Here is a 107,337-nt window from a genome sequence, read left to right as displayed (position 1 = left end):
TTATTCTAATGGGTTAAAAATACCAGCATCCACTATGGTGATTACCCACAAAATCATATCACACCAACTGCACAAAAAGGAGAAAGAGAAATGCAATCAGATTCCTCTGTTTAGATTTGTAATTTTATTATTTAGTTATTCAATTATTGCAATCAACCAGTCATCCTTGCAAATACCTCATAGCTTTTTTAAACTAGAAAGCCTCAGAGCAACTGTTTAAGTTTAGTCATTCCGCTTCTATGTATACACAAGCCTTCTGCATCCCAACCCAACGCTTTACCAATTGAGCCACCATGCCCCCTATACATATGCCCGAATAATAATAACTATATAACAGAAGTACAGTATGTTTTTGCATATGTGTAATGTGAGGTCAGTGATACGTGAGCCATTGCAACGTGTGACAAAATACATTACTTCCCATTTATGTCAAAAACGGACGCATTGTTTTCTGCTATACCTTGTCAGGTTAAACAAAAACACGAAGGCCTTAAAAGAAATCTAGACTGATGACATTTGATTTGATTTAAACACTGTGCCCGTCCCCTAAAGCGGTGCCACAACAGATGCCTCAGGCCACAGTGGTGCTGAATTATTTCAGTTGAAAAAAAAAAAACATCCCCGAAACAGGGTTGGATGGGAGGTATTTCAATGGAAAATAAGTAATGAATAATAATCATATTTTAGGGATTCATTTCAAATTATAAACGTAAAAATTATGATTCTTCAGTGAACATATGGTGATGGGGAAACCTCCACATGGAGACTGAATGGAATCTGACATTACACTTATACAATTTCACCTCGTCTCCATCCCAACCTAAACATCTACCAACCACTAGATGTCATACTTTACCCAGACATGCATGGATTTATGTGCTTGATTGAAAAAACTGTAGTAACTACAGATTTTACAGTTTGCTTTATATAACAACAATTTATGAATGTATATGAATGACAAGATCATACAAGACACCGAGAACAGGCCCACAAAATGTATCTTTATTACCAGTAGGGAAATACAAAATTAAAATATCTTTTACTTGTATTTACTCCAAGTCCTCCTATAATGTGGGCGGATGGTGAAGCCTCTTGTGACCCACACTCAGAGAACAGAGATTTTAAGTTTCACCGGACAGCAGAAAAAAGATAACAAACTGCCAATAAAAAAGGTTTAACTTTAGCCGATAGCCGTTATATATACTACATATAAACTATATTCATTTGTGTATGTTGTTGTTGTGCTTTCGGCTTATCCCGTGAGTTCAGGGTCGCCACAACTACATAAACACAGTCAAACTAATAGGAGTAAAAATAATCAGTATATTCATACTTAATGAAATTTTCTCTATTACTGTCCTGGACAAGATTGTTAGAAACAGCTCTACCTTACTTACTGCTTACATCTGAATTGTAATCACAGGCGGTAAGCACAGGCTCTCTTATCGGTCTGCTCAGCACCATAAGCTGTGATGCTCTGTGTGTTCTGATGTCTGTTGATCATGGACAGTATTATGTTGTTTCCCACATTACTGTTGATGCTGATTGGTGTTGAAAACGAGAACTTTTGCTTTATAGCGAGTATACAGTTGTTCAAATAAAGCACAACCCCTTTTTTTTCAGTTAATTAAATAAAGCATAAACCGCTTTACACTTTAGATGTCTCAAATAGAGTCTAGCTGTTAGTGAAAAAGTTAAAAACTTAACTTTGTATTGCTCTGCAGTGTAGTGGAAAAATACTTGCACTATTCATAAGGAAGAGTGTGGATTGGTGACTACACCATTGAATTGGATGGCAGCTTTGTCACCAGAGTCATCTCAGCACCCTGACATACGCTTTCTCTAAATCTACGAAGACACAATGCAACTCCCTTTGACCCTCTCTGTACTTCTCCATCAGTAACTTCAAAGCAAATACTGCATCTGCTGGACTCTTTCTAGGCATGAAACCATATTGCTGCTCACAAATGTTCACCTCTGTCCTTAGCCGAGCTTCCATTACTCCACAACTTCATTCTATGTCTCATCAGCTTTATTCCTCTGTAGCTGCCACAGCTCTGCACATCTCCCTTGTTCGCCCTCCTCACTTCACTCTTACTAATCTTTGCTACTTCCTGCTCCACACCAGTCACCTCTTCTACTCTTCGTTCCCTTTCATTTTCCTCATTCATCAACTCTTCAAAGTTCTCCTTCCATCTTCCCATCACACTCCTGGCACCTGTCAATACATTTCCATCCTTATCTTTAATCACACTAACCTGCTGCACATCCTTCCCATCTCTATCTCTTTGTCCACCTCTCCCTCTTTAGTGTCCAACCTAACATACAAGTCCTCATATGCTCTTTGTTTGGCCTTTGCCACCTCTACCTTCACCTTACACTGCATCTCCCTGTACTCCTGTCTACTCTCTTCAGTCCTCTCAGTGTCCCACTTCTTCTTAGCTCACCTCTTTCTCTGTATACACTCCTGAACTTCCTCGTTCCAACACCAAGTCTCCTTGTCCACTTTCCTCTTTCCAGATGACACACCTAGTAAACTCCTACCTGTCTACCTGATCACATTAGCTGTAGTGGTCCAGTCATCTGGAAACACCTCCTGAAGACCCAGAGCCTGTCTCAACTCCTCCCTGAACACAACATAACATTCCTTCATTTTTAACTTCCACCATTTCGTCCTCTGCTCTGCCTTAGTCCTTCATCTTCCTAACCGTCATTTCACACACCACCATCCTGTGTTGTCTGGCTACACTCTCCCCTACCAATAGTATAGACATTTACACATAAACAAACATATTCACATACTGTTTATGTGCATATTCAATATGCACCTGTTATAAATTACATATATTTGAGAGGGTAACAGCAATAAGCTAAGTTTTTTTTTATATTTTTAATTACAGTTCCTCATTACACAATTTCCAGGTTACAAATCTACATTCCTTATTTTGAGGAAGGAAGTTAATGTCTCATTAAAATACATTTTATTTCTTAGATTTTATTTTTCCCCTTTCCCCCATTTTTCACAACTTGAGGTGTGGTCCTTTTCCACTGTCTTACACTCACCACATGTCTAGATCAATATATGTAGATGTAAATACCAAGAAATACCACCAATACTAAATTCAGCTTTATTTCAATGTTCAGCAAGCGCACACAAATTGGCCACGCTGTCCAATACTTTTGGAGAGATCTGTGTGTTAGTTATACAAATTATGTTTCAAAAAAGACATGGTTTAAATAAAAGAAATAAGATATATACAGTGAGACTATAGATGTCCTGTACATAATCACTGTATATTTGTAATCTAGCCAGGTATTTTAGAAAATGGAGTTGTAATTGTAACCTGGTTATTTGTTTATGTTTAAGAACATAACCCCCTAAACTTTCTTCATTCTTTAACTAACTGACTATCTAAAAAAAAAAATACATTTGCAATTATCAAAATATTGTCGGTTCAGAGCACCTAGGAAGTAGCTTCCATTCCCACCAGTGAAAAATTGTACAACTCAACAGTAAATACTTTAAAAATGCTTTTTGCACTTTATACTGTTCCTTTGAGCTGCTTAATGAGCGAATTTCCCTGCTGTGGGATCAATAAAGTTTGATCTTATATTATATTTGACATTGATATTGATATCGTCATCATGAAAAGGTCACCCAAGCGCTCAGGTGTCAGGGCAGGTATTTTTTTGATGATGAAAACCTGAACAGGAACTCCGGTTTCATTTGTGTTATTTCATTTAAATGTTTTATTGTTATTTATGTTATTTTAATGTGTGACTATTATAATTATTATAGTGTGTGAAACCACGGCCCCACGTCGGTTTAATAACCCCGTTATTTCAAACTTTCTTCTTTTTCAACCTTTTAATTCTAAATTAACAACAGAAGAACAGAAACTGCTTTGTCAAGTATACACGCGGGTAAGTTTTCGATTTTTTATTTGAAATTTTAAAAACATTTTTTTTTTTAAATTCGCTTTTCGCTTGGATTTCTGATATACACACAACTCAATTCAGTGACTACACAACCACAAACAATAACGCGATAAAAAAAGAAAAATCCTTTGCGTAGGTTGGGACATAGTTAACTGGATGATCTTATGTTTTCAATATATCATTTATTTAAAGAGAAAGCTGACAGAAAGGATCAAATCCTGTCCACAGAGGCAAATCAGATGATCATCATGCAGAAACAAGGGAGGAAACTCTCTCTTCCTGTCGCGACAAGTTACTTCCTAATAGACCAGACTCAGGATCTGTGGCTTTGTCCTTCAAAATAAAGCAGGATGTTTCGGCTACCATTATTAACACTGATGAATTAACTATTAAGTATATATAAGTATGTTGGCTGTAAATTTACAGTTATAATAACAACTAGGAAAATGAAAATGAACAGTGTCCAGCAAATTACAGGAAAAGTAAAGTGAGTATAGAAAAGTAAATTAAAAAATATATAAAATGAAAAGAGGTTCAGCTTCAATCTGTGTTGTTATGAAAACCAAAGACTGTTAAGACAAGATATTTTTTCATGAGTGTAAGGCTGGTGCCTTGGAATGAGACTATGGGCGTTGATAAAGATAAGAAACTGGTCTGTAAACTGTACAACAGTGGGCAGCTGGAAAACAATCCAGTTAACTTCACTTTCATTTTGTAAAGTTAATTTATATGCATTTTCATAACCAACTAACATATGTAAGGCAATTCGATTTTCAATTCAGTGTTCAATGTAGTTACTTTAATGTAACCGATTGTCAGAGTATTACATTAACATAAGGGTAACAGCCTGTTGCCACATTTTGTTATAGGCTTTTAGCCTGAAAGGTGCAACCGGAAATCTTGTTTATTCCGGTTGACTTCATATATGACGAGTCACAGTATAGACTGAAAAGGACACAGAGGTAAAGGCGAGCTAGCTGCTAACAAATGACTGAATAAACATGGTAATACGATAGTGGGAAGCCTATGGCATGGTTCATTTTTAACTGTTTAAATTGTTATGATTGGACTAAAATGACGCAGCTGGACTAAGGAGGACGCGAGCATCACAAACTAAAGCACTGACTAACGTTGTCTAGTAATCAACGTCGTGAGCTAACAGTTAGCAGAAGGACACACGACTGTGAGTACTGGATGAAAATTTACAGCTTTCCCACATAATCCACCTGCAGACCGCGACGAAAGAAGGTGAGTGCCTCGCAAACAAAAATGACAAAAAACACAAAATGAACTCTGGCTTCCATCACCCTAAACGCACCTAGCTTAATTGCTAATTGCTAATAGGCTCCGTGTGTCTGGGGTGTTGACAGTAGTGAGTCTGCACTAGAACAGTGCGTACTATTATGTAATAACGTTAAACCATATTTTGTGATGGATGACACGTCTAGCAGCTTCTTCATCACCACATGCCAGCCCCCCAACGTTCCTGCAAGCTGTCCCAACTGAAACTCTTGAGTTTTAGTGAAATGTTTCAGGAATAGTCTATAATTGGAGGTGGCTGTGTTTCGCAGATTTCCAGCCTTTAAATCAGGATGCGATGTGCCACAAAGGACGTAGTGAATTTTAGGGGATGCTGATTGTCATTTCATGCTGCCATGGTTAATCTTTAGATGTGCTAGAATGTTGCTTCCCCCCTGCTGCCTGCTTCTGATTTTCCCTGCAGTTTACACCTTATCCAACTGCATCATTCTCATCAACAAACGATCTTGCTGCATTGTGGCAGCCTCCTCAGGCCCGGTACTCGGTTACCACTTTCACCTGACAAGATCCAGAAGCAGAAACAGGAGACTTGCCTGGCAATTAAGAACTGTTCCTAATTGTGTCAGACAGCTGATGCATCCGGCAGATCCTGACCTGTTGAGTATCTGGTATCACCGTATCATGTTGTCCACCCTCCATTTCATGAAGCTTTCTCCTTCCCACTTCCCACAGATTTTATGTATTTAGATCTGCCAACCTAAACCATATGGCTTTTAGTTAGGTTTTATAGTTGGAAGCTACATAGATTCTACATCTTAATACCCTAAATATCACTGCTTGTACCCTTCAGCAGGTTTTGTGAGGAGCTGGAAATTATATTGGAAGAGAAAAGTCATTTTTCTCTGCATGAAAATGGTTACTCAATAAATAACCTTCACATTTGCAGCTGACATCAGGTGGTTTGAGTTATTAATGGAATGGCTTATGAATTAATTCTGTGTGCCAACTCAGGCTTTATCTGTCACATACTGTACTTTCATGTTTTCCATCCTCTGCCTATTTGCATGTAAATGAGGGGCAATCCCAGACTTTCCATGCCAGACTTTTGTTGAGGTGAGGTTTGCAATTCAGCTCATTTGCCAGTCAAATGGAGTTTCCATTCCGTCGTCCTCGAGCCACAACTTGTTGCCTGCGCACTGCCCTGGTAGATGCACAAAGCTTTACATTTGAATGCTTAATCTATTTCGGGACATCAGAATTGTAAGAATGCTGACATGCAAGGAAAAGACACAATGCAAGGCAGAAAGATACGATTTTTGTAGGGTTTGTTTGAATAGTAATGAGGGTAAAAAACTACAGAACTAAAAAATAAAAAGCTGAAATAGTTTCCAGTATTCATGTTCACGCAGGTTATTCTATATTATGTTTTCACTCTTGTGAATATGGATGTACTGGTTTAAGGCAACTAACAGTTATTTGCATCATCACTTAGTAGAAATCGGTAATTGTTTCTCTTAATGCATTTTTAGAAAACAAAGAAAAAATGACTAAACCTAAACCAGCCCATGAGGAACTTTACACAGTATTAGATTTGCATTTATTTAAAGAGAAAGCAGATAATGTTCACAGTTTATAGCTTGAAACCGAAGAACATTTGCTGTAGTTGCTCGAGAAATGACAAAAACAATTATTTATTTGTCAGAATATTTTGTAACAACTATTTGAATAATCATTTAGCCCTAATCTGGTTAATTTGTGTAAAGTGTTAAATGCCAAATTTAAATAGAGAGATTTCCAGCAGGTTGTAGACACATCCACGGTGTTGTGTTAACATTCCACCCATGTATGCGACATAAAATTAGAGCACACTAATTTTTAAAATAATTTGAGAATTATTTGAATTAGTGTCAGTAACTTAACCGGATAAATTTTACTGGCAGAGCAGTAAGTGAGGTTAGCAGACCTGAAAATATAGATCATGCTGCGATCTTTCATCTCTGTCCATTCTCTCATACAGTTAAAACTGTTTTGGCTGAGTTGATTCAGCTGCTGTATGATCACTGTGGAAGATGCTTTTGTTTTAAGTGTTCTATAAAGAGATGATTCTGTACTTGGCCTAGAACCGGCCCTGCACAGCTGGGGATGGGAATGGGCTGTTCAGGGTTCAGTGTCTTGCCCAGAGACACTTTGACATATAACAAGGACCGAGGATCGAACCGGTTTTCCACAAACAAGAGCTCCAAAATTCGTAGAGTAGACTGAGAGCAAGAGTCTGCAAGAGAGGGAAGCTACTTGATGTTCATGATATAGTAATTTAGTACATTCGGAGACAAGCTGTGATACATCCAGTGTATGTAAGATATAAGTTATATTAATGAAGAGTTTGAAACTTTGCCTGCAGAAAGCATTTGGTACAATCCAAATCCAATTTTAAAACAAATGAAAAATGGCCTTTCATCATGTGTATTGTCCATCAGTATGCAGCCTGACACACCACTTCAATGGGTGACTTTTTTTTTTTTGTTGTTTGAAATGATGTGGTTAAAAATATGTTTTCCCAAATGCTTTAAATCACAGTTCCACCTGCCATCTCACACATGCACAGTTGACTGGTTTGCTTCAGACCTCTCAGCAAAGTCAGGGCGTTTTTTAACATTTAAGGCAACATTTGCTAAAAATTTCTCAACCAAACATTTTGTAACAACCGTGTAACTCGGTGGATTGGTGTATCAGGCTGATTGGTGTATTTTTAATTGTTTTTGGACGACAGCAATGGTCAGTGGATCAGACAAAAAAGCTAATCCTGGCTGCAGGTTGATGGACAGTAAACATTGGGGACACATTTCTGAAATGACTGAAGTAATTCTTTAAGCATTTCAACCGATTCAGAAAGATCTATTAGTTAAGATCTTTTAATTGGAAACAATCCATTGTTTTAAATGTTAAGGAAATTTCTTTCCAGTGAAACATAATTCACTCAGTTAAACGAAAGTCTGCAGCTAGGAGCACATAATTGTGCAAGTTGTCTATTTGCAACTCTGGATACTATATGCTGAAAATTGTATTGGAATTTAATTTGTTATTGTATGGACTTGAGAAATACAATCACTTTTTGTAGTGTCAAAGTTTCTCAAAGGCTACTAGAAATGTGAACTTTATTTATTTATTATTTTGCTGTCTGGATTTCAATCTTGGAGTGGTACTTTCTGGTACTAAATTATTTTGTACAGGAGGTCTATGACGAGCATTTATACTCATTTTATATGAATATAAATCCATTTTTTTTTTTTTACAAAAGGAGGGCATATGTTTAGCAGTCCTGTGAGGTTAAGTATCCATTTTTAGTCCTGCACACGAAGTGAGAAGTTACATCAGCTGTCTTATACAGGAAATTCATAAAATCACAGTAAAACATGACAGAACACATTTCAACTTTGACTTGCACTGTTTTTTTTATATATGAAAACCCTATACATACATTTTAGAAAATTTACCACATACAAAAAATGTAAGACCTCATGAGTATAATATAAAACTTATTTAGTACTAAAACATCCAAGAATTATATTTTAGGTCTATCTGTCTAGCACCTTTTAACAATGAAAAAATTAACAATGTAGTTAATAAAACATTCCGTATTTAAAAATACTGGAAAATTCCTGGAAACTAATGTGGCCTCCACAAACCAAACACTTTAAGAAACAGCAAAATATAAAATTTCATTTTACATGCCAATTTAAACAACATGAACTTTACTATGAAGATTAAAACAGTTGCAGAATAATTATCTAACGATGGACTTACCAATCAGTTAATTATTCATCTCAGCTTTTCTGTATCAAGACTTTCATTTTTGAATTATTGTTCAATGTCAGTCCAGTTTAGGACAATGCAAGGCTCCTCTTACAATTTGCTGGCACTAGGAGACTAGGACACATTAAGTGCATTTGCCAGTCTTTGCACAGCTATTGGTAACATTGTAGTCAAAGTTTCAAGCTTCAGAACAAATACTTCCAAAAAGTATTTTTCAGCGGACCTGGACAGGCAACATTGTAGACATAGTAAAAGGGACAATGCAATACTCAGATCCAGAGAAATGTTTACTTCCCCACTGTCCAACATCATTTTGTGTCCATCCATCTGGACATTGACCTCAGTGCAGTCACTCTGGGGCCTGGCATCACTGGTGCTCAGGACAATTGTTGGCACTGGGCTGAGTGGATCCTGAAGCAATAAATGACGAATCACACTCATAGCTCCATAGAATAAAATTTCTAGAAATCATAATATTTAATTTGTTTTCATTATTAAAAATCACCTTAACAGATGGCAGGCGGTCTCTTTGAAAATAGAATGCAAGAGAATCATCGCTGTGTTCACCAATGTAGAGAGTTTAGAGTTTATTTTATGCTATGAAGTTGAGTTTTACAACAAACATGTTTAATATGTAGCCATAACCAAGCTTGTGGTAGAACTCGGGTTAGATATTTGACAACTCTTCTTTTGGTAGAGCTGAATAAAATTAATGTGTCACTTTAATGTTGCAGCTGGTAATGATGGAGATAAGCTGATGAATTACTTTAAATACTGCTGGGTGGCCTATGAATTTCCAAGGATTTTTATGAGTTTTATGATTATACCATATTTTGTATTATTTATCATATTGTAAGGAGCACAAACTAGCCTTGAAGCCACAATGGAGAAATTGAAATAGAAACTCCTCAGTGCTTTACTAAATGTATGTGGTTATTCGCACCACTGGAATTATGTTTCCAAATTTACTCATAAATAAATGTGTGTGTGTGTGTGTGTGTGTGTGTGTGTGTGTGTGTGTGTGTGTGTGTGTGTGTGTGTTTGGGGGGGGTAGTACCAACAGTGATTCTCATCGATGGCCCAACATTGGCCGACAGCCGACCATGGGGCTTGATGTGTCAGTGCCACAACCCTTACAGTGACTAGTTTAGGGTTAGGCAAGTGCTAGTTATGATAAAGATAAAGAAAAGCAGTGTGTAATTCTGCATGTGTGCAGTTGAGTTTGGAAATTTGAAGACTCGGTGTTAAATTTGAAAGAACAACTTCTATGCACTGACATTAAGAAAACTGCCGACAACACTTGCAGATTGATGTAACATATTCTAATACAGAAAACATGCCCACAAGTGTTGGTCTAATAACAGTATCAGTTTTTTGACCTGTTGCAAGTGTTGCTGGCAGTCTTTTCAATTTTAGTGTTAAATAGTATTAAACGATCAATGAATATTTATGCAATTGTCCACCATCAAATAACTCAAATAGCTAAGGATGAAGAACCTTTACTTCTTCAAAGAACCATTTGTAGCAGCCAAAGAACCGCGACCACCACCAACAAACATTGTTCTTTAAGCCTGCATGGATTTTCAGAGAACCACGCAGGCTTCTGAAGAACCATTTAAGAACCAATTTTTTTCTGTGTAAATCACACATTCCCTAAAAGACTTTACAGCATTTGCAATATTAAACCATAAAACTTGTTCCTCTCTGGCAAATATTCACCTTTTAGCAACGTACGAGTCCCGCACAGCCTTTCCTCTCTTTGCCTCCACAGTGTAACATTATTAGGAGCCATAACAAATGCTTTTGGTTCTCAGGAAGTTATTGAAATGCCAAGGACAGTGCATCAGTGCAGCCTAATCTTTCCAGCTGGGACTTTGAAGCAACTGGCTGTGGTTTGGCTGAGTTGATGAAATTTCTCTGAAAAGTGCCAGATGTGTCTAAAGCGAGATCGTTGCCTCTCACTTCCTGTCACTGTCACAAATCAGGTTATATTTTGGCCCACTTTGAGCTAAGTAGTTGTTTTCGCGTAGGTAATAGATTACAGCTGAGGCTTACCAGTGACCCCAGCTGTTTTTTATCCAGTGCAACCATTATTGTATACCTTTCATTTCATTATCTCAGCTTTCATTATTAAGAAGAGCTACACTGCTTTGGCTCCCAAACATCAAACAAAACTGAACAAACATGCCTTGTCTCAGGCAATGAAAGGGTAGTGGTTTCTTGTCTTTGCCTGCTGAGCTGTATTTGCTATTTGATAAGGCGCGTGGGCACGTCGAGCCCTTCATGAGTGTCTCCGCTTATTAACTTTAGCGTCCACCCCCGTAGGGCCCGCAGAGCTGCACATACAGAGGTAGGAAAACCTTATTACATCCCACCTGAGCTTCTGATCTGGTGATTTTAAAGCTACACATAGTGCCTATTACATCCAGGTCACATCTGCTTAATATGCAGTATTGATCTAAATATCTCTGCACATAAGATTTTTTTTTTTAATGGGTGTGCTCTATAAAGACATGAAAGATCATGCCTGTTTGTGTTTTGTCAGCTTGGAAATATAGTAGTTGCTGATATTTCTGACAAAAATCAGATAACATTTCATGACCAATTTATGCGGAAAACCAGGAAATTGCAAAACTGGAAATTGTGACTGCATGTCGACGTGTTCTTTGAACACCGTGATTACAGAGGCCTTTTTTGATACTCCTTTAATTATGTGCCTTGGACATCAGTTTTTGAAGTTTTTTTTTTGTGACTGTAGATATATACATGCAGTTAAAAGGCAATATACACGTAACCAGTAAAAGAAGTTGTTCTCAAATGGATGTTTGATCAGAAACGCAGAACCACCTTTTGTGGTTCCTGGTGCTCTTGATGTTCTAGTTACATTCCCAGTGGGCATTTACATTCCATTTTCTCCACAGCTTGTCTGTTTTCTTCCGCTATTTGAAATCAGGTGGAATTACGTAGGGCTTTCATCTTAAAGATGAAAGACGCGAAAAAAAAAAAGAAAGAAAAGGTCTTGTTTTTCAGTATATTAGTGGGAAATCAAAGGAAGATGTGAGCCTGTACTTCTACTCATTTATATTGAAAAGTGTACTAGTAGGCAATCTCACTTAAGATTGTGATTATCAGAGATCATTGAAGTTCACAATAAATATTTGTGACTCTGGGTCTTATTTAGTTATGGATAGAGTTCCAGTCTCTGTTCAGTGTAATGCTTTGTTATTAAGATGAAGGAGTTAAAAGTGGTCTATTTTCTAGTGTCCTAGTTCACTCATTCAGACTATTTAGATTCCTGCACACAGCTGCATTTCCTTGATAGATACACAATGCATTGAATCTTGAACTCAGATTGTACAGAGATCAGCAAGCAAACAATTTCACATCATACTAGAACATTAGCACCAGTATTGTCATCAATAAAAGTCTACCAGCTTTCGCTATTTATTTTGGTCTCTGTGTGCTGTTGGCAGAGGTCTGCAAAAAAAAAAAAAAAAACAATCACTACATGTCTGTCTGTAATAATCCTTTCAGGCTAAGCTGCAGTCTGAGGGGAAAGGGACAGTGGCTGTGACGCAGACTCACACAATTATTCATGCCATTATTCACACAGATTGCCGCTTAGGGCATCGTGTCTTTGAACTTGCAGAACTTCTCAAGGCACACTTGATTTGTGGCAGTCATGACAAACCAACCAGGAAGGAGAAAGCTCTAAAGGGCTTCATGTCATAGGTCTAGTGTTTCTCCAATATGTCTATCATTAGAGGCAGCCAGTGGGTTAATTGTATGTGTCTTTTTCTTTGACTGATTTTTATTTTTTCTCAATTTCTCAAAATTCCTTTAGCCTCTGTTTTAATTGCTGTGTAGATAAGTTATCTATGTGGGCCCACCTTTCTACCTTCTGTTCAGGTTGGACAGGCTTTGTGGAGACTTTGAACAAGCGGCTGATAATTGCTGTTGTGTGTGGAGTTATGCAGAGGAGAGATTTTTAACTTCGAGGTATAGTTGGTGAAATGAGCCTATGGCTATCGTTTGTCCTCAAGCTCAGTTTAACTTCAACAGATAGTGTGAGCATAGTTTCCAATTTTCACAATGACTTTTATCTGTCCATCTATCATCTCAACTGGGTCAGATGAGGCTGGAGCTCTTAGCAAGCAAGAGGCTGGGTACCACAGCTGACACGGACACACATACAGAGACAGACCTTCCATGCTCAGATTCACACCTACAGGGAGTTTAGAATCACACGTTAGTCTAACTGCATGTCTTTGGATTGGGGGAGGAAACCAGAGACCCACCCCGGCATGGTGAGAACACGCAAACACACAGAAAAAGGGTGATAAAACATGTTTGACATGTTTAGTTTATCCTGTAAGACATGTTCTTCTCTTACGCCATATCATGTTTGACGCATTCCACTTGCACAGTGATGGAGTTCACTTGATCTGGAAAAGTGGGCAAAGTGTTATGTTAATATTAATATTATTCTTTTTGCTAAGAACAGAGGAACAATGTTGAAGTTTTCGAATGCAGTGTCGACTAATTCCTCCACAACTTCTTCAGGTGACTTCATCCGAACAAAAAAACTCCACCATTCCAGACGATGTCATTTGGATTTTAGCTTTCGTTTTTTAGCTAGAAGCAGACAGATATTTTAATATACACTTAATCCCCAAGCTGCTTTCTAAATAAATAGCTTTTGATGGTTGGTATAGAGTCACTGCTCACTTTTCCTCTTCAAGCTGGAAGTGTATTTCTACGTTCTGCACCTATGATGGTTACGTTAGGAGGTGTTCGCACATTTGTTTCCTGAAACTGTTTGGCTTCTAGTACCAATAGCTGAGAATAGTAATTCTTGGATGTTCCTATGCCAAAATGAAGATGGAGGTGACCAGGGTTTTGTAAACAGAGCGACTTTTTTTTAAAAGAACAAAAAATAAGAAAAAGAATTCTTTAAAAATACAAAAAGAACATGTTTCAAGAAGAGAGTTAAGGTGAGATTCTAGATATAGAGGTGCGGACAACAGGGACTGTAGATCCTAGAGAGCACCTGTAAGTAAAATCATTAATCTTAAGTGAACTTAAGGTAAAGTTGTTACTGTAGCTTTTCCTTGGTTGTAAACATGCATAAAATAATGTTGTGAAACATGAGAATAACTATTAATAACTGGATCTTAACTCCTTAACAGAGCAGAGCTTGCATTTGTCTTACTTACTCCTAAAACAGCTTTAAACTACAGACATTTTTCCTCCTACATCTGCCTGTAGGGGTTAATGTGATATCGAGTACAGCATTGGAGAAGCCCTTATGTACAAGTACATAAGGTCAGCATCAGACCCAATAGATAGATATAGAGCTGTCATCAGTGTTAAGCAGCACAAAAGGCATAAACACATACATTTCTGTGTCGTTGTCAGAGGGAGCACTCAGAGTTGCTCTGCCACTGACGCCGGCAGCCCTGCAGCACTAGCCTGAAATATGGAGAAAAATATGGTGATGTCATCTCTATGTCTTTCTCCCTCCGTCTCTCTTTTTTTCCTCACTCAGAGACTGTGTTGTAAATGCAATGGTGCTTTTTGCTGCTCTAGCTGCATGAGGTAGGTCTTACATTCTCTCCCCTCGATCTCTTCCACCCGCGCATGCTGCATTGGTCTCATTCCCTCGATCTTTCTTCTCTTCTGTGATTCAGTTTACTTTTGCTTAATCTGTGTGGCTCTCTCATGACCTCTTTTGGTCAATAGCATGTTTTGTATGTGTGTGGGCAGCCGTTGTTGGAGTAACACATGCTCATACATTGAGGTCATACACAAACCTAATGACCTAGTGTTCTGATGCCTGACTAGCTGCTCAAAATGTTTCTGGTGTTACACCCAGACTGACACAAGGTGAATGATGTGCGTCCAGTTGCTGACAGCTCCGATCATTTGGAGCTGATGTCTAGAAGCCTGGTTTGCGGCTCGCCATTTTTTCCTCACACCTTTTTTTTTTTTTTTTTTTTTTTTGTAAAGGTCATTCTCAGGTCACTGGTACATCTCCTGCTGCTGTGACCTTTGCACTCTTTACTTACTTGTGATGTCCACAGATCCTTCAATGAATGCGTGATTAGGCTGAATGCACTGGCATCTTTTCCTGTTTTCCGTTATGCAAGAGGTATCACACATACAGACACATATTGTTTAACTGAGGCTGTGTGCGTCATACGCATTTTCAGTGTACAGCTCTGTGGTGGAGCCATGGCTCTGTTCTCTCGGATTTTTCTGTGTCTGTGGCAGTGATGGTTTTGTGCTGTTCATTATGAGCCAACAGCAAGTTAAAAAGCCAAGTAGGTGCAGTGTTTCTCCTATAAAGGGATTCAGTGCTCTAGAGGTCAATACAGTCTCCTTGAAACCACACGAGTTCAGTCCATCTCATCCTTTTGCTTATCGTCAGGATTCTCATCCATGTCACTCTGATGAATCTCTTAAGTAGATGTCGGTGAGCAGTGAGTCACCTTGTTGTTTGAAAGTGTAATACAGTTTTAATTATGCAAAGTAATGAAGTGCAGGAGCTCCACATGTCATTCTTTAACATTTGAATGGTCATATTATAAAAAGAAAACTTTGGAATCGTTACTTCAGAGATGATTTTAAAACACTACTAATGACGCTCTTTATATAACCAGGTTTATTTAATAATCCATCTGAAGGTTGACGAATCCAGCGTACATGTACATGTTGCCTGATATTATAGGTATGATATTAAATTTCACTCAGTCGATAAATTGTGGAAGGAAGTGACGTAGCACAGGTTGTAAAAATGATTAAGACGAGCTCTACTGAAGTGAACTAGAACCAGGCAAATCATCATGAAGGGTAACAAACATGTTCAAAGACAAATGTGGTCCGTAGTTCCAACAACAAAGGTTTAAAATTGTAAGAAAAGTGCAAAACATTTAGTCAGGATCTTCCAAATTCTAAGGCAGACTTAGGAAAAAATGTGTACCAAAGTCAGTAGATTGTTAATGTATTCATGTTGAAATGTATACGTATATAATCAAGTCTTGGTATTATGTGCTGCTATATACACAGTGCACATTGTACAGCTATATACACAGAAAAGCAAGAACTACCTCAGGCAGCACGACCCGGAGCAAAGGAAAGAAGAGCAGGAGAAACACAGCACAGCACAGGAGCAGGCTCTAAGTCCAAGATCAGTACAGGCTGGGGTCTACGATACCAGGCACGACTCCAGATGCAGGCTGTGCAAAGATGTCCCTGAGACAATCCAGCACTCAACAGCGGGATGCAAGATGCTAGCAGGCAGGGCAAACATCGAAGTACAGGCTTGAAGTCCCAAAGTCAAAATGGGACACACCTCCAAAGGTCGTTGAGAATGACAGAGCTAAGATCCTGTGGGACTTTCAGATACAGACTGTCAAACTGGTAATGGACAAACAACCTGACATAGTAGTTGTGGACAAACAGACGAACAAGCAACATCAGGAAGAAGGAACATGAGGAGCCTGAGAAATACCAAGGGCTGAAAGAAGAGTTAGAAGCTAGTAGGGGAACAGTGAGTGTTGCGCTTTGAAGTTTCTACTGTCGTAACTGTGTGTGAAGTAGAAATCCTGCTTTATGTTATTGAACTACTGGCTCTAAGGTGTATGAACCTTAGGAGCTACCATTCAGGCAAAATGTCAGCAGCTCTTTTTCCAATCAGAGTAAACCTGATAGAGTCTCGTCACACACAGCTTGAAATTATTTCTGGTCACTGTGACGGGGAAAGACATTATGATCTTAAAGAAGAGTTTTCTGAATGACAGAATGTAATATGGCGTAATTTTGCTTTCCACCATATTTTCCTTTCAACTGAAATGACACTATTCTCTGTGTTTGACTTTGTTTTTGTAAGAGGAAAGTGAACTGACTCCAGAGTGCTGGATTCTCTGAAGTCTAGCAAACCAATCCTCTGCCTCTGCTCAAATGTTGATTAATATTCCTCACTCCCTGACCTAGATGAATTACTTCTCTTTACACATGTCTTCCCCAAGCACAGCATCAAACTGGGACAGGCATAAGATTACATTACTTGAATGTCCCCTTTAAACTACCTCTGTCTTGTTCTTTCCTTTGCACAGAGAGAAAAACAAGGAAGTACAAAAAGTTAAAAAGGTTATAGCTGTTAACGTTTTACAGCTTGTCTGCTGGAACATTGGAACATTGCACCACCTCCCATGAGTTAGCATTTAGCTTAGAGGATCACTGTCTTCAGTAGTGTTTTTCACCGCGTGGTGCTGGCAGCCACAAACAGCCACATACTGCGAATGATTAACAGCATTCCTTGGATTTGCTCTATTGTTCCTGTGTGTGCTGCATTAAAGATGAAATCACAGGTGTTGTTATGATGACTGGCTAATTTGCTACTGGTATGAAAGGTAGAGTTGAGTCAAGCTGAGACAGTACCACAGGGGGGAAAAAATGCTATATGGAAGTACAGCCTCACAGAGCTACTTGCATGGTGGTATAATCTTAAAGTTATAGTTTTCAACCATCCAACTCGAGCCATAGTCTTGTGTATGTGGTTTGTCATGCTGCGCTCCGCCATAGTTTTGCAAGTTTACGCCCCAACACTTGTCGGTCAGTCATCTTAATGTGTTTTGATGAAATGTGGCCTGTGGCTTAAGCATGCACTAAGTAGCATTTGTGGTTTCAGCGCAGGTGCAAAGAAACAACCCCTGTGCTTTATATGGAGTTGTTTATTTGAGTAATTATTTTTAGCTCATTTCTGTGCTCTTGGTTCAATGACATCTTAACAAATAAATACTGTAGTGGCCTGTAGCAAACAAGTGTACAGCAGCACATCTTTTCCTTTTTTTCTTTTATAAAACAAAGCCTCTGCTCTGAGGGATTTTTGTTGGAGATGAGTGAGCAGGAGTAGTGCCAGCAGTTGCCTTATTCAGAATTATCCATGTGGCAGGCATTTCTCTCAAAGATTGTGATGAAGGAGTGATTGAATCTTCAGACAAAGACATAAAAGGCCAGATGTTTATGCAGTGGTTTGGGGTTTTAAATTATTCTGCTTAAATAGGGAAAGATTTTAGTGACCCAAATGCAAACATCGTTACAATTTTATGTTTTAGCTGTTCTCACTCATCTAACGTGTTAGATCTGTATGTCTCACTTAAACATTTGTGTACTATTGTAATTATGGACAAAACCCTCAGCAGTGACATCAGGAATGGGCCGGCCTGTCGTGTTACTAGAGACCTGCCTCCCTTTTTGAGAGTGGACAGAAACACCACTACAATTACCTGAGAATCCTGAAATGATTGCTGTCCTTGCCTGCCCTTGAGAAGAGCTCCAATGTTATCCAAAACAGCCCAAATCCTTCTGTCTGTCATATAGAAAGATGGCGACAAGCAACCACTTTTCATGTTCTTTAAACCAAGGAATTTCTATGATGTATGTTTGTTTTGGTAAACATACAGTTATCTATGCTTGTCTGCTTTAGAGAACAAACAGCATATGTGCATCATATATTGTAATAATTGTTATATTTGAAAGAATAATTTTTTTATGTATTCAACAAGACCAGTATTAAAAGAAACAAGCCAAAAAAACTAAATAGTTCTTGGTTTAAAACAATGAATGTTTGGATAGACATGGCTTGACCTTTGAGAGAGATCAGTAGTATTTAATGCTATTTACTCTGTATGCTCATTTTTAACAGAATCTATTTGCATTTGTCGTACTGGTCTCATTAAACCCCCTGCCTCTCTTTTGAAATGTGTACCACCAGGAAGGTGGAAAAATGTCAGAGGTTTACGGGTGTGCCAGTCATTTTATATTAATGATACGTAGTAGCAGGGACACACCTTCAAATTTTCAGTTCAAACTTAAACACTTTTGAAACCACCTATCACAGATTTCTGGTCTCTGACAGTTCAGAGTGAGCACACAGCTGCTGAGTGAACACTCTTAAGGTAGACTAAACTGCAAATCCTGCAAGAAAAGAAATTCTTGCAGATGCTTTCGCCCCAAAAAATATGGTAGTGACTAGGGGTTTTAAATATGGAGCAACGTTTGCTAAAATGAACAGTGAGAAAAGAGGAACAAAGCACAGATTTGACTGTAGAATCTCACAGAGGAATATGGAAATAAAATAACTGGAAAATGAAACGAACTTTAGGTGAAGCACTAGTTGGTGTAGAACTTCCTCCCATTTGTTGCTGATATCAGTTACAAATATTAAACATGTTTATATTGTGAGACATGAATTTCACTGTTTACGATAACTATATCTTAAGGCTTTAGCAAAGCAGAGCTTGCATTCAGCTTTACTTTGATTGTCTTCACTTTATGTTCCAACATCTCCCACCTCCAACTATCCGCAGAGGTTAAGGCGCTATCTGTTGTAGTATCTGAGAAGTTTTATGAGTATCAGTACACAATGGCAGCATCTTATACCATTACTGGTTTCCGCACTGGAACATACCTACTTAAAACTGCTCTGATCCAACAGTAAAATTTATACACAAAACTATACGTAAAATGAACCGGCAAACACCCAGTCGACATGGAAAGCACTTCCTGCCGCAAGTGTAAATCAACATCATCTTCATTGTTGCTACAAGTCGGCTACAGGAGACAAATGTAATGATTACACACAGATCAGCTTTGCAGGACTCAATGTTCTTCGTTGTGCTTTGAACACCACCAGTGGGGGGGGGGAACGTTAGCCACAGTTAGGAAATTAAAAACGTAAAGAAAAGAAAACACACAGAAGGTGGAATAACATGTTCACTTTTAGTTTTTTTTTCGCTTTAGAAAAATTCGGGAAAAACTTTTGATTTCCTATCTTCATGTGAGCAGCAGAGTGTTGCCTGTATTCTATCCCTGCTATACACCCCCCTAGCTAGTTTTTCGGGATTTGTTTGGTTTTTGGGGTCACTGCCAAGCGGCGTTTAGGATTCCCTGTGTGTCTGCTCTCTTGCCAATGATTCATAGCTCTCAGCTCACGGACTGCTGTGTTACGGCTGAAACATATTGCGATATCCCAGCTTGCATGAAGGGGCAGAGTGTCAGTTAAGTGTTGGAAAGAGTGGGCGTTCTGTCATTCGACCAACCATTGTTCAGAAAGTGACTTCATTATATTTGATGCACATTCATTAAGTACAAAATGTTCCTTCATCAAAAATTAAAGTAAATAAAATTTAATAAAGGGGGATGTTAAGTTGCACTAATAATTTTCATTATTTTTTTATTATTTTTACGATCTAAGGGACACTGCAAAGAGAGGACAGTTTTAGAGCTATTCTGCATTAACGCATCCAGAAATTAAGCTTCAGCAGAATTTCAACCATATGTTAAAATTTAGGGCAATAGCAAAGAGCTACAGAGGAAATGTATTTATTTATTTATTTTTTTGCAGCAGACACCAATAGTAGTAAATAGTAGTAAATTCTTTACATTGCACAACCTGCAACAAAGTACAGTTGCAGACCTGGATTTCTGTGCTATTTTTCCACCTCAGCTTTGTGGCTGCTGCTCCAGGCTGAGTCATTGGCTGATTGCAAAAGCTGGCTTTCAGGGAGTGGAAAGCGTCTGTCTCAGCATGATAGGGCCTTGAGGGTACAGGCTAGATGAAGTATGTGTGTGATGGCTGTAGCCAAGAAGCTGTTTGAGCCTTACATTAGTAGAATGACTGGTGGGAGGGATTTGGTCACCATCTTATTGTCAGAAAGGCCTCTGTGCTGTCGTTTATCTGACTATTTGTCTCAGAAAAATCTCTTAAAGCTGCTTCCTTCCTGCAGTTTTTCCATTTTTGGCTTTTTGGCCACGTTCTAGTGAAACACATTCACTGACTGCATTTAACTCCTTTTTGTCCACAAAATGCTTATGGCACTAGGTGAGATTGCCATTTTTTTCATGATCAAATTATTAGCCTCAGCATTGTGGGTAATGGCAAACAGAGATCACATTCTGATTTTAACTATGTGTTTTTAACCTTTTTTTTGACTTGTAAACTTTGACGGATGGCTGCCCCTGAAAGTCAGAGGAGGCCCGTCAGAGGAGGCCCATCAGAAATTCTGAATCTGGTTTTCTTGGTGTCTGTGTTGTTTCTCCCCCGAATTTCAGTCTAAATCCAGCATCATCTTATTGACCACTATATAAGCCTGTTCAATGAAGTTTCATTTTTGTCGTCAAACAATCCGTGTATCTCCAATGTCAACCTCTCAGGTCATAACACACACACTTCACATCCTTTAAAATATCCCCACAAAACAGCAATCGGCATAAGTGGCTGCCTGCCATCATCTTGGAAGCATTTTTTTTTGGACAACCACGTGTTAGCAGGCAGCTGCTCCACCCAAAATAATCTCCCCGAAAGCATAGTGTAATTAACAGATGGTGCCACTTGTTCATAACTGAATGTTAAGATCGGGCTGACAGGTGTTTTACTGTTGCATACAGTGTCATTAAGGGGGCTGCATTAGGTTATGTGGAAGTACTGTAACGAAGTGTAGGAGAAATAGATGTTGTATTCGTAGTGTGTTTGCAGGAGGCGGTAAAAAGTTTGGTGGGTGGGGCTAATGTGGACAAGCACGTACAAAAGCAAAACCTTCTGTTTGTGCCATAAATAAATGTCTTTGTAGTCAGTATAAATATTGGTCTATTTGGTCTCTTTTGGTCTTGTTTAAATATTGTAATATATTATTTAATACCTTTATAGTTGAGCTCACTTACAATTTAGGATGTTTTAGATTGTGTGAATCCAGGTATTTATGGGTAATATTAAAAACAATGTTTGTCTATGTGTGCTCAAAGGCTTTCATCCCCTTGTGTACTTGTCTTACTTTACTTTGTTTTTAACCTAAGGCGAATAGGATATAAACTGCATAAAGGGCAAAACTTTCCATGCTCTAAACTGTTCCTGCAACACCGGACCTTAAATAAACCATAGTTAAGTGAAATTCCTTTCGATAGTGAAGATAAAATACAACAGGTACCTTTCATAATTTCATCTAGTGAAGCACCCTGAGCTCCTCCTAGATAAGTAAATGTTAAAAATAGCATCGTGCTTCAGCATTTTTTGGGGAAAACAAGCTAATATCAGACAGGAATTGATCAAATTCATAAAAAGGTCAGGTCTGCCTGGGTGTTTGTTTGGCTGAAAGAAAGGGCAAAGAGGGGCAGTGAGCAGGTTTTGTGTCGTATGCGGTGGCGGAAAATTATAGAAATTCTTTGTCGTACTTCTCTATTAAACCAAATGTAGCAGGTTTGATAGATGAAAACTCCAATCTCAAAAACTAGTCAGCCCACATGAGACTAAAGGGCACTTTGAAAAATGTCGTGTTATTCCAAGCTGACTGAGAACTGCTTTCAAAACAACTTTAAGGCCCAGAGGAGTGAATTTTTAACACACGGTGCCGTTGGAACCTACAAGTTACTGAGTAAAAGAAATTGTACACCACGCTGGAATATTGTCCTGTTGTGGTAACAGATTCTCTTTCCGCCCTGACAGATATGCAGTCGTCAGAGCAACACTGACAGACCTGACACTGGTTTTTACACAACCATGGAGTCGTCTTCTGAGTCTCAGCAGGAGCCTGAGAAAACGCTGGTGAGTAAACACACTGACAAAGTGTCCCACCCCCCTCCCCCCCTTTGGAAGTTTGCTCCTTTCATTTAGTTTCAACATTCAAACATGGTCAATGCAATTAGTCTTTTGATAAACATTGTAAATAAAGTCTCATGTTTGTTCACAGGTTTCTACAAAATAATTGTCAGCTAATTGAGAATGTAAAATAAGTACAATTATAGTTTAATTCTTACCACCTCTGAACTAACCTTAACCTAAATCAACACAGGTGCAGCAGTTTGTTTTATGGTTCAGTAGGTAAAACAGTTTCCACCAATCCCAGGGTTATTCACTTAGTTCCCAGCTCCTATTGTCACACGTGAACCCCAACTCAGTTGTTCCTGGTGAGTGTGGGCCAGCTACATAGCAGCTGCCCCATCACTGATTGGGATTCTGAGTGCGAATAGGTGAATCAGAAGCATTGTAGTGCACCTTTGGTACCAGTAAGGAAGAAAAGTGCTATATAAGTACAAGACCACTTTATAATTTTAGAAGTTAGACAATTTGTGAAATGGAGATCGTTTTAGTAAAGTGAATGTTTTAGATGTAGGCCACAATTGCACCAAAGGAACACTTTGTGAAGCAACTCTGTGAAAAAGGTTATTAAAAAGCAGAACTCAGAAGCGGATGGATACAAGGACATTTTCAAGCCACTGAATATCCCTTAGAGTACAGTTAAATCCAGCAAGAAATGGACGAAATAGAAATGGAAGAAATATGGGACATGGTTAAGTCTGCCCACAGCAGGCTGTCTTCAAAAATTGAGTGACCATGCAAGAAGGAAACTAGTGAAGGAGGTTAACAAGACACCTATGACTCCTCTGAGGGAACTACAAGCTTCAGCAGCTGAAGTGGGAGAGAGAACAGCTGTATTCTGCATACATCAACAAAGTTTTTATAGGATAGTGGCAAAGAGAAAACCACCGTTGGTAAAAGCTCAATTTATCTTGGCTATATTTTGCCAGAAGTCAACTGATTATATGGCTTGATGAGATTAAAGTGGAGCTTTTTGGGCTCAATCATCAAGACTAGATGCTATGTTTATTGGAAACCATCATCAGAAACACAACATGCCAACCGTGGTGCACAATGGTGGCAGAATTGCTCTGCAGGAGGCCCTAGAAGGCTTGAACAGTAGAAGGTAAATGAGACATGAGACATTTGCTACATTCTTTAAACTTAGAATGTGCTCATATTCCAAAATATGCAACAGGTTTGTTAGGCAGCAGCAACATTTTCCTGCATGTTGTTGTACTGCGTTCCGGACATTTTTCAGCAGATAGACCAGGCAGCTAGAGTCACTTTGGCTGCAGATGATAAATGTCACGCAGAGGTGTGTTGTTTCATGTCCTCTTTCCTTGGAACAGAAATGGTAATGAAACAGGCCACTGAAAATAAAAAAAGGACATAGTCATCCACAGTTCTTGTTCTTTCTGTGCTGCAAAATAAAGGTGTCGCAACTTCCTGGTGTAGAGGCAAATCAAGCTTTTAAATAAATGATCTGCACTCCGACACAATGACTGATGTTTTCTGGTTAAAAAAAACAACAACATTGTGTTGGTATTTCCAGAACTTTTTGGGTTGGGGCTGAATGATATAGGAAAATAATTATTTTAAATTTTTTTAAATTACTTACAGCAATTTCACTATTGTGATTTAACATTTACATTTTAAACAGTGCGGTTAAACTTTCTTCATCCACTCTCACTCAAACGATGTTCTTTTAAATTGCAATATCGGTTTGAAAATGTTTAATTGTACAGCAGTGATTTGAGTTTTACTTAGAGTCAGAGTGAGTTGAAATAACAGTGTCTGTATTAGTGCAGGCTTCTCACCCTGCCTTCCTCCAGAGTCTACTTTAGTAGCTGCATAATTAAACTGCTTTTTCATAAATTGGTTTGAATCCCACATCGGTGGGTTTAGTTTTTGGATTTAATTGAATTTGATGAACATGTATCTCCGTGCAGTTTTATTGTATCATAGTATTGATGATCATTTATCGCAACTACAAGAGGCTGAAACAAAAGCAAATACGTTTTTATAAATAATGGGAGAGCAAACGGTTGTTGTTGTTTTTTTTACAATGCAGGTTTCTTTAGATGATGAAAGTGGTCCCTTTTTTTTTGGTGCCATAGCCCAACCAGTGGTGTTTTAAGATGCTTAACCAGACCCCTCTCATACTCCAACCCTGTCCACTTAATTCTGCCTACTTTTGAGCTACAATGCATAGTGTTCATCAAGAGTCTGTGAACATTTTATTTCTGATATGTATTATACATTAAAGTGGACATTATGTTAAATGTCATGTCTCTAATACCAGGATCCTGGGAGCAGTGGAAAATGAACATGTTGGTGGTGTTTTGCTGTGTTTTAAGAGATTTATGTAAATGGCGAAAGCTGCCCTAAAGAACTGTCAAGTTAAATGGCAAAATTTTTGCCATTTCTGTCTAGAAAGGGCTTTAGACCGTGGGACACATTGTGTTGCCGGCATATTCTGCTGTTTGCTGAAAGGGCCTATTGGTGAAGTGCTTGGCTCCCAACATGAGATAAACGTCTCTGTTATGAGACTCTTCAGTCTCTGGTTATTTGCATTTTACCATTGTGTAATAAAAAAAATGCCAGTGAGCTGCTATTCAGATTAGGCAGCAGGGAAAAGACACATAGTACATCATCATTATGCAATGGCTCTGAGGTAGCTTAGAGGCAAGACAAGATGATGTGTAACTAGAAGATCTGAGGGGATTGGAACAGCTGAAATGAATAGAAAAAAACCTCCCATTTTCAGTGGCTATTGAATTTCCCTTCAGCGAGGCCCCTCCCTCCCTTCTGTTGCAGAGGGGCTTTACAGTAGCCAAGAGTTAAAGTACTGGCAATCTCCCAGGCATGAATGTAAGGCAGACTATTGCTGGGAAAGAGCACAATTCTCTTTCATGAAATGTTGTAATTGTTCGTGTAGCCATTGGCCTCTATTAGGAACAAGCTAGTTAACCATTCCCATCTGGTGCAGCTACACCAAATGCTATCAACATAATTAAGCCCCTAATACCTGGAGAAGGCTCATGAATCGGTCTTCATGTCCCAGATCTTTCCCCACTAACTCTTCTGTAAACACTGACTAGTCCTCTACATATGACCAGTAGACTGCTTTCAAAGCATTTGGACATTGCAGCAACAAAAAAAGTAGTATGAAACATGAGATTATTACTATACTTGAACTTTAGAAAGAAGTGTGTATGGATTATTTTTCGTTTACTACACGTAAATACCTATGTTGTCAACCACTGGAGGCCAAGGGGAAAAAAAATCAACAAAAGGTGTAACTGTATATTTGTTTTTTTTCATAAATGCTGCTAATCATTAACATTAAAATCTAAACCAAGATTAAATATTGCAGAGGTCCTGAGATGTTATTCAACAGTACCTGAGGGTCAAGGTTTTCACTTAACCAGCAAAACAGCTCAACACCTTCTAGACAAATTAGTGCAACATTTGTAAAATAAGTGTAAAATAGTGTATTTATAGTAGTTCCTAGATCGTGTTTTCCGATGACTTTGCGGACCCCTTAACATTTTCATCTCATTCAACCATCACTCAAAGTAAAATGATTTTATTATTTTGGTTAATGGCCTAATATTTACAAAACTAATATGACAAGAATATGCTACGAGGCTGCAAGAATCCAGAGGTGAACACTGGCTACAGGCTGCTCTCAGGGAGTGAGAAAGTTTATGTACATAAATATTCAGAGTCTTAGTGCTGTTGACAGAACGGAGCCATCAGCCTGGTCTGATGAGACACTTTCCCAATCCCCAAAGTAAATAGGTTAAAGTAAACAGGAAACATACGCTTATCCTCCCACGGTTTTAACTTGCAGAAAAACTTCACGGGAAAGTCTGAAAATATACAGCAAGTTTAAAGTTCCACTAAGTGAACTTCAGATGATGTAGGAGAAGCAGTTTTTAGCTTGTATGATGTACAGCGGAGAAACTGTCTCCTGCCAACATTTCTTCAGTCCTTCTTTGACAGAAAAATGTGCCTATGAGTTGAGCCAAAGTGGTGGGTGAGCTGTTGATTTGAGAGCAGTAATCAAGAGAGTGTGGATTTATTGAGACTGAGATTGACAAAGGCAAGCTTTTGTAGCCAACCATAGACTAGTTAGGTGGACTGAAGTACTGAGACACATCACAAACATTCTTGCAGTCACACAGTACCAACAACTGCATGTCCACGACTACACATGTATCCCATACTCTACCTGTCATTCATTGGCACTGCAAAAATTAAATAACTGATTTGCTTCTTCTTGTGTTTTCCTCACAGAGATGGACAAGCATGCAGAAAAAAAAAAAAAAAAGAGTAAAACTTGGACAGTTTTAGGCACAAGTCTCCAAGGGAGGATGCAGAATCCGAATTGACCAATTATCGTATGAGCTGCAAACACAGAATGTAGTATAAGTCTCTGTGCCATCTATGATAATGTTTACAGAGATTGCACAAGGCATCAAGAAAATAAATAAAGACAAATTGACCAACGGCACATTTTAGTTTTTATACGATTTTGGTGCCAGTTTTTCTGGAAATAGCATTTGTATCTCAGTCATGTTCATCAGTTGAATGGCAGCATGTGTTGAATTAAGCACAGAAGCAGCACCTTCAACTCGGCTTAATGTGGGAAAAGTGGTAGTAATGTTACAGGTCATTTCATCATCTCGCCTCTGTGCCTTTCTTTGCATGGTCCTTCAGGATTTTTACCCTCTTTGCTGTCAGACCAGGGTTTGTGTGTTGTAAAAAAGTGTCCACTTCCGTAGAATTATATAATGCACAACTGTAATTTACATCCAGATGAACATAGAACATGACTCTGTAAAGCTGATGTGGGTGTGTGGGATGTTTTCCATCTTTGACAGTTGAGTCACGCATTGAATATTAATTTAGAAGGTTTGGTTTGTTCCAGAGTGAAATGAAGCATAGTTTAAAAACATTTAATAAGGTAAAACCAAATTAACGGCACCGGCTAGGGTTTGCCTAGGTGCTGATGTTGCCACCGCCGCCCTAAAGCGTTGTTGTTCTTCAAAACACATCGTCAAAGTCATAGACTCAATTACACTCAGCAGGAGTTTCTTGCCTACAGCAGAGCTCTAAATAGCCAGTGTTCCACTCAAAATGAGCTTAATATTTCAGAGTGTGATGGATGTGATGCACGTGTTTGGTTGAGTCTACTCCCTTTAATATTTTCTTCTCCTGGAACGGTTGTTCTACTGGACGTTCACTGTCGTCGCAGCACAGTGTCAGAACCAGTGCTTTTATTTTGGCAAGATAAAAACAACACAACATCTCCCCCCATGATGGGAGTCGAGGTCATTACTCTATTACAACAGATCCTTTGTAGGTCTGGTAAGAAACATTTAGGTCTTACTCAGGCCAAACAGGAGGCGTTAAAGCCGACACAAATGTAACTAAACAAACACTGAACCTGATCCATAGTTTCACCACCTTAACATTTGCAAAAGCAGCTCTGAAAATGCTTCACTTCATTAAAAACTGTTACAAAAGTGTGTGTCTTATATCTCAGTTCCACTCCAGTGTTTCCCCAAGAAACTGTTTCAGGCACAGTGGCGAAAGGACAATAGAGGTTTTGCTTGCATGTGGTATTGTATTATTAATTTCTTCTTTCAACACAAGGTTATAAATATATTTCAAATAAAAATAGAAGTTAATGCAAACTCCAATTTGAAGTCCTCAGCAATTTTAAACAAACTGCTCTATTTCTCATAACATAAAGTACATGACTCATTGCTGCACTTGGATGGATTGTTTCTCATCATAGCGTCTTTCTATGTAAATTCTCCCACAAGAGGCCCGTTTATTGCTGAAGGCTTCTAAGTGCTCTCCTTCCATCCTGAAGTAAAGACGTCTTAAAAAGTTTTGTTAAACCCATGAGTTTAGAAACAGTCAAATAACTTTTTACTAACATTAGTTGCATTATGAAAAATCTTGCATTTACTCCAACTTCATTATAACACAGATCTGTGATGTTGCCACTAATTACTGACACATCATAGCATGTAATGTATTAAAAGTTATTTTGTGGTTCCAGACTTACTGTTACTTGAGAATCATGGGTAAAGAATCAGTGAAGGTAACACCTAGATTCCATAAGCTTTGGTTTACATATGTAATTATTAAAAGCTTATTATTATCATTCATGTTTTCAAGTGTTCCTGGGTTTGTTCATTTCCATCTGATTGAAGCAGGTAGAAGCAGTAAGACAGAGGCACAGGACAGAGACTCCCCAACACAAATCATAATTTACAAATGTGTGTATATTAGATGCTACTAGATTTTTGACAAAGCCTGTCGTGTAGGCATGGGGTGGTGGGGGGTCTTGTTAGCACAGGGGCCTGCCATGCTTGTGCAATTATAGGCGACACTGCACTGAGTTGACAGCAAATTTGTTGTTGTAATGAGCCATAAATTTTGCACCAAAAACCGTCAGTCAATGTTGCTTAAATGTAACTTTTTAAAATAAGCTCTATGAAATTAACAGTGTAGGACAGTAAGTTACTGACTGTACTTTACATAGGTAAGAATACTGGCTTTTCCTGTCAGGATTTTCGATGCCACTCTCATCATATCTGTTATTTTTTATATAAAGCTGCATCTGGTTAGCTTAGCACAAACATATGGGGAGCAGGGATTAACAGCTATTTTTGTTTCGTGGTGCCAGGCAATTCCTGGATTCTGTGCAGGTTGTCCGACAATTTCAAATTGGTGTGAAGACTGCAGGAAAGAGTGGCAACTGATTACCTTAATTGTCGAACTGCCAAGGACAGGATGTCTCACCAACACCTGCACACTGTGGGTTAACGTCGCCATACGATTCAACCTAGCACCCAAATGCCCACAAGAATGTTTTGCCAGTTTTTAAAAATATAAAGACAATAAAACTCAATTTCACTTTTTTCTGAAGGCATTAGTATGACATGGCCTGTTAGTGGAGTTTTTTTTTTTCTGTTTTACATTGCAGGTAGCAGGTGGGGCCATAAGCAGGAGCCGTTAAAAGATCGGTATAATAAAAGATCTGCCACACTTATTCGGCCACTTGTGCAATTTAATGGCACCCAAAACAGGGAATCTGCCAGTAATCCCACATGTACCCATTTAAAATGAATGAGATGACTAAAACATTAGAACCACCTCCTCCTATAATGCAATTCCAGTATGACTACACACTACACGTCCCACTTTGACCTCAATAATACACACGTAGTAGAATTATCACCTTTCGGACAGTTTCAAGCTAAAAACTGAGAAATCATAACCTTGTAAAACCAGAATTCATGGCAGATCCACTGTCCACCGATCAGCGTATATGGTTGTTGATGTTAATCATTTTTGGAACAATTCCATTAGAATTAAACTGAATTCAGCTTGTTGCTCCCTCTACAAAAAACCTTTGGTTGTTGAATTCTTCGACATATTTACATGTTTATTTGCTTTCACAACGTTGTGTCTTTCCGTTACCTTCCTATCTTTGGCCTGTGGAAAACAGGAAAACTGTTAAGTGGGTAAATGGAAACAGTGGTACGGCTTGCGATATTGGGCACATGATTAGGTTGCAGTGTGGTTACACTGTGCATGTGTCCTAAGGTGATTTTTCACGATGGCTAGAGAGAGTTGCCTCTATGGCTTCGGTTTATTGGTGCAGAAGGTCCTGGTTCATAAAAGCCATGGTTACTGTAGTTATACTGTAGAGCTAAAACATACACGCGCGTCTCACTTATTCTAATGACTGTGGCTTTAAGTTCAGCTCTTTATAAACAGTAACTGCCTACTTCCTTGTTTTTGTGGTTGTATGGTTCTTTGGCAGCTTGTTTGTTGGATGATGCTTATCTGACAAACAATACTAAGAGAGATATAACGCCTGATAAGGATTCTACATGTGTGAGATGTGAGAAGGTAGATGAAGCAAAAGAACAAATGAGATGCATGGGTGGAGAGCAAAAGGGGAAAACGCTTTGAGACCAGTTGAAAGCGGAAGAGTAAGCAAACTTAAAGAGTGGGACATTGAGAAAAGTTACTAGATGCTCCAGGCAAAGGGGACAAGAAGAAAAGGAGCAGGAAATGGAGGAAAGACTACTCATCAGAGTGGGAGAGAGAGGCTCAAATTCTCTTGAATGCTTGTTCTCTCTGCCTTGTCTCCTCCCTTCAGAGTTTGCTGTGTGTGTATGTGTATGCGTGTGTGTGTGTGTGTGTGTGGGAGAGAGACAGGACTGAGCTCAGTGGCTTGTCGTACCACGTTTAGTCTGACTAAGAAACGGTAGCAGCAAGCAGCTCGCCTCTCGACTGACTGACACACCGTACGCACTTCCTCTCTTTCTGTAAGTGAATCTTAACACTGACAATGTGGCAAAACGGGAAGCAAGGGTGGGCGGATTAGACTGAGCTGAAAAGTGTTAGTGTGTGTGTGTGTGCATATGCTGCGTGCACTCAAATTTAAAGAATTTCATTTGTTCTGCAGTAAGTCGCAGACATATTTAAAAACCTGGCATTTGGCCTTAAACCATTTGTTAGCATGTGGTGTGTTTGCTGTTTGCTCAGTATGCTGTCACTGAATGAAGGCCAACACTCACAGCCACACTTTGCTCAAGGACTACGTGTACAAGTAACAGATCGTGCTACTTCTGTTAGCTTAACAGATAGACTAGCCTGGTTTAATATTTGTTTTTGCAACTCTCCATACTTCAAGTGAGGTTGCATGTGAGAAAACAGGGAAGGCTGCTGCAGGCCGATACACAACGAATGTATTTAATCAAGTACAATGACAGAGAGGGGAGTTCTGTCTCTGGTTGCTTCCAATGGAAGGAGCAGCAGCACCAAGAACTTTATAGATGCATGAAAGCTGCTTAATGCTGAGCTCTCAACTGCAATTAAAACTCAGTGGAGCTCACAACAAAAGTACAATCATTGCTTCCTGGCAATTACATCAAATAGCCGCAAAATGATTAGTAAAAAGTGCCATCAAGATTCTTATTTGCCATCTGATTGTTTGACCATGTGGGTGACTCGTTTGAATGAGACCAAATCAACTAATTACCTGTTGCTGGAGTGCGGTTGTTTACCAGGGACCACTGGTTTTGTTATTTCCACACAAAAGAGGCTCGGCAGCAGACTCGGCTAAAGCTCAGGTGTTCAGGCAGCCGGACGACAGTCAGCTAACATATGATTGATAGTAGTAGCAGAGGCCTCATTTCGAAAAGCTGCATCAGGGAGACTACTTGGGATTGACTTGATGCTGCTTCGTACAGCGGGGCTTTGAATCATTTTTCTTTTTTTACTCAAATAGTATTTCATATCGATGTGACCACCAAAACACATGTTATCATATCCCATTGACTGTGAGTACATGGACTTAGGTTACCGGGTTACAGTTGGCTTTCTTTGGAAAGCTTATTTCTTAAGTGTCATGTAAATGAGAATGCTGGTTTCTAAAATTGGGGTAGGGGAGAATAGAAACCTGATTTCCCCAGCTATATTTATGTTGCAGAACATGTGCTTCTTTGCCATATATACACGCAACCAGGTTTCTAATGGGCTTCATCCAAATGTGCATGTGTGTGTAACATAAGGCTGCAGACAGAAACACGCAGGTGACGGACTGCGTCTCTTTATTATTGCAAAAAAAACATTTTAGTCGCTCCTCTTGTGATTTGAAAATTGCATTCTGTTAAATTGCAATATCAATTTCAAAACGTTTAATAGCCCAGCCTTTGTAAAAGTGGTGGATTAATGTTAGCAATGCATCGGAAATATACACTGTAAAATATTAGGCTGTAAGCTTAGTAAATTACTGGCTACTAGTTGCAGTACTTTCACAGTATGCAGCTGCGTGTAAATTGACAGCTTTGTACTGTGACTTCACAGTAAGTTTAACATTAAATTACTGTGAGTTAACAGTGTGCTACTGTGAAAATACTAATATTATGTTGTGATTGTACAATAAATGGATCAAATGTTACTGTGATATGACAGTATGCTGTTGTAAGTTTACTGTATTTAATTGTGATTTCACAGTAGGTTTCCTGATATTGCTGTGATGTTACAGTATGTTGTTGTACAAATAATATATTAAATTGTGATTTTTACAGTAAATGTTTTATAACATTGCTGTGAGGCCACAGTATGTAATTGCAGAATGAGAGTAGATACTGTAAAAGTAATGCAATTCTGTAGCCAATCAACTGTAAATTTACAGCTATAATTACATTGTAATATTGCAAATTGGATTTAGTTTAGAATCTAATGAAGTGTTACAAAAACAAAACAAATTAGTACAATAACAGCATCAATTTTACTAATTTATTCTAACTATTTCAACTATAAGACAAAACATTTGGACATTTCGTTAAATTGCTTGAGCTTTTTAAAACACTAATGACAATTGTCATATGTAGAGCAACATCTTTCGGTGACTTTTCAAAACAGACTGACATTAACACGCACTTCCTGCATCAACTGGCAACTATTTGTGGCACTTTTAACATGAAAAGCCAAGTGGCAACTTTTCACACAGTCCTGTCACATTGTGTCTATGACATCCACTCAAAGTCAATAAGTTTTCTGATGAAAGTACAGACTTGCTGCCTTATGTGTCCACGCTGTCTCTTTGACTTTGATCCAATCTGTGGATTGATGCCCAAGAAGCACCTGTAAAATAATAAGACTAAGAGTTTTCGATGAGAAACTAAAGGAGGATAATAAAGATAACATTACCTTTGGATAAATTCCTGGGTGCAGGAAGCATCTTCAGCATACTGCAGGTTAAAATTGTAGTTTCTTATGAAAAGAGCAGCCAAACCACTTTTAAAGTCATGGTGAGGTCCCATGACCACCTGTCCCTTAATAGACAGCATCCATGCTGTTGGCTCCAATATGTCACCTCAAACAAACAAGACAAATCAACTATACCCCAAAGAATAGAACCCAGAATGGGGTGTATGTGTTTTTCTTTCTTTCTTGCACTTGCAAGAAATGTGAAACATGAATTGCACTTTGCTTTAATGTTTTTTGCCCTGTACAGTACCTCACGTGCTAGTTGCTTTGGATAAAAGCTTCTGCCAAATGACTAAAAGCTAATGTAAATGTAGTATGTCCAAAAAAAAAAAAAATGAGAACATCAACATTACCTTGGACAATCAATCTTGGGTTGGCTAGTAACATCTCCGTCCGTTCAACATCGGTGGCTGTGGCACACGGCTGCAAAATAAGAATCAAATGTAATACTCTATATCTTCCAATTTATAAATGGCAGATTCAATTACATCCTTACTGAGCCTCATCACACTGTAACTTATCTGGTTGATCTACCGTCATTACACTGACATGCAGATTATACAAAGGAAAGCCTCCAGGATGTACTTGGAGATTAGAAACAGATAACAAGTAATGTTAAAAATATATACCTTTTGTTATGAGCGTGTTTACAAATGCGCGGGCTCAAACCTTAAGTTCCCATAGAAGTAAAGAACAACTTCTAGGACTTTGTAGAATGAGAGAAAAAGGGTTAAGAAAACATACAGCATATAAAACCATTCCATTAACGATGCTACGAACCAAACTGGGGCTTGCAAAGGCACTTGAACCGTCCCACGTAAACGGTGCTCATGAGGCTTTTTAAAAAAAAATACGCGGGCTCAAACCTAAAGTTAGTCTTTAGCTGGTTGTAAAACAGACTGGTAAGCAGTGAAGAGAGGCCTGTCTTTTTGTGTTGACAGTTTAGCAGCCGCATTTTGTGCTAACTGCAGTTGGGATACTGCTAGAGGAAGCACAATTTGAACATGCCTGTGGCTTGTTGATGACAATGGACATTTAAAAACAGCGCTTATCAATATTCGGACCATGCTTCCTCTTTACATTTACCCTGAATTCTCACGGCTGTTCCTAAACCCCAGCCGAGGCGTGTGGCTTATGGACCCCACCTCCTCCAAACATCTTTTCTTTTTCGTCATGACAGATTAAACATGGCTGTACCAACTACTGTAGTAACAAAACAAGCATTAATCTGTTTTATTTGATCTGCTCAGTTCCTGGTGATGGGGAAAATAATATTCGGGATATTAGTGGTGCAGTTAGAGAACGATAACAAAAGCCCATTGGTTCTTTCTAGTGTTGGATTTTGCTTTGCTGTTGGGAATTCTCTCTTTATAGGTTTCACTCCTGGCCATACAACAATTCCTCTTCCTCCAAACGTATCTGTGAAAGACATTAATACTCTGTATTTTCTACTGTTCATTGCAGGCATTTTTCTCATTCACTTATCTTAGGCAACATAGAATTAGCAGGAAAGTGGGGGTGTTATATCGATCAAGGTTGTTTATTTCTGACTCACAGTGCTTCCTTGTGAAAACAGTCATTGACATATTCCCCATACATAAATATGGCATTAATCAGATGGTATTTACAGGAATTCGCAACAGTGTAGCTCTGTACCGGACAGTTCATGGCATCATCAAACATTACCAGTGAATCAGTGCCTTTTGTCCATTTTCTGCTTTGACCCATTTCTACTTTAAAGGCATCTGTCTGCATCATCCCTGTTGAACCTTGTTGCTGTCTTATGTCAAAGTCACCAGTTTATCCAATTCTTTGTCAGTTCATATATTAAATACCTAAACTTAAGATGTCTGCTGAAATTGCTGCCACTATATGAACCATCATAACAATGGACCCATTAACTTAATTTAAGCTTGTTCATTTTGTTCCCTTTGTTTCACTCTGCAGCTGCACACTTGTTCAGAGAAACTCAAGGGGTCTAAGAGTCTCGTTGGATGGACTGGACAGTTATATGTAGCTTAATTCTCAGAGGAAGTGCTTTAACTTTGTCGATCATCTCTCACATTCGCACTCTACTTTGGCAACGTTTCCAGGCCAATAAACAACCAATAAAAAAATGAACATTTTCCTTTCCAGTAGCTGAAATTCTGGAGAATCTGGTCAGGACATAGCTGTGTTTCGTTTACAGCACATAAAGTCTCTAGTACTGATGCTAGTTGCATGATAGGTATGTTGTCAACACCCCTACCCACTTGCAAATTCTCTTAACAGCTGCCTGTTCTTATCACACATGGGCTTAATCGAACATTACACAAACTTTGTACTAGGGAACTCAAAGCATAAAGTATTTCCTTTCCAACTGCTTCGACTGAGAACAAGAGTTGGGAGTTGGGACATTTTTCATTAAAACCCCGAAGCAATGCAAAGGGGGGAGAAAATGAATTACAGATAAACTCCAGTGAAAGCTGGTAGCTGATAAACTCCAATGAAATCACCAAAAATTCAGATAGAGTGTTTATGTTTTTGGTGCATTGAAATCAGACGCAGAGCCAGTGTTGTGCCTACAAAAATAATGCAATTATTTGATTGTGTAATTAAAGAAAGTGAACGTGAGTAGAACATACTTTGTTTAATCAATCTGTCTCCCTACACTCTCTGGTCAGCCACCAGAGAGTGTAGGGAGTAGTATAATGCATTGGGGGCGGCTGTAGCTCAGTTGCTAAAGGCAGGCTTCCACGGACCACAGGGTGAGTGGTTCGATCCCCGGCCCTCGCTATATGTCGAATTGTCCCTGGGCAAGACACTGAACACCTTACAGCCCATTCCCCTCTCCAGCTGTGCAGTGCCGGTCCAAGCCCGGTAGAAATTGGGGAGGGTTGTGTCAGGAAGGGCATCCAGCATGAAAGGCCGAAAGGACAAAAAAAAAAAAAAGAGTATAATGCATTACATGCAATTTTAGTGTAACCGTGTGCAAACTTAACCTGAAACCTTATAATGCAGCTAGTACATATAGTGTTATTTAATATTCTAACTAACAAAAATGGTCGAGGAGTGTATAAAAAAAGAAATAGTAAAATACCGCAAATTGCAAAGGGGTGCACCCTTCTTGAAACATTTATTAAAAACTTAATTTCGTTTTTTTAATGAAGGAACATTTCCACTAGTTCAATGCGCATTAAATATCATGTTCATGAAAAAAGTGTTTTATTGATTTTGGCATTTCAAAATGAGCGGATGCACCCAACTGTACCTCCCACTTAATTAATTGTAACCCGAACTGGGGCTTTGTGGTTTTTCTAACACTTTCCAGAACCTTAAAGACGAAAAAGATAGATGTGTCTATATTTAAACATTGTTTTGATATCACTTTTAAATTGATGCACGTGAGTACAACTCACAAAAGTCATGTAGATGAACCTCACTTTTAAAAAAAACTGGTCCTTTGAATAAAAACGGATCAATAGCTATGCCAAAAATGCTCCATCAGGAAATCAGGATTCATTTTCCCCATCTAAATCCTATTTCTAATACAGCATACGCACTAGTGTATAACTGTATCTACAACTCTCAGAATTAACAAAGCTCTTAGTCAAGCTGTGTAAACATCAAAGATAATGTATTTTCACTATCACAACAGCTGATTTGATAAACGTGATCATGGTGTGTGGTAGTTGAGGGGCTTTCCTGATAAAGATGTGTTCATTTCCAATACATAAGCCTAATAATAACCCAGTATCAGATCTACAATTTGAACATTGTTGTTGAACATTTAGTCAGTATTAGTAGGAGTTTTTAACTTTAGGGGAAAGGCATTTGGTAGGACACTGTACAATATTTTTCATCAATCTCCCGCTTAATTAAGCAAAGGGGAAGAGTTTGCCATGTAAAAAATAACATACAACAAAAAAACACAAGATTAATAATAATTAACATCAATTAAAATGGTAATTAAAATGTAACAAACTAGAATACACTGTCTCTTGTTCATTGTAGAGAATCTTTTTTTTTACTACTAGTTAATTTAACTTTATCAACTTGGTTCTGTCAACACTCATCAGTAACACATTCAGTGAAGGTATCGGTGGAGTATGTGGAGAACAATTCATAGTTAAAAGAAAAGTAAAGATTCTGCCTACTTGATTTGATGATGTGGCTCAATTTCAAATGAATGCTAAGGTTTTACTGTGCCGATTGAAAGTATATAATTTGCCGTCATATTACTACATTTTATAAGGAGATAATATTTCAAAAATATGTCAAAGGTCTATGCAGCAAAAAAATAATTTCACGTAGATCCAACTTGTAGAATGTCATTAAAGTAGAACGTTTGTGTTAATTCTTACTTCCTGTTTTTTCTGACAATGTGCCACATTCTACTCTCTGTGGCTTTTAACATGCCACACAGAACCAATGAATTAATCAGTTTTTGCGAGCACACAGTCGGTGGATTCCTAAGAATGTGCCGTGTTCGTGTTAGCCAAACAAACACCCACCACTACTGAATCAGCTCTTCAGGAGCAGCCTAGCACCTACAAGAACGGTTCTCCCTTTCTGTCAGGCTCTTATATTGTTTTCCTTTTTTTTATTTTTATATTTTAAGTCAATTAGATTTTTGATTTTGACCTGGAAATTGTATTTGAAGCTACATTTCTTTAAATGCTCAGAGCCTTAATAACCAGAATGATCCATTAAGTATAAGACCAGCATTTAGGCCCCACACAGTCTTTACTTTCCAAGCTGAATAAATGGAAAAGGTGCCCTTTGGATATATTTAAAAACAGGGAAGAGCTTTTGATGTCATCTCTTCTTTTTTTTTTTCCCGGCTATATGAAAGAAACTGGGTCAGAAATGTGCTGCGAGTGATTTTGGAATATTATGTAATATGTCACACCATTTTATTCTGCGTAAGCACCTTTTCAGGGGCAGAGAGAGCAGGCTGTGTTTAGGGGCAGTGTTTTTTTTGTAGAAGTTCGGGGACGATGGTGTAATTTATATACAGTATACATACAGTATTCATATTTAAACAGCAGTAGTGGTTTTGCCGTTCCATTCAATTTACACAACAAATACATTAATACAATGCACTGCAGCTTCAACTGTGAGAAATAATAACCTTGTAATAATAGTACATTTAAGGCAGAGCTGTTGTATTGTATTTCATTAGATTTTACAGGTGTATATATAAAAGATGTGTACATTGGTATGCAGTGTTAATACACAGTATTTTTGCTTTTTTAAGAAAATCCCTTAATGTTTCTTTGTCGTATAAATGTCTCCGTCTTTGTCCTTGAATGTCACATCACCAACACAGCTAGACGATGCGTTAAGCAGAGTGCTGGCTCTGATCTGAAAGCGAGATAAAAGACAGAGGACTCAAAACTCATTCGCAAAATGTTTTCAATGTTTTAAATGTGGTCTTACATTCTGATATTTGAGTCATTACCACGTCAAACCACTACCACTGTTTAAACATGGACACTGGCCTGTTCTGAGGTTGTAATGTTAGGACGTCAGTACTCAGGGTTGACTGGCCTTAGTTTATTGTCTCTTATCTTGTCCTTCGTAGTAGAATGGACCTCTGTGGGATCTAAACATGTGCATAGTTACTGGGAGTCTTTTTACACGGCAGGCTCAGGTTTGCTCACCATCCTGCATTGCAGCAATATGCTACCTGCTACGGCTTGTTTTCACATCTGAGTCTTTTAGTTTTCCTCCGTCTGACAACAAGATTGTATCACCAGCTGTTTAAACTTGTCTATTGCTTAACGCACTACTATATTTATCTCAGATGATGAAACATGAAAGTGGGTCAGATCTTTGTAATTTACGTTTCCTTAAAGATGTCAGTTTGCCACCAGCCAAATTTTCTAAGTTTAGAATTTGAGCCAGGAGCTTGAATCCCACCTTCTCAAGCAACCTATAGCTTATATAGAAAAAGTCTGTCTGACATTTTATGATTTCTTAGATGAAAGAATTGGGTCCAGTTTTCAAAAAAGAAAAAAAACAAAACAAAGTTCTGCTTTTGATTGATGATGCACACAAAATCAAACTGTTAAGTTTGAAAACACAATTTTTAGACATCAAGATTGTGAGTTTAAAAAGATACATTGGCTGATGCTCATGTTGATATTGAAATACTAGTTTTAATATCAGCCTCAAAATTTCTGTAATCAAGACTACAGTAAATTGTATGCATTCACATTGAAAATGGTACTAATATCTCCACCTAAAGTCCGTTTTGGTCCCTGTGTTTGTGCGGAGGTACACGAAGGGGTGACTTATATATTATCTGATTATGTCTTAAATGTTATTTTAAAAAATATGTGAGGTCACAAAAGAACCACATGCTTTTACAGTCCACACATTTACTGCGTTGTGTAGCCTGTTAGTATAAGGCTACTGTGTCCACACTGAGATTTTATGCAGGGTCCTAGTACAACTGTATATGAGCACAATCACAATTTTAAAAAGTCCCCCAAAAATACATGGATTCATTTTTTTTTTTTTTTTTTTGTCAATATTGTGAAATCCTCTGGGGAGGAATTACTGGCTTTATTTATCCTACAATATGCCCCAGCTTGTTTGATCGTCTTCGACTGTCACACAGTTAGATCCGCTCCTACGGTCAGGTGGTCTCCACTGCTTGTCGAATTACAGTCAAAGGTTTTCACATTCTAATAGATGCCTGCCACTGTGATCCAACTGTGCACTCTGATTACATGTTACAAGAAAAACTCAAGCTCTCTGTCACTCTTCATATTGTTCGATAGTGGCACTTTAAAACGATTTCCTGTTTTTCCACTTTGTCTGTCCCGCAGTTCCCATCCTACTTCACATATTCATCTGATCGAAAGGTCTTTGTAAAAGCCTCCACTCTAGGTTCGAGTGTCAAATTTGTCAAATAAGGAAACTGGCAACAGTTAACATGAGCTCATCTCTTGTTTCTCTCGGGCTGGTAGCTCAAGTGACAGCATCACTACACAGGTTTGATACGTTTTAAAAGTTGGAAGGTTCATTTTTCAAATTCCAGTGCTATCTAGGAATTTAAACTTTTAAGTCACACTCCTCAAGTGACTGTAGGTCAGTGTTTTGCAACGCTGGGGGAGTGGCCACAGTGTAACTGTGCTTACCCACTGAAAAACAACAAACTGAGCCAAGATTAAATTAGAAAACCTCTCTGTTGATGCCTTTTCACAAAGCCTTTTTAATCAACCTGTGACGTTCAGTGACAGTTTCCTAATCCATTTGCCTCATCGTAACCAGCCATTAGTGCTGTCTATCCTCTCAGGGTTCTAACCAATCAGGACGATGTGATTTCCTATTCCTGATTAACTGACCTATATCCAATCAGTGGCATTGTTGGTATTGTTTTTCTCAACCACTGTTGAGCTGTTGGCGGTTGTGTGGCATCCAAGTGGGGATTAGGGATTCCGCCTCATTCCAGATACACTTGTGACATCAGCAGCCGGTCGGACTCCCATCATATGTCAATTGCGATTTTATTAAGTGGGCAGCTCCGCATAAACCAGTGAAAGGCAGATGTCTTTCTTAGGGGGTGGAGATTAACAAAATTGTGCAGTGTGTAGACTTGTGTGTGTCTGAGTTTTTTTCCAGTAAAGTGTGGTTACTCCTGAAATGCTGCTCAAGAACTGCTTGCAGAATAGATAATGGTGACCAAACCTAGAGCCTGTTTATTTCGCTCAGCTGTGTTTAGTAAAGGAACAGTTTTATAGTCTCCGTGAATCAGACTTTAATAGATAAATAATATTTTGATATAATATTGAAATGAATACATTCAATGCTTGAAATACTTGTAATGATGCACTAAAAATGATGGATTTTAAGAACATAATACAGTATGTGTGGTCTGTGGTTCTGATTATTTGTTCATTTTGTTATCCAACCATGTCTACATTCCCTGACACTGCCCTGATCTGTTGGCAATTTTTTGGCAAGTCCCATTTACATTTTGTTTTAACTAATGTCTGTTTTCCTTTTGTTCTGTTTCTTGTCTCCTCTTTGATTTCTTTTTTATTGTCACCCTGTATGGCTGTGGCCTCTGCTGCTGATGCTGATGCTGATGCTGTCCACTATCGCCAACCCTGCTGCACACAAACCTACCACTGCCAACACCTGGTCAACAACACATGATGGATGCGCCTCTTCTCTTCCCTCACTTTGACCTTTATCCCAAATTTCTGCCCCCTTTTTTTTTTTTTCCATCTCTCTCATTCTCCACCCTTTTCTATGTTTTCCCTATTACTTCCCCTTGTTCTTTTCTGTTTTTTCTGTCTCCACCTTTTTCTACTGCTAGCACCATGCAGAGTTGAGAGATCACCATGCCACCTCCGGTAAGCCAGTGACCTTTTTATAGGAAAGGCTAAGGGCAGTGAACACAGTCTGTTCAGTCTGGCCATACCCATATCGTGTTATGAACATGGATGGAACATAAGAATGTGTATTTTTGTTTTGTTTTTTTCTTAAAGCTAACCGTAAAGTACCAATTTGACGAATATTTTTAAAAATGTGTTAATTTTTTTAATTTCCCTGGTATTGTATTCTCCAGCAAAGGTCCAGCCTCATAATGCTGCAGTTTGTCATGGAGCAAAATTAACATATAGTCTCTTTTACGAAGATTTTGCTCAAGGCTTTCTTTGTACTCACAGTTTTCAGGTTGTGTAAGATGCCCCCCTGCCTCATTTAAAAATACCTTGTACCTTTTTTTTTTTTGAGTGTTTTTACCACCTGCATTCTCACTGTTGCTTTTAGATGCAAAGTTTTAAACTCGACTGTAACATTAGTGCTCCAGCATTGTATATAGAAAACGCGTGACATCACTTGGAGTGTATGTTGCTACACTTTGTATGTTTTTTGCATGTGTTTTTCTTGATCTCTGTTCGCTTTGCTAAAGTCACCTATGTTGGAAAAGTTTGTTAGCATGTAGTTTATGATCTGAATTATAGTATCATTACTACCACACACTAGGGGTTTGTGTGTAAATGCCAGCGTGCATTACTTAAATTCATACAACATGCAGCTTGCAATTTGTATTTTTTATTTGTTGGACAAAGGTTATTAGGTGTTTTTGACATCAACACAGACTCAAAGCCTGATATTGGCAAAGCCCAGTACAGTCATCACAGTCATATTCATGTTCAGTCCATGTTAACTTCCAAACGCGAATGCAAACCAAAATAAAGAAAGTGCCTGTTTATGTATATATACACATTTTTCTAAAGCAGTGGCTCCATCTTTTTAGAGAGACCAAACAGTACAAACTCCTAACATTTTAATATTGCTTTATTTATTTTTTCCATCCCTGGTGAACCAGTGATAGGTCAGTTGCTCAAGACAGATTGCTCAGATACCTCAGTTATACAACTTAACACCACTCAATGTAATTTAAGGTGTAAAAAGGAAGCTTGTGAGGAGAGATGGATGAAGGCAAGGTCTTCACATGGTAGTAGAACGAATGCAAACTTGATCCGACCTACAAGATTTTGCCGATGTCCACCTGATACCTGTAGAATAAAAACTGGACAAAATTGGTGGATAATCACAGTTCAATACTACTGCGCCAGTATTCAAATACATGAAAAGGACAAAAAATATGTTTATGAGAGTAGTGGGAGGAATTTGGAAAGAGAATGTTTGCCAGGCTCTCAGCAAGGGAATACATTCGCCTGTTGTAGTCCTCAAACAAGCTAGAAAATGATTCCGATATTTAATCTCTGAACTCTTTTCTTGCTGTAGTTGTGCCGAGGTTTCTGAATTTTATTTCCGATCCTCCTCATTCTGTAACTTAGCAGTTTCATTTTCAAGTCTTGTCCAACTTTATATAGAGTGCTAGTAAAAGCTACTGTATAAAAAAGAAAAAATCAGGGAGTGTCTCTTCAAGTAAAGATAAAACACGTATTTTAACATCATATGTTTCTATTGGTGCTCAGCCGACCAAACGTAGTTCCCATTGCTAAGCAGTAACAATACTGCTTGCTTCATTAGCGCCAGGTAAGCAAGGTGGAGTGATAAGCACATACAGTAAACTGAGGTTATCAGTATACTGTAACAATCAGCTTATGAAACACCTCTATTACAAACCATGGATAAAAACGAATATTATATAAGTTAGCAAAATGTGTTAAGAAACAGGAAGCTGATGCTCCACAATGGAGGGAGCTGTCTGTACAGTAGATAAGGCTGAATTGCATTTCTCATCTCCCTTCCAATTTTTTCCACATCTCTTCTTGGCTCGCTGTCTCGACCCACAGCTGCCATAGTGTGCGGGGATGACACCGTCCTTCTGACCCCAGGCAGGATGAGCCAGCGCCAGGCAAAAGAGCGGGACAAGGAGAGGGAGAAGGACGCCAGCCTCCAAACGCCCAACAGGGAGCATGTTGCCACCCCTTCAGCCCTTAGCCCTGGAGTCAGCTACAGCCATGGTAAGTCTCACTTTACTTGCTATTTGCTGAGCTGGGGCTTGCGTAATTTTCAAAACTTCAATGAGTTCTTTAGTTAAGTTATTAATAACCTGTGCTCACACCGCATTCATGCTGTTTTAAATCCCATATTTTCCCACATTATCTTGCATATTATTCACAAGAAAAATGTTCTGTTCCAATTAATTTTATGTGGTTGAATGCAAAACTCTATCTGCATCAGCACTCCTGATTAGAACGTTAATATTAATTGGCTGCAAGAAAAAAAGAGAATGGCTTTTAACAGAAAGGTCACAAAGTGGGTCAGTGAAGAAACAAGGGCAAACCAACTCTGCTCACTTGAATGTACAATGCACCTGAGTTGAGCACCAACGGCAAATGTAAACATACAGTATCACACACTTATCCACTGTATCTTATACACCACTGGACTCAAAACAGACGTATAACTACCCCTGAGCTTCCGGATGCTTATAATCTTGCTTACTTTGAATCTGTTTTCTGAATCCTCCTGGTAACACTTCTAGACCTGTCCATGTTATGTTGGGTCTTTACCTTTGCCTGACATTCCTGCTGGAGAAACAATGACTCATACTCACTTGATTGCTGGTACTCAGTGTGCCTTTCTACTGATGCAACAATCGTAAACCTGCAGATCACAAAAATCTCATTTTGAGCTGCTTTTGTAATTATGTTATTGATTTTTTTTTTTTTCATGTGCTTTCTAAAACATGATCAACACCAGGTTTGCTATGTTATCCTTAAAGTTTGTGCTCCAAAATGCTGTTCTCCTCAACCTACTTTAGCTTTTGAGAGCTCATCAGAATCTGGGTGTAGATTTTATTTCCACTCATTTTGGAGTGTTATTAGTCAGTCAGACAGAGGTACTCAAATCAGAGAGAAATTAAAGAGGGGCTTTAACTGTGGAGAATAAAATTCAAGGGTAGATTTCCCCTTACATAACCCTTTACGTGCTTGCACTTTTGTCTTGTGTTACAGTGCCCTCTGCTGGATTTTCGGTTGTGGTTTGTTGACCACTGTTGTTGAAATACATTTTAATGCGCATCTAAATCTTTATTGAGTCAAATCTTTTGTCACAATATGGTGAAACTATTATCTTTTAAAAGATGGAAAATACTGTCTCTTGTGGTGGATAGATCAGGAAGGTTTTTCGCAACGCTTATAAAAGCTTTTGGTTATTATTATAAGAGCAAGTAGATTTAATTTGAGTGTCCTGATCAGAGTTTCATAGTCTGCCCATAAGTCACAGGTTAAAGGTTGTAAAAGTTGAACAAAAGCTTCAGATATTGCTGCTGTGACTTATAGTCAGATCTGACATTTTAAATTTGATAGTTAATAGTTTGCATTATTAAGGAAATATTAAATGTAGTACTGCAGTAGTACTAAAAAGCTCAGGCAGCGTCCTACCACAAGAGGGAGTGAGTTTAACTGAAATTTGAGTGACTAAGCCTCTTTGACAGGAAACATGCAGCACAGGGTATGACGTACGTAACAGACTGTTTTCCTCATGATGTATATAATAAACTGTTTCCTTCGAGGACCATGAAGTGTCTCTAATGCCCCACAGACTTTTAGGTGCAGTTTGTGTGTGTCCCAGATGTGTAGCTATTTATATCTGTTCATACACTGTTCAAGCAATAAATCTGACTTATTACATTGTACAATGTCATATTAGGTGGAGGTCCCGTTTAAACAGTTATCTAACATCAATCTCCTGCACTGCACTGCCCTTTCATCATGTTATTTATAGTGACATGAAAAGAAGAAACTCATTCTGTACTAAGTGGCTCTACTGTGTCCTGCTACGTCACCCTCCATTCATACGTGCATCTGTAAAACAACAGTCAGTAAGAAAACAAGAAAGCTTTGTCTGACCCTCGTCTCCCTGCAGCCCAAAATGGGTAGCCATGGCAACTGATTTTACTTCAAGCTAGTGCTTTGTGTTGCATCACCGTGATGACATGGTGCCTTTTTATTTATTTATTTTTTATTAATAGAGATACTTTTCGTGTTTTCTTTGGTTTTAAAGGTTACAGTCATAAATGTCTTTAACTAGGTAAAAGACATGCGATTCCCTTGTATATTTCAGTGAAAAGAACAGACTAAGACTCACAAGGTGATGACTGTTCAAATGACAATTATTTCTGAATTTGAGATGAAGATTGTAGGAGTTGTTGTGAAAATTCTCAGCTAAAGTGTGAATATCTAAAATAATTTATACTTAATTTCTTCCCAGTTACTTTCCGCAGCCCAGTTTGTATGTTGATGATGCTGAGATATCAGCAAACCTTATAATTGAGTTCAGCTGCATTGTTGGAGCACACGTTTTTTTTCAGGAGCTCCTTGATCTGAAATTATTGGTATAAGATGAATAAAAGAATAATTGGGAGATTTTGTTCTGACATGATCCCGTAGAGTCAAGATATATCCCTCTGCTGGATTTTCTAGAGAGATGAAGAACGTTATGCTGTGGTGTATCATCTCTGGCAGACACCAACAACAGTTTAACCAGTTTTTAAATAAATTCTGCTTGTGGTTCAGAGTTCTTGTGACGTGTTGTTTGGGCTTAAGCTGACTTTGTTGCATCATTACATACGCACAGAAAAAACTATGTGTCAGTGGTCTTGGCTGCCAAGTGGGTCTTGTATTTTTTTATGACTCACATCAAAATAAAAATAAGCCCTGGAGGTTTTTTGACATTGGCTTTGAAGCTGGGCTCACTTTAAATTTCTTTTGCTAACTTGCTGTGCTCTTTCTGGGTAAACCCAAAGTCCTGTACCTGTGCTGGGGATAGAGAGGGAGCTGGAGAATGGGTGACAAAATGATAAAATGAAAAGCATAAGATAATGTGGGAATTATGAAAGGTAGATGGAGACACAAAGACTATATATAACCTCATCCACCTCAACACCCTGTGGTTTTAATTAAAATGTTCTGAACAAATTCATTCTCCCATTTTGCTGCATGAGGGCCATGTGGGAGCAGACAGCTCTGAGTGAACACGCTGACCCTTGTCCGTAAGATGCTTAAGACCACCAGCGTTAATGTTGTGGCTGATCGGTTTAAGTGGAAGCGAAGTGAGCTAAGCAGAGGAGAGATGGAAAGAAAAGGAGAGTGAAAGCAGGTGGAGTCAGAGTGGATTTCGGCTCAGCCTCAGGGATTACGCCCTGTCAGAGGGGGTTAACAACATGGAGAGGGCTGGTCTTTTCTGTGCTCTCAGCCAGTGCTGATCCAGTGTCTGTTTTTCTACCTACGCTCTCATCCATGAGTGGCTGGGCTCTAGGAGTCATGAGTGCCAACAGGGACATCAGAGATCTGTACCACTGATAATGAAAAGCGGAAGTAAATGTGAACCAGACGTGATGGGGACTGTATCAGCCTCAGGAGCTGAACTCTGCTCTGCTAAGTCTTGACAGAAATGACGCAATTTGGACCTAAAATACAAGAAGGTTTAGCATGATTTTAGAGATCAGACTGCTGTCAGCACTTGACCTTGGGACACTTTAAGTTTTAGTATCAGGGGAAGCAAGGTACAGTATGATGTAGTACACGTTGTCAAGGTAGTACTTGGTGCTCTATTGGTGTTGCACATAGAGCAACATCATTTGATCCCTTTTCTTTTACAGTAGTTGTAGCTTCCTGATCTGTGATCTGTCTCATAGCTTTCTGTCTTGTGCTTTCCTTTGTCTGCATATTCCAATTGAAGTGGCTTTCATGAGGAGAGAAGGAAAATCACACCAATATCAAGTAGCTTGTACTTACTAAAGTTGTCATGCGGACGAAAAACAAGACACTTGATGGTTCTGGAGAGGAATAAAGCAGAAGATGCCTTTAGGCTATATGTTTAAAAAGCCTCTTTGTTCCAAGGCTAATCCTTGGCTTACAGGTTCTCTCTGTAGCCTTTATGTAAGACTAGAGATGTTTGTCTGCATGTGACCTACTGTCTTCAGTCTATGTACTGTATTACTTGCATGCACAGTATCAGATGAATTGCAGTTCAGAGGTTACTGTGTCATAGTGCATGTGGCTATTAAGGCAGCTTGTTTGAGCCTTGCAGTTCTATGAAGAATTTTATTGTCTATAAATGTCACGAGTGACTACAAAAGTAACAAATTGCAGTCCATCCAATAGCCAATATTTCTTATTCAAGCAAAAGTAATAGTGTGACTCACAGACACTGGCCTTTGGCTCTGAATTGTCCGGTTACCGAAATGCTAAATTGCTAAATCTATAGAATCAGTACTTAGTAGAGTGAGTCCTAACCTTGCAGGAAATAACTTTACAAATGACCCAGATGGTGACTATACTTAGCAAATGTTCCCCAAATGCTTCTCAAATGCTATTGGACCAGAAGAAATTGATGTTTTCCCTGCAAGCAGGTTAATTAGGTCTGGGATCTGAATTATACATTTAGAACATTCTAATTACCTCTCGTAATGAAAGCACTTATGAGTCAGGCAGACTGAGCTGTAGATTTGTTAGTTTTAGATTCATCACTTAGCTCAAGCGCAGTTGTTTTTCTATTTACTGCATGAACCCATCTCGAATCAAGTGTCTCCATTGGCACAGACGAATAGTTCGTACGTAGAACAGATCAACTGGAAGAAAGATGAAAATTTCAGAGTTCTGTAGAAGGATCAACAATAGAAAATGGCCGCCAGATTGGGTTTTCGGTGCCAAGCCTGCAGGAATACAGTATCATCTGCTGTTCTTGGAGGACTATTTTTCAAAGCACACACTATCTTTTCACTTGAAATGAACCATCATGGTGAATTTAATTATCTTTCCTGCCTTTAAGAAATATATAAACAAGTGAGTTTTTCCTTTTTAATATTAGCAACAAACTAACGTAAACGTCACCTGTTTGGTTATTTTGTTCCAGTAGTGTTTTAACTTACCTGTCAAAAAGACACTGACCACACTGAAGCCATTTTAAATATAACACATATGAATCCAAATGCTGGCTCTTTAGCTGTAAAAGCTGAATTCAGATGCAGTATCAAGATGTATTTATTGAAATATAATTAAATACTTAGTACTCAGGTGTCTTGTAGCAACGGCCCCTGTTTTTGAAATAATTGGTGGTGTTGTTTTTCCTGGGGATTATGGTCACGAGCAGTGGTGTGAAAAAAGTTCTTCCTTCTGTCCATAGGAACGAAAAATCTTTGTGTTTGCATGTGCTCGTGTGTTTTGTAGTCTGATGACGTTGGTCCGTATAGCAGTCAGTTCACAAGCTGTAGGAAAGGAAATGTGTGGATGATGAAGATAATAAAGGGACGCTCACTGCTTTTAAAATGGTATTTAATATAGTATTTTATGATAAATACTGGTGAACTATGTAGGCTATTAACTCCAAAACGTCTGCATTCAGCAGGCATTAGCTGTGCATTAATCATAAAGAAGTGTTAGCTAGATGTCACAATAGCATACATTTAATATGTATATTTGCAAACATATCAAATTCCCTCCCTAATTTTGTTTATTATATCTTTAATACTATGTTGCTGATGTCTAACAGAAGAAACCTGCCCGCTACCCTAAGTGGCAGCTGGAGATTTATAGCTAAAGGCTCGGCCTCCCATTCTACTTTTGGAAACTCTTAGAAAAACTAGCAGACTTGTTGTCTGAGGTTAAAGTGGTCTGTGGGTCTGTGATGTCTTTAAGATCTGATGGCATCTGGTCTGCAGGAAATTGTTTTTTTAATGATTTTTGTGGTTAGGACGTCCTAATGGTAGACCGGTATAGTATTCCAATCTGGAAGTACTATAACAAATGCATGGTTTAGTTGCTCAGCATCACTTTGAGACATGAAAAAAAAAAAGCTGTTGTTTTATTTCTGACTGAAATGGTCAAAACAACTTTGTCAATTAGATTCCTCAAAGTAGAACTGGAGGCTAAAGCTATGTCATTTATAGTTAGTAAATGATTAGACAGCACATTTCTCCTGTTTTTGTTTTTCAGAGACATGGTTTCATTTCAGATCCAGTTCCAAAATAGTAATATCTTTAACCTAGTGTAGCACAAATGTTTGGCCAAATTTTAGAAAATCAGTAATGACAAACTGAAAACCCTATTCAACTAATAACTGTAAACCTCAAATTTAGGTGTCCTTTTCTATCAAGTAATGACCTTACTATGTAGGCCAGAGTAGGTTGCATACGTCCTGGTTTACATTTGTAAATAGATACATTTGAATAAAAGAGATAAAATTAGATTTTTAAAAAATTATCCATATTCCAAAACATCCCAATCAACCATATGTAGCTTTAGGTTTTCAATTTTCATAACTGTAAGAGAGTATAAAGAAGACACACATTTATCTTGTCTTTATTTCCTTCCATCATCCAGTGATGTCAGAGGAGTGAACGCTGAAACTAAATTTAGCTAAGTACTACTTAGAAAATATTAACAAGTGTCATAAACGTCATAGACCTGCCACCCGTGTGACTAATCCATTGAAATAAGATTGAAAAGCAGTGAAGTATCCCTCTGAATAGATATTAATGAATGTAGTTAGAGATTGAGCTGAAAAGATAGATGAGATGTGGAACATAAGGGCTATTTTCAAGCTAAGATGCAGCTCTCCTACCCATCTGGGGGAGAGAGTAGGAGGGGCTCAGCTTATTCGATATTAAATACTTACAGGCTGCTGCTTTCATACTCAGTCGCAGAGAGAGAGTGAGGACGGTATCAGTCGGCTGGGGGAGGCAGGAAAGGAAAGCAGCATAGTTCTCTGGTTCACTGCCTGGAATCTAAGCTAGTGTGTGTGTGTGTGTGTGTGTGTGTGTGTGTGTCTGTGTGTCTGTGTGTCTGTGTGTTGGTTGATTTACTCATACTCATACACTAGCTACGTGGGACTGATCGGACTATTTCCCAGACCCATTCAACCCTTGAGTTTCATCCCCACTCCCCCATCCCTCCCTCCCTACCACCCGCTGAGGGAGCTCCCGCCAGCCCCATGATGAAAGAGGAGGGCCTGCTGAGCCGTCGCCGTTTCTCCACGTGCGGCGGGACAGCATCGCTTCGACCTCCGCATCCAGACGGACGCAAACTCATTCGCAATGCCTCCTTCGGGGGTTATAACGAGCTGTCACCCATGTCGCTGCCAGGTGGGTGTACAATGGTACGGAGCTGAGCTTTTGCCGAAGCTCCACGCTGGAAACTGAAATTCCCATTAGTAAAGCCTGTAGTTGTCCCATCTGCTTGACAAGTCTAATGTAGTAGCAGCATTAGGAAGTGAAGTGTTTTGAAGTATGAAGATGTTTAGTTCACTGTGGGCCAATATGTTTTATTCTGTTGACTTGCTTTAGTTTTTTCTTTCAAAATGAAAATGTATTGATTTGTGTGATCAGTAAACAGAAAATATCGGTAAAACTGGACTCATTCTTGAGCTTCAGAGAATAGATTTAGTCCGAGTCTCGACGTAGTTTCCCAGTATGACTAATGTAATGTTTAAAACTTTTTGCAACTAAAGCCAACATGTTCACAAGACAGATCTATACGTCAGTCACTCAAGGAACAACAATGATATCTCTGTAGGTATCAGGTTTGGGTGATGTCTACCAAACTGGCATATGACAGCACTGAACTGTTGCGATGGACAACGTAAGCGCCATTGGTGGTTGTGAACACAGCTTTATGTGCTAGCTCTTGCTGTCATCTGCTGTCTATTTCTAGATTTTTTTGTGAATACCCTTCTATTCACTAACAAAACCACCAGTCAAATCATCACCGCACACTTATACGCACACACACCAAGTAACAAAGTGTTGATTCCAGCAGCAGAGTCCCAGTGGATCTGTACTGTCATGAATCCCACTTTTTACTGCAATATATCCAGAATTATTAGCCAAACCCAAATTTGGACCAGTAAAAACAAACTACAAATTAAATACATCCACAAACGAATGACTTAGCGGTCGTTGACCCTATAACTGCAACTCTAAAGCGCCGCTGGTCTTGAGAGGTGAGATCAATCTTCAGAGTTTTTCGGATTTAAGAAGATGTGATGGAGTTCAGATCTCTTTTAGATCTGATGACTGCACTAGCCACTGTCACTGCACGAGTCCAACAAACTGAGTGCATCATAAACAAACAAGGGCGACTCTGGTCATTTAAACCCTGGATCTAGTTCCCTTCTTGATTTTTTTTTTTTTCATTCATTCATTTCGGTTATCCAAGGGTCTGTTTTGGGTCAGGCCTAACCTTTTGAACCTGTAATGATATCTACTATGGAGCTATAGGTCAATGATTTAGACCTCTTGGAATAACACAAAACACAAAATCACGAATGAGGCTGGGTTCACGGCCCAGCTTTGCTTGTCTGGTGTTACTCAGGTTCAAACGATACATCTGCTAGAGTGCGATGATAATCCTCATTTTTAGAAGTAAACCACATTCCACAGAACACTTTGGATTAAAGCAGTTTAGTGTTCATTTGTAAAATTGCTGCCTTTGTGATGTTGTCTTTGTTGGTCCGGGCTGAAAAGGACAATCGCATCGAGGCAGACAGCTTGGCAGCCACTGGCGCTTTGAGAAAAGGGATGTTCTCTGTTCCACCTTTGTTGATGACTGTATTTAGCCTTTATCAATTCAAGGAAGGGTGACTGTGCACAAGTTCTGTTTTCAGCAACGTCACTTATTGATGCAGTAATGCAGGTGTGCAGCTCCATCGGTTCAGTACTTTAATGCTGTAATAATACTTTGATGCTTAAGGGCATCTCAACTGCAGTCATACACAGAACTTTGCATCCCCGAGTGTTTAGGCTGATGACCTTTTGACCACAAGCCCTCTTCTTTTGTCTCTAAATCTCCTCTAGCTATACAAATACCTTGAGCTGTGAGATGCTGTCTGAGTCATTGTGTTGTTCTCTGTCAGTTCCAAGTATCGGTTCCCATTCATTCTTATTTTAGACGCTCTGCTTAACCAGCACTGACTTTAGGTGAAACAGCAGGAGACGGCTAGATTTAGTCTCTCTCGCCCTTTCTGTGTCTATCTCTCTTTTTTTACACCCACATATCCTCCACTCTAGAGTCTGCGGAAATAATTGTGCCTACTCTGGTGAAGCTTTAACATATTTGGGATTTATACTTATAATATTGAAGTTCTATTAGAAAGCGGCTCACTGGCTCAGTTTTTATTTATATGCTGCCAACTTGCTTCATCTCAAAACTCCACATTCAGTGCATTTACATGCGCTTAAGAAAGCAGGTTACATTTGGCTTTCACAGAAGAGCTCATTTGTTAACTGTCATGTAAATATCAAAGCTGGTTTCCTCGAACACGTTCCACAATTAAGCTGATAACAAAGTGATTCCACAGAACATGATGCACAACTATTCCACAGAACACTTTAAGAAACAATGGACCTCCAAAGCTACACACTCAACTTTCCTCAACAATTTCAATTATGTGATGTCACTGATTATGTCATTGTCACTTCCCAACCTTTCAAGACACAGTGACTATAGAAAAAATTGAACTAGAACAAACACAGAGAGAACTCTCCCATTGGCAACAATCATTTGCTAATGTTAGCATCAATACTGAAATGGAAAAGTACCTGTTACACCTTCTCAGATATTCAATAATTTATGTTTTTCTCTGTTCAAAGATATATAGTTTCAGATCAAAGATACACACTCAATATCTTTTGACTGTTTTTTGGACAAAAAGAGGCATCTGGGGTTTGAAATCTAGTGATGGGGCATCAGCATTTTTTCTGCTTTTTGAAATTTCATAGACTAAAGAATTTAGTTGCCTGAGACGAATCTGCAGTCCGCTGTGAAGAATCTTCCGTACTACTCTGAAGCAGACACATCCCTTTCTAGAACGAGACCTAGCGATTAAAATGGGTATATATACAAGCAGGTTTGGGCTCAGCTCTTTATTTTTATTATTTTTTTGAGAACCCGCTGTTGTAACCTGCATCCCACAGAAAACCATTGTTTTTTCTGTTTAGTTTTTTGTGAGATTAATGTCTAATAGCTACAATTAAACAAGAGAATACACCCTTTTATATTGCCTGTGCACTTTCAGCTGTTTTGTTTACTGTTATTTCCTCTATAGCCAGGGCCTCCATTGCATTTTAAATCGAGCTTGAAAATTGAGCCTTTTATAAAGTTAATAAGAGAGTGGAACCATAATTTGTTGTAATTACGGCTCATCTGAGGTCAGCCTGGCTTGGCAGAGTGCACACTGAAACACCCCATGGAGTCTCAGACCATAAAGATAAGACTTTTAAAAAAAGAAGTGGTGTACTGCTGAATGAAGAGCAGTGGGTTGTAGGCTCAAAAGGACCAGATAGATTTAAAATGTCTGAAAATTTGTTTACATATGATAGAGCTTTGCTTTTACAGGTAATCCTCAATGAAGAGTTGTATGAAATGTTTCTGACATGTAACTATAATACTTTCACTATACTACTATATTGCAATATGTCAAAGAATTCCGAGTTAGAAATAGCCTTGGGATCGGGCCACATCTAATTATCTGTCTCAGTAACCTTTTCATGTGGACATAAAGTAAAGATGCTTATGTGATGGCAAGTTTCCTGCCGTAGAGAAACTCAGGCCATTTGCTCCCTAATATTGATTTATCAGTGAAAATGCACTTGAGCCTGTTCCTGCTGTTTGTTGTGCCCAGGTCACCTGTTGCCATGGCAGTTTTAGCCATAGTCATATTTCATGCTAAATATAGTAGCACCATTAAAAGCCTGATTTTAATATAATCATGATGAGGCGCTGAATGTTTTAAATGTCTTAACAGTAAATGGCAAGTCATGTTTCTAAATTACATTTTCGGGTGAAATTTGAATACGACTTATTATATCTGAGAGGTAGTGGATCAACTACAGTGGTACAATGTCCATTATTTGGTGCTTACAGCCAGAACCTTTACTCTTAGTATTTGAGCATCAATCAATCATTGCAATTTTTTTAAACAGAATAACAAAAACTGTGTTTGTCATTATCTTTCACCTTCTGGCCTAATATTGTCATTGTCATCGAAACTATTCATTCTGTGAGGCAGAGCGTTAATGTGGAAACAATGTACTGGTAGAAGCATGGAGCTCTTCCTCTCTCTTTCGGGATACCGCTCCCTCTACTCATCTCCCGTCTGTGATCTTTGATGCAGAGTGAGATCACTGCAACTCCTGTTTTTACAGGCAAATGGCCGAGTCTGTCTGCAGTGGGGCGTGACTCACCTGCTACTTCAGCCAGACCCACTCAAAATATACAAAGCAAGGTTTAGATTTTGCCATGGTGGACACTGAATGACCAGTGGTTTTGTGTACTGTATTGTCTTGTGAGTGAAGCACACATATTCCAACTTGCTTAAATTAATTGGCTTTTTTGTCCTTACAACTTACCTGCAAAAAGAGACGTCCAGCCCTAATCTCTAACAGGCCAAAATGAAAGCAGACGGAGACGGAAGCATCCTTCAAGTCTCTGTCTGGGCCCAGTTCTGACCTTAGCTAGTCCCCCGTGGCATCTGTCAGCTGCCTCATCATTTTCATTTCAACAGCTTAACATCAAAAAAATCAAAAAAAGTCTTTGCCAGCTGATCGACGGTCCTCCAAGCCATTCATTGAAAACTCTCTTTTAAAAGTAAATGCTGTCAATCAAAGCTGCAGCTTTGCAGATAACATTTTTGGCACAAACGTAACCAGCAAACACTCACATTCGAGCACTCAAGCGTCAAATATTTTATATATCTGTTTAAAAGTAACACTGGTCAGAATAGTTAATACAAGTTCATTTTTCAGTTATTTGACTTTTATAATACTGCTTTTAAATTGCACTTCAAACACATTTATATTGTGTTCACACATATTGCTGTGAAATACACACACCGATAAAGACCTGTCTGCCGTAAATGTGCAGGCCTTCATTTGCTGCCTTGATTTGCCATTTTGCTCAGAAGATTTTCAAAATTATAGACCAAAGGCCATTTTGACTGTAAGCTCAGCCGTTGTCCTTAACATTTAACATAATCCGAAAATGTTCAAAAAGTGATAAAAGTAGGCTAAATTTGCATCATCTAACTGTGAAATTTCAGCGAGGTGGATCAAACCCATCATAATGTAATGAAATAGTATAGTTTGACACGCTTTAATTTATATATGCCATATCATTGTAGCTATTAAAGTAAAAGTTAGCTGTACTGTTGCTTTAAGAACAGCGAAACAGATTGCAATACATTTTTAACTGATTTAACTATCCACTCTGCTCCCTCTGTGTTGACATTAAGGTTATTTCTGCTGGCTCGCAATAGGGGTTGAATTGCCCTTGACTTGTTATTCAGGCTGAAGTAGGCACTGAGATGTGCCTGTCAAGTAGACACAGATGGTCAGGTGGGACATCTCGTGTGCCATGGAAACTAGACCCACATTTAAATTAAGACAGCACTCAGAAGACAGGAAAGACAATTGCATGGCCTCAGTTGCTGATGGATATCACTGTGGTTACTTACTAACTAGTCAATTTACTAATTCAAACTAACATTGTGTGACATTGGATGGAATTAGCAAAGTGAAAAGACGTCTCCTGTAACTTCACCCATACTGGTTTGGCAGAGAGATTGCTGTTTTTTTTTTTTTTTTTTAGATGTTCTGTAATTCTTGATTTATTATTTTCAAGACATTGTTCATAAACGTTTATCTAAATACCCCGAGGAATGCAGAGAAACTATTGTGCCTTTAACCCTGTAACACAAGCTTTATTACTTTGGCTTTACATAAAACTCATACGTAAAAAGATGATTAGTAATTTCTGCACAAAATGTCTGTACTCCGACATATTGTTGCTATTTAAAGTGTAATAGCACACTGTTTTGTAACATCGCAATTTTGTGATTTTTTTTTTTTTTAATTTATTTTTATTTTTTTAAGATGGAAAGTTTAGTTTTTTTTTTATAGAGAATTCAAGATCCAATATTTATGGTCTATGATACAAATGTGCCCCACGCTGTGAGAATGGATGCGACTCTTTCCCAGATGATAAATATCTCATTTGATTCTGAATCTCAGCTGCATCTCATGTGTAATTCCCATGGATAGATGACACAAGCCATAAAATATTTAGAGGCTCTCTGTCACCACCAGTGAACTGCTTGGATCTCATAGGGAAACTGTCGCTGGGGTCAGACCCACTGATTTAAAAAGTAGCTTCAGTGTTCCTCCTTTCAAAAGCCAGCTTATCCATCTTCAGAGCACAGTTCAGATTATAGGAACTTGGAGCAGGCACCAGCTTCTTGCCGTTCAGATTCTGTGGCTTGCTTCCAGTTGCCTGAAGCACAACATGCTCTCGTAGCTGACGTTATGTAATGTGATTCCAGTTGGCTACTGAGACATTTGCACCTGACAGCCATGCAAACACGGGAGATCCTCATCGAAGGATCGCGAGTGATCTACAGAAAGCCCACGATGTCTTCTTTTAAGTTGTTAAAACTTATTGCTGTAGAACAGTGTCTCTGTACAACATAGGTAATGTGGTGGTGGTAGATTTGGAGGAAATCCCTGTGGAGCTGTCAGCACATTCTGAGGTGTTTGAAGTATTTGTCAACTTCGGGACCATAATCCAGGCACTGCAGCAGATTTAACCAACCTTAACCCTGATTTAACAAATGAAAACACTATGTTTGAGGAGGGTTTGATCCCATGCACATGTTCAAATTATAAAAGCTGCTAACAGATTATATCTGTTGTATATATTATACAGGTTGATTTTATCAACTGATTCCAACTGATAAATGAACTCTATCAGCTTGACATTCATCACAAGCAACATTTCCCATAAAAAAAAAGCCTGAACCATGTAATTCCTCGGCTGATTCATTTGGCATGTGACAGATCTGGGCCATTTTTTAGTTATCTTGGTTCGCCCTTCATTCTTTACGCATCTCAACCTGACAAACAAGCCTTTTCTCGCATGCTGCCTGTTCGCTTTCGACAAGGGCTCGCAAAGAAATAGTGGCACTAACTCAATGTTTTAACAACCCACAACAGCAACCTGCAAATACGCTGCCCTTTCAGTAAAAAAGTCGTGTTTCACGGGTCCACTGCAACTTAGTTGTCTACTGGAATTCGATCTGCCGATGAAATCAGCATGTTCTTATGCCGTTGTGTCTTTTGTTACAGGTTTTGATAGAGGAAAAGAGGACCTCCTGCCCCTCCCTTTGAAAGAAGACTCACATTCTATTTCCAAGAGTAAGGTAAGAGAATCATCCACTGAACTGATGTGCCATGATGTGGTGCATACAGTAGGGATGTCTGCATGGGCTTGTGTTTGCATTGTAACAAGATCAGAGAATATGGGAACATGTGTGTCTTATGTCAGTGCAAGTGTGGGTGTCTGAGTCTCCCTGTGATTCAAATCAGAAACGTTTGCATGAGACAGAGTTCCCATTAAGTTGCGTGCTACGATTTGGAATAAAAGACACACTGTATGATAGGACAAATATTTCAGAGAGAATATACTGTGGGCTTCAATACGTGCTATAACGACAAGGCCTGCCAGAAGAAGAATTTGATCATTTGTTATCTGTGGACGTCCAAAAAAAGAATTGAATTGAGTTTTACCCGTGTTTCTAATAATGACAGGAACAAATAAAATGTCAGCCGAGGAAACACTATGGATGAATCCGTAGTGTACTACATACTTAACTGGGCTATGTTTGGGCTAACTTGGAGGTTAAAGGACTTTAGAGGAAAAAGAAAACCCATAAAAATGTAGTAACAGATAAATAAATGACTGATGAATCAGTCTTGCTATTTATATCTTGTATCTTCACAGTCAGAAACAAAGCTGTACAATGGCTCAGACAAAGATGTGTCGGCGTCCGGAGGGAAGCTCACCAAGAAAGAGTCACTCAAGGTATGCGAGTTTAAATCAGCTTAAGTCTCGTTTACTCGTATCTGGACACTAAATCTCATATTATATGCATCATATATCCTATAAATACCCTTAGATGGAGAGAATGAAGATGGTGATTCTATCCTTATTCACACCTCTCTGCTCCCTATAGGTGCAAAAGAAAAACTACAGGGAGGAAAAGAAGAGGGCAACTAAGGAGCTGCTTAGCACCATCACTGATCCCTCAGTCATTGTCATGGCCGACTGGCTAAAGGTGGCAGTATTTCTCTTTTTTGGATTCCTGTGCATTCAAAACAATGCAGTTTTACACGTCATGAAATAGCCGACATAAAAGCTTTGTAAAATAACAGCAAGATTAAAATAATACATTTGAATTCAAAACGGATGCGTAATCATCTTGTTTTGTGCATATTGTTTTGTGTACGGAAGCAGCTTTTGAAATATTTGAGCTTTATTTTGTTTAACTTTTACTGTTGTCTTTATAGTAAATACAGTTGCACAGTGACACTGTTTGAGGGTTTTTATAAGTCAAGGTAGTTCAAACCACACCTCCGTTCTCATTTCTTTGCTTAAACTCTAGGTTTGTGCAAATACTAACTCCAGTTGACAGTTCTTCTAATAGTCATCCCACAGACTTTTTAAATGTGAGGAACTCTTTTAATTTTCAGCAACACGTAGCTGGTGAAACTCATACTGTTGGTCACACTCTTGATCTTGTTTTTATTCTGGGTCTTGGGATATCAGAATTGGGATATCAGAACATTTTGGATTGTTTGTACCTGACTATAAGCCCTTTTTTTTTTCCCCGCTGTGACTTACAGATTGTTAGGGACTGTTCACGTCCCAAGTCTTCATGTATTTTTAATGAGCACTGTGCCACTCAGTTTTGTCCTCTGGATTGTGCGGACATGGAATTCTTTGATTCCACTTGCAATAATGAAACGGTTGAGTCTTTTCACTCACTTTGTGTGACCTTATAGCTCCTTTAAAAAGCAGACCTGATCCTTTGACGAGGAAACAACCATGGATTAATGAGAACATACGAAATTGTAAACGAGTATGTAGAAGGGCTTAATGAGTGTAAAAGGAGGAAATCTGGTCTTACGGTACATTTTATTATAAAAAAACTATCACTTTTCAATAGGACAGTGATAACAATGCCAGAGCCTTATTTCTGTGGTCTGTCCTTATCTGAATTCGCTGAATCGTTTCTCTCCTGTTACACCGTCCAAACTACTCGATACCATATCACATATGAAAGCATCAACTAGTCCACTTGACATTATTCCAGCAAAGGTCTTACTGGAAGTGGAAGCGCCATATTTGCTCATCATAATGAGCAAATCACTGAGTACTGGTTACGTCCCTGATTATTTCAAAGTTGTGTGCAAACGGCCCATTTTTAAGAAACCTGTTCTTGATCCTTCTGTACGGCCCCATTTCCAAACCGCCATTTGTCTCTAAAATTTTCGAAATATTTGTCTCACAGCAGTTGTTGGCAGTTTTGGAAACAAATAAAGACATTTTTTGAAAAACCACAGCACAGAGAAAGCTCTTCTACGTCAAATAGGAAATCCTGTGTTTCCATTGACAATTACATATCACCCCCACACACACACACCCCTCCCCGCCCTCTGAGTGTGGCGTTCCCAAGCTTTAATACTTGGTCCAATTCTTATCACGCTCTGCATGCTCCTACTGGGTGATGTTTTACGCAGACATAATATTTCATTTCACTGTTATGCTAATGAAACTCAGCTGTATCTCCCTATTAGTCCTATGGACCAAAGTAGGCTGAGTTCTCTACAAGAATGTATGTCCGATATTAGAAACTGGATGTCCTTGAAATGAAATTCAAATAATTCAGAAACTCTCATTCTCAATTATCAATTGGACCTCAAAATATTTCCAGCAATATGCTCCCATCCTTAGGGCCTTTAATATAATTTGTTAAGCCAGTTACTAGAAATTCTTTCTTTTATTTGATCTTTTATTTGACCGCAAATGAAAGTTTTAAGCATTACAACGCATTAAATTAATTAAATTAAATTTTAATGATGCTGAGACTTTTATTCATGCTTCTCCTCACGTCTTGATTATTGCAGTAGCCCATTTTCCTCTCTTCATCAAAAGGACTTTAAACACCTAGAAATTGTTCAGAACTCAGCAGCTGGGCTCCTGAATAGAACCGGGAAGTTCAGCCACATTGATCCTTCTGTTTTAAGATTATAGATAGCTATGTCATTTTATGTATTTTAACTTTGTGCTTCTCTTTGATTTTATTTTTGCCCTGATTTTTTTTTAACTATACAGCACTTTGTACTTTGTTTAATTAGTGCTTTATTAATAACGTTTTTTTTTTTAAATTATTATTATTATTATCATCATCATCATCATGATCAGTGAAAAGAGAAGCCTAGTGTCACCATTAATTTTTCCACCATCACTTATGTGTTTAATGGGTGTGTTCAATAAAGACACGTTTGACTATTTGCGTTTAATCAGTTTGGAAATATTGTGTTTGTTGACACATTTGAAACTCGATGAAAATCAGGTTAGGAATTGCAAACAATGCCATTACTTATTCTTCTAACTGTAAATGTCTTTCTAACACATTGTGATCTGGAAATAATTATACATATAGAAATCAGCATCTAAACTAGCAACAGTAGTTGGTTCAGTTTGTACGCTTAAAGTATATAATGCAAAGGTTTCAAAAAGCAGTTTTGCCACCTAGCTGAACCTGTCCATTCATAAGGGTCCTTTTGGAAGAGCAAGGCCTTTAACTGGCATGTGTGTTTTGGTTTAGATCCGTGGCACACTGAAGAGCTGGACCAAGCTGTGGTGTGTGCTGAAACCAGGAGTCCTGCTTATTTATAAAACCCACAAAAATGGCCAATGGGTGGGGACGGTGCTGCTCAATGCTTGCGAGCTGATCGAGAGGCCCTCCAAGAAAGACGGCTTCTGCTTCAAGCTCTTCCACCCCCTGGAACAGTCGATCTGGGCTGTCAAGGTCAGAAAAATGTTATCTACTTCTGGTGACCTGCCACTGAGGTGCTTCTTAACCACAGAGAGTCCTGCCATAGATGTAGTTGAGTTTTGAGCTCAGGTCCCTCCCAAAAGGAACTTTTAGCATACTGGCAGTTTTGGGCAGTATGCTAAATAATTTTTGATAATTAAGAGCTGATAGTTGTTTAATTTTAAGGACAGCCACCCATTTTCATATTTGGCAGTGCACATTTTCTATTTGTTCTGTTCCCTTCTCCACTCCCACTGTGATTTGGTTTTCATCGGTGACCTTGCTTTTCAAGTATTTTTCTTTTTGTGCGTTAAGAGGCTTGAATCACAATTGGTGCTCTGTGTTTTAGTTGAAAGCATTCAAGTTCTCCCCATTGTCCTTGTCACTATTAAAATAAACACTTCACTCATTCAGCTTCTTTCCCCCCGGCCCCCTCTTATTGCTAATTTGCATAATGACATATTCTGCACTTTAGATTTCCTCTGTTTGCACACAGAAATGATTAAAAAGAGTAAATGAAATACAAACACTGGGTAAAATGAGGAAACGTGCTCGCAAATGAGGTCTTTGAAACCATCAGTACAGAGTTGGATTCGAATATTTAAAAAACATCAAGACAAACTAATTCCATCTCCCAAAAAAACACCCCAGAAAAAATGTAAATTAAAAGTAAAACCGAGTCGCAGTTGCTGTGTAACACACATTTCCTCTGTTCATTTGTTCTCACAGGGTCCTAAAGGAGAAGCGGTAGGCTCCATCACGCAGCCATTACCCAGCAGCCACCTCATTTTCCGGGCTGCCTCTGAGTCTGATGGTAGGAGACAGGCTGTCATTCACACTTCAGCGTTGTTTTCAGTGTCTTCAATCTTAGCTGACACCGAATGATGGATCAAACTAGAAATTGATGCCAAATTAGTGTCAGCTATATGAAGCAATGGTTTTATTGGTTCAATGTTATGCACACTCTCAGTATGTGATCCAAACTCTTCACTCTCCACACTCTAAAAATGATTGGTGTGTTTTTACCACTACTGTTTGTACTGTTAAGCCAGTGGAAAAAAAAATATGAATATCAGGAAAAACCGTCTGTCCTTACCCTTCTGTCATGGTTTTATACACACATTGTCACATTTCCGAAGCACATAACAAAGGAAAGGTACAAATGTGAGGGGATAAAAGAGGGAGACATTACTATCTACTGCAGTACATGTTTGGACAGTAATAAGCAGTAATAAAAAGCCATGCTTTAATAAAACAAAAACATATTAGGAAAACAAAATGGTTGGTGGAGTTCAATTTGAATGCAGTAACAGTTGTGTAAAGCTTATGTATGTTGGGTGGTTGGAAAGCTACGTGCTAGACGCCAAACGATTTCTGGTAGTATAAGCGTTCACCCGTAGCCCCTGTTTCTCTGTCCGTGGTTCTGAAACATCCAGTTCAATCTGTGTGACCTCATCATCCTTTCAGTCTCTCTCCAAGGTGCTGAAACAGGCAAGCAGTAGCTAAAGCCACAATATCAAAAGTCATTTGCTATCATCTACCTGCATTGACCTACAGTATTTATTGTCTACACATATTTCTCCCTACAAACATGTACAGATGTATGCACCATGTCCACAGTACATATTTGTCCCCGAATGCCCCGAATTAAGAAAACTTAAATTCCATTTTCATTAGAATTCAAACACAGTTGGGTCTGTGTTATGACATGAATACCCAAATCACAAACAACTTCTAATGGAATATAATCATCTGACTAACTAATTAATACCGGTGTCTTTATCAGGCCGGTGCTGGATGGATGCCTTAGAACTTGCCCTAAAGTGCTCCAGCCTGTTGAAGAGGACTATGATCCGTGAGGGGAAGGAGGACGTGAGCACAGTATCCACCAGTGGAGAACACTCTATTAATTTTTACAGCCTTCTTCGAGCCCACAACATGCACGGTTTCCAGTACGTAGGAATATTGAACAAATTATTTTCCTTCAATCCTTGAACAGCCTGTTAACAATTTTTTTTCGGAGACTTTTTACTTTGGAGCTCCTCACCAATCTATCCGCTGTCCTCCAGGTTCAATGACAGTGATCATTTGAAAGACCCGGACCTATACTCAGACAAGTCGGACCGTGAGGGGGAGCAGGACCACGAGGAGTCCGATCCAGAAGGCCTAGAAAAAAGTGAGGACAGCGACAGTGACACGTCAGAACGCCAAGATGATTCGTACATTGACCTCGATCCTAATGAACATCTGTGGGAAACCCCATATTTGGAACAGTCTCATGAGGAATTGGGAGAGGTACAGTACAAGACCAAGAATTTGGTGCAAGTTTACTTCTTAATGAAAGGAAAAAAGCGTTATCGCCGCACTAGGACATTGGCTCCTCACGATTCCTAGCAGCCATTTTTATCTTGAATCAAAACTTCAGTTCAAGGCCTCTTTTCTTGTTTTCTATAATAAAGGAAAATTAGCATGTTCCTCTGCTAACACTGACACTCTTTGATCACAGTCTGTGTGGGCTGGTGTGTGTCGGTGTCTGCAAAGCATGCTAGTGGCATCCCGACAAGTGTGAAAGTGCTAATGTGCATTTCCAGACTGATGAAATCAGAGTTTGACAGCTCACTAATTAAACACCTACTGAAGCTGAGGCAAAATGTTTATAGCTTAGATCTAATTAAAGCCGCCTTTGGCAAACCAGTTGTGCTAGAATGTATGACACTTCTAAAAAAGAATGTAAGAATATTGTTCTTCTTGTTCCTCAGTGAATCAATTCTGAGGTTTCTGCAGTGTTGTTGCACTTGACTTTTCGACCATGGTGTGCATTTCGTTCTTCAGGCTGGTGAGGCTGCCCAGACTGAGACCGTATCAGAGGAGAATAAATCTCTCATCTGGACTCTGCTGAAGCAGGTCCGACCGGGCATGGACCTATCCAAGGTGGTGCTGCCTACCTTCATCTTAGAACCAAGGTCCTTCCTGGACAAACTGTCTGATTACTACTACCATGCGGACTTCCTCTCAGAGTAAGGGAATCCTCATTACTGTGCTCATTTTGACGTAACACTTACTTTGCCATTGATCAAAAATTTCAAACAGAAAGGAAAAAGAGCCTACATAACACTTACTATGTAGAATTCTGCATAACACTGATCTAGGAAGGAACATTTGGGTTCACTTGAAAGATCCCAAGTACATTTGAAAAACAAAAAAAACAAAAACTGCACAAATACATTTTGAACAAAATTTACCTTGGATTCCACTAATTAACAAAGTGACACCTCATGTGCATTAATTGTTGACTGACAGGTTATGGTGTTGTCAGAAGAAAGTGAATACAAGGTCTGAGGATAACTAACTACGGTAGAGAAAGAAAGCTTTAAAATAAAGCAGGGTGAGATGATTAAGAGAGTTAAACAGCACATACTCTTAAGGAGCATCAGTCTAATTCTGGACTGTTTTTCCTTCAGGGCTGCCATCGAAGAAAACGCCTACAACCGCATGAAGAAGGTGGTGAAGTGGTACATCTCTGGGTTTTACAAAAAGCCAAAGGTCAGGAGATTAAACATGGACACTTGCCCCCCCCCCCGTTGATGAGCTGAATAGAGATCGATTCAATTTAGAATGTGTTACAAAAAAAATTACATTTGGCGTTTTCAATCCACAGGGTTTGAAGAAGCCGTACAATCCCATCATTGGGGAGACTTTCCGCTGCATGTGGCTGCACCAGAAGACTAACAGCAAGACCTTCTACATTGCTGAGCAGGTAAAAAAGGAAAGGAAAGAAAAGAAAGGTGGGGGGCAAAAAATCTATTTTAACCAACATTGATTTACCGAATATGCTGACACCTCATTCTCATAAAGCCTGTTGCTTTAAGATTGTTATAGAACATAGAAATATCAGAAGAATCAATGGCTAATGATTTTTCTTTTGTTCTACAACGTTATGCGTCCTCCTCTTGAATTAGTCATTGTGTGTTTTTCAGGTATCCCATCATCCTCCAGTGTCTGCCTTCTATGTTAGTAACAGAAAGGACGGATTCTGCCTCAGTGGCAGCATCCTTGCCAAGTCCAAGTTCTATGGTACAAACACACACACCCACACACACACACACACTAAAATACAATGTGTCAACCAGTTAAAAAGTAAGCTAAAAATATACACCTTTGGATTTATTATTATTATTATTATTATTATTATTATTACATGTTCTAACACTCATGCCAACTGACTACATTGTTTGTGTTTTAGGGAACTCACTGTCGGCCATATTAGATGGAGAGGCTCGGCTCAACTTTCTCAACCGCGGAGAGGACTATGTGATGAACATGCCCTATGCCCACTGCAAAGGTCAGAATGCTTCTTACACACCATGATCATACTTCAGTATTGCTTATACATAGCTATGAACTAGGGCTGATACAGTACATATCAGGATACAGTTTCATTTCAAGATTGAACCACCGTGTAACCAAAAACCACTTATTCAACCTCTGTAATGTAGCACAGTACATGCACAGAAAAATAAAACCAAATCAAAGTTCCTTACATTTCTTTTTTTTTTTAACATTTGTGACTCATCTGTACAAATAATGATTTTGTCATTTAGAAATCCATGCGTATATGTAGACCAAGGCTTGATTGTTATTATCAGTTAGCTGCATCCATTTGTGATGTTCTGTTAATTTAATCCATCCCTTTCACTTTATGTCAGTGTCCTCCCTTGTTTTTTTTTTTGTTTTTTTTTTTGTGTGTGTGTGTGTGTGTGTATGCATGGAAAAGGCAGAATACCAGTCCAGTGATTAAAGATTGAGCATGTGTCAGACGTTTCCCAGATACAGTATGTGGGCTGACAGAAATGTGTTATGGTTATGGTTATGGTTTATTTATTAGGCATCCTATATGGCACCATGACCCTGGAGCTGGGAGGCCAAATCACCATTGCTTGTGAGAAAACGGGCTACAGTGCGCAGCTGGAGTTCAAACTGAAGGTAAGACTAGTTTGTTACCTGGTGTAAACTTTGTTTGTTTGTGGGCACGCGAAGGTAGAAGACAGCTTCATGCTAAATACCATATCATTTATAGATGCACTAACTCTAGGAGTAGGCTACAAAACCATCAACAAAAAATAAAAACTCATGACTTTTCTGAATGTTTCATTCTCCCACACCATCACCAACTCTACTCCACTCCTTCACCCTGCCTGAAAAACATCCCATCCTCCATACCATCCCTCACATCACCGAACATTATTCACAAACTAGGGACAGGTTCATTTTTGCTAATTTCATTTTTAAAAAGCAGCTGAAGACTGAAGATCTTATTTAACTCCATCACACATATTTTTTTATTCATTCAAATAATGTACAATATTTTTCAAAAAGTCGTGTTTTAATCTCATTGTCACACTCATGGATAGCGTTTACAATCCAGTTAATAAAACTCTTCTTTATGTTTTAACATGCTACAGTTACAGCAACAGCAACATTTTTCTTACACAGTAATTGCAGCAAATAAATAATTTATGATGTGTATCCCTTCTTCCCATCCCTTCTAAAACCCTTCCTTTCTTTCCCTCCCTCTCCCATCTGTCACCGATGCTCCTTCTACGCCTGTGCTATTCAAATTTATCCTATTTTTCTGCTCTTCCTTCCCATTCTACCTCCCATTACTGCTCTCTTGCCTGGCTCTCTTTTCCTCTCCACCAGCCTTTCCTGGGCAGCAGCGACAGTGTCAATCAGGTCTTTGGAAAGATCAAGCTGGGAAAGGAGGTTTTAGCTACGCTAGAAGGACACTGGGTAAGACGCAGTTTTCAAATACTGTAGCCGTAGGTTATCGAAGGCATAAAGCTCCTTTCACATACTCCTTTTACAACTTTTCTTTTATTATGATTATTTTTTGTCCCCTTGTTGTCAATGTGTATGTTGTTGTGGTTGTTTAAGTTACCTACTACTTAATTATTTGACAGATTAACTTTTTCAGTCTAAAACACTTTGAGTGTTCTAGTTCCTTCCAACCATAATCATTGCAGAGATAAAATGCAATATGAAACGATACAATATGATGTAATATGACTTTATTGCCATTTGAAATAATTTTAATGAAATCATTTTTTTACCAGAGACTTTTTTGTCATTTGCAGGACAGCGAGATCTTCATCAACGACAAGAAAACAGGGACAGTGGAGACTTTCTGGAACCCAACTCAAGAGCTGCGACAGAGTCGACTGATCTGCTGCACCGTCCCACTAGAGGAGCAAGGAGAGTATGAATCAGAAAGGTACAATAAACCATTATCCAAACGTATATCTCAAGTTAAGATAACTGTACATTTCAATAAAATAAAGTTATATTCATCCTAGCATGTGTTGTTCTGACCGTAAAACATTTTGCTTTGTCCTAACTGAACATCTCGTCTCGTCTGTCTTCAAGGCTGTGGCAGCATGTGACCCGAGCCATCAACAACAAGGACCAGACTGAGGCCACCAATGAGAAGTTCATCCTGGAGGAAGCTCAGAGGAAGTCAGCACGCGAACGGAAAGCCAAGTGTGAGGAGTGGGTCCCTGCTTTGTTCGAGCAGGACCCTATCACTGGAGAGTGGCATTACAGATATGCAGAGTGAGTAACTATTCCCCTGCTGTCTGTGAACTCAGGTGTTCTAAACTCCCATTAGAGAAAATTGGCCCTTTCATGTGAACTGCATTAACCAAACAGAACTTTAAAGTGTAAAAACTGGTTTTGAAGTAGCTACAGTTCCCTCCAAAAGTATTGGAACTGCCAAGGCCAATTCATTTGTGTGTGTTGTAAACTTATTAAAAGCCAATTAAAAGTTGTCTGAAAAGAAGTCTGAGTCTGAAAAGAAGGTTCATAGTTTTAGCTTTTATTTTCCAATATTTACATCCAGGTGTATTGAACAACAGAGATACAACATTGCACATTTTAGTGCAGTTGTTAAACATGTTAAGTATGTATAAACTGAAAAAGATGAAATTAATAGAAAAATGTTAAAAAATTACAATTTCATCTGAAGACTGCACTTGCTGGGGGGGGAAAAATAACATGGACACCTGAAGCTGAACAGGAAGCTCCTTATCGGAGAAAAACAATTCATTTGGATGCCGAGGAAAAACAAACAAGAAAAATCGAACAAACATTGAACAGAGTCAGTACAACAATTGGGTCTTAAGGGGGAAAAAAAAATCAGTAATGTACTGAGCAACATACTCAAAGCAAGTCGGCCAAGGAAAAAAAAACAGCTCATGGCAGAAACTTTGTGAGAGCTGTGAAGAAAAAACCTTAAAAAAAAATTATTCGTTGACATCACCAAAACCTCCACATAGCAGGGGATGTAGCTATTACAGTCCACCATGTGAAGAAAAACTTGGGTGACAGATTAAAAAATCTGAGCGTTGCTGCAGTCGCTTTCGTTGGAATTGCATGTTCAAATGAGCACAGGCTTCCCTGATGGAACGCTGCCATCTAGTGGCTATTTCTTGTAACGGCTCTGAGAGTCCGGCCGATACCTAGCTTCAGGTCATCACATTGCTCAGTGGATAGTGTGGGAATATTCATAGATCACAGTTATTACATTATGCATTAACCTCCTGATTTAATGATTAAAAAAGGGCAGAACTGTACATAAAATAATTGTACTGTTCTTCTCTTACATTTTCTTTGTTTCCTTGCATGTTCTTCATTCATTAATGTTGTCTATCATTGTACCTATTCATTTAATTTCTATCCTTCTATACTCCACTTATCTCTCTTTAATAATTATTTTGTATGTTTCCTCCTTTCCCTCCCCAGCACAAGGCCATGGGATCCACTAAACGACCTGATCCAGTTTGAGAAAGATGGCTGCATCCAGACCAAAGTCAGACACCGAACACCTATGGTACGTTCTGGCAGTCTTATTAGTCTGAGTAACCAGGGAACGCGGAGGGACAATTGCAAGTGCCAGGTAGGTCCTGCCAAATCGAAAAGCATCTTGCCACCTCGCTGCTGCAGCCACCTTCCACGCCGCACGCGATGCACCATCTTCATTGTCGCTTCTTCTGTTTTTGTCATCATCGCTCTGCTGCCTCTACTACTGCCACCTCTGCACCTTTTGTCTCTGTACCTCCGTTTTTATTTTTCTAGCTGCTCTCTTTATAGGGGAGGGAGGGACATGTCAAACTGTGTATTAGTAAGTGGACAACAAAGTAATAATTGAACAAGGAGTAGTACTGTATAGTATGTATATGCAGTATTTGGCCTGCACCTGCCTGCAGACTTCTTGGGATGAACACAGTGAGAATAATTTGCAATCCGGCTGTTCCTCTCATTCCAACAGATCATTTTAGCATCTGTAAGCTGTTTTGGTTTGCCAGGCAGCTGTTCCGGCAGAGGCAAAGGCTATTAGAGGCTAATAGATAATATAACCAACCTAGAAAGAAAAAGGAAAAAAAGTCCTGTTAATTTTTCACACACCCCAGAAAGCCCCATCACCTCATCAGGTAGGTCCCCACTATCAAAAAGTGGTTGATTCACAGCAGCCACCATGCCCTCCTTACCCCTCTTCATCTTCATTTTATCTTCACTTGATCTGTTTCTTGTGTTTTGTTGACAGAATAAAGGCTGCTGTGGCGAAGACTCTTGAGTGTGTGCGTGCGTGCATGTGTGTGTGTGTGTGTGTGTGTGTTCAAAGTGACCACCTGCCAAGTTATGTTACTATCAGTACTCTAACCCTTTGGATTAATATAGCCAAACTATGTATCACAGGCACTGGTACATAAACTAAGTTAAGTCTAAACTACAAGTTGCAATAACATTCTAATAAATTGTGGCTTTTGTTTAGTAAAAAAAAAAAAAATGCTCTTATTGCCTTATAAATTCTTCATGCAGCCTGAAATCCATTAGTATAGAATAATCAAAAAGCATCACCTGACAAGGTTTACGACTATCTTTAATTTACCTTTAATAAACCTTCTTCCTGACTGTGTAATTTAACATTGTGACCTCCTGGTGATTCTCAGACACATTGTTTTTATACTTTTTTGCTAAACCTCAGAGCTGCCAAATTGCATCACATTAAATATTTAATAATAAAGTATAAAAGCTGTAATTCAGTCCCATTTTAATTCCTTTTAAGGAGATGAGTGTAACAAATCATCTTGGCAGGTTTGGTTCCTCTTGGAAGCTGATTTTGTATCATTGAGTGTTTTAGTTGAATGTGAGCAGCATGGCCTCGTACAGCTGTCACTAAAATGCAGGAACAGCATGTTTGTGTGGAGCAGCACTTTACTCCATTAAAGTATATGTAAATAATTTGATTAGTTCCTCTATTTTGTCTTTTAGAGACCTTTTGTGGATGATAAATAAAATGTTTAAGCTTGTCTTATAAATTGTCAATAAATTGTTGAGATATTTAAATGTAAAGTGTGTGACAGAAGGTATTGGTCACTACAGCTGCATCTATTCGCAGTGTAGCTAAAAAAAACACTAGCGATGTCCAGATCCAGTTTTTTTTGATTGGATACCTTCATTATTAGCTTTTATCTGACACAGACGTTTTCAGGTTCTACTTATTCCAAATAATGGATGTAAATATTAAGTTTGAATGGTTTATAAAAAATTTGTCACCTGAAATTTCTAAAATAATTGACTGAATCACTGGCAGAATGTGACAATATGCGTCAAGTCTGCTTGTGTAACTGTACAAAAACTTTGTAGGTCGCTCTTCTAATTTAGCTCAGTGGGACTGTTGCATTGAAATCTCAGCTAAACATTGCAGTGCGTTTTGCATAGAACATCCACAGTGTTGTCATGTTCCAGGTGAAATTCACTCAAATGCACCTAGGGATTGCGACTAGCTTTCAAAATCACAAACTATTCCCGGAACTTACTGTGTACCCTTATTACGGTGTGTGTGTGTGTGTGTGTGTGTGTGTGTGTGTGGCCTATTTTCTGACCTGTTCTTTGCATGTTTTTCTGTTGATTTGTGTGTAAAGGTGACAGTGCCAAAGAGGAAACACAAGAGCGACAACCCCAAGAGCCCAGAGAGTGGTTGCTCTTCACCTGAACCTGACCGCCAAGACTCGTCTGGCAGTGAACGTGAGACAGTAACACTCAGATACACATGTTCGCGTGACAAAGAAAGCATTAACACGTCAGTTTTATCTTTCTGCCCTCAAATGCGCATTTGATATGTGTATAATCATAGAAGCTTGTGAGCAGCACTGCTCTGGTTGGTGGCGTTTCTTGTTGAGGCTGTTTCCAGACCCCTGTAAAGCAAACTAAACTCAGACCACCTTAGGAGGTAGTGGTCTTAGTCCTTCCCCAGACAAACTCTGGAGCAGTGTTTCGGTTCGCTCTGATTTTCTTTTTTTTATATTTGAACGGAAACTGAACCAAAGGGAAAATGGACCGAGTTTACAAACTGATTTACCGATTTGATCCTGAATCTATAGGTCTGAAAACACTTTAAGAGGATGGAGTCTTGTTGGTTTAGGACAGTCAATATGTGAAAACACAGAAACTAAAATCAAGATAATGTGTTTTTGCCAATAAATGTCAACTTAACCCAGTGTAAAAAGTAATATAAGTGTAACACTGTTTCGTACTGTGTGTGAGCTGTTTACATCTATAAAATGCAGGTGAAACTGGTTTGACATTGTTTAATATTATTGCTACAACCAGCTGAAAAAACACTGACCAGTCTGACATCATTTTAGGCCTTATGGTCCCTTCTCGTATGATCATTCTAGGTGCTTTAAAAATGTTTCCCGAACACTGCAGCAACCCTGGTAAACACTCTTTGTTGCAGGACACAAAAGCAAGCATAACAATCGGCTGAGGAAAAAGGGAGCAGACCTCAGTGAACTTCAAAGTGCCATTGAATCTATAAAGAAGACGCAGGGAGACATCAACAGGTGAGAAAGGCCTTTGACGGTAGCGTGAGCATGAGCCAACAGTTAGAGTTCCAACACATCATTTCTGTGTGTTTGCAGGAGCATCAGCGTGCTGCAGAGTCGTGCAGCAATCCGAGTGGAGGGTGGCTCCTTTCTCCAGCAGCGCGACTACGTCATCATCATATTTCTCATCCTTCTTCAGGTCCTGATAAACTATGTCTTTAAGTAGCAGCCATACACAGAGAAAGAGTGATGCCCACACACACACACACACACACACACACACATATACAATGACCTACTGGCTCCAGGATGAGGGAACTCACCTATAGAGATGTGAACTGCACAAAATCGCGACTACAGTCGCGACTACAGACTCCTCCGACTCTTTTCTTCTGTGTATATTCAATTCAACTACACGTGTCCAGAAAAGGGGAGAATCAAATATAAAAGAAAGTTTTTATTATTTATTTTTAACTGATCCATTCCAAAACTCTTGAAAGGTCCACAGATTTCGAAGCGGAGAGGAGCAAGGATAAGACTTTTAAATGGAGTTGAGATTTCAATCCGGCTTCCACTTCGACTGATGCTCACAGATTTGCCTTGATGTTAGAGGCAAATACCGGCGGCCATTTTTAGCTGTGTTTTTCTTTTTCTTTTTTTGCTTTTTTCTTTTCTTTTTTTTTTTTTTTTTTTCCTTGAAGGAGTAAAATATCTCTGTTGATTCACATTTCACCTCAAACGACAGGGAACCTCTTAAGATGAAGACGAGTACCCCAACTCAGATGGCAACACAGACCTTAATTATTATTAATTTTTTTTTATATATATTGTTTTATTTTCTTGCTTGATCGGTTGTTTGTTAATAGAGGTCTGCCTGGAACTTCTAAGTGTTGATGAGGGAGGAAAAAAAAAGTGGTGCAAATCTATGAGATTTTTATTTTTTTATTTTTAAGATCATTTCATATTGAATGGGTTTTTACACGTGTTAATGGACAAGGAAACAAATAAGAGATTGAACTGAAAAGGAACTGAAGCTATAATTTCTGCTGTATGATACGTCATCATCTGCACACAAAGTCAAAGTTTTAGACAACGCTAGATTAAATTCAATGTAGTTGTACAGGTAGCATGTGCAGATGGAGTGTGATGGGGATATTAGCCCATATGAACAGTATTTTTGTTTTAAGGCACAAATGCACTGGAAATGTTTGCGTCAATGCAGTTATTATGCTCAGTTCAACATGAATATTCTCTTTTCACACGTGCTCTGAGGAGGCTTTGGTGCACTTTTAGAGGGCCCTGGAGGATTTCTTTTTCTGAGCTTCACTGACCCCTGTCATCGTTTCAGAAGAGATTTCTATGTTTGGTAGGAGTTTGATATTATATATTAAAGTAAGGAGGCAAAACATGGATTCAGCAAAGCTAAAAACTGCCTTCTTAGACTAAATGTAATAATCCAAGGTCCAAGTCATGGAAGAGAAAACTCTTAACACTCCAAATAGCTGCTAACTGCAGCGAGTTGACGGCATCAGCCATTCCTTCCAGTGCTTTTGTGCCTCAGATGTCAACCAGGAAACCTAGTTCTAGACACTTTAGTAAACTACTAGTGAGAGGAAGTAGAGCGTATACTACTCTAATTACTATTGTCACCATAGTGAACCATACCAAATGTACACAAGTACCAGCCAAACTCTAAACTCTGTGTGTAGAGTAGGAGTCGGCCCCATTCACTGTGTAAATATCTAATGGGACGACTTGTTAATCGCAAGTAGTGTGTGACGTTTCAACACCAAGGTTCGCAATACAGACACTCCTGCGCTCTGTGCACAAGCCAGTTTTTTCAACCTTGTGTGTCTTTCTGTCCACTACTCTGTAGATACACATGGACTGGGCAAAAAAACAAAACAAACAAAAAAAAAAAATCGTAAGTGGGGTACACAGTCAAGTCCAATTGCTAATGTGTCCAAATGGCCTCAAAATGTTGCTGTTATTTAGCAGTAGGTACTTGCAGATTTAGAGAAGCTTGGACGTTTTGTTAGCACACACTGTGACCCCCAGTTCTGTCGCCTTCTTCTTTGGAAACGTGAACTTTGAACGTTTGAAGTCTCGAATAAGAAAGACCAGAACAAATCTGTAAGTGCACAGGGCTTATGAGGACTAACGGTGTTCGGGAGCTTACAGCAGAAATGTTGAAATAGTTCGCTGGATAACAATGTAAAGAACCAAATGGTCCAAACAATAAATTTACAATTTCTAAGATTATTAGAATGAGAGCTAAGTTTTAAAATGCTAAGGTCTCAGAACCAGTATGCTTGGTTGAAAAAAAAAAAAAAAAAGTCCAGAACTAAAGGGTAAAAATGGTTTATGAGGACCAGCCATGTTAAGGGCTGTTTTTCAAGCGTCACCATCCAGAAAGACATGTATTTGTTATTAGTTGTAACCAAGGCAGATGGCAGCACATTGGAGCCCAAACCTGATCGAATTCCCACACAGGCTGTCAGGAGGTTCTTCAAAGACGCAAGTAAGCGACTGCTAAGCGAGGCCATTCGAAAAGACCTTTTTAGGGACCATATCTAAACATTGATTTAGTAATAACTCTTGGCCTGTCATGATGTTATTAGCCTTGTCGACGTTTACATATCCAGTTGCCTCCACCGTCAGCAGACTGTTAAGCAATGAAAACTTTGTAACGCTAACACATGTGTGAAGACAAACTGGTAGCATCGTCAGAAGCCAGCTGTACCCCCCCTCCCCCCCCCCCCCCCCCCCCCCCCCCCCCCCCCCAATAAGTTACCCGGCTGGCCCGTGTGTATCTGTCCGTGTATTTTTGTGTATCCTCATTGCCTCAAATGCTCATCTTTAATAAAGAATCTAGATGTTAGAATGTGGAGTATATACCAGTGCCTTCTAGAGTCAGACTGGAGTTGATATAGTAGGGGTTTTAGCAGAGGTGATAGGAGGACAGCAGCGGTGTGGGTGGTGTGGTGCGGAGCATACAGACAATAGCCTGAGCCGGGGGTCTTATGTCTTCAGTTGAACAACTAAATCAAGACCGTTGTGGGAGAAAAGCATTGGGGGGTGGGAGTGGTTTCAGAGCAGACGTGCCATACAAAGCCTTAGTACACAAGTCAGACTCTGGCTCCACAGCTCATCACCCCCACCCTGCTCCTGCCTTCCCTCCTCAAGCATCGCCATAGTAATGCACCCGTAGGTTTCCGGAGGCTGATTCCTGCCACAGGAGAGTGAGAGAGTTAGAGGGAGGGAGAGGGAACTCTCTCCATTATTTATCTCATCTCTCTCTAGCTATCTCCCTCGCTCACACTCCAAATCCAGAGGGAAATAAACATCTCTGCTGTCTTGTTGTTTGCCGGATGTGTAAAATAATACATTTTATTTATTCCTCTTTTGTATGTGGGTTTATGTTGAATGTTTTCTGCTTGTAGCATTAGACCAACATTCTTACTTTTGATTAATGTTTTTCAAAAATGATTTTAAAACCACAAATGGACCTACACACATTCAGTTTCCTGTTACTTGATATCACACACAAGCAACTTTCGTCAACTTGTGCACACCACCACCACACACACACACACACTTACCCTTTTTTCCTATCGAAGTACCTTAATATATTTACTGTATCTCCATGGCAACTATAACTTCCTGGAAGTTTAAGGTCACATGTAACGTAACACAGAATAAAAAATGGCATCCTGTGGTGTGTTTGGTGTACTGCATATGGCTTCCCCCCCCCCTATATTATGCAGTTCTTACTATTGTATCAGTAGATGATGACTGTTGTTTGTCTGGAAAATGAGCGGCCGTTTCATATTTATGTCGAGTTTTGTAACTGCAGCCAAATCTAGACTTCAGCCTAAATAAGGCTTAATTGTGACGAAACTGTGGTTTGGAGAAAAGGACGTAAACAACATTTTGAAAACTTAAGCGGTAAAAAAAAATCCAATTTTAACATCCATAAGTGAAAATAGATTTAAAACAACCCAATACATAGAATAAAATTATAGTGTGAATTGAGATTTAAGTGTGGGGCAATTACAATTGATTTATGGTAAAGAGTTTTTCATTTTAAATTGCCTAGTATGATTTGAATAACCGTACAATAAAAATAGCAAAGTGTAGGCATTAAAACAAATGCATAATAGTATGATAATGCATGTGCGGTATATTCATTAATAAATGTCCTTAATGCCACTGCACTTATTTCATTTGACTTGTGAATCTTGATGAAGTTCAGATAAATTAAAATTTAAGGAAAAAAATTTGCACAAAATTCCAAACGCCGGCATCTCGCTGCAAAACAGCTCAGCCGCCAGTAGAGGGGGATGTGGAACCTTGTACCAGTTTAGCACCAGCAGGTTGAAGCTGACTCAACCTCTCAATGTGATTTCCTGCAAACAGCTGTTGTGGTTTCGGATCCTGGCATCATCTCTGGAGGAGCTGCTGTACTGTGATGCCCTTTACCATGACACCTGACCCTGTTACAACAGCTAGTGATTTCTTGTTTTACTCCATGTTATTTGCACTGCCATCATTGGCGAGAAAAAAGAAAATTAATTATTAGATTGTGATAAAATGACTGAAAGCGAAAGGAAATTTACTCTCTTACACATTTTTGATTGAGAATTTAGGCAGAGCAATACCATCCAACCCATATCCCTGAGTTTGACCAAATTGCATCTGGAATCTTGCAACTAATGCCGGAGTTAAGCTTGACCACCCACAGTATGTACATACAGTAATTTGATTCTATTGGCCTGGCGTCCCCGCTGTCATTCCCTCAGCCAAGGACGGTGATGAAGTTTGAGAGTGCAGAACAATCCTTCCTGTCCATCTCAGATAACAGCAAAGCATCTGATATAAATCCCCACTCTGTCCCTCTCCTCTGCTTTGCATCGACACCCTGACACTGCCTGATACTTGTGTGTGTAGAGATGAAGGGAGGAAAAAGAAGAGCGTGGCAAAGGCTGTAAGAAAGGAGGGTGTGTTAAAGCCAGTGAGGTGGGAATGGAAAAAGAAGAAGGAAAATAAGAGAAAGGGACGGATAAAATAGGAAAGTGAGGCAGATGGGATGGAGGCACGGAACAATACAAGCCGTAAACACAGTAGAGAGAAAGGACGAAAGGCAGAAAAGCAGGAACAAGGTCAAATAATGTATCTAGAAAAAGCCGGAAGGAAGATTAAGAAGAATCAAGAGGTGCGGTAAAAAAAAATTAAAAGAGCCATGAACGATGCACCATAATTTAATGATAATTTGGCTGCTTTCACTACAGATGGTCGATTAGTGAACTCTGACCTCTTGGAGGATGTTAACATGATCTTCCAGCTGCTTACTTACTTTATTCAGCACAGACATTTCCTCTTCCAGCTTCCAACTGATGAATCCTATCACCTGCTTCTGTGTTGTTTTCTGATTTCCTTCATTCACCTCCAGTGCAAACCAGGCTTCTCTCAACACACATGAACAGAAAAGAACACTGGCTGCTGTCTCCCTGTCTCTATCCCCTTTGTTGAGCTCCACTGAGAGTTGGGCCTGCTGAATTTTGAGTCGTCTATTCCGGATCGTCGGGTGAATTTTGTACCCAGCGCTGCGTCCTTTCTTTCAGATTCTTGTTTCAGAGAAACATCACTAAGTCTCCTGTTGTCTGTTTCAGTTACAATGCGAGGCCACAAACACCAGACAGAACTTCACATTATAAGTTTGAGCACAGTGTGCATTTATCTTCTTCTCTACACCAGACCCACACATTGATGCGGCCTGCACCAAAATCGATTCAGTTCTTGCCTCACGTTCTACCAAACATTATTGAAAACAGCCAAGTGGCTTTTGAGACGTCCTGCTAATTAACAGAACCAAAAACTTTATTTTCTTTAACTGTAAAAACACATCGGTCTATTCCATCATATACATAAACGGAAGAGCTGCCTTGTGTGTCTTGTGCATCACTATGCTGTCCGAGTTTCCTCATTTATGATAGACAGGAAAGGTTCTCAAGAAGGACACTTTTATACTGCTGGGTGATATGGTGGTAACCGAATTTCTCGATTTTCTCTCCATTTAAAGAATTTAGTTCAGTTTTCAACCATCCATTTTTGGATGTCCTCAAGAAGTTTAAAAGTGGAAGTTTGTTAAAATTGTTGGGGTCACAGAGGCTACAATAAAACTCAGTATCATCTGCATAGATTGGAAACCTATGTGCTCTTAAAGATATGCAAAAGCTAAAATAAAATAGGGGCATGTACTGAGCCCTGAGGAACCCCACAAAGGAGGTTTGAACTTGAGGACCTAAGCTCACCAGAACACAGAACTTAGAGCTGTGCTACTGACCTCTGGTGGCAGGTAGAGCAAAACTCACTGGTTAACTGTGTCAATTGTTACTCTGAAGTCTAAACCGATTAAAATAGGTGTTGTCTTGGTTTGGTGGTGTTAAAACCAAAGGTAACTTTTGATACAGGGCTGCTGCAACACATGCATCCACAGCCACTTTATATTTCCCTGCAAAGCTGCCACAGCACAACTGAGCTTTTTACTTTTGATGGATTTAAAATACTATAAATTTTCTTTTCCGCTTCCTTTGGTCTCCATCAGACTCGAAGGCAATTTCACAACAACAAAAATGCCGGTTAATGTAGCTTTGCCTGTTAATAAAGATCTAGATTTGTTTGTTGCTGTCATTCAGTGCAGTTCAAATTATAGTTCACTTTGTTTGTCCTCTTTTCTAAACACGAGCCTTTTTCATGTTAACAACATTTATTTAAGACTTTTCTTAAATCTACTCATTAGGCAAATGACAGGAATGTCGTTATTGACAGGAGAGATGATCAGAGGGGCCGAGTTTTTTCCCCCGTCATTGAGACATGGACTGAAGTATGGATAGAGTTTTTCTGTGAACTTGCAGTCAGTGAAGGAGTAGATAAGTTCTGCAGCATCCACGTGATAAAAAGAAACCAGGCCCTCCTCGTAATCTAGGAACACCCCCACCCTTTTAGGTTTTGACCTTAGCGAGAGACAGACAGGAGGACTGGTGTTGGCATGATAGACATTTCCATTTCTCAGCCACACAGTCCAGTAGCCATTCCTGGGGCAAACCATAATCTCCCCCTTTCGGTTTATGGACTCTCTGGCCACTCCTAAAGTCCAACCAGTCTTCTCATTAACCTGAACCTCATAGTAAAACCTCCCTGAAGCGAAGCTCTGGTTCGCTAAAACACCGGAACATGAGTTAAACCTTTCCGGCTTGTCTGGCAGATTCTGTTTTAAATCCCCATGAGTTACTTGTTTCCCATCATCAGACAGGATGAGCTTAGGATAAGCTGTATCAGGATTTAAAGTCACAACCACTGCATACAGTTGGACCCTCTGCAGCTCAGCCACAAGCTGTTTCTTCACCGTTTTTGTGAGCATCTCCTCCAACTGAGCCAAAGCTCTCCTCACAATCCCCTCATATGACGAATACAGTTGGACCTCTGACCAGTCTTTGGTGGGTGGAACACTGTTCAAGGATGGGAAGGTTTGGAGAAACTGGAGGTGGTCTTCAGTGTGGGAGAGCTGTTTCAGCTCAGATCCTCTGCTAGTTAGTACAAAGATTTCTGTTTGTAACTCCTTGATGAAGCTTTTAGCTTGCTTCTCTGTAGTCACTTGCTTCTTTTCAATCCTGTCAATGAGCTGAGCCAGAGTTTCCTCAACAGACTGCATGACATTAAGAAAGACCTGGACACTGTCCTCTACTTCTCTGTCACCATCTTCTTTGCTGAGCACCAATGAATGTTGAAGCTCTCGAATCTTCAGCTGTCTCTCCTGGATCATCTGCTGAATTTGAACCTCTGTTTGCCCAAGTCGAGCTTTTCCTCCTTCGTATTCATCATTCAAAGAGACAATGTGGTGTCTCTTGTGATTTGACTCAGTGCAGAACTGACACACGCATATCTGATCAGTTTTGCAGAACAGCTCCAGAGGTTTCTGGTGCTTCTTACACATCCGGCCTTCTAGGTTCTGCACAGGATCAATCAGTTTATGCTTTCTTAAGCCTGCAATTCTCCGATGAGGCTCCAGATGAGTCTCACAGTAAGAGGCCTCACACTCAAAACAGGACTTCAGGGCCTTTAGCTTGATTTCAGTACAGACATCACAGTGAACTTCTCCAGGTTTGGCTTGTTGTTGCTTTGAGCAGCTGGTGATTTCTTTAAATCCCAGTTGTCTGAACTGAGCAGCTATCTCAGATATAAATGTGTTGACATGCAGCTCTGGTCTTCGGTCAAAAAGCTTATTACACAGGGGACACTGGCACTGAACATTAACAGTCCAGTGTTTTATGATGCAGTTCTTACAGAAATTATGTCCACACGGTATAGTGACTGGATCAGTGAACACATCCAGGCAGATGCAACATTGAGGCTGGTCTTCAGAGAAGACACTGCTGGCAGTTGCCATGTCTACTGAGAACTCTGAGAACAAAAGTTGAAAAGCTGTTTAAAATCAGAATGCAATGACTCGTGAGGTATTTTCAAATATAAATAGCACATAGATATATTTCATTATTTGATAAATAAAAGGGTTTTTTTGTTGTTGTTTTTAAGATTTGCTCAAGCTCTCAAAAAGTATAATGTTTGCGACTTCGTTGCATCACATCTTGTTATAACAACACTAAGTGTTTGGGAGCTGAGGAGTCGTGTTGCTTTAGTTAAGAAAGCAGAATTATTTTTCTGTCTTGCTCGATTTATTGCAGCTGAAAAGTTTAGGGGCCTCATTTGTTGTATTTGTTGCCTCAAAACGCACCAAATGTTTTCAACGGGTGAAAGGCATCTGGACTAGAGGCACATTAGTTTGGCACCTGAACTCTTTTAGTACTGAGCCATGCTGTTGTAGCATGTGCAAATAATTGCTCCATTACCTGTTTATATCATTTTGCAAGTGCAAGTTAGCAATGCTGTGCACATTAATCCACTCTGACGCTATCACAGATGCTGGCTATTAAATTATGAACTGATAATAACTCACACGATCCCTATTTAGCTTGGACGATGCAGCTCCCATGATTTCCAAAACTAATTTCAAATAAAATAAAGTAAAAACAACACACAAGTTTCCCATTTTGCCTCAGTCTTGGATCTTGTTTTTCTGTCCATGGTGAGGTTTTTATTTGTGGATGCAGCGACAAACTGTGTCCACTGACAATGGTTTTCAGAGGTTTTTAACCCCTGAGGGTCTGAAGAGGAAAATCACTGATTTCTGGTCCTGTGTCACGTTGTCTTTGGGCTATTTACAACATAAATAGGTTTCAAATTATTTGCAAATAATAGCAATGTCATTTGATTTTCATTTTAAATAATGTTCCACCTTTTCTTAAAAACAAGGTTTGTTTTTAGCAGTTGTTTAAAGATGATATTTAATGTTTTGAAGACTACAACCTTAACTAACTTAATATTGCTTCGCTGGTTACATTTAAAAATGAATATTCAGTCAAGAATTGCACATTGAACGGACGTCCTTTTAAAATACAGGTCAATAAATGTTAATGCACGTTATTTAAAGAGAAAACATTTTTACCATACTCACATTTGCTGTGTATTGTTGAAAGTTCTGATGAATGGTGACTTTTTAATAAAGAGTAAAAGAAAACAAACTCCAAACTGCTCTGCGTTCACTTTGAATACTTTCAATTTCACTTCAGTAAATTGATAACAACTTCCTGTTGTTGCTTCATCTCTTATACTAAAACTGGGTTGGTGTTTTCCTGGTCTTGGAGATATTTACAGGCTATAGGATAAAGGTGCTTTTGGAACAATTTTAACTTCACATATTATATTACTACTATTATATAAATCACAATTTTGTAAATGTCTTTAAAATGAAAAGGAAGATGCAAATCTACAAGCACAAGTCAGTTCTCGAATCATGCTGAGCAACAGGAAACAGCAAAACCTCAATGCAACAATGCAAATTAAACACACACTGCTTGTTAACATGAAGCCACGCAAAGAAACAACACTTTGGAAACATTAGCTGTTGTAGGTAAAGCAGAAAAACAGTTGACTGTCAAAGCAATATTAAGCTTTAAATCGTTTCTTTTCTTAAATGCAGAGAAATAATTTCACTGTAACATATATGTATTATGATGAAAGATGAAAACAAAGGTTCTGGTTCTTCTTCTTCTCGAAACAAATGGGTCAAAATTATGTAAACAGCGCGGCTAACATTGCGAAATGTCTTTTAACTATCAGCAGAGACGCCCTCTTCTGGGCAGAATTAGTGGAGCTCCATGAAATGTGCTGCTTTCCTGGCAGTGTGTGATGTCACAGGTCCTGTTATATTTGCTGTGGGACCTCATAACGATATCAGCAGTTCCAGTTTGAGAGTTTATTAACAGACCCCGAACAGCCGGCATGAAATAAGTAAAGGCACTCTTAGATAAAATGAGCTGGCGAGAGAGATTTAAGTTCTCTTGATATGTATCCATCTCTTCATTAACCTAGTATGTCACTGTTAGTACATTAGTCACTTAAATTCATAGAAATAGAAAGAAATAGAATTATTTCCAAATATCAAAGTTAAAATGTTGGCACGCGATCAGACATATGATTGTTTTGAGTGCTTCCTTGATCATATTTTCCGTCCGTCATTGTGGGCATCCATCTCGGATCAACATTAAAACGAGAAGGTTCTTTTAATGTTGTGTCTGTAAAACAGAAATTACCGCCCAAAACACCACTTACAGTATCACCCACGTGTCATGGCAGAATGTGCCACAACGGTTCCTGAGTTGTTCCAGACCCTATGAAAAAAATGTCCTCTCAGCTGAGTCAAACTGTCTGGGTCTTCTTATAGACCTTGTAAGGTTTCTCCACCTCCCAATAACTTACGCTTGTTGATTGAACTGATATGCTTTTAATCTGCACTTGTTTAGAAATATCTCTAAGAGACAGTGCTAACTAGTTGATGTTGATGGTGCATCTACCATCAACTTTCTCTGATCTGCACTGAGCTCCTTGGATCTTTCCATTGCACTGTATGTGGGTCAATCCAATGATGCTGTCAAACAACCTCTTATTAAGCCACCAGCTATAGTCAATCATCATCACTAGCAGAGAGAATCTTCAATCCACGACCTTCAAACAGTGTCTTCCTACGAAGCACTTGATAAAGAACTACTGTTTGTTAGCACCAGAGTGGGTGCAACTCAGATGTTGAAGTAGTCATCCGCAAAATGACAGGGTCAGTGGTTCAGCTCTTCTCTTGTTTATATGTTGAAGTGACCTTGGGCAAGATGCTGAACCCGAAAATGTTCCCGGTGGATCAGGGAAGCGCCTTGCATAGCAAATGCAAAATGCCCTTTTCCAAGGCAATAAATCCATCTCAGATCTGAAGGTGCTGGTACCAATAAAATATTCCTCCTTCTTAGTTGGAAATGTTTCTAGTTGACTCAGGTTTCAGGTCATTACACTTGGATGACTCAAGAGACTTCACCTGCGTACAATCTTTAATATTTTTGTTTTTCGCAGTTAAACAAGAGTCAATATCAGTATTCTACAATACGACTTTTCAATCAGAGTAAATATTAGACTTAATAGACTTAACTTAATATCAGACTTAATCATACGGCCTTATGTTTGCTGCCACCGAAAATCAAAAGCATCATTGGCTATTAGAGTTTAGAGGCCTTGCCATCCTTACACTGTTCAGTTGATTAATCAATAAAGAAAATTCAGGACAGAGTTGGAGTAAAGCACTCGTTCATTCTGTGTAAGTGGAGTTCAGTGTTTAAATCGGTTTATTATCAGCTGATGGGTGTTACTCTTCCTCCAGTCGCTGTATCTTCCCTCTTCATTCCCTATATTAAATTTGGTTCATCCTGAAACTGAATGGGCGGGATGTCACTGTTGCTAGGATACATCATCCTGACGACTGGCTGGCTTTTCTTTAAGGCGAGAGAAGAGCATGAAGGTGGAGGGAATAGGGAAGGACATAGGGATGGGTAGATGGGTGAAACAACGAAGGAAGAAGGGAGGACAGTCTTAAACATGTCCAGAAGCAAATGGAGGGAAATGAAGGGGAAGGTAAGAAGGACGACTGAAAGAAAGGGGGAAATGGAGAAGAACAGCCCAAGAAAGGGAGGAAACAAAAATAAGGAAGAAATTAAAGGTGAAAAGCACCGAAGAAAGAAAGGCACGAGTGAGGGTTTAGATTTGGAAGTTAGGTAATTAAATATGTAGGAAGAAAGGGAATAAAAAAGGCCAAATAGATGATGATGAAAGGGACGAATGGGAAGAAGTGATCAAAGAGTCAAAGGGCATCAGGAGAGAAAGATTCTAAAAAGATTATACATGAAGGGAATAAAGAAGGGCAGAAGAAGAGAGGGAGATATTTCTGAAACCCCATGTATTGTTTATGGTTATGTAATCTGCTTTCTTTTCTGCGCTGTCATCATCCGGCTCAGCCTCCACACAGACTGATGCTGCCAGACATGACTCGCTTTGCATATAAAAGAGGTCAAAGTGCCAAAATGCTGGAATCATGCAACGCATACAACGATTCTCAGAACGACCCACACACATGCACACGTGCTGCCTCATGTCATATATCAAGAAGTTATGCGCTTATTGACACAACGTCTGAATGTATTAATGCAGACTAGCTGCAAAGGGGAAGGGATTTAAGTGAATATCATATTGTAAAAATGATCTGCCATTAATGCCATTAAATATTTAAGACGCTAAATATCCGTCTTGATTGCTGCAGTGTTGTTAATGTGGTTACCGCGATGCACAATCAAAGCCTTGCAGATGATCCAAATTGCAGCAGCTCGGCTCATTTCTAACCAGCCAACAAGAACTGGCCGAAGAGGTCTATCTTTTTTTTTTTCCAATCAGACCAGAGAATTTTGCTTCTCAGTTTGGAACAGGGCTAAAACGTAACGGAATGTCGTTTTGTCTGACATTTAGCCCTCAGGGTTTAAAAATTGAGTGGAGAAATATGTGTCTGAGGGAAATGTTAACAAGAGTAAGTAAGTAAACGAGAGATATCACAGGCTAATCTAAATTACTGTGTGTTTTCTTACAGTTTTCATATGTTTTCAGGCAGATTATGAGTAAATGGGCACCAAAAAGTACAAGCCCACCTCACACCTTCTTGTCCTGGACTATAGAACCCCCCCATACTGAAGAAGGTTGTTACCTTGTTTTTAGAAAATATTTCTATTTTTGTCCTTTTTCATTAGTACAGAGCGTTTGGTCCGAGGCTGAACTAGACACTGAACCCCAACTTAGTTGCTGCCGGTGAGCGTTGTCCAGCTGCATAGCAGCTCCCCCATCGGTGTGTGAGTGTGTGTGTGATTGTGAGTGTGAATGGGTGAATAAGAAGCAGTGTAAAGTGCTTTGAGTGGCAACAGGTAGAAATGTGGCATTTTCAGACTTTTCCAAAGATGTTCAATCGCGTTGGAGCTTTCAGAGTGACCATCAGGTTCTTGGTCACCTCCCTGACTGAGGCCCTTCTCTCTCGATCGCTCAGTGTGGCCAGTCACTGGGGCTTAAAATGCTGCAGAAATTCTTTTGTACACTTTCCCAGAACTGTGCCTTGACACAATCTCGGAGACAGACAATTCTTTGGACTTCATCTCTTGGTTTGTTGCTCTGACATGCACTGTTAACTGCGGGACCTTATATGGACAGCTGTGTGCTTTTCCAAATCATGTCCCATCAATTGAAGGTGGACTTCAATTAAGTTGTAAAAACATCTCCAAGATGATCAGTGGAAACAGGATCCACCAGAGCTCAATTTTGGGTGTCCTGGCAAAGGCCATGAATACTTTTCATTTTTGTTTTTAATACATTTGCAAAGATTTCAAACTAACTTCGTTTACGACATAACAAAATGTAGAAAAATGCTAAGCACTGTCAATACTTTGCGGTTGCACTGTAGTAATACATTGGTTTTTAGGTCACAACATCACAAAATGCTATGGAAATAAAATATCTACTGTTGTACTAAGATTTTATTACACATCAAGGTATCAGGAATAATGGACTTCCAGTATGGCCGCCAGAGGGTGTGTTACGTCACCTGAGAGCTGTCTGCCCACTTTGTCAGCTGTAGTTGCCAGTAGGCTTAAATGGGTTAACAGACATAAAATGAGGTAATCCGCAAAGCTTGCAGTGCAGCGGGGTTGGTGAGGGTGGACTGGGTGCTGGCTCAGCATTGCGTTTATCCCCCCGTGGAATCGACAGGGCATAAAAGAACTGCTGCAGTGAGTCTCTCCCATTCACGGCCGGATTAGCAGAGCATTTAGTGGTCGTTTTTAGTTTGATTTTCTTTCTCTTTTTTTTTGTGACCCTGCCCACCCCTGACAACACAGACGTGAACACATTATGAAGCGACTTAGCTGGCTCTCAAGGCAGCGCTGTGCACGCAGTGCAACCAGCTTGTCCCTGTTCTCTCTCATGCTGCTTCCTAACATCTGGGTCAGAGATAGGAGAAGGCTGACTTGGCATTTAGGCAACGCCTACGAGCAAAAGCCTGTTCACAGTCATCTTCCGTGGAGTCTGTTGTCGACTTCTTTCCTTAGACGATTTATGACCATTTATTTTGTCGCATTCTATCATATTTCTGCTTGGCAGTGAGAAAGGTCTTTCCCTGTCCCCCTCCCTCTTCATGTAAATACGTGCCTTGGATGGGGATGTTTTCTTTTCCCCGTCTTGTGCAGCTATTTTTAAAAAGAGGAATTGCTTTGGGGAACCCCTTAAAGAACGGCGGCTTGCCTTCCCCCTCCTCTCTGAACACACTCTCATACACAACCTAAATGCCAATGTGTGGCTCCCCAGGGTGATGCTTTTCTAGACCCTTCTGTTGGTTTGTTTTATGATGCACCGACTGGACATTTTTGATTTCTCTTGAAAGATGTGGAAAAAAAAACTTGTGGTTTTGTCCAAGCAGGTGTATATACGCATTGCCTGACCGTTACCATTTGTTCACAATCACAGATGATGTTTATCCTCGTACAAGCGACATTTTGAGCTGACAGGAGCCGAGACAGCTGATGATCTAGCGTGTCGGAGATGGTTGCACTTGGCATAAGGCGTCTGAAAGAAAGCTGGTTGTATCAGCTGCTCACTCAAAAAGCACCGATTTGTAGTTACTGCTCACAAAAATTCTGAGGAGTATGTTAAGATTCCTTCTGGTTGCAGCAGGATGGACATCCGGAATAAAAAACTCATGCCAGGTCAACTCATGCCAGGCGACCCCTGAAGGGAAAGGCCGATCGCCGTAGATCAATTGACTCGACGGGCACTCTTTCGATGCTTCAGGACCACCAGTACCGTCCACCTTCCAACTGGGGGTTTTTCACTTCACATACTAAGTCATTCGTTTAAGTGCATTGGAGTGTCAGGGTTTCCACTGTGCTACACTGAAAACGCCTCTGAGCGTTTATCAGCGAGTGGACACAGCGATGCCTTTTAATGCTGGACACACCTTTGTGACTGATCCACTAGCATGTCTCGCAGGTAAATACGAGTCTGCTATAATGTTTGCTATTATATTATTATAGAAAGAGAAAACCGTAATAGAAAATTAATTTGGATCTAAATGAAAAGCTGATTTGCTTCATTCAATACCAAGAGGTGGACAGACAGTGTCCTGTCCAGAGCCATGTTACATGGAATAATAATCATTTGTTCCCACAGTGGGACCCAGGTCCCAGCTCCCTATGGTACGGAAATGTTGCCAAAGACACTTTTGGTGCATACATCATCCCTCTGTCTTACATTAAGAGACTCCCAGGTCCTGTCTCAGGTTTCCCTCATTCAGCTTCGCATCACCACAAAAACAAAAGCTTATCTAATGGTGGAGTAGTGGGCGAGCTCATCAACACAGCAGTTAGTTGAGATCTAGTTTCATCACTGCAGCATATTTTACGGAGGCTTCAGACAGAAAGTACTGTGTACAACGGACTGAAAGTCCATAGTCGGAATGCAGTTTATCTGGCTTAGTGAACTCTGACCTTTGAAAGATGCTGCAGATGCACAGTCTCAGATTAAGACTCTGCTAGGACGACACGTTTTTGCTGTCATCCTCCATCTCTCTCGTGTGCAGTTAGGAAAAATCAATTCATCCAGCAGGTCAAACTGAATCAGCTTGACCTGTTGTCCTGCTCCGTATCTCACATCAAACTAAACTTGGACTATTGTACTTTTAGTACATTGTAGAACATGAACTTAGTACGTCGAGTTGTAACTGGGTGCCTGTAAACCAGGTTAGAGTGGGAAATATCAGCCCGAGTAAACAACGTCTCTTCCTTCTCGCTGGCAATCTTCAACTGCATTATTGGAAGTCGCTGCTAAAAATAGATCACTTTTACCTCACTGGGTATAAAAAAAAAAAAAGGTCACGTTCAATTGCAAAGATCTGGTGAGGTTGGGCTTTCTCTGCCACAGGAGAATGTGCAGTGAGCTCCTCCGTCATTTAAATACATACAGCCACCACATACCTACTCTTTATTACCTTTACCTTTATTGTTTCTCCTCAAACCTCTTAGGTCTTGCTAATAAACTCCCTGAATTGTCTCTTTTCCACTCATGGCGGATGAAGGTTTCTCCCACTTAGCCTCTGTGTACAACTGCTGCTTGACTCCTAACAGCTCTATTTGCATGTGCTGTCACTGAGACTGATGGCTGAAACAACAAAGGAGGAGGAGGAAGAGGAGGAGGAGGAGAGGTGGTGGTGGTGGTAGTGGAAGGGGGGGGGGGGGGGGGCAGCAATCAAAGAAAGCCAGGCGATGACTCAGTGATTTTTGAAGCACTGCCTGCTCCGGTTGCCAGCCTGCTTGTCTGTGTGGCTGACAATCTGCTGACTCCTCTCCATCTCATCTGCTTTGGTCTGGTTACACTCTGTCCTGACCCAGACAAAGACATGTCACAAGGATTGACAATCAGCCCGGTTTAGGTGTTAACTCGATTTCTAAAAAAAATAAAAAATAAAAAGCAGAAAATTCTTAAACCATTTCCCAGGTGTTTTCATTAAAAAGTGGGGTAAACCCGACCAACTCTGACCTCAAGATAAATATGGTTAATTCCTGCACACATACAACTTTTATCCAAGCAAGGAGCCAGTGCCTTATTTCAAAGCACTAGACCATCATGTTATCATGACTCTTTTTGTTTTTCTCACCAAGCTAACAATCCATGAAAGCAGGGAATTGTGTGATTCTCGGGTTTGTATTGATATGTGCCTCCATCTGACATTTTAATTCCATTATCCTGTCTGTGCTATTCAGCAACAAAACCACTGCCGCTATCTGGATCAGAAACCGATCAGTGTCTTAGATTTGAGGCTGACAGACAGTAGGGGACGATTGGAGGGACGAGGAAAAAGCAGGTGGTAGAAATTAATGAAACACATCTCCGTCAACAAGCTACTGTTAGGTGTGGAAAGCACAGAGCCAGACAAAAGCTGTAGAGAAGAGAAAAGTGTTAAGTTTCATTTCTTTCGGGTAAAAATTATTTTAGAAGTGAGTTGAAAGACAAAGTATTACAAAAAGTCTTATCTGAGTTGGAGTAAATGAGCAGAGCAGTTGAGAAATAAAACCTGCAACAGTCCATAAATTAAAGAATAATTAAAAAAGAAAATGTAAAAAATCCGAACTGCAATGACGCTAAAGTTGTTCCAAACATTTTCGCATTCACCGATGCACCGTCTGTTTACACTGAGGTTTCCATTTTGATTCTTTTCGCCATAAGCTCTGCATTTAAAATTCTTGATGATGATTCTTCTGCACCACCTAGAAAAAACTATTGGATTTACAGGACTTGTTTCACTCCTACGTTATCAATCTCAAAATGAGAGAGTCCCTCGTGGTGTCCTGCAAGGGTCAACATTAGGCCCTTAGATTCTTCTCCATCTACATGCTGCTTTTAGGCCACATCATATGTACATCAGTTTTCATTTTTATGCAGATGACATGCAGATTTATGTACCAAAAATAAATGGAAAGACCTCAAATAACTCATCTTGTCAGATCGGACGTTAGATGTTCCAGAACACAAAAACAAAAGTCCTCTTACTTGTTTCCCCTTATCTGACCTCACAAGCACGAAGCAACCTTAACTCAAACAGTTCAGTCCTGCTTTTGAAATCTCAGAAAGATTGGCAAAGTTAAAACTTTCCTTTTTGTCATAGACCTTGAAAAAGTTGCTCATGCTCTTAGAACCTCTCGTCTGGATTTTCAGTCTGAAATCCATTATCATCTCCAGCTTGTTCAAAATGCAGCAGACAAATTATTGACGAACTCCACCAGAAGAGAACATATTATTCTTGTCTTTGCTTCATTGCATTGGCTCCCAGTTTTGTTTAGAAGGGATTTTAAAATTACACTTATTGATTGTAAAGTTTTACATGGTGTTGCACATTTTTATTTAAGAAACTTACTAGTCCCCTATGAGCCTTAACACGCCCTGATCTACTCTAAAATTATTAACTATCTCTAACTTTCTCTTATCAGAAATGACTGTGTCCTCTTTTAAAATTCCAGTGAAAATATATTTATACATATATGAATCATTTGAACTATGAAATCATGTTATTAATGTTTGTACATCTATGTCTCATTAATAATGTTGTTGACTCAAAATGTCATTGTTTTGTCATATTATCTTTCTATGATAATTAAAATTGTATTTACGAGGCTCTATGTATCAGTTGGCTCATTTTTTGGATAAAATTAATATTAAACCTGACCTTTTTGCAGTGTGTGGGTTTTAAAATGGGAGTTAAATGCAGCACACTTTGAAAAAAGTGACAAATTTAAGCATCTAAAATAATATAATGCCAATAAAGGGCTGCTGTTGTAAGTCCAAATACCCCTAAAGTTCTGTGTATCTCTTTATAACTCGAATATAAACAGACTATAAACAACTATTCAACTTTGGTGAAAAGGCATCAGAAGAGGAAAGAAAAAAAAAACATGTTATTTTAGAATAGCAGGCATTATTTTTATTGTAGTGGGTGATATGTGTGGACATTAAGAATCCTCATGCAGCAGATGAATGTGTGGGTGCTTGGCTGAAGGTTCTTAGTCTGCATGTACAGGAGAAAAATTAGACCTCAGATGAATTTTAATTACCTAAATATGAGTATTAAAATCCCACTGTGGTTTTCGACTAGGTTTACCGTGTATTTTCTTTTTTTATTCGCTAAGTTCACCTATGGTTCCCAAGAAGAGTGGTAAGCAGACAGATATTCAGGTTAGATAAGTTTGATTTATTAAAAATCTTGAGGAAACTGGTTGCCTTAAGAAATACATAATGTTGACTAAGCTTAAGTTCAGCGCACCAAATGTTCAACTTTATGTTATTTCGCATTTATTTTACATTTTTAACCATAGCAGTTTTTCCACTAAGAACCTTAAATTCAAGTAAAAAAGAATTTGTTTTTCTTTTCAGATTTATTAGATAATAAATGATCTGACTAAAGTCAGAACCAAACTCACTACAAAGACATTATCAGTGTCTTTGATTTAGAAGTGACCTTCATCATTGTCACCAACGTCTGAAGAGTCTGAAGAGTTTTTACATTCAAACAATGCTGTGAAGTCAGATTCACTCAGGTGAGTGAAGTTGTAATGTGGTCTAAAGTTTGTTCAACTCAAAGAAGAATAATGATCCATTCATATTAGTACAATTTACTTAGATTGCTTAATAAATAAGGTAAAATGTACATTTTTGGAGTAATATTCACTGAAACTGATAAGGAGAAACAAACTCAGGCCTAACAGTGACATGTCTCTGTGTTGGCCCTGAGACTCCCAGGTGACCTGTCCCTCACCCAATTACAACTAGGATAGACTCCACCCCCCCCTCAACCCCGAACAGGATAATTGGTTAAGATTATTGTTGTAATGTTGTGGCCGATTGGAAATGTGATACATTCATAAACTGATCGACCAAGGTTTTGGTATATGACTAAATCACAGCCAAACGAAAAAAAATCCCCATCAGCCTCAGCCGGACTTTGTGTTTAGCACTAATTTACACGTCAGCAAACCTGAACGGAGACTCCAGTGTGGAATAAATTCTACACATCACTATTAAAGGACAGAAATGCACTGACAACAGACAACAGACAATTAGCAGTTTGCCAATATTCATGTCCAGTGACTATTCTTTGCCCGCACTTGCATGATTTCTTTCTCTCTCTTAAGTTTTTCTTCAGCTTAAATGTTTCCAGCTCTGTTTAACCACCCATCCAGCAGTCTACAGGGTTTTTTTTAACGTTCGGGGACAGAGACTGCATATAGCATGCGTGTGCTCCGAAGGCCACAGCAATCAGCCCGCATGGCTGCATTGAAGCAGCTGACGATGACCTACTGTAGCTGTCTCTGCACAGACGAGCTGATGTGGCACTTTTTATTGAACCTGAGGATTAGAAGCCAGTTGTCCTCTCCTCAGAGGCCCAGCCTGCTCTTCCTGTGGGTAAAACTACTCACACACCGACACCCGCGCAACATCACTGGAAAAGTCGTGTGCACGAACAATGTTGCATGTTTTGTAGTTAGCTACCGTACAATATGAGTATAAGTGAGGCTACATCAATGTCACATTTATCTCAAATGCTCATGTGAGTCCCTGGGTTATAATCCTAAATCAGAGATTCCTGGCAACCGTATTAGTGCTGCTATGAGATCAATACTAACATTAAAAGCCCCATGTTAACATGATGCCAATGATAATGCACTGATAACAGGCAGATCTAGAAATATTTTTAATGGGGTTTCCAGACCGGGGCACACAGTCAAACTAGGGTGGACACTGATTTAATAGGCTTTACATTCGACTATAAAATGACTATATTGTGAATTTGCGGTATATAGATTCATATAGATTTGCTAAATAAGTGTTCAGTGTGAGATATGCTCAATAGTTAACTTATGTAAAAATCCACTTTGGGGACAATTTATCAAAAATCTAATGTGACAAAATATATTTAAAGAGTGTTAACTGTCTCTAATAATTAAATCTTACTCTGCAGCTAGTCCAGTTTTATTCCCACAGTCCAAAGACGTGCATGTTAGGTTCATTGGTGACTCGGGTCTGTCTCTGTTTGTCTCCTGAGATGGACTAAAGACCTGTCCAGGATCCACCCCGCCTCTTTCCCAATGACGGCTGGGAAAGACTCCAACCCCCATGTGCGTCTGAACAGAATAAGTGGCTACAGATAATGGATGGATGGATCCATAGCAGGTGTAATGTCACTGGTGTGGAGCAGAATAAATGCATTTACTATTCCCACTATCTCCATTTTAAATGATATAAAAATGGCACCGAAAACTTCAATATTAATATATAGATTTATCATGCATTTATCCTGCAAATCCAATGTCCAAATGTTCTGTTTGTATCCATTTTCTGTCCTGTCTGCTCATGTTTTTATCACAGGGTGATGACGTGACCAATGTATTGGCCACAGCCAGGTTAAGAAGCCCAGCTGCTGCTGTTATTGTCCAGGAGCTTATGAATGAATTCATGTGCCTGTGAAGCTGCTCACGGATGAGACTTGGCGCTTAGCTGTTCACAGCTAATGGATTCACAAGTGGCTCCGTAAATAGGCCATGGCACATGAGCGGGGCCACGGTAGAAGCCAGGCCATGAATTATGCATAGAGGTAAATTCAAAAAAATGACTTCCGGCTCGAAGGAGGCTTCGCTGACACTCGGCTTTTCGAGGAAAGAGGCTGTCTCTTCAAGGACTCTTACAGCAGCTAAAATATTTTGGTTCAGGTCTTTCTTCAAAGCGCTACAGTCTCAAAAGCCGTTTATGCAACATGTCTTCCTGCTTTGTGTCATCAGCAGACTATTCTCGCTCTATATATAAGCTGACGAGCGAGGACTGTTCTGATACATGCTGTTACTTACTTTCTCTTGCAAATAGACAGAATTGAAAATGTTTTTTTTTTTTATCTTCCTGGTCATCTTGAGGCTTTCAGGAGTGATACTGGCTAACAGGCAGCAGGCCTGCAGTTATTTGACTGCCCCAAGACTGTGTCGACACATTGTAGTGAGAGTGGTGAAGGGGATTACAGAGCAGCTTGACGGCACAAAACCAGAGCCTTTATTCACTGTAGAGCTATTTTTTTAAACTCTGTGCAACCTGCTTGCAATCAGAGAGAGAGAGAGAGAGAGGGAGGAGTCTTTTAATGATAATGGAACTGAAGTCATTTCTGACGGATGACAGTGAACGCTTCAGTGAAACCCTCTGTTTTTTCCCATCACTACGTCCATCTCTCTCTGTTAGCAGTCAGTCTATGTCATTTTGCGATGTGCAACCAAGCTCTTTTTTCTTCTCGTGACATTGGCAACAAGGTTACGAGCCGTTTTTCTCGAGGACATGACAAACACAAACTAACATTAATAATTGTTGCCCGTTTCAACGATGATTAAAAGAGCCTCCAGAGCCTCTATAGTCACCGGCTTTCCCACATTTGGTTCCAGCAGATTAAGGTTTCTGAAAACAGCTGCTTGATGCAGAGTGAAAATGAAAACGGTAAAAAGAAAAGTGCTGAAAGGATTTAAGAGGCTGAGAGTGCGGTGGAGCTGCAGCGCTGAGTGATAATTTAAGTGTGGTCTCATCATTACAAGGGTCTGCAGCTTTAAAACCTTTACCTCCAACGTATTCATGATCTTTGAATTTGTATTTCATTTTCATTGTGGTTTTTCATTGTTATTGATCATAAAATAAATATCTTATAAGACACCAATTATTCAGCATTTACTTTCATCCTACCTGCTTTTGAATACATGTTTAATTGGAGTTTAAAAATAAACATTATTGTTTTTTTGCATTTATTATTCTATTTTAAACTTACTTGATCCATGGAAATACTTTAACTCCTTATACTTTGCAGCTTTTTTGGATGGAAATGCCTTTTGTTTTACCAACAGCCATTAATCTAAACACTTTTTCTCTTAAGGGTCGCGGATGGTGGGTATTCACCGTCAACATTACCACCAAATTCTATCATCGAGAATCTTTAATCTTTAATCATTTAAAACCGAAAACCCTACTTTCCTTCTATATTTTCTGTTTTGAAACAATGACGTGTCTGCTGCCAGACAGAATTAGATTTAAGTGTCACATCATCTGGGAGCAACATGAAGATGTGACTCAACAGCAGAATAATATCCAGAAGATCAGGAGGAGGGGAAGTGCCCTAGATGCCATTACCCCCTCCTCTTGAGTCCCCCTCCCTGACCTGAACCTCGCCATCAGCCTCCCGAAGCCTTATTCACTGCTTGGTACACAACAGTGTGCTATGGGCTAGTTAAGTATTTATCAGGCGTCTTGAATAAGCTGGGAATGGCAGGCGGCTGCCAGTTTCCTCTCCTTTCTTCTCTCTCTCCCGATCAAGCCCGATCTACTCTTTCTCCCATTTACTGTGGGTTTGTTTGTGTGTGTGTTTCCAGGATACCCACATGTCCCGACCCATTTTTCCAATTTAGCAGTTGTCAGCCACCCTGTGTACATGTGAGGCTTTCAGGCATGATATGTAGTGATACCACTGCTCGATTCTGAGGCAGCATTTAACCTTAACCTCCTCACTTTGAAAGGGGAACAGGTGCGTGCGTCCGTCACACCAGGTTAAACAAGAGGCTCACGATCGGAGAATGAGACACAAGTCACTGTCACTCGTTGTACAGTGGCGTGTTTGTCACAAACTTTCCATCTGGCAGATTAAAGTAAAATTCCCAGTGTGACCAGTAATGGTAGAGAGCTCAGGCTCAGATTACACCTTCTCCTTCTCCTCAGTCAAAGGGTAAAACTTGTCACATGGACTGATTGTGGACTGTCAGGATGTGGCAAGACAAATATTGAAAAGAAGGACAAATTTAGAAATTCAGAAGCAGGTGTTTGCTGCAGGTCCATCGGGCAGCTGTGGAGAGGATTCTTCCCTTTGCTCTCACCGTGTGGTTTGGAAGCGCGACTGTGGAGGAGGAGAGGCAGCTGAATTGGGTGGTTCATATCACATCACAAATGACTGGGTGTGAAGTTCCATTACTTTCAGAAATCTGTAAGGCCAGGTTGCAGAAGAAAGGCCTTACGATTTTAAAGGACCCCTCCCACCTGGCAAACTGCCTTTTTAATTTTCCTTCCTCTCCAAAATCAATGAGAAGCACAAACCCCAAGCTGCCTGACTCTTTCACGTTTTGGAACACTTTGAACATTTTTAAGTCATATATTGTTCTTAATTATGGGGCATTGGTGTTTTTATTCAGCTGCTTAAGCACATATGCTTCCTGTTCCGACATTTTTCAGCCAATTTTGTACAGAAAATCAGTGTATTTTGATCACATGTAATCTAATTATGCCTCAGTTTGATTATTGATCGTATCTAATCAATGTATCAGTAAAACATCCAATTTTCTCTGTGTTCTAAGACGTTATTTAGACTATTAAGCTGCTGCTTTGCTAACATCCGTTCTGTGGCTAATACTGCAGGTAACTAGTCACTGAAACAAGACATGACCATCTCTACTCATTCTCTGTTCAGTTAGCCATCAGATGTTTGCCATCACCTTTCAAAGAATCATTTTTTTTCTCTGAGAAGGAGACTTGGAAAGCTAGAGAGCACCCACCGCCATCCAGTGAGGAGGTAAAGGAAACATTAATATTTAAATTTGGCTCATCAAGTGGCCATCTCTCATTACAGTGTCTAAGAAAAATGCCAAGCCATCTTTTCAGCTGATGATAGTGTTGTCCTCAGTTCAGTCCTGCAGAGCCAAAGAGCGAAAACCACTAAGAACTGAGAATTAGGACCTGATAATCTAGCATGACCTTTGACCTTTGAGGCCCTGTTCTGGCCTCAAGATCTGAGAGCTCAGTGGCAAATCTTTTGATAACTTTTGCTTTAGTTTAGCGGTAGTTCTACCAGATTCCTTACACTGAAATATGTCATGTTCGTGTTTGTACAGCCCCAGACTGTCCTTTCCCAGACAGTGCTTCCTGTAGAGAGTTGAGCTAACTGCCTTATCATGAATTGGATGAATTGATGAAATCTGGTACAGATGTTCCGATCTCCAACCCAGGATGAATTGTAACAACGTAGCTAATCTCCTGGAACTATACACTCTAAAAACAAATGCATGGGCTTAACAAAAAAATAAATAAAAAAATAAAAAATGATCCCTGGTGAAAATTAAGCTGAAACTACAGAGGGAATTTGCATTTTTCCCAGAAACGAATGTTTTTAAAGTTGACTAATCATGAATAATAAGTTGCTCCAATCATTTCTTTCCACATATTTTGTCCAAAAAGCCCTGTTGCCATTTATCAATCAGTCCACTAGAAATAACGACTATAAGACATTCTAATGTTTTCCAATTCCAATTTCATTCCTTTTTAAAAAAAAAAAAAACAAAAACCTCACCTTAAAATTATCTTTCACATGTACAGCAGCTCTTATATTACACTCTCTACTTGTTTTTTGAGCACAGAGAAGGAGAATTAAGGACCTGCACTCAAGGTTGAATGAAATCGACTTACTAATTCAATATTTTTGTTACCAAAACTTTTGAGTGTATATGACACACAAAAAAATCATTTGCTGTAATTACCATCATTATTATTACAACACAACTCATGAAAGTCATTTTTCAAGTTAAAGGGTTTATTTGAACCAGTGAATTTGTATTTGAAACATGAATTAAATGAAGTGGTACTGTTGACAAAACGCCGAACATACGGTGAAAATACCTGCTGAACATCGGCACGTTCCTTGTTTAGTTCTGAATATTTAGTTATTCCGAAAACCTTCAGGTTGAAACCAAGGTTTCATTTGTTTTCCACATATATTGTGGGTCTTTACGACAAGGGAGGAGGAATATTTTCCCAGGTAAGACAAATTAGCACGGCTGAATCAGTGAGCAGACTGTGAGCAGATGGCGGTTTGCTGTGTCAAGAATAATCACATCTAACTATTACAAATGAGAAACACACACACACACACACACACACACTGAAACACACAGAAGACAGTTTACTTTGTACTTGTATGCTACCTATTGATTACCTGGGCTGTGAGTCTTCGTTGCCGACTACATATCAGTGTGCAGTGACATGACTCTGTACCTCCTACAGTGATCACTGTACAGCCAAGTGTTATGTCTCCTCTTGAATGGAAAATTGCAGAGGTGCAATATTCACCCCCGCACGCTCTGCAGCTGAATTCCTTGCCTGGGTGCTCAAGAGTCACAGCTAAGGTCCCATTTGCATTTGATGGTCTTATTAAACAGCCCATTAGGGAGTCTCGCCGTGCGTAAGGGAGGTTCTGTGTGGCAATTTGCAGTTTGATGGCCACGGGGATCCGTTCCTGCGCTGCTCCGTCAGCTGCCCTTGAGAACTACGTGGCATTTCTCCTCCTAATGGAGGCTCCGAAAGTTAGTTTTAAGAATGCTGTTTAGTCTGAGGTGTTATTATCAGCACGCAGGTTGGACACAAGTGCAAATCCGGGCCCTGATAAAAATGCCATCCAACTCACATTAATAAATGTGTCACTGCTTTGTACCTATGATCCAACCAATTACAGTGTTGTTTTCTACACACGTTCCTCCAGGCTCTAGATTGTTATTTTGTCCCATTTTGATGCCAGAAAGAGACGTGGCCCAAAGACAGGGCAAGTTGTCCATCAACTGCCGGGTAGGTGGTTTATCCCGGCTCGTCCATGTCAAAATGTCCTTAACCCCAGCATGCTCCTGTGTGTGTTCCTGACGCGTAAGTTGCTTTGGGTAAAGGCATCTGCCCACTGACTAAAGGTAAATGTCACATGTAAATGCCGGCGTCGCCTTGTCCAGTCCCTTCTGCGTTAGATGGTTAAGGTACAACTTTGAGTTGGTGATCAACGCTTGGAGCTTTCAGTGAAGAACAGTGCAAACCACACAATGATGTACGACGTGGAGTGAAAAACTCACAGGGTGGTGGACACAGGACTTTGTTGTCCGCGCCAATAAAGATCACAACACAATGTGACACATGTGGTTACTATAGTGAATAAGTATGTGTGTGAAGTCACTGTTGGATAGTAATTAATCTTGTAACTTAATCTTACCCCGACGTTTTTGTGCCTAACTCTAATCCATGTTTTATTTCCAGGTTGTATTTTAATGTAACTTTACCCTGAAGGGGTTTTAGTTCCCCACTTACATTCGGACACATTTCTATCTGGCTCCCAACTTACATTCTCCTCCATTCACTGAGGATGTCACAGTCCCGGCTTTTGGACTTTCAGTTTTCCAGTTTAACTGTCTGCTCCGGGCTTTTATTTTGTTAACCCTCAGCACCACTTCCCAGTTAGTTCCTTTAGCTTCTTGTTTCTCTGATTGTTTTCACCTGTGCCCCCTTGTACTTATACCCACTCCCCACCGTTTGCTGCCAGGTTGTTTCCTTTCTCCTCCATGAACAGTGAACATTCCTGTGGGTAGATGCTTTTGCACGTCAAGTCAAGTCAAGTCAAGTCAAGTCAAGTCAAGTCAAGTGGCTTTTATTGTCATTTCTACTATACACAGTGGTACACAGTACACAGTAGAAACGAGATAACGTTCCTCCAAGAACCAAGGTGCTACAAACAACACAAGCTATAATAAAGTGCATCGAGTGCAACCAAGTGCAAACAGTGCAGACGAAAAAACAGTACAGACGTACAGTGTAGACAGACAACACAAGTAACACAGGACAGGACACAAGACACAAGACCCAAGACAGTGCCGACCAGTAAACCTACTGTATACTATTTTACAGTACAGTACAGTTCAGTTAAGTGTGCTAGGGGTGTTAAAAAAAAAAGAGCAGCATGTAAACGGTATAGTGCATTTAAATGTCCAGCATGTAAAAAAAGTGCAATTGCATTGGAATGTGAAAAAAAAAAAGCAGCAGGTAAACAGTGTAGTGCAGTAAATGTAGAATGATAAAAGTAAATAAATAATAAATAAGTGGTGGTGGAATGAGATGAGTAGTGAGTGATGAGAATGTGCTGAGTTCAGTTTGCAGTGTGTTTAAGTTCTATTTCAGTTCTGTGTGTTGAGGAGCCTGATGGCTTGTGGGAAAAAACTGTTGCATAGTCTGGATGTGGTGGCCCGAATGCTTCGGAACCTCTTTCCTGATGGCAGGAGTGTGAAGAGTGTGTGTGATGGGTGTGTGGGGTCGTCCACAATGCTGTTGGCTTTGCGGATGCAGCGTGTGGTGTAAATGTGCATGATAGAGGGCAGAGAGACTCCGATGATCTTCTCAGCTGTCCTCACTATCCTCTGTAGGGTCTTGCGATCCGCGACGGTGCAGTTCCCAAACCAGGCAGTGATGCAGCTGCTCAGGATGCTCTCAATGGTCCCTCTGTAGAACATGGTCAGGATGGGGGGAGGGAGATGGGCTTTCCTCAGCCTTCTCAGGAAGTAGAGACGCTGCTGGGCCTTCTTGGTGATGGAGCTGGTGTTGACTGACCAGGTGAGGTTGTCCGCCAGATGAACACCAAGGAATTTGGTGCTCTTGACTATCTCCACTGAGGATCCATCGATGAACAATGGAGAATGGTCACCCTGTGCTCTCCTGAAGTCCACAACCATCTCTTTAGTTTTGTCAACGTTCAGAGACAGGTTGTTTGCTCCACACCAGGCTGTTAATCGTTGCACCTCCTCTCTGTAGGCTGACTCGTCGTTCTTGCTGATTAGACCCACCACGGTCGTGTCATCAGCAAACTTGACTATGTGGTTTGAGCTGTGCATTGCTACACAGTCGTGCGTCAGCAGAGTGAACAGCAGAGGGCTGAGCACACAGCCCTGAGGGGCTCCAGTGCTCAGTGTGGTGGTGCTGGAGATGTTGTTCCCGATCCGAACTGACTGGGGTCTCCCAGTCAGGAAGTCCAGAATCCAGTTGCAGAGGGAGGTGTTCAGGCCCAGTATGCTCAATTTCTCGGTCAGGTGCTGAGGGATGACTGTGTTGAATGCTGAGCTGAAGTCAATGAACAGCATTCGTACGTATGAGTCCTTACTGTCCAGGTGGGTGAGGGCCAGATGGAGGGTCGTGGAGATGGCATCGTCCGTGGAACGATTTGGACGATACGCAAACTGCATGGGGTCCAGGGAGGTTGGGAGTTGGGTCTTAATGTGCCTCATGACGAGCCTCTCGAAGCACTTCATCACGATGGGTGTGAGCGCGACGGGACGGTAGTCATTGAGGCAGGAGACAGTAGACTTCTTAGGCACAGGCACGATGGTCGTTGCCTTGAGGCACGTAGGAACAACGTTGCTGCTCAGGGAGATGTTGAAGATGTCTGTGAAGACATCCGCTAGCTGTTCTGCGCACTCCCTGAGCACTCTGCCAGGAATGTTGTCTGGTCCAGCAGACTTCCGTGGGTTAACTCTGCATAGAGTTTTCCTCACTTCAGCTGTGGTTAGACAGAGCACCTGGTCACTGGGAGGTGGAGTGGACTTCCTCGCCTTCACGTTGTTCTGTGCCTCAAACCGGGCGTAGAAGTGGTTCAGCGCATCTGGGAGGGAGGCGTCGCGGTCACAATCAGGTGAAGTTGTCTTGTAGCAGTTCCCCTTCCAAACCCTACCTGATCCTCGTTCCCGTTTGTCTCTGTGTCTAGGTTTTGTCTTTTGTTATCTCCGCTTGTTAGGCCCTGGTTTTATGTTTCAGTGTTCATTTGTCCCCCTCAGTCTGTCAGCGCTTTATGTTCAGTTTGTCCGTGTCTGCCTCCCCTTAGTTACTGACTTAGTTCCCTCGTACTCTTATTTAGTTTATCCGTTCCCCCCTGTGTGTTTTAAGTTCATGCTCTGTTTTACTTTAGTTATTACTACGTGTGTTATTCATGCCCTCCTCATGGAGTGATGTTGAGTTTTTTTTTGTTTGTTAATGAACTCCCCTTTTCACATTTCAAACCTCCCGTTGCCGTCTCCTATTTTTGGGTCCTACTAAAATTAAACATAAACTCAGAAAGTGTGACAGACGAGAGCTCTTTAGATAACAAAGCATTTACTAAATTTCATTTAAATCCACCCACTGGTTGTTGAGCTATGACAATCTGGATCCCCACAGTGACACCACTGGCTAAGCAACAGACTTTGTCGGGTATCACGAAAAAACTTGCTGATGTTAATATAGCAAAAAGTGATACAGATTATAAACAAACTCTATCAGTAGAATGATGCATTAGAGAGCAGCTGTTGGTAAGAGCCATGGTGGAAAAACAAAAGAGTGAGTCAAGCATATTGAGAGAGCAATTGTTTTGAGGTAATTACCAAATAAATTTGAATTTGCTAAGTGGACTGGGTTGAGAAACACCCCCTGCACATATTAATCAGGCGGGCCTGTAAATGTTATCTGAAATGTCACAGCCCTCCCCGAGCAGGGCATTTCAGCAGGGACGTCTCGTACTAAGATCCACTGTTGCATTGTTCGTGGCAGTTCACAGGAGCTATCAAGTTTTAAATGTATAAATAGTTCCGCTTTGTTTGCACACAGTGACAGTGACCTGACTGTGCGAGGAGGGGGAAATGCACACCACATAGCTAAAATTAAAGTTTCACCATGCCCCTACATTATTAACAGAGAAAAGGACGGTATGTGACCATGGGGAGACATGCCTGCCAACGTCTGCAGCTAATTATGCATTAAATGACAGTATGCTTACTTATTCCCCTCTAGTAGGCAGGATATAATTGTTACCGTCTTTTGTGTTTCTCTCTTTTCTAGTGCCGCATTCGTGTCATTTGTTTAAAACGTTATTAGGGGGCGGAGCCAGAGGGGTGACCTGGGGGGGCCTGTGCCAGAGAGACGCGTCGGTCTGTACCTGCTGTGGAACTCAATCTGATGCTAAAATAAACCACCATCATCATAAATGGATGTAATAATACAAGGTTAATAGTAAATGTGTGCCCCATTCTGACCACATCGAATTCCCAGTTGAAGATCTTGGGATTTTTTTCCAATGAGCGGAATGATGTCATCTTAAAAAAGCCCTTTCACTTTCACATAAAATCCATGTTAAAATTAATAAAATTGATAAAAATACATAAAAGGTATATATCCTGCTTGGTTACACCAAATTTTACAACCAGACTAGGCAGCAGTATGTGGTCACTATATACTTTTTATCTAGGTTGTAATAGGCTACTGGCTAATGTCAATTAATTTAAATGATTATAATTATATTTTAATCATACAATATATTTCATGACATAAAATATCCGATCTTCATAAAGAAAGTCAGAGATGCTTCAACAGACAAATGTATTTGAGTAAACACATTGTGTGGTAACTTTTTTTCTTCTTTCAAAGGCTTTCAGAAATTAGGTCATGTGATTGATGTACAATTGATGTATTTTAATAGAGAGAAAAAAAAATATGGTATACTCCTGTGAACTAATTGCAACAAACCTTAAACTGATTTGAAAAAAAAATGTGTTTATCCTTAATGAATGTATTTTTTACATCTGATGAAGACAGAAAATTTTGAAAATGAAAAGAGGCAGTGAAAGCATGTGAGCAGAGGAACATTTGTGATTGTGCATAAAATTTGCAATTAGAGGAGCGTTTTCAATCTGATGCTGTTTGTTATAATGTTCATGCTGAAAAGCTTGGATCCAAAAGCTGAACTTAAATATACTACTACTTAAAAATGCAAAGTATTGATTTAGACCATCCTTGGACACTAACTTTCCAAATGCACATTGATCAAAAAGGTGATAAGACCGATTTGGCTGCTTTGCAAATTCTCAATAGGATTTTAACATTTTGTTTGTATCATGTTTATGGTAAAATCTAAATCTGAATAACTAAAATTAAACCAATTATAATTTTATTTGATGACTACTTCTCTGATAGCTCTAATGAGGCCACATCACACTGACAGTTTCTTTTACTTTTATTAAAGCTGGTGGCCTCAAACCAAAGCACTGAATGGAGAAGTTTGTTTTGTGTTTTTTTGGATTTTTGAAAAAAAAAAACACTTTCTTTTTTCTTTGGTGATTTTCCACAATATGGTTCATACATGAAGCGCATATGGCCAATGATGTGCTCATTTTTTAAAGAATTAAAACAATTGCTTTAAAAGCAATTTTTAAAGCAAAATCAAGTGTTACTTTACATTATGTTGCAGTTATAACTGTTTAATAGAATTAGTACAAAAACCATTTTACTTAAGTCATCTGTATAAATCACCAGCATTAGTATGATGTCAAGTACATGACCACTTGCAGAAAGCAGGGGGTCAATCTCACAATCACACAACATTTTTTGAATGTGAGATAATATGCATTCTTTGATTTGTACGTTGGTTTTGTTACTTTAGAGTCAAAGATTGATTTAAATAACTGCAATAAAAGTTTACTTGTAGAAACTAATCTCATCTAAATATCAGAAAAGGCTGCAGGCCCACATCATTAACAAAGCGCTCTAGGAAAATATGCAAAGGAAACATAAGTAACATAGGGACGCTTGCTGAAACAAGAAAGCAATACTGGCACCTCTCACGATCATCACGGCAACACGCACTAAACATGAAGCACAACAGGGGCACGACAGCCATCCAACAAAGTATTGAGCAGATTGGTGTTTCATCCTGATTGAATCATCAACGAACTAATTATTCCAGGGAAATGTAAAATTCAGTACCAGATTTCAGATCTCATGGCTCTTCATTCAGTGGTTGTTTTTGAGTGTGTGGACCAGGCGGGTTGACCGACCCAACTACCAGACCACTAATATGGTTAAAACCTTTAAAACACCCACTGTGATGAAGTTGACTGACTTGGGACACATTACTCCTCACACAGTCCAGTAAATAAAATTGAATTCAAAAGCAATAAAACACACTCATCAAGACTTGTTGGCAAACTTTACCATCTAGCTAATGGGTTAGTTGTTATGAAAATGTCTAAAAATATCAGGTCTCTATATTGTCCTTTTCTTGTTATGATATTTTACCATGAACCACTATTAAAATGTATTTTCTAGTGAATGTGTTAAATTCACTGTACCTCAGCAAATATCAGTAAAGCAGCTGAGTGAAGACAATGTTGGGAAATAAATTGGTTGTGAAGTAGTTAGTGAAGTAGTTAGCGGTGCTGCCTCACAGCTAGATAGTTGGCAGTTCGATTCCCCAGCTGGCCTTTCTGTGTGCAATCCAAAGATATGCATGATTGTTTAATGTGTGAATCTAAATTTGCTATAAGTGTCAATAGTAGCTTGTGCATGTCTCTCTGTGTTGTCCAGTCCTCTCGCATGGAGACAGCTGGGATAGACTCCAGCCCCCCACAGTCCTGAACAGGATAAGTGGTTACAGATAATACGCTCTAATTTCTATATTAGTGAAAATGCAAGGGTGTCATTTTACATTGTCTACTGCAAACTTCCTAAGGAACATTTTGGATTTACATGACATTATGTCCTCTTCAGCAACTCGGGTGAAGGTGCCCTTGAGCAGCCTCCCAGCTGGCCCAGTGAAGCTGCTCACCAGCCACCAGTATCACGCTGTGACTATACCTGACAGCTCTCAGGTGGAACTGTAATGAAACATTGCAGGAATAGTAAAACATCACTGAACATATTCAGTCATCTGATCCACTGTCTGTTCCTGTGCTACTGGCCTGCATGACTCAGGGAAATATTCACTTATGACATGGAAGGCGCCCGTGGGAAGGCTTCCTCTTGTGGGCAAGCGTTGGATGACAGATCTGACCTTTGGACTCATGCCAGATATTGCTCACAGAGAGTTGAGACTGAGCAGTGTGTCTGATGTTAGTAACACTTGGGCTGGTGCTGCCAGATGGATGAATCACATTGAAATCCTCACAATTTTCCCCGCTGGCTTCATTCAGGGTCAAGATGAGTGAGATGTCGTATCACTGAGAATTAAATTTGAAATGTAGACATTTTCAAGTTTCATGAGCATAATTAGCATACACACCATCTTTTTCTCGCTTTATTTGTATGCGGCAAAACAATTATCATTGTTGCTCAGCAGGGGCGGATCTAGAAATGTATTGATGAGGGGGCAGCTTTTATCTGTGTGGCCAAAGAAGGTGGATTTGCTTGTTAATTGATACTGTTCTCTGCTTTATTTGCAACAAAACCATAACTCCATAATTCACGTAGTCTGCTTGGTTTAAACAATATAGGAACATATCTGGAAGTAGTACAGCATTTTCTTCTGGAGCATTTTTGGACGTCCCCAGCTTAAGTACACTGGTTTTTAATCTCGTTAGGTTTGGACAAAAGAGCTACACGGTAAATTGGAGACCTCCGCATCCACTGAGGGAAGGGTTTTCTCCTCGGACATATTGTATTCTGTATTGTAACATTTCTCAGTTTCAACATCGGATATGTTGTTTATGTATTTTTGTGAATAAAATATGGGTTGATGAGATTTGCAAATCATTGCATTCTGTTTTTATTTACATTTTTACATCTTCCCAACTTTTTTGTAAGTGGAGTTGTATCCAAATAACACCACAGTGGTACAGAATAAAAAAAAATCTTCAGTTTCAAGGTGAATAAAGGGGATCAAATGATGCACAAAAAATATAAATGTTTCATTTGCTTTGATTATGAAGATAATGAAGGAAGTGATGACGTGATGTTAACAATAGA

At 39.5% G+C, this 107,337-nt stretch overlaps 2 protein-coding genes across 10 annotated transcripts; one reads left to right on the top strand and one right to left on the bottom strand.

Moving 5' to 3' along the window:
- Nucleotides 1-4,855: 4,855 nt before the first annotated feature.
- On the top strand, nucleotides 4,856-76,418 carry osbpl8 (oxysterol binding protein-like 8). Of its 9 annotated transcripts, none has more exons than XM_067489816.1 (24): nucleotides 4,856-5,187; nucleotides 22,517-22,615; nucleotides 41,781-41,817; nucleotides 43,735-43,905; nucleotides 58,065-58,138; nucleotides 58,720-58,800; nucleotides 58,952-59,053; nucleotides 61,610-61,813; nucleotides 62,549-62,633; nucleotides 63,606-63,771; nucleotides 63,889-64,114; nucleotides 64,652-64,836; nucleotides 65,281-65,362; nucleotides 65,478-65,576; nucleotides 65,797-65,893; nucleotides 66,063-66,161; nucleotides 66,705-66,802; nucleotides 67,520-67,609; nucleotides 67,954-68,090; nucleotides 68,243-68,428; nucleotides 69,617-69,770; nucleotides 71,800-71,902; nucleotides 72,615-72,720; nucleotides 72,799-76,418. In XM_067489816.1, exons 2-24 carry the CDS (start codon nucleotides 22,571-22,573, stop codon nucleotides 72,926-72,928), a joined length of 2,757 nt encoding a protein of 918 aa, XP_067345917.1. In that variant the 5' UTR covers nucleotides 4,856-5,187; nucleotides 22,517-22,570; the 3' UTR covers nucleotides 72,929-76,418. The 9 variants fall into 9 exon arrangements, with proteins under 9 accessions (XP_067345917.1, XP_067345918.1, XP_067345915.1 ...); XM_067489817.1 differs by lacking the exon at nucleotides 4,856-5,187 and adding an exon at nucleotides 14,592-14,610; XM_067489818.1 differs by lacking the exons at nucleotides 4,856-5,187; nucleotides 22,517-22,615 and adding exons at nucleotides 30,615-31,014; nucleotides 50,771-51,032 and having other exon boundaries at nucleotides 69,617-69,704.
- Nucleotides 76,419-79,471: 3,053 nt separating this feature from the next.
- LOC137106972 (E3 ubiquitin-protein ligase TRIM39-like) lies at nucleotides 79,472-82,385 on the bottom strand. The gene is made up of 2 exons (XM_067491060.1): nucleotides 82,277-82,385; nucleotides 79,472-81,165 (listed from the first exon to the last, which is right to left on the bottom strand). The coding sequence occupies exon 2, from the start codon at nucleotides 81,149-81,151 to the stop codon at nucleotides 79,472-79,474; it is 1,680 nt and encodes a 559-aa protein (XP_067347161.1). The 5' UTR covers nucleotides 81,152-81,165; nucleotides 82,277-82,385.
- Nucleotides 82,386-107,337: the final 24,952 nt, after the last annotated feature.

This window comes from Channa argus, chromosome 21 (assembly GCF_033026475.1).
Source record: "Channa argus isolate prfri chromosome 21, Channa argus male v1.0, whole genome shotgun sequence".
Lineage (NCBI taxonomy): Eukaryota > Metazoa > Chordata > Actinopteri > Anabantiformes > Channidae > Channa > Channa argus.
The sequence above is the reverse complement of the archived record's forward strand: the minus strand, read 5'-3'. Positions and strand labels throughout refer to the sequence as shown.

Bases quoted from the DNA above. Each gene is read 5' to 3' on its own strand.
- osbpl8 (XM_067489814.1), top strand. From the start codon at position 43,858: ATGTTGCCACCCCTTCAGCCCTTAGCCCTGGAGTCAGCTACAGCCATG. The intron at 43,906-50,770 runs GTAAGTCTCACT...CTCATACACTAG, and splicing joins TGGAGTCAGCTACAGCCATG to CTACGTGGGACTGATCGGAC. The intron at 66,803-67,519 runs GTAAGACTAGTT...CCTCTCCACCAG, and splicing joins AGCTGGAGTTCAAACTGAAG to CCTTTCCTGGGCAGCAGCGA.
- LOC137106972 (XM_067491060.1), bottom strand. From the start codon at position 81,151: ATGGCAACTGCCAGCAGTGTCTTCTCTGAAGACCAGCCTCAATGTTGC.